This window comes from Homalodisca vitripennis, chromosome 5 (assembly GCF_021130785.1).
Source record: "Homalodisca vitripennis isolate AUS2020 chromosome 5, UT_GWSS_2.1, whole genome shotgun sequence".
Classification (NCBI taxonomy): Eukaryota; Metazoa; Arthropoda; class Insecta; order Hemiptera; family Cicadellidae; genus Homalodisca; species Homalodisca vitripennis.
The window spans coordinates 136,208,883-136,336,161 of record NC_060211.1 but is presented as its reverse complement, the minus strand read 5'-3'; the positions used below and the strand labels follow the sequence as shown (position 1 = coordinate 136,336,161).

At 32.2% G+C, this 127,279-nt stretch overlaps 3 protein-coding genes across 4 annotated transcripts; 2 read left to right on the top strand and 1 right to left on the bottom strand.

The window, feature by feature from the left end:
• The first annotated feature begins 35,115 nt into the window (after window positions 1–35,115).
• On the top strand, window positions 35,116–69,065 carry LOC124362921 (cullin-2). The gene is made up of 15 exons (XM_046817814.1): window positions 35,116–35,328; window positions 42,392–42,541; window positions 44,387–44,587; window positions 45,480–45,586; window positions 47,361–47,542; window positions 51,837–52,003; window positions 52,863–53,094; window positions 53,908–54,078; window positions 55,555–55,770; window positions 56,428–56,574; window positions 57,407–57,484; window positions 58,933–58,999; window positions 59,203–59,402; window positions 61,054–61,269; window positions 64,480–69,065. The coding sequence occupies exons 2-15, from the start codon at window positions 42,423–42,425 to the stop codon at window positions 64,606–64,608; spliced, it is 2,232 nt and encodes a 743-aa protein (XP_046673770.1). The 5' UTR covers window positions 35,116–35,328; window positions 42,392–42,422; the 3' UTR covers window positions 64,609–69,065.
• Window positions 69,066–75,292: 6,227 nt separating this feature from the next.
• Window positions 75,293–82,466, bottom strand: LOC124362919 (NADH dehydrogenase [ubiquinone] 1 alpha subcomplex subunit 1-like). Its single transcript, XM_046817812.1, has 3 exons — window positions 82,212–82,466; window positions 80,230–80,316; window positions 75,293–75,455 (listed from the first exon to the last, which is right to left on the bottom strand). Exons 1-3 carry the CDS (start codon window positions 82,311–82,313, stop codon window positions 75,429–75,431), a joined length of 216 nt encoding a protein of 71 aa, XP_046673768.1. The 5' UTR covers window positions 82,314–82,466; the 3' UTR covers window positions 75,293–75,428.
• Window positions 82,467–83,411: 945 nt separating this feature from the next.
• LOC124362918 (2-oxoisovalerate dehydrogenase subunit beta, mitochondrial) lies at window positions 83,412–127,065 on the top strand. Of its 2 annotated transcripts, XM_046817810.1 has the most exons (9): window positions 83,412–83,850; window positions 89,728–89,805; window positions 92,173–92,375; window positions 93,677–93,832; window positions 95,174–95,345; window positions 102,196–102,272; window positions 102,396–102,464; window positions 103,959–104,045; window positions 126,854–127,065. In XM_046817810.1, the coding sequence occupies exons 1-9, from the start codon at window positions 83,700–83,702 to the stop codon at window positions 126,992–126,994; spliced, it is 1,134 nt and encodes a 377-aa protein (XP_046673766.1). In that variant the 5' UTR covers window positions 83,412–83,699; the 3' UTR covers window positions 126,995–127,065. The 2 variants fall into 2 exon arrangements, with proteins under 2 accessions (XP_046673766.1, XP_046673767.1); XM_046817811.1 differs by lacking the exons at window positions 102,396–102,464; window positions 126,854–127,065 and having other exon boundaries at window positions 83,423–83,850; window positions 102,196–102,343; window positions 103,959–104,046.
• Window positions 127,066–127,279: the final 214 nt, after the last annotated feature.

The window sequence follows — 127,279 nt, the reverse complement described above, 5'->3', positions numbered from 1 at the left end:
CAATTGAATCGTAAATAGTAAGGATTGTGTGGTGTAGTGGTAGCGTACTCGCCGTACAATTAACCAGGTTCGAGTCCCGGCACAGCATCCACTACTTGTCAGTGAATACAATTTTTAAATGTATGCTCCCCCTGGACTGATATTTGATTATTGAAATTAATAAGGTTACTTAACTTTCCGTCATCTATCCAGCATTTTGTATTTCACGAATAACTATTTTCGGGAGCTCTGTCTTATGAAATCATATCGTCAAATCTTTAAAAATCGAACTTGTTAGAATAAATATAATACGCATAACATTTATTATTACAGTTCAATTCATAACTTTTCATTGATTTCATCGTTTCGTTGAGTGTCTTATGTGCGTATGTTTTAGTATGCCTATTTATTTGTCTTGTGTTCAGCTAAATTATATAAACAAAATAATAGATTTATTGAGATGATTTGATAATGGAACAGCGTCCAATGGTTTACCTGTTATTTAATAGATCATCACGTGATAATCCGCAGGTGGTAACTAGCAATTAGTAAAAGCTGTAGTAACAAATGCTGTTAGGAACCACAGAGTGCAGCTTACAAACATTAAGCAGCGGTAGGGTAGCAATTTGTAATTTATGAATAAATCATTTGAAGTTACTACAGTTAAAATTGAAGAAAAGAGTCTATGTAAACAATGTTAGCAGTCTTGCTCGGTTTATATATGTTTTTGATTATACATAACATAGTATTATGAATTTTGTTATACAAATACATACACATGTATTAAAACGTATCAAAGTTTTGTATTTTTATATAAGATAGTACAAAAAGAGCGAACCTAGCAGCCTTAGTGCAAACTAAATCTTCCTGTGCCCTGGTGGACAGGAACTGAACTAGCAATACTGTTCGCCAGATGGTAATCGTCATAAGTAGTTTTATTAGATATGATGTAATATTGGTACTAAGAAATAAATACATCATTCAACTGAAATTATAATATAATCATAATCAAATTAAACGCTAAAACCCAGTGATAATCTAGTAATTAGCATGGAATGTTATCGGTCATTTACAAGGAAGCAAATCCGAAATACATGATGCGATGAGGTATAAGGAAATAAATATGACGTTCTTGTGCAACGATCTGTAAGCCAGAACCCATCCACGACTATCGCGATCTTGTGGCAACGGTTTAGTACACTTTTATGTTGATATTGTATGCTTATACTCCTTACACGATTTCTACAGTGCACAAACAATGTACCAGGAACAAAAGATAATATACTTACATAATTAATCGTACTTTTTATAATATCAATAAAGATTACGTTTATTTTAATTGTTAACATTCACTATGAATAAATGACTTCAGCTCTTAAATAATGTATAAGAACTAAAAGTATTAATACTAACGTATTTATTAATGAGTTTTGGTTGTTCAAGATACCATGGACATTACACTGATATGATCAAATGTAATGACTAATAAACTATGACTATAATCATTAATAACTATGAAACGGCAACATAGCATATATTACTCCATAAAACTGTTTCACTCTCCGACTTCAGATCTAAACACTGCATTCAAAAATGGATCAAGAGATCGTAATACCTTCCATTGGCCATCTCTTAATTTCAGGAGCGGAGCGTTTATTATGTATTTAACTGCGATATGTATATGAGGAACCTATTGTTACATTAAAATAGCGGGCATAGCCTAGTGTAACCAACTATACGATATTAATATATAAGCTGCGGTTCAACATGCTATTAAATACCAATGAACGCAGCTTTCAAAAGTTAACACATAAACATATGTCAATTTTAATTCTTATAAAATTATATAGAAAATTACAGAGAAATGTGTGAATGAGCCTATATAGATAACATTAGAAGTATTGCTCAGTTTATATATATTTCAAGTGATACACAACAAATTCGTATAAATGCTCTAATATAAATTCAAATACATTTATTCAAACCTATAAAAGCTTCGTATTCTTTTTTTCTAATTGCAATAGAAAGTTTTACTTGAGACAAGATAGCTCAACAAGGGCGCAGCTACCAGGCATAGTACAAACTAACTCTACATACTTGTACTCTGGTGGACAGAATCTGAACTAGCAATACTGTCCGCCTCGCGCCTGGTGGCAATCGTCCTAACTAGTTTTACTAGATATGGTGTAATATTGGTGCTACGAAATAAATACATTATTCAACGGAAATTAAAATATAATCACATCAAATTTCATGCCACTATCAAGGTATAAACCAAAAGTGCATTTTGTTGTAAAGTATTTAGTGGTTATAATTATCTTGTATATCTATTTAGTTTTATTTTGCTATAGAATTACAAATACTTTTAGCACTTACAAAACAAGGTGATCAGTGAGGGGTAGGCACAACTCTTGGAAATTATAGTTGATACAACACGAACAAAAAAGTTTAATTGAACATGTGCTTTATCACGTTACTACGTACTGAATGTGTTTTTTTTTCTTTAAATTGCAACTCAAAAATAATTCATGTACTTAATATGATACTTGGCAGACAATCCATGGGATATTATAAAAGTTATATGAATAAAAATGCTTTTCGTTTCATAATTGAGAAATTAAAACTTTCTTAATAAATACTTTGAAAGCGTTAATCTTACATGATTATGGAATAATGACGTTTTATTGTAATTTTAGTAACACATTCAACAATATCCAATTTATTTGTATGGAACTGTTAAAAATAAAAGCTTAATGGCTAATATTTAATAGGTTCACTGTTATTTGAAAAATGTGTATTTAACTGAAAATTATTTTGTTACTCGCAACTCAAAATTTGACAAATGACAGTTTTTTATAACATTTTTAATAACTTGAGCAGGACAGATATTGACCTATTTTCTTTCAATACAGTTGGTGAAGCTATTTTAGGAAAGGGATATGCTATGCTGGCCTACGAGTTTTTTAGGAAATTCGCCTTTAGTGAGTGACAAACGTATTAAATGTACTAGAACTGTTATAGGAAATAGTATTTTAAATTTAACCATCTCTATTGAAATATTGTGAGCCCACTGCATTAAATTTTATTGTGTTTATTATTTTAATACCTTCCTCTTTAGCCATTGGTCTGGATCTAGAGGAACATTTATGATCATTGCTATGAGCTACTAAAGGTCATTTATTACAACATTTACTTGCTTTATAGTTAAACCTCATTTCTGGAGAATATATGTTATTTATTTTTATGCACCTATACATGCCCGTATGCAATTTGTATTTTTGCTTACAATATATGACTGCTTTATGTAAGACTAGAATTATTTAACACTATCAAGAGCTTTATTTGAACGTTTAATTAATTAATGTGAATGGTTTCTGACTATTCCATATTTTTTCCAATCATTGCCTCTCCTAGATTTCTAATATTTATTTCGTAATTTGGTTTCAGATTTTAACTCATTAATCATTTAATTTTTCCAATGAGAATTCTCGGTGGTACCTTTTTAACGAACAACAGAAGTATGCTTATCATGAAAAGGTTTTATGTTTGATGTTTACACTCATAAAAATCTCTATTCAGTAACATCCTGCATTTCTGCCACAGTAAATGCTTGAGATTTCATCAATGACTTTGTACACATTTAATGGAGGGTAATCTTAATATGAGATCATTCTGGGTGCACGATTATATTCTCGATATTAATCAGAACATAAACAAGCTTGTGATCTGATATATTTACTCCTCTCTGGTCTTTTCAGGTGTCAATAATACCAATTATTTTCCAACTGACTTGTCCACAGTGATGTGGTCCACAAAGTTGTAGAAACCTATCGCGAAACGCACTATATTTCTACCTCACCATGTATAATATCATATTAATATCATTAAACATTAGCAAGCTTTATTAATTTATATATTATGAAATCTAATGGCCTTTTTTCTAGCCCAGTGGCTCCCAACAAATTTATTCAAGGATCCCCTTATCAGTCACTTTACTGACACGGACCCCTCAAATTCTTACACTTAAATGGAAGATTACACGCCTAATAATTTTATTTGCATTAGTTAGTAAGTAAATTATGGTTTGACTACTCATTTATTGTAAAACGAAACTGTTCTTGTGAAAATTAAAATAATTCTAGCATAAATTTACTACAGTTTATTCGATAAGTGTTATATTTTTATTTTTATTTAGGAAACAAGAAGGTAACCAATATGTCACAATGTACAGATCCTTGCTAAATGTAATACATTTTTTTATATTATAAATTTCTTTGTAACAAGGTGTCAATCAATTACAAACAAATATCACAAGTATATATTTAATTACGATAGACAAAGAAAAAGTATTAATAACAAATATATAATAAGAAATTTAATAATATTATTAAATCAAAATTATTACTGTATATAAACAAAGAAATGCAATGATTCACAACTTTAAAAAATGCAGTGGGATACGTTGAACCTGTCCTTTGAGTTCATAATTTCTGATAGGTTCGACGCCGTACTTGGCAATTGTATTCTTAGATCATAGTACATATTAAGCCAAATCCAGTATTTATTTTTCATAAAGCACATAATCGAGAATGCTTTTTTACATCGGAAGTTGGAAAAGGAAGTAATACTTTCATTGCCTAATTGCTTAGTGCTCTTAGCCAAAATTCTAGAAAGTCTACAGTGCCATTGTCAGTCAGGTCTATAAGTTGATCTTGTTCCTCTTCTGAATGGCTGTATCTTTTCTATTTCCGGGAAACAGAATGGATTTCTAATCCAACCTTGATTAGAATCTGGCTCGGGAAAGCATTTCCTAAGAGATTATATATAAAAAAAACTATAATCTATTATGATAAATGCGTATGTAACTGTTATGGTATACGGGAAACAACTAGATAATGAAGTACAATACTGACATAAGAGGAATCTGTAGACTATACTTGTTTTAATTTGCTCTCTTTAAAAACTAGAAACAGACACGGATGTGATATTAGAAGGTGTAAGTATGTTTGTTTTCATTATCTGAGATTCCGCCCATTTGTGCATCCAATAGTTTTACTTTAGGTTTCTTTCACATTTTCAAAGTTCTTTGATTAGAGTTTAAATATGAGTTCTACCTTAGTACCTTTCTTATAGAGAAAGAGTAAAAATACAAAGAAACAAGCTGTATCTTAAAGAAATGTTTTACTGTGTGTTTTTTAGGCACATTTCTCGAAAATCCCTTTTTATTATTAATAATTAAGCAGTAAAAGCAAATTGTTCTTATAATTCCAGTTGTATTCACTAGTTTGCCGAACATGGATCTGTCATTATAATAGTAAGGATTATTTATTCTGCATGTGCGTTACGTAAAACACCCTAAAGAATTACAACTAATTACTCAATACTTATTATAAAACAATTTGTCTACATAATTTTTTTTTACATTAACTAGCTTTATAATAACAAAGTATGATAAAAATGAAGTAGCGAAGTGTTTACCTTAAGTCTTCGATATAAATATAACAAAGTGGAGACTTGAATGTGAGAAGGCTACGTGAATAAAAAATTATAATATAATTTAACATGTTTTGAATTTTCACATTTGCTATTACAATAGTTTCCCCATTGCGATTACTACAAAATATATGTGTGACCTAGATTATTTATAATTTTATTTTCAGTTTTGTAGTTAGATTACCTGATCATATTAATGGAAACGGTTAGCCTACGACGGCGGTTTATCTTTAATAACAAAACAATGCAAAAAATATTAACTCAGTGTAGCGTTTTTAAAGCTACATTGGTTTGAATTTTTAATTAGAACTTAAATTTAAATGAAAATTTTGGGAAAGAAATATTGGGATTTAATTTTAATTAGATTGTGAGAAGTTAGGATAAAAACGAATATGTAATCCTTTGGCAAGTTAGTGCTGGTAACTTTAAATTATTAGGAAGGCGGTTCACTGCCTTGAATTGATCAGAACTTGTCTTGTGTACTGCAGTTACGTTAGATCTGAGAGGGCTATTGTTTCTCGAGTTGGATACGGCTGGGCCAATGAGAGAACACCGCAGATGTCCATCAGAGGGGGGTGGAAAAGGGAACTATAAAAACTGCCAGCTCATAATTTTAGGCCTTCTTTTGGGTAATTATCGTGAATTTAGTTGATGACAGTGCGCGCCGTTTCTAAATTTTTTTTCCGCAAGGGATTTTGAGGTAAGCACTAAAATTATTGTACGTTATATTGAAATAGTCTTCCAGATCTGATATTAAATTAATTTTGTTGTCTTTTTTATAAGAAAAATTAAATTTATAGAAACTACAGAGCAATCTGCATAACTGATTCTTGATGAACAATATAGCACAATAGAATCAAACGAGTTACATTTGGTTCAAACTTGCAAGAAAAGTGACTTAAAAGTGAACTTTGTTAATAACTTTTATTGAATTTTGGAAATTAAGTAATTTATTAATATTTAATTTGAACTGTTTTAGTAGTGAACCTTTTATTGGAAATTAATTTAACTTTAATAATTGTTTGAGAAAGTTGTATCTGAATTGCAAAGACTTGAAAGTTAAGGTACAACTAGTGGAAAGAGAAATGTGATTTTTTACTTTTGAATTTTTTGATTGAACTTAGTTTAAAAAGTGAACATTTTTATTTTAGTTATTTCCAAGTGGTATTGAATTTTTATTTGAAAAACTATTATTTTATTTCAGAAGAGAGCTCTGATTTTTAGTTTGATATATTTGACTGATATTTGTATTTCTTGCCAAAGTACCTTTTAATATTACTAAACGGTTTGTCAATTCTTTGTGGAAAATGGAGAGATGAACATTCTGGAACATTGGACTTTTTAATTTGCCATTTTAAAATAAATCCATTATTTTTATTTAGAACTGTGATTTTTGTTTTTAGACAAAGTAGATAAATATTTAATAGTTAAAAATTTAGTAATAAAATGTACTGAATATTCACTCGGAGCTTACTAATCCCAAAATATTTTATATCGTCTTGGATGTCTCATTGATAATTTAAATCTTAATATTCTGGAATATTAATATCTACAATCCAAGTCGTTATACTGTCTTTATGAGTAAATGTGCTTAATTATACACGTTTCTTGATAATACGATGCGGAGGATAATTCTAATAAATGAATACATCTTTCAATGGCAATTAAAATATAATAAAATAAAGTTGCATGCCAAAAATCAAGGTATAAACGTAAACTGCATTTTTGTTGTAAAGTATCCGTTGTTATATTTATATTGTATATAAATGTTGTTTTTATTTTGCTATTAGAATTAAAAATACTTTGCACTTACATAACGAGGTGATTGGTTACAGGTCGCCACAACTCCTGGAAATTATAGTTCATACACAAAAGCAAAGACATTATTTGGATTTGTGCATTGTCACGTGCCTCCATGTACGTATCACCTTGTGTTTTTCATTAAAAATTGACTCAAAATGGTTAATGTACTTAACATGATACTTAGCAGTCATTATAAGATAATCCATATGATATTATAAAAAAATAATATTGCTTTCCACATCAAAATTGCAACGTTTAAATTTTCAAATTATAATATCTTCAAATCGTTAATTTTACAATGATTCTGGAAGAATTACGTTTTATTTTAAATTTTGTAAAACATTAAACAATATTTGATTTAGTTCTGTAAAACTGATAAACATAAAAACTTAATGGCTATTTAATAGGCTGACGTTATTTGCAAAATGTTTATTTAACTGAAAGTTATGTTGTTATACGTAACTCATAATTTGACCAATGACAATTATTCCTCAGATCTTTAATAACGCAAGTAGGACAAATCATATCGACTATCACAACATCTTTAGGATTTAACGGTTTAACCCATGCTTACCTAACAAGTAATGTTTATAAGCTGCAATTCAACATGCTGTTAGCTCCCATGAGATGCAGCCTCTAAAAAGTACTGTTGACAGGTCAAAATCTCACGTGACCAAGTACAGTAACCATATATTATTTAAAGATACTACAATTAAACTTTCAAACGAGAGTCTATATAAACAAGGTTCACAGTCTTGCCCTGTTTATCTTGTATATTGAATGGTATAGAAGATATTCTTATAAATATAATAATATAAATAAGAACAAATGTATTTTAACTTATTTCATTTTATTTCATTTTTATTTCATTTTATTTATTTCCACGGCAATCGCCACTTTTACAATACCATTACATACATGTACATGAAATAATCAATAAACTATAAAATACAACAACAATATCGAACAATTTCAATGCAAAGACTATAATATATAACAAAGTACTACTAAAAAAGGCGAGTAAAAACAGAAAAAAAGGTATAGTTGAAACAGAATTATAGAGTGTCATATACTAATTTGATGATTTCTTCTCGAAATCTAGCAGGGCTGGTGGAGAAGAAGTCAACAAGATGTCCCATCTCATTTCCGCTGCGTAGAAGTCGAGGTATCGTACTCTGTTGTTGGTAGGTCGTTGAGTAGTACAGTCTTGCAAAGGTGTCTCGCAGTCTCGTATGCCCAGGAACATGGAAGTAGATTTTGTTGAGTAGTTGCGGGCAATCAATGCTTCCGATGATGATCTTGTGGAGAAAGATAAGATCATGTATCTTTCTACGAGCCTCAAGAGGAGCAAGGCCATGCTGTAGTTGATAACCAGCAATTGGAACATTCATGTAGTGGTGGCCATCTCTGAACCCAGCTGTTCTGACAAGACGATGCTGAACTCTTTCAAGTTGTGTTTTGAGTCCTTCTTGGGAAGGTGACCAGATGGAAGAGTTGTATTCCAGGAGAGGACGAACAAGTGCTTTGTAGAGGATCAGCAGGGCGTCTACTGAAAGATTACGAGTAGAGCGGAAGATAAATCCAAGAGTTGAGTTTGCTCTATTACAGATGTATTGGATGTGCTCAGCAGGGTGAAGAGTTGGTGTTGTGATGACGCCAAGGTCCTTTATTTTATCTACTCGATGAAGAACGGTGTTGTAAAGAGAGTAGTTGAAGAGACAGGGTGTAAAAGATCTTGAAAAGGTCATCACAGCGCATTTAGATATATTAAGGTCCATAGCGTTCATAAGGCACCATTTTTCGATATGGAAAAGTGCTGATTGAAGCAGTTGGTGATCAGTAAAAGAGTTTATTTCTATGAAAATCTTTGCATCATCAGCAAATAGTAGCAGCTCAACTCCAAGGCAGTGGTCGATATCATTTATAAAGAGGTTAAACAGATGAGGCCCGAGGAGAGATCCCTGGGGAACCCCTGATAGAGCACTTAATGACCGAGAAATAGCGCCTCCACATCTAACCTTGAGTGTACGATCTCTGAGATAGGAATGAAGGAACGTCAAAAGAGAGTTTGAGAATCCCATGGCATCAAGTTTAGCCATAAGGTGCTTGTGGCTCACTCTGTCAAATGCCTTAGAGAAGTCTAAGAATATGCAGTCAACCTGATTTCCGTTTGAGAATGCAGATGTTATGTAGTGGTGGAATAAGGCAAGATTAGTGGTTGTAGATTTACCACTCATAAAACCGTGTTGTTCAGGAATAATTGTGTGTTTCAGCTCAAACTTCAGGCCATCCATTATGAGAGATTCAAATACTTTTGAGAGAGAAGAGAGGATAACTATGGGCCTATAGTTCTTGGCTTCTGTGCGGTCACCGGATTTAAATATAGGTGCAATAAAACCGGGCTTTAAGCAGGAGGGAAATATGCCAGAAGAGAAGAAGCAATTCCAAAAGATGGAGATATGAGGAGCGAGAATTGAGCTGCAGAACTTCAGTACAGAAGGAGGGATGTTGTCAGGACCAGCTCCTTTGTCAGGGTTGAGATTGTTTAGTTTCCTCTCGACGGTCACAGCAGATGTTTGCCAGATTGATATGTTCTTTGACTTGGTGTAGTTTGTAAGTTGTAAGTTTAATAATAATACAATACTTATTAAAGCTTTGTATTCCTGTTTGAAAATGCAATCACAAATTTTACTATTGAGAAAATAGTACAACAAGGGCGCACCTATCAGTTTTAGTGCGAACTAACTCTGCCTGTTCCCTGATGGACAGGAAGTTAACTAACTGTACTGTTCACCTGGTAGCCATCTTCACAGTTAATCAAGTATTATTTCAATCTTCATATAAATACATCATTCTTTCAATGGAGATCAAATAATCATTAAAACTAGTTGCATGTCAACATCCAGGTAATGACAACCGACATCATGATAATGTAAAGAATTATAAGGCAGCATAAGATGTACGGTCAAGGAACATTAGTTACGTGTATTTCTTTAGTGTTATTACAAATAAATCCGCAGATAAGTAATGAAACAGGATGGTTAATAAACTATATCTGTGTAAACTTATGTGATTCAACAAAAATCATATTCCATTAATTTATTTAATGCAAATGTAAAACGTGGACGTTTTAATTACTCATCGGAGTTTTGTTTGTTTATGTAGATGAAATTATTCATTGACATAAGAAAAAGCAAGTATGATTACAATGAAGTCGCGTAGTGTGTACCTTTAGTCTTCGATATAAATATAACTAAGTGGAGATTTAAAGGTGAGTACTTGAATAAAAATTATGATGTAAATAACATTTTTGTATTTAGGCCTTTGTTATTACAATAGTTTCCTCATTGTGATTAATACACAATATCTATGTGACCTACATTATTTATAATATTATTTTCAGTTTTTTATTTATATTACATAATCCCATTAATAGTATGTGGGATGAGTCTAATTCCTTACAAGAATTAATTTGCCGCGCATAACGCCGGGTACTATAGCTGGTACCGCTCCTGGATTTATAAACTACTACTATGTTCTGAACCAGGTCTCAGAGTAAGTTTTTAAGAGAAGACTCAGACTTAACTAATTCCAAACTACTGTCTGTGAGTTTAGTGGTTCATCATAACCTCACAGGAGGGGATAAGTTCGATCGAAGTTGATGGGAAGGAAGATTACTTTCACACACATCGTCATTTTCCCAAGGCCTACAATATAATCCGGAATGATTAGGTAATGCCGTTAACACATTTCTCGCACATTCCCTTTTATTATTAATATGGAAATTTACGGCAGAAAGGTTCGAATTTCTTACATAAATTAAGTTGCCGCTGATAACTCGGCCTACTATTGACGGGGACCATTCCTAGGTTAATAAAATATACTATGTTCTGACCGTGGTCCCGGTTTTGATTTTAAGAGAATACACTTTTGCCTAACTGCCCATAAATTTAATGGTTCATTATATCCAGAGGGAAAGGGATACGATCGAAGGATGTGGAGAAGACGTAAGACGAGATTCAGATTCTAACATAGCAGTTCGTGATACCAATTTCGTAAAGCCTACAATAAAATCCGAAAGCGTGAAATGATTCCATTAACACACGGACGAATAAACTGCTTATTTCATATTCATAATATCAAACACTTGTCGTTACTAGGGGTTACGGGCCTGATTGACCAGCTGCTAATGTGAAATGACAATTTTTTGTTTATTTGTGTACGTAATTCATATTACAAGCGTGAATACGTATTCGGCGGTACCTACTAACGCGAAAGATAAAATAAAAATAAACAGTAATAAAAGTATCGTTTAACACTCCAAAAGCTTGCAATTCGGAAAGAAATGACAATTATTATTATTTAAATAAAAATTAAGTGGTCATGTCGATTTAAACGTAACACTAAACTATATGACTTGGTTTATCACCAAACGCTTCAAGGCCAAGCCGCTGTCGGGGCTGAACGGAAACAGTCTTTCGGGATTTGGTTTATCAACAAAAGTTTAAGGGGCCCGGCTAAAAATAGTTGAACTGTATTAGTCTAAAGATTAAAGCATTACTTTATAAAAACTTACTTAACAAATGTAGGAGACGCGACAAGTAAACAGATACTATATAGCTAGAGGGGCCCACACTAGAAACATGTACTGAAAATACAGGTTACAACGAGACCTGAGAGGATATTATTCACACCTTTTATTTTTCTCCCTCCAAAAGTTTCTGCTATCAATGGAGATTTTGTATTTGTACTCATCAATTTTTTGTGGGTAATACGTTGTGTATATTTTTTACTTGTGTGGGTAACACATTATCCGGAATTTATTCTGTAGTTATAAAGGAGTTTTTCCCGTTTTTAATATTATTAATTTTCATTATTTTGATCTTACTCCTACATACGTTAATATTTTTCTATACCTTGCCATATTTGATATACTTTGTAGTACTGGATGCAAAAATCTAAACAAATAGTTTTATATGTATTTAAAATATGTCGAGTGTTTGCAATATTTATATAATTTAAACCAATTATTGTTAATTTGCACGTCTTACCATCGGTCACGTTACAACGAAGTAAATAGATGTAGATATAACAAAATAAACATTACCTTCCTTTGCAAGGAACTGTAATCCAGAACCCTTACAAGGTTATCGCGATCTTTTTGCAGTTCCACAGCTACAACGGTTTGGTACACCTCAACGTTGATATTATGTTCAATCCTTACACGATTGCTTGCATCTATATAAAATTTTTCAGCACGGAAATACAAATTTACAAAGTAAGATAAGCTTATATCAATTTTTAACATGAACAAGACGTTAATTTCTGCAGTTCTCAAATAATACAAAATGTATCAATGTTTAAGTTTTAGTTGTGCTACAAACGGATTGTTCCTATTTTTGGAATGTTTTATTTGTTAAAGATACCATGGATACTACACTGATACGGTCAACGTTGTTAGTGACTATAAATAAAAATTTATCAGTGATATAACTTATTATTATTGAAAACCACTTTTCTCTCTCTTATTTCAGAGTCTCTAAAAATTGCGTTCATAAACGGATCAAAGAGATTTATAATACCTTCCACTGGCCATCTCTTATTTTCAGGAGGTCTCAAACTTTGTATGATATTGTTAGTTGCAGTTGAAATATCGATTAACCTGACTGAGGACGTTGCGCTGCACGCTGCAGATCTGTTTAAACTGAAACAAGACTCAAGTCATTCGTTAATGATCGTTAACCAGAGTAAAAACAAATTGTTCCTATAAGTCCATATGTATTCACTAGTGTACCCAACTTGGACTTGTCGTTATACTAGTAAGGATTATTTATTCTGCTAGTGCGTTACATAAAACATCCCAAAGGATTACAATTAGTTAGTTACTCAATACTTATTATAAAACAATTAAACTTTTGTCCACATATATCATTTTTACATTATCAGATTCAAACATTAGCTTTATATATCACATGAAGTACTTTAAAAATAATATATTAACAGCAAATGATATTTATTAACCACCTCAACCTACCAGTTTCCAACAAGCTTACCTTCAAGGAATTCATATCAGCTGCAATTCATCATGCTGTTAAATTTAAATGAATGCAGCTTTTAAAAATTAGTGATTCATAGAAGTTTTGTACCTGACTTGTACCTTATATAACCTAACTATACACTATTTAAAGATTCTACAATTATATATGTAAATGAGAGTCTGTATACAAAGTTTACAGTTTTGCCCTTTTTATCTTGTATATTGTATATAGTATACAAGATATTCTTAAAAGTACTATAATTTAAATAACAACAACTGTACTTTAACTCATTAAAGCCTTGTATTTTTTCAGAAAATACAATAACAAATTTTACTACTGAGAAAATAGCACAACAAGGGCGCACCTACCAGCTTTTGTGCAAACTAACTCTGTGCCCTAGTGGACAGGAAGTGAACTGACAGTACTTTTCGCCTGGTTTTCATTTTCACAATTAATCAAGTAATATTTCTATATACAGATTAATACATCATTCTTTCAACGAAGATTAAAGAATAATTAAAACTAGTTGCATATAAACATCCAGGTAAAGACTAACCTACATTCTGATAATGTACGTAATTAAAAAGCAGCTTACAATACACGATCAAGGAACACTAATTAAGTGTATTTTTATGTTATTAAAAATAAATCCACATATATCGAAAGTATTGAAATGATAAGGTTAATAAACTCTATCTGTATATACTCATGTGATTCAACACAAATCACATTCTATTGATTTATGTATTATAAATGCATAACATGCTCGTATTAATTATTTATCGGTGTTTTGTTTATTATAGATGAAATTATTCATTGTCAAAAGTGAAAGCCAGTATGCTTACCATAAAGTAGCGTAGTGTGTACATTTAGTCTTCTATATAAATATAAGAAAGTGGAGATTTAAAGATGAGTACTCAAATAAAAATTATGATTTAATGAACATTTTTGTGCTTACACGCTTGTTATTACAACAGTTTCCTCAAGCGATTAAACCACAATATACTGTACATGTGATCTAGATTATTTATAATTTTTATCAGATTTGTGGTTATATTACTTAATCGCATTAATAGAAACGGTTAGCCTACGACGGTGGTATAGCTTCACTAACTAAACAACGCAAAAAAACTAATTCAGTCTATGAGTAAACATGCTTTATTATATAGGCCTACAATTCTCGAAAATCCGCGGGGGAGGAGTTAGATTTCTTACAAGAATTAAGTTGCCGCGCATAAATGAGCCAACTATGGCTGGGATCGTTAATGGGTTTATAAACTACTACTATGTTCTGAACCAGGACCCAGAGCTGGTTTTTTGGGAAGACTAAAACTTACCTATTTCTAAACTACTGTCTGTGAGTTTAGTGATTCATCATAACCTCACAGGAGGGGATAAGATCGATCGAAGTTGATAGGAAGGAAGATTACTTTCACACACATCGTCATTTTCCCAAGGCCTACAATATAATCCGACATGATTAGGTAATGCCGTTAACATATTTCTCGTACTTTCCCTTTTATTATTAATATGGAAATTTACGGCAGAAAGGTTCGAATTTCTTACATAAATTAAGTTGCCGCTGATAACTCGGCCTACTATTGACGGGGACCATTCCTAGGTTAATAAAATATACTATGTTCTGACCGTGGTCCCGGTTTTGATTTTAAGAGAATACACTTTTGCCTAACTGCCCATAAATGTAGTGGTTCATTATATCCAGAGGGAAGGGATACGATCGAAGGATGTGGAGAAGACGTAAGACGAGATTCAGATTCTAACATAGCAGTTAGTGATACCAATTTCGTAAAGCCTACAATAAAATCCGAAAAAGTGAAATGATTCCATAACAGACGGACGAATAAACTGCTTATTTCATATTCATAATATCAAACACTTGTCATTACTAGGGGTTACGGGCCTGATTGACCAGCTGCTAATGTGAAATGACAATTTTTTGTTTATTTGTGTACGTAATTCATATTACAAGCGTGAATACGTATTCGGCGGTACCTACTAACGCGAAAGATAAAATAAAAATAAACAGTAATAAAAGTATCGTTTAACACTCCAAAAGCTTGCAATTCAGAAAGAAATGACAATTATTATTATTTAAATAAAAATTAAGTGGTCATGTCGATTTAAACGTAACACTAAACTATATGACTTGGTTTATCACCAAACGCTTCAAGGCCAAGCCGCTGTCGGGGCTGAACGGAAACAGTCTTTCGGGATTTGGTTTATCATCAAAAGTTTAAGGGGCCCGGCTAAAAATAGTTGAACTGTATTAGTCTAAAGATTAAAGCATTACTTTATAAAAACTTACTTAGCAAATGTAGGAGACGCGACAAGTAAACAGATACTATATAGCTAGAGGGGCCCACACTAGAAACATGTACTGAAAATACAGGTTACAACGAGACCTGAGAGGATATTATTCACACCTTTTATTTTTCTCCCTCCAAAAGTTTCTGCTATCAATGGAGATTTTGTATTTGTACTCATCAATTTTTTGTGGGTAATACGTTGTGTATATTTTTTACTTGTGTGGGTAACACATTATCCGGAATTTATTCTGTAGTTATAAAGGAGTTTTTTCCCGTTTTTAATATTATTAATTTTCATTATTTTGATCTTACTCCTACATACGTTAATATTTTTCTATACCTTGCCATATTTGATATACTTTGTAGTACTGGATGCAAAAATCTAAACAAATAGTTTTATATGTATTTAAAATATGTCGAGTGTTTGCAATATTTATATAATTTAAACCAATTATTGTTAATTTTGCACGTCTTACCATCGGTCACGTTACAACGAAGTAAATAGATGTAGATATAACAAAATAAACATTACCTTCCTTTGCAAGGAACTGTAATCCAGAACCCTTACAAGGTTATCGCGATCTTTTTGCAGTTCCACAGCTACAACGGTTTGGTACACCTCAACGTTGATATTATGTTCAATCCTTACACGATTGCTTGCATCTATATAAAATTTTTCAGCACGGAAATACAAATTTACAAAGTAAGATAAGCTTATATCAATTTTTAACATGAACAAGACGTTAATTTCTGCAGTTCTCAAATAATACAAAATGTATCAATGTTTAAGTTTTAGTTGTGCTACAAACGGATTGTTCCTATTTTTGGAATGTTTTATTTGTTAAAGATACCATGGATACTACACTGATACGGTCAACGTTGTTAGTGACTATAAATAAAAATTTATCAGTGATATAACTTATTATTATTGAAAACCACTTTTCTCTCTCTTATTTCAGAGTCTCTAAAAATTGCGTTCATAAACGGATCAAAGAGATTTATAATACCTTCCACTGGCCATCTCTTATTTTCAGGAGGTCTCAAACTTTGTATGATATTGTTAGTTGCAGTTGAAATATCGATTAACCTGACTGAGGACGTTGCGCTGCACGCTGCAGATCTGTTTAAACTGAAACAAGACTCAAGTCATTCGTTAATGATCGTTAACCAGAGTAAAAACAAATTGTTCCTATAAGTCCATATGTATTCACTAGTGTACCCAACTTGGACTTGTCGTTATACTAGTAAGGATTATTTATTCTGCTAGTGCGTTACATAAAACATCCCAAAGGATTACAATTAGTTAGTTACTCAATACTTATTATAAAACAATTAAACTTTTGTCCACATATATCATTTTTACATTATCAGATTCAAACATTAGCTTTATATATCACATGAAGTACTTTAAAAATAATATATTAACAGCAAATGATATTTATTAACCACCTCAACCTACCAGTTTCCAACAAGCTTACCTTCAAGGAATTCATATCAGCTGCAATTCATCATGCTGTTAAATTTAAATGAATGCAGCTTTTAAAAATTAGTGATTCATAGAAGTTTTGTACCTGACTTGTACCTTATATAACCTAACTATACACTATTTAAAGATTCTACAATTATATATGTAAATGAGAGTCTGTATACAAAGTTTACAGTTTTGCCCTTTTTATCTTGTATATTGTATATAGTATACAAGATATTCTTAAAAGTACTATAATTTAAATAACAACAACTGTACTTTAACTCATTAAAGCCTTGTATTTTTTCAGAAAATACAATAACAAATTTTACTACTGAGAAAATAGCACAACAAGGGCGCACCTACCAGCTTTTGTGCAAACTAACTCTGTGCCCTAGTGGACAGGAAGTGAACTGACAGTACTTTTCGCCTGGTTTTCATTTTCACAATTAATCAAGTAATATTTCTATATACAGATTAATACATCATTCTTTCAACGAAGATTAAAGAATAATTAAAACTAGTTGCATATAAACATCCAGGTAAAGACTAACCTACATTCTGATAATGTACGTAATTAAAAAGCAGCTTACAATACACGATCAAGGAACACTAATTAAGTGTATTTTTATGTTATTAAAAATAAATCCACATATATCGAAAGTATTGAAATGATAAGGTTAATAAACTCTATCTGTATATACTCATGTGATTCAACACAAATCACATTCTATTGATTTATGTATTATAAATGCATAACATGCTCGTATTAATTATTTATCGGTGTTTTGTTTATTATAGATGAAATTATTCATTGTCAAAAGTGAAAGCCAGTATGCTTACCATAAAGTAGCGTAGTGTGTACATTTAGTCTTCTATATAAATATAAGAAAGTGGAGATTTAAAGATGAGTACTCAAATAAAAATTATGATTTAATGAACATTTTTGTGCTTACACGCTTGTTATTACAACAGTTTCCTCAAGCGATTAAACCACAATATACTGTACATGTGATCTAGATTATTTATAATTTTTATCAGATTTGTGGTTATATTACTTAATCGCATTAATAGAAACGGTTAGCCTACGACGGTGGTATAGCTTCACTAACTAAACAACGCAAAAAAACTAATTCAGTCTATGAGTAAACATGCTTTATTATATAGGCCTACAATTCTCGAAAATCCGCGGGGGAGGAGTTAGATTTCTTACAAGAATTAAGTTGCCGCGCATAAATGAACCAACTATGGCTGGGATCGTTAATGGGTTTATAAACTACTACTATGTTCTGAACCAGGACCCAGAGCTGGTTTTTTGGGAAGACTAAAACTTACCTATTTCTAAACTACTGTCTGTGAGTTTAGTGATTCATCATAACCTCACAGGAGGGGATAAGATCGATCGAAGTTGATAGGAAGGAAGATTACTTTCACACACATCGTCATTTTCCCAAGGCCTACAATATAATCCGACATGATTAGGTAATGCCGTTAACATATTTCTCGTACTTTCCCTTTTATTATTAATATGGAAATTTACGGCAGAAAGGTTCGAATTTCTTACATAAATTAAGTTGCCGCTGATAACTCGGCCTACTATTGACGGGGACCATTCCTAGGTTAATAAAATATACTATGTTCTGACCGTGGTCCCGGTTTTGATTTTAAGAGAATACACTTTTGCCTAACTGCCCATAAATGTAGTGGTTCATTATATCCAGAGGGAATGGATACGATCGAAGGATGTGGAGAAGACGTAAGACGAGATTCAGATTCTAACATAGCAGTTAGTGATACCAATTTCGTAAAGCCTACAATAAAATCCGAAAAAGTGAAATGATTCCATAACAGACGGACGAATAAACTGCTTATTTCATATTCATAATATCAAACACTTGTCATTACTAGGGGTTACGGGCCTGATTGACCAGCTGCTAATGTGAAATGACAATTTTTTGTTTATTTGTGTACGTAATTCATATTACAAGCGTGAATACGTATTCGGCGGTACCTACTAACGCGAAAGATAAAATAAAAATAAACAGTAATAAAAGTATCGTTTAACACTCCAAAAGCTTGCAATTCAGAAAGAAATGACAATTATTATTATTTAAATAAAAATTAAGTGGTCATGTCGATTTAAACGTAACACTAAACTATATGACTTGGTTTATCACCAAACGCTTCAAGGCCAAGCCGCTGTCGGGGCTGAACGGAAACAGTCTTTCGGGATTTGGTTTATCATCAAAAGTTTAAGGGGCCCGGCTAAAAATAGTTGAACTGTATTAGTCTAAAGATTAAAGCATTACTTTATAAAAACTTACTTAGCAAATGTAGGAGACGCGACAAGTAAACAGATACTATATAGCTAGAGGGGCCCACACTAGAAACATGTACTGAAAATACAGGTTACAACGAGACCTGAGAGGATATTATTCACACCTTTTATTTTTCTCCCTCCAAAAGTTTCTGCTATCAATGGAGATTTTGTATTTGTACTCATCAATTTTTTGTGGGTAATACGTTGTGTATATTTTTTACTTGTGTGGGTAACACATTATCCGGAATTTATTCTGTAGTTATAAAGGAGTTTTTTTTCCCGTTTTAATATTATTAATTTTCATTATTTTGATCTTACTCCTACATACGTTAATATTTTTCTATACCTTGCCATATTTGATATACTTTGTAGTACTGGATGCAAAAATCTAAACAAATAGTTTTATATGTATTTAAAATATATCGAGTGTTTGCAATATTTATATATATTTAAACCAATTATTGTTAATTTTGCACGTCTTACCATCGGTCACGTTACAACGAAGTAAATAGATGTAGATATAACAAAATAAACATTACCTTCCTTTGCAAGGAACTGTAATCCAGAACCCTTACAAGGTTATCGCGATCTTTTTGCAGTTCCACAGCTACAACGGTTTGGTACACCTCAACGTTGATATTATGTTCAATCCTTACACGATTGCTTGCATCTATATAAAATTTTTCAGCACGGAAATACAAATTTACAAAGTAAGATAAGCTTATATCAATTTTTAACATGAACAAGACGTTAATTTCTGCAGTTCTCAAATAATACAAAATGTATCAATGTTTAAGTTTTAGTTGTGCTACAAACGGATTGTTCCTATTTTTGGAATGTTTTATTTGTTAAAGATACCATGGATACTACACTGATACGGTCAACGTTGTTAGTGACTATAAATAAAAATTTATCAGTGATATAACTTATTATTATTGAAAACCACTTTTCTCTCTCTTATTTCAGAGTCTCTAAAAATTGCGTTCATAAACGGATCAAAGAGATTTATAATACCTTCCACTGGCCATCTCTTATTTTCAGGAGGTCTCAAACTTTGTATGATATTGTTAGTTGCAGTTGAAATATCGATTAACCTGACTGAGGACGTTGCGCTGCACGCTGCAGATCTGTTTAAACTGAAACAAGACTCAAGTCATTCGTTAATGATCGTTAACCAGAGTAAAAACAAATTGTTCCTATAAGTCCATATGTATTCACTAGTGTACCCAACTTGGACTTGTCGTTATACTAGTAAGGATTATTTATTCTGCTAGTGCGTTACATAAAACATCCCAAAGGATTACAATTAGTTAGTTACTCAATACTTATTATAAAACAATTAAACTTTTGTCCACATATATCATTTTTACATTATCAGATTCAAACATTAGCTTTATATATCACAATGAAGTACTTTAAAAATAATATATTAACAGCAAATGATATTTATTAACCACCTCAACCTACCAGTTTCCAACAAGCTTACCTTCAAGGAATTCATATCAGCTGCAATTCATCATGCTGTTAAATTTAAATGAATGCAGCTTTTAAAAATTAGTGATTCATAGAAGTTTTGTACCTGACTTGTACCTTATATAACCTAACTATACACTATTTAAAGATTCTACAATTATATATGTAAATGAGAGTCTGTATACAAAGTTTACAGTTTTGCCCTTTTTATCTTGTATATTGTATATAGTATACAAGATATTCTTAAAAGTACTATAATTTAAATAACAACAACTGTACTTTAACTCATTAAAGCCTTGTATTTTTTCAGAAAATACAATAACAAATTTTACTACTGAGAAAATAGCACAACAAGGGCGCACCTACCAGCTTTTGTGCAAACTAACTCTGTGCCCTAGTGGACAGGAAGTGAACTGACAGTACTTTTCGCCTGGTTTTCATTTTCACAATTAATCAAGTAATATTTCTATATACAGATTAATACATCATTCTTTCAACGAAGATTAAAGAATAATTAAAACTAGTTGCATATAAACATCCAGGTAAAGACTAACCTACATTCTGATAATGTACGTAATTAAAAAGCAGCTTACAATACACGATCAAGGAACACTAATTAAGTGTATTTTTATGTTATTAAAAATAAATCCACATATATCGAAAGTATTGAAATGATAAGGTTAATAAACTCTATCTGTATATACTCATGTGATTCAACACAAATCACATTCTATTGATTTATGTATTATAAATGCATAACATGCTCGTATTAATTATTTATCGGTGTTTTGTTTATTATAGATGAAATTATTCATTGTCAAAAGTGAAAGCCAGTATGCTTACCATAAAGTAGCGTAGTGTGTACATTTAGTCTTCTATATAAATATAAGAAAGTGGAGATTTAAAGATGAGTACTCAAATAAAAATTATGATTTAATGAACATTTTTGTGCTTACACGCTTGTTATTACAACAGTTTCCTCAAGCGATTAAACCACAATATACTGTACATGTGATCTAGATTATTTATAATTTTTATCAGATTTGTGGTTATATTACTTAATCGCATTAATAGAAACGGTTAGCCTACGACGGTGGTATAGCTTCACTAACAAAACAACGCAAAAAAACTAATTCAGTCTATGAGTAAACATGCTTTATTATATAGGCCTACAATTCTCGAAAATCCGCGGAGGGAGGAGTTAGATTTCTTACAAGAATTAAGTTACCGCGCATAAATGAACCAACTATGGCTGGGATCGTTAATGGGTTTATAAACTACTACTATGTTCTGAACCAGGACCCAGAGCTGTTTTTTTGGGAAGACTAAAACTTACCTATTTCTAAACTACTGTCTGTGAGTTTAGTGATTCATCATAACCTCACAGGAGGGGATAAGATCGATCGAAGTTGATAGGAAGGAAGATTACTTTCACACACATCGTCATTTTCCCAAGGCCTACAATATAATCCGACATGATTAGGTAATGCCGTTAACATATTTCTCGTACTTTCCCTTTTATTATTAATATGGAAATTTACGGCAGAAAGGTTCGAATTTCTTACATAAATTAAGTTGCCGCTGATAACTCGGCCTACTATTGACGGGGACCATTCCTAGGTTAATAAAATATACTATGTTCTGACCGTGGTCCCGGTTTTGATTTTAAGAGAATACACTTTTGCCTAACTGCCCATAAATGTAGTGGTTCATTATATCCAGAGGGAAGGGATACGATCGAAGGATGTGGAGAAGACGTAAGACGAGATTCAGATTCTAACATAGCAGTTAGTGATACCAATTTCGTAAAGCCTACAATAAAATCCGAAAAAGTGAAATGATTCCATAACAGACGGACGAATAAACTGCTTATTTCATATTCATAATATCAAACACTTGTCATTACTAGGGGTTACGGGCCTGATTGACCAGCTGCTAATGTGAAATGACAATTTTTTGTTTATTTGTGTACGTAATTCATATTACAAGCGTGAATACGTATTCGGCGGTACCTACTAACGCGAAAGATAAAATAAAAATAAACAGTAATAAAAGTATCGTTTAACACTCCAAAAGCTTGCAATTCAGAAAGAAATGACAATTATTATTATTTAAATAAAAATTAAGTGGTCATGTCGATTTAAACGTAACACTAAACTATATGACTTGGTTTATCACCAAACGCTTCAAGGCCAAGCCGCTGTCGGGGCTGAACGGAAACAGTCTTTCGGGATTTGGTTTATCATCAAAAGTTTAAGGGGCCCGGCTAAAAATAGTTGAACTGTATTAGTCTAAAGATTAAAGCATTACTTTATAAAAACTTACTTAGCAAATGTAGGAGACGCGACAAGTAAACAGATACTATATAGCTAGAGGGGCCCACACTAGAAACATGTACTGAAAATACAGGTTACAACGAGACCTGAGAGGATATTATTCACACCTTTTATTTTTCTCCCTCCAAAAGTTTCTGCTATCAATGGAGATTTTGTATTTGTACTCATCAATTTTTTGTGGGTAATACGTTGTGTATATTTTTTACTTGTGTGGGTAACACATTATCCGGAATTTATTCTGTAGTTATAAAGGAGTTTTTCCCGTTTTTAATATTATTAATTTTCATTATTTTGATCTTACTCCTACATACGTTAATATTTTTCTATACCTTGCCATATTTGATATACTTTGTAGTACTGGATGCAAAAATCTAAACAAATAGTTTTATATGTATTTAAAATATATCGAGTGTTTGCAATATTTATAGAATTTAAACCAATTATTGTTAATTTTGCACGTCTTACCATCGGTCACGTTACAACGAAGTAAATAGATGTAGATATAACAAAATAAACATTACCTTCCTTTGCAAGGAACTGTAATCCAGAACCCTTACAAGGTTATCGCGATCTTTTTGCAGTTCCACAGCTACAACGGTTTGGTACACCTCAACGTTGATATTATGTTTCAATCCTTACACGATTGCTTGCATCTATATAAAATTTTTCAGCACGGAAATACAAATTTACAAAGTAAGATAAGCTTATATCAATTTTTAACATGAACAAGACGTTAATTTCTGCAGTTCTCAAATAATACAAAATGTATCAATGTTTAAGTTTTAGTTGTGCTACAAACGGATTGTTCCTATTTTTGGAATGTTTTATTTGTTAAAGATACCATGGATACTACACTGATACGGTCAACGTTGTTAGTGACTATAAATAAAAATTTATCAGTGATATAACTTATTATTATTGAAAACCACTTTTCTCTCTCTTATTTCAGAGTCTCTAAAAATTGCGTTCATAAACGGATCAAAGAGATTTATAATACCTTCCACTGGCCATCTCTTATTTTCAGGAGGTCTCAAACTTTGTATGATATTGTTAGTTGCAGTTGAAATATCGATTAACCTGACTGAGGACGTTGCGCTGCACGCTGCAGATCTGTTTAAACTGAAACAAGACTCAAGTCATTCGTTAATGATCGTTAACCAGAGTAAAAACAAATTGTTCCTATAAGTCCATATGTATTCACTAGTGTACCCAACTTGGACTTGTCGTTATACTAGTAAGGATTATTTATTCTGCTAGTGCGTTACATAAAACATCCCAAAGGATTACAATTAGTTAGTTACTCAATACTTATTATAAAACAATTAAACTTTTGTCCACATATATATCATTTTTACATTATCAGATTCAAACATTAGCTTTATATATCACAATGAAGTACTTTAAAAATAATATATTAACAGCAAATGATATTTATTAACCACCTCAACCTACCAGTTTCCAACAAGCTTACCTTCAAGGAATTCATATCAGCTGCAATTCATCATGCTGTTAAATTTAAATGAATGCAGCTTTTAAAAATTAGTGATTCATAGAAGTTTTGTACCTGACTTGTACCTTATATAACCTAACTATACACTATTTAAAGATTCTACAATTATATATGTAAATGAGAGTCTGTATACAAAGTTTACAGTTTTGCCCTTTTTATCTTGTATATTGTATATAGTATACAAGATATTCTTAAAAGTACTATAATTTAAATAACAACAACTGTACTTTAACTCATTAAAGCCTTGTATTTTTTCAGAAAATACAATAACAAATTTTACTACTGAGAAAATAGCACAACAAGGGCGCACCTACCAGCTTTTGTGCAAACTAACTCTGTGCCCTAGTGGACAGGAAGTGAACTGACAGTACTTTTCGCCTGGTTTTCATTTTCACAATTAATCAAGTAATATTTCTATATACAGATTAATACATCATTCTTTCAACGAAGATTAAAGAATAATTAAAACTAGTTGCATATAAACATCCAGGTAAAGACTAACCTACATTCTGATAATGTACGTAATTAAAAAGCAGCTTACAATACACGATCAAGGAACACTAATTAAGTGTATTTTTATGTTATTAAAAATAAATCCACATATATCGAAAGTATTGAAATGATAAGGTTAATAAACTCTATCTGTATATACTCATGTGATTCAACACAAATCACATTCTATTGATTTATGTATTATAAATGCATAACATGCTCGTATTAATTATTTATCGGTGTTTTGTTTATTATAGATGAAATTATTCATTGTCAAAAGTGAAAGCCAGTATGCTTACCATAAAGTAGCGTAGTGTGTACATTTAGTCTTCTATATAAATATAAGAAAGTGGAGATTTAAAGATGAGTACTCAAATAAAAATTATGATTTAATGAACATTTTTGTGCTTACACGCTTGTTATTACAACAGTTTCCTCAAGCGATTAAACCACAATATACTGTACATGTGATCTAGATTATTTATAATTTTTATCAGATTTGTGGTTATATTACTTAATCGCATTAATAGAAACGGTTAGCCTACGACGGTGGTATAGCTTCACTAACTAAACAACGCAAAAAAACTAATTCAGTCTATGAGTAAACATGCTTTATTATATAGGCCTACAATTCTCGAAAATCCGCGGGGGAGGAGTTAGATTTCTTACAAGAATTAAGTTGCCGCGCATAAATGAACCAACTATGGCTGGGATCGTTAATGGGTTTATAAACTACTACTATGTTCTGAACCAGGACCCAGAGCTGGTTTTTTGGGAAGACTAAAACTTACCTATTTCTAAACTACTGTCTGTGAGTTTAGTGATTCATCATAACCTCACAGGAGGGGATAAGATCGATCGAAGTTGATAGGAAGGAAGATTACTTTCACACACATCGTCATTTTCCCAAGGCCTACAATATAATCCGACATGATTAGGTAATGCCGTTAACATATTTCTCGTACTTTCCCTTTTATTATTAATATGGAAATTTACGGCAGAAAGGTTCGAATTTCTTACATAAATTAAGTTGCCGCTGATAACTCGGCCTACTATTGACGGGGACCATTCCTAGGTTAATAAAATATACTATGTTCTGACCGTGGTCCCGGTTTTGATTTTAAGAGAATACACTTTTGCCTAACTGCCCATAAATGTAGTGGTTCATTATATCCAGAGGGAAGGGATACGATCGAAGGATGTGGAGAAGACGTAAGACGAGATTCAGATTCTAACATAGCAGTTAGTGATACCAATTTCGTAAAGCCTACAATAAAATCCGAAAAAGTGAAATGATTCCATAACAGACGGACGAATAAACTGCTTATTTCATATTCATAATATCAAACACTTGTCATTACTAGGGGTTACGGGCCTGATTGACCAGCTGCTAATGTGAAATGACAATTTTTTGTTTATTTGTGTACGTAATTCATATTACAAGCGTGAATACGTATTCGGCGGTACCTACTAACGCGAAAGATAAAATAAAAATAAACAGTAATAAAAGTATCGTTTAACACTCCAAAAGCTTGCAATTCAGAAAGAAATGACAATTATTATTATTTAAATAAAAATTAAGTGGTCATGTCGATTTAAACGTAACACTAAACTATATGACTTGGTTTATCACCAAACGCTTCAAGGCCAAGCCGCTGTCGGGGCTGAACGGAAACAGTCTTTCGGGATTTGGTTTATCATCAAAAGTTTAAGGGGCCCGGCTAAAAATAGTTGAACTGTATTAGTCTAAAGATTAAAGCATTACTTTATAAAAACTTACTTAGCAAATGTAGGAGACGCGACAAGTAAACAGATACTATATAGCTAGAGGGGCCCACACTAGAAACATGTACTGAAAATACAGGTTACAACGAGACCTGAGAGGATATTATTCACACCTTTTATTTTTCTCCCTCCAAAAGTTTCTGCTATCAATGGAGATTTTGTATTTGTACTCATCAATTTTTTGTGGGTAATACGTTGTGTATATTTTTTACTTGTGTGGGTAACACATTATCCGGAATTTATTCTGTAGTTATAAAGGAGTTTTTCCCGTTTTTAATATTATTAATTTTCATTATTTTGATCTTACTCCTACATACGTTAATATTTTTCTATACCTTGCCATATTTGATATACTTTGTAGTACTGGATGCAAAAATCTAAACAAATAGTTTTTTTTATATGTATTTAAAATATGTCGAGTGTTTGCAATATTTATATAATTTAAACCAATTATTGTTAATTTTGCACGTCTTACCATCGGTCACGTTACAACGAAGTAAATAGATGTAGATATAACAAAATAAACATTACCTTCCTTTGCAAGGAACTGTAATCCAGGTACCCTTACAAGGTTATCGCGATCTTTTTGCAGTTCCACAGCTACAACGGTTTGGTACACCTCAACGTTGATATTATGTTCAATCCTTACACGATTGCTTGCATCTATATAAAATTTTTCAGCACGGAAATACAAATTTACAAAGTAAGATAAGCTTATATCAATTTTTAACATGAACAAGACGTTAATTTCTGCAGTTCTCAAATAATACAAAATGTATCAATGTTTAAGTTTTAGTTGTGCTACAAACGGATTGTTCCTATTTTTGGAATGTTTTATTTGTTAAAGATACCATGGATACTACACTGATACGGTCAACGTTGTTAGTGACTATAAATAAAAATTTATCAGTGATATAACTTATTATTATTGAAAACCACTTTTCTCTCTCTTATTTCAGAGTCTCTAAAAATTGCGTTCATAAACGGATCAAAGAGATTTATAATACCTTCCACTGGCCATCTCTTATTTTCAGGAGGTCTCAAACTTTGTATGATATTGTTAGTTGCAGTTGAAATATCGATTAACCTGACTGAGGACGTTGCGCTGCACGCTGCAGATCAGTTTAAACTGAAACAAGACTCAAGTCATTCGTTAATGATCGTTAACCAGAGTAAAAACAAATTGTTCCTATAAGTCCATATGTATTCACTAGTGTACCCAACTTGGACTTGTCGTTATACTAGTAAGGATTATTTATTCTGCTAGTGCGTTACATAAAACATCCCAAAGGATTACAATTAGTTAGTTACTCAATACTTATTATAAAACAATTAAACTTTTGTCCACATATATATCATTTTTACATTATCAGATTCAAACATTAGCTTTATATATCACAATGAAGTACTTTAAAAATAATATATTAACAGCAAATGATATTTATTAACCACCTCAACCTACCAGTTTCCAACAAGCTTACCTTCAAGGAATTCATATCAGCTGCAATTCATCATGCTGTTAAATTTAAATGAATGCAGCTTTTAAAAATTAGTGATTCATAGAAGTTTTGTACCTGACTTGTACCTTATATAACCTAACTATACACTATTTAAAGATTCTACAATTATATATGTAAATGAGAGTCTGTATACAAAGTTTACAGTTTTGCCCTTTTTATCTTGTATATTGTATATAGTATACAAGATATTCTTAAAAGTACTATAATTTAAATAACAACAACTGTACTTTAACTCATTAAAGCCTTGTATTTTTTCAGAAAATACAATAACAAATTTTACTACTGAGAAAATAGCACAACAAGGGCGCACCTACCTGGTTTTGTGCAAACTAACTCTGTGCCCTAGTGGACAGGAAGTGAACTGACAGTACTTTTCGCCTGGTTTTCATTTTCACAATTAATCAAGTAATATTTCTATATACAGATTAATACATCATTCTTTCAACGAAGATTAAAGAATAATTAAAACTAGTTACATATAAACATCCAGGTAAAGACCAACCTACATTCTGATAATGTACGTAATTAAAAAGCAGCTTACAATACACGATCAAGGAACACTAATTAAGTGTATTTTTATGTTATTAAAAATAAATCCACATATATCGAAAGTATTGAAATAATAAGGTTAATAAACTCTATCTGTATATACTCATGTGATTCAACACAAATCACATTCTATTGATTTATGTATTATAAATGCATAACATGCTCGTATTAATTATTTATCGGTGTTTTGTTTATTATAGATGAAATTATTCATTGTCAAAAGTGAAAGCCAGTATGCTTACCATAAAGTAGCGTAGTGTGTACATTTAGTCTTCTATATAAATATAAGAAAGTGGAGATTTAAAGATGAGTCCTCAAATAAAAATTATGATTTAATGAACATTTTTGTGCTTACACGCTTGTTATTACAACAGTTTCCTCAAGCGATTAAACCACAATATACTGTACATGTGATCTAGATTATTTATAATTTTTATCAGATTTGTGGTTATATTACTTAATCGCATTAATAGAAACGGTTAGCCTACGACAGTGGTATAGCTTCACTAACTAAACAACGCAAAAAAACTAATTCAGTCTATGAGTAAACATGCTTTATTATATAGGCCTACAATTCTCGAAAATCCGCGGGGGAGGAGTTAGATTTCTTACAAGAATTAAGTTGCCGCGCATAAATGAACCAACTATGGCTGGGATCGTTAATGGGTTTATAAACTACTACTATGTTCTGAACCAGGACCCAGAGCTGGTTTTTTGGGAAGACTAAAACTTACCTATTTCTAAACTACTGTCTGTGAGTTTAGTGATTCATCATAACCTCACAGGAGGGGATAAGATCGATCGAAGTTGATAGGAAGGAAGATTACTTTCACACACATCGTCATTTTCCCAAGGCCTACAATATAATCCGACATGGTTAGGTAATGCCGTTAACATATTTCTCGTACTTTCCCTTTTATTATTAATATGGAAATTTACGGCAGAAAGGTTCGAATTTCTTACATAAATTAAGTTGCCGCTGATAACTCGGCCTACTATTGACGGGGACCATTCCTAGGTTAATAAAATATACTATGTTCTGACCGTGGTCCCGGTTTTGATTTTAAGAGAATACACTTTTGCCTAACTGCCCATAAATGTAGTGGTTCATTATATCCAGAGGGAAGGGATACGATCGAAGGATGTGGAGAAGACGTAAGACGAGATTCAGATTCTAACATAGCAGTTAGTGATACCAATTTCGTAAAGCCTACAATAAAATCCGAAAAAGTGAAATGATTCCATAACAGACGGACGAATAAACTGCTTATTTCATATTCATAATATCAAACACTTGTCATTACTAGGGGTTACGGGCCTGATTGACCAGCTGCTAATGTGAAATGACAATTTTTTGTTTATTTGTGTACGTAATTCATATTACAAGCGTGAATACGTATTCGGCGGTACCTACTAACGCGAAAGATAAAATAAAAATAAACAGTAATAAAAGTATCGTTTAACACTCCAAAAGCTTGCAATTCAGAAAGAAATGACAATTATTATTATTTAAATAAAAATTAAGTGGTCATGTCGATTTAAACGTAACACTAAACTATATGACTTGGTTTATCACCAAACGCTTCAAGGCCAAGCCGCTGTCGGGGCTGAACGGAAACAGTCTTTCGGGATTTGGTTTATCATCAAAAGTTTAAGGGGCCCGGCTAAAAATATATGAACTGTATTAGTCTAAAGATTAAAGCAATACTTTATAAAAACTTACTTAGCAAATGTAGGAGACGCGACAAGTAAACAGATACTATATAGCTAGAGGGGCCCACACTAGAAACATGTACTGAAAATACAGGTTACAACGAGACCTGAGAGGATATTATTCACACCTTTTATTTTTCTCCCTCCAAAAGTTTCTGCTATCAATGGAGATTTTGTATTTGTACTCATCAATTTTTTGTAGGGTAATACGTTGTGTATATTTTTTACTTGTGTGGGTAACACATTATCCGGAATTTATTCTGTAGTTATAAAGGAGTTTTTCCCGTTTTTAATATTATTAATTTTCATTATTTTGATCTTACTCCTACATACGTTAATATTTTTCTATACCTTGCCATATTTTATATACTTTGTAGTATTGAGTCCAAAAAACTAAACAAATTGTTTTATATGTATTTTGAAATGCCAAGTGTTTGCAATATTTATAGAATTTCAACCAATTATTGTTAATTTACACATCTTACCATCGGTCACGTTACAACGAAGTAAATAGATGTAGATATAACAAAATAAACATTACGTTCCTTTGCAAGGAACTGTAATCTGGTACCCTTCCACGTTTATCGCAATCTTGTTGCAGTTCCACAGCTACAACGGTTTGGTACACCTCAACGTTGATATTATGTTCAATCCTTACACGATTGTTGTTAGTGTTTTGTTATGCGTGTAGTTTGTATGTGATTTGATATTAGACATATTTTACGCTGAGCATTAATCATTTTGCTTTGATATTCATGTAACTATTCGGCTAAATATTTGGTAAAAATATATTTGAGATAAAAATAGATTTCAAAAGCAGCGACTTAGATAGATCACAGTTAAACAAACACATTTAAAAAATACATATTTTATTGAACACATTTAAAAATTATCTAAAAAATTATTATTGTAATAGCAATACCAAAACAAAAGACCAGTTCTAATAGCTTAGTAACTTTACAAGTTCAAATCAAATTTTTGAAGTGCCGCCCTTCTGCCTCAATGCACTTTCTGAGTCGTTGCACATGCACTCTTTGTACCCTGATTAAAATGTCTTCGCCAATTTAACTGTACTCGTTGCGTATCCTTTCACGCAAGGGCGTGCGGTACACCTTATCTTTTATGGCTCCCCACAGAAAGAAATCCAAAGGAGAAAGGTCAGGTAATCGAGGAGGCCACGCTACCGGCCCACCTCTACCTATCCATTGCTCTTGAAATCTCTCACTCACCGCATTTCGGGCAGCTTGAGCGTAATGCGGAGGGGTGCCATCTTGCTGATACCACAATGGTGTTCAGGGTTTGAATAGGAACATCGTCCAATAGGACAGGGAGAGTTTCTCTGATAAATTCAGCATACTGCGGACCGTTGAGGTTTCCGTCAAAAAAGTGGGGACCAATAATCTTACTTAATAAAGATATTTTATTTTGGACATGTTAGATTTTATGTTTTATTCTATTATGTATTTACATGTAAATATTAAATATAAGGTGAAAGGTTATGGAGACAAAGTTGTAGATCGTAATGAAACCAAAGCCGTTGTCATTGATAGCCTCCACTAAGACCAACCGTAAAATCACTATAGAGCATCTAACAAAATTATGTAAGGGGTTAACGAACAGTACGACCATACATGATTTTATCAACTTTGTTATACCAGTTATTTACTACATTCTACCAGCTTCTTCTTATTGGAATTAAATGCTTAATTTATGAACAAACATTCAAATAAATAAGAAATTTTATTTTTGTGAGACCTTTCGTGTTCTTATTTATCTGAGTGTTTTTTTTTTTCCTAAATTAAGCAAGTTTATTTACTGCCTAAAGTTTATTTGACAAGTGTTACCTTCCCAACGCAGCTTCTAGAAGCCATTTTAATTACTGTTTTGGCAGGACTCGGACCGAGACGGTTATACAGAAGAATTCTGATGTTTATTTTTAAATTCTTTATATGATACACACTTTGTCTTTTTTATTAAGTAAATTCATTTTTGTGTTGACATGTACATATCCTATATATTATTTGCCTTATTATTCTATAGTTTATGTTTCTATATTAAAACTTACGCCAGTTAGACTGTGGTACCTTCATTGTGTGCATCACATCACACGTACATTCCTTCCTTTTATTAAATTGGGTAAGCCATTTGTAGACTATTTTACTTAGTAGAATGTAGTGTTACGCCAATGACTATAGACCAAATAAGGCGATGTTTCTAAATAGCTATACATCATTTAAGTGTGAAGAACAATCGTTCCAATTCAGCAGCTTCTTGTTCTTATAACTTGTGACTTTTCTCAAGGTTTTGTTTTTAGCAGGGTGTGAAAACCTTCAAAAGGTTTCTTGGTGGCAAGCCAGCCTGCCCGGCTGAGCCAAGGCATGGATGTGTGTATTCTTACACACTAAATTTGTAAGATTTTAAATTTTCAGTGACTGGACTTTGCCACTGATTGACATATTTATCTTAACCATTGCTGTAGAAACATGTTTATATTACTTAATGAAGTGTCCCTATGGGTATTGCGACCTAGAAAACGGAGTTTTTATAGTTTTCAACTAAGGCATGGTTTAGTATCTGAGTATTATTAGATATTAAGGCGGATCGTCTAGTATGGCTGCTGGACGAGGCTAAAATATTTATACTGGTCTATTACAACAGGCGATATATTCAATGTGTGGCAATCCTGACATTGCTACCTCACGGAGTAGCTTTTCTGTAGTTGAGTTGGCGTACTCTCTTAGCATCATAGCCTCCAAGCATATGAGTCATAATTTTACGTACAAACCAGGTTTGACGGGTAATCTATCCCAAAGCCTTATTTTGGCACAATTCCAGCTATTTCTTGTTGGTTCGGCAGCAAAACGCCCACCAAGCAGCAGATGTACATGTACTGTGCATACATCAGTGTAGAGCGTATTATTAGTAGAAATAATGTTATTTTTACCCCAAGGGAAAGCGATGATCTTTGGCAAAGTAGTATTGGCATCGTGTAGCCCATGATACGTTTCGCCTCGATAATTTTGTTGTGTGTGAAGGCCAACTAAAATTGAAATCTAAAGTATCTAACTGTACTACTCCCCGCAGATAGCTTATTATTAAGAGTAAAACGGCGTGATTTCTAGAGGTAGATTCCGGACAATTTCTTTATCAATCCTTCCACTCCTAGATTTGATAAGTTGTGGATCAAGCCCATATCCTAAACAAGTAATAATCTTACTATAGAACAATATTCTATCAGGTACTGATTGGTATCAGATACGTATCGATCAACGTATAGACCAGCATAATACAGTTGACGTTTATAATTATTTTTAAAGATTCAATCTGCCTAAATTCACTGTCTCTCATCTGCATCATATAAATTATTAACGCATATAAATAAAGCTAGATCCCGCTATATTGAATAATGAGATTTATGGTCTCACATAATCATAGCTGTTCATGACTTATCATAGGGAAACTAATAACAAACAAATTAGTAATATAATGGTAGTAGAGTGATGTCTTGCTGCCGATTTCTGAATAGACTCAACGGTTCTTAGGTTGAATATTTATTTTAAATTTTAGTAATTTCACCGTCCAAAAATTGTTAATGCGTTACCGATATTTATTTACTATTATTCTAATAATACGTGAATCTTTCAAAACAAGTAAATATTATCTTGGCTAAGCATAGTGATTTCTGATTGAAAATTTGATGTACGAGTACATGTAATCTAACATCACCTTATTCAATAATTTTTATACTCATTATTCCCTAAAAATTTAATGACGAAAGTCAAATCTTAATTTCAGTAAGGCTTATTGTCAAGGTGTGCCATGCACTATTGATTCTAAAGCAAAGTCACATTTAATTCATGACCTTAGATTATTCTAGAGAGTTGTATAACATAGAAAATTATACCTTGGTGAAAGTTAACTCTGGAAAATCTGATATTCATCATTAATGTCTAGATATCAAGAATTCATCTGTAATGTATATCTGGCTCAATAATGTATGATATTCATCAATAGTCATTGTTTGAGTTACAACTCCTATATAATTTGTTTTTAAATTAAATTTCGGAGAATATTAAAGTCAATATTTTGATAAAAACTACAAAGTTTGTATCTTTAAGAATTATAAGTAGCCTTCATCATTTTATTGAGATATGTCAATATAGATATGTGTCATAGGACCACATGGTAGAAGACTTCGTTCGTGAGTATTTCTACATTGAATCATATACCTCTAAACTAAAATATATATTTGGAACAAGGCCAACATGATTGGTATAATTTCGACGTACTAACCTATGACCTATTTTGTTGTATGCCTGTGACAAAATCATTGCCAAAATCAAAAGTCAAAAAGTGCAGCACAGAACTAGAAAGTTGTATTTCTATTGCAAGCAAAACTGTGTAGAAGTGGTTATGTGTTTTTTTCAACTTCTAGTTTGATTTACTTAGGATTAATACAATATTAATTGTAATCAAGAAGTCGTCAGTCACGTAGAGGAGTATACTGTAAAGATATAGCCTTTTAGTAAGTATTGTCCTGTTTAATACGTCGCATAGCCTAAGCCTATGTCAAAAGTGTTTTGTAGCATTTTGCGAAATATATTATAGGAACTTTTTCAATTCAGCTAGATATTCTTAATTTAATGTTATTAGGTCTATAATTTTTATATATAACTACTGAAAATCTGTTTGTCTTTATTCACAATTATTTCCAATGTTATTAGCAATGTTTAAAGGCTAGTCAATTTAAAAGATCTAAGTTAATATCCTGTAGTTTTTAAATTTCTCTAGCCTATTGTGTTTATTACCCTAACTTAATTTGTAATTTATATTTTTTTACTGTAATGTTTTTTGAGTTCAATTGCAAATTTACAAAAAAGCATAGGCTTAGGCCTACTGTATTGGCCACAGTCATCTGCAATTCAATCTTTAATTATTCTAGATAAGGTTTTGAGCCAGATATTGTATATAAGCCTACTATAGACTATAGCTGTAGTATATTCTCCTATAGGCCAGATGCAGTTTTGTATTGGGCCATGAAAACAGTGATGGGGCCTATAAAGTGATCAAACAGCAACTATAAATTCTATTTAAATAATGAAATAAACACTCAATGTTTTATTTTAATAATCAATATTAGATGTATCAGTATGAATATCAGGTTCTACCTACAAAATTAAAATAAGGTATATATGGAACATTTGGTACTTGCGGAGAAGTATTTTTAACAAGGTAACTTAGACTTTAATGAGCAGCCTACTCTTGTATTCGGGTTATTTTTATTAAATGTTTGGATTGTAGCTACTTATCAAATGAGGAATTTTATAACACTACAATTTATTTAAATTAACATATGAACTTTTTAACTATAGGGGGTAGAGTACGATAAGCGGACCCGGTTTTTTATATCGAAGAATGTGACCATTCATACCTAATATTCACATCTCAAATCCTAGAATATCAATCGATTTAAAGTATCTATAGTCCTCAATAACAATCATATGTTTTAAATTAAAATTTGAACTTAATATTTACAGTGATCAAACAAATTATTATAACCAAAATTAGGAAAACTGAAGACGACTATATTTGCTCCTCTCACAGGTACAGTTGTTTCTTTCCCACAAATTTCACATAATGGGTGTTTCAGTACGAGTCCAACATGTTGAAGTCACAAAAATCATGTCTTATCATCTTTTAAAGCAATGTTGTGTAGTTTTCTAAAATTGACTGCCATTTTTAATAATCAAATGTTACTTAAATATAAAATTGAAATATTACATTACGAGTATTATTTGAAAGTGTTTACAGCTGTTGATATAGATTATTTAAGTTAATTGTTCAAAATAATTAATCAGTATCAATTGATTATATCAATGGTTATGATTAAATAATATTGTTTGCCAATTTCGATATAAAAAACTGGGGATATTATAAGATTAAAGGCCGAGGCGGCAAATCACAAATTTGACGTTATCAAAGTATTCTGCTCACCCTCCTGAAAAAAAAAAATATAGTACTAGGGGGTGCAGATGACAAATAACATGATTTTAGGGGGTAGCCTATATCATAAGTAGTTAAGTTTGTAATGTTTTAATGTTCAGTTTGTGTGCTGTGTCTGGATAATCTGTTTACTTGAATATTATCTGCGGTCAGACTGATAGCAGCCTGATAGCTTATCTGTTATCTGAGTTCTCCAGGGCATGAGTCAGTGCTTCACAAGATATCGTGTTCAGTAGGTTGGATTGAGTTAGTGCGTTACAATTATTAATCAACCATCCACTAATTCAACCAACCCTAGTGAATTGTGTGTGTCGGAGTGTTTAGTAGGGCACGTAAAGAGTTTACGTTTTAACCAAAACAAAATTATTTCCTTTTTAATTGAACATGGAATTTTTTTTAATAATGAGTGTATTTGTTCGTTGTGCGGCCCGCATGTTGTTTTTAAACCAGGAGACTTTGTTGTTTCGTTGCGATGGGAAAATTAGAAAAAGTAAGTCTTCTCAGTTAATATCCATCTATATATTTATATTAGAGTTTTTCATGATTTATTAAGTTTTTTCACTTTACATAATTGGCTTTGCATTACATTTCAATTTATATTTCTGATCAGCCCCTCTAGTATTTGATATTTTACTGATAGATGTACTATCTCGAGGGATGTTTTTTTTTCATTGATATCAGCGCAGGCTTTGGCAGCACCACGCTGATGGCCAGAGGCACTCGTCTCATTTTGATAACAAGTAATTAATTTGTAGCTCAAAATTAAGATAAACATTGTTCATTTGGATCAAAATTCTGCTCATTTCAGTATTATTTTTCATTTACGTTTGCAAAGATGGTCATCTGCAAAGATACGCATCCGATGACGTCATCACAAGGTTGAATTATGGTCACAAAAGGTAACGTGACGCATGACGTGGATGTACAACATGGAAATATTACTCCGCGCGTGAACAGTTGTTCCATTTTTTTATATTGTAGAACTTCGTTATTTCTCATTTCCACCCGATCAAACCTTATATTTTTTTTGTTCTATAGGACGATTCCATTAAGTTAATAACGCAAAACTCGTATTTGTCCGCTCCGGCCGTTTATATGATAATTACCAAAACTGGGTCTGCATTTTGTACCCTACCCATTATAAACCTAGTAATGTTCTAAACAAAAACTATTAGGAGTAACTAATTTTTGGAGCATTTGTAAATGGCGATGAATATGAGGAAATTGTGTGAGATAAATAATTGAGAGTTCTTGATGAACAGTCAAGAGAAGTGGAATAACAAAAGACTGTCTAGCAGACCATATTTGTAATTTTTTGTAGTCAGGGAAATGTGCCTGTCAGGAGAGAATCCTTTCCGTAATTTCACAAAACCATTACTCACTGCTATCCGGGCAAAATATAATTACCGTAACATTTCTCTGAAATATTGATCTAGAAAAAGGTTTTTATTTTTTAATGTTATTTTAAAAATTAAAAAATGGTATGTAATTTTTTTTTATAATGTATAGTTCTTGTTCCATACGATTATTATATAATATCGATATTGGATATTATATAATAACAAAAATAACAATCGACTAACGTGTTTAGGCTGCTTAGTAAAGTCTCCCCTTTAACATGAATATTAATTTAGTTTGTGTTATTAACACAATAGTTAGGGGAAAACTTGCGGCCTACACTCGCTATTCGATTGTTACTGGTAAAACAGTTTGATAGAATAATAATATACTACAAAAGTTAATACATTAATAACAGGAATAATACATTATAATTTGTAATAACATAAATTTAACAATAATATATTAAAATAACAAAACCAACTATGGGGGAGATTTTAATAAGCGGCCTACACTCGTTATTCGATTGTTTTTATTGAATAATTCGATATGTTCCTATCGAACTTCGATACGTAAAAATCTTACACGATAAGAGTTATAATAAATTATCATATTATTGATATTAATGAGTAACCACTTTTGTGAAATGGAAGAAAGAATTCTCCCTATGGGTTACCAGGAGCCAAACCCACGTGTTAAAGCCACTTAAACAAAACTCGTCACTTGTGAGAAATATCTCACATATTTTCTACATGTTCATTTTCCAGCCATTATAAAAGTCTTTAAAAATATTAGTTACTTCTTGCTGTTTATTGTTTAAATTGAAATTACTATAACTAATAAGTTAAAATCAAATGCAAATTTTAATAAATTGTAATATATAAGTCTACCCCAATTATAACCTAGACCTAAATATAAAAAAAACATGTAACTACAGTATTTATAGCTTGCCAGGATAGCAATGAGCAACCTCTTTTGTGAAATGGAGGAAAGGATTCTCCCCATAGGTAGGTAACCAGGAGGCAAATCCACATGTATTTATAAAAATATCTCACATAAATCCTCATGTTTGCCATGTTAAAATTCTTAAAAAATTATATACTTCTTGCTGCTTGTGGCATACATCAAAATTCCTGTAGCTAATAAGTTTTAAGGCTGCAGTATAATAAGCGGCCACCAACTCAATCGAATCATCGATATTCACGACCATCTAAAAGTACTGAAAACAAAATGTCTCACCAAATTACGTAATTAGGTATTTCAAATAACAATACTTTCTACTGGATTTAAACTTTAAAAATCAATATATTAACAATAAATGAAAACTATTTATAATTATAAGATGTTACAACAAAACATTAATATTTACTTACCTTTTACTATTTTCAAACGTGTCTTGCCGCTATTATTCAATAATCAAACGCATGAGTACTTTAAATTAATTTCCAAACACGATTTTACTTTAAATTTTGTGCGATAATGTGGAACGAATTATATTTTATACTCATAATAACATATTATAGTGAAGCTATACTTTTATATGTAAAAGAAATGTATTTTCGTCAGATTACGTAAGTAACAAAACTTTATTTAAACTATGTTTGAGCAGCGTAGTACTCACAATTACTTTAGACAGTCTGAACTTTTCTGCAGGTACTGATGCCGGCAAAACAAAAGTCATTAACACATGAGAGGTCACACCTGTGGCAGTTTGGTGCAACTTTCAAAATTCTGTAGTAGGTCTATTATTATGATTAACAACATTAGCAACTTGGAAACTCGTATTATCTCTTCTCATATACTATTTCACTATTCGATTTCCATCTTTAATTCTAGGTTTGATTTCCTCAGGGAGACTTTAATAAGCGGCCTACACTCGTTATTCGATTGCTATGATCTAACAGTTCGATATGTAAAAATCATATACAAGAAAAGTTATAAATAACCATAACAAGAAGAATCTCTTACATTACAATTTTAAAAACATAAATTTAACAATAACATTACAAAATCAACTATTTATAGCCTAGACTTAGATATCAAAGAAACCTTACAATATTACAATTTGCCAGCTTGATATTAACGAGTAACCCCTTTTGTGAAATGGTGGTACGAATTCTCCCCATGGGTTGGTTACTAGGAACCAAATTGACATGTTGAAGGCACTTAAACAGTCACTTGTGATAAATATCTCACATATTTTCCTCATAATAATCACTATTTTCAAAGTTTATAAATATTAGTTACTTCTTGTTGTTTATTGTTTACATTAAAATTACTATAACTAATAAGTTGCAGTTATATGCTAAGTTAAATAAATTGTAATATCGAATTATTCCTTAGGATAAAATCAGTCGAACTATTCAATAATAGCAATCGAATAACGAGTGTAGGCTGCTTATTACAGTCTATCCATTTCCTCACTACAAACTGGATACTTTGGATTTAAAGGAGCAAGGTCATTATCTTGCTTACCATTTAAAATATTGTTTAATGTTTAAAAATACATTTTGAGACAATAATTGCATGTTCATTGGCATTGTTCTTGCTGATGTCACTGGCCTACTCAGTACCTAAACAAAATAAAAACAGCTGGCAATGATTGATTTTTAGTATTTATAGGTAAAATGTAGTATTTGAAAGTATCGATAATCATGATTCAAATGTGTTGGTGGCCACTTATTATACTGCAGCCAATATAAATCATATTTTAAGTTAAATAAATTATAATACTGAATTATCCATTCAGATAAAAACAGTTAATCCGCTCAATAAAAACAAATAAATAACTAGTGTAGACCACTTATTAAAGTCTACCTAGTTTTGATTAATGTTATTATAGATTATGAGCATCTTTCTTCTGGTGCAGTATAATAAGTGGCCACCACAATCCAATCAGAGTATAAAATTAATTAGAAATATCGGTAGTTTGGTATTATTCAAAGGTCTTTAATTTTGAAAGAGTTTCTCTTTCCGGAGATCTAAAAAGAGTACATTATTAGAAAGATCATAATGTGTTTGATATACTATTCTGTTTTAATTATGTAGTTTTTTTTAGGTAACTCAACTGGTATGAAAAACTCATCCAAAAATAGTGACCTCTAGATAATACCAAAGTATCGAAATATTTACCTAAACTAGGGAATACAAAAACATTCTAATTATTATTTACAATGATTATTACCAGCTCTTTTTATTGCATTGAATAACAATATTTTTCCAAATTAATTCAAGTAGTCAAATCATTTGTATGGTATAAAAATACAACATACGTGTTATTTTTGTCAAAAGCTGTCACATATGTTTATTCTTTAAAATACTCAAAAGTATTGAAATGTTACATTGTTTTGTTTATAACATTTTATAAAATACACATAGACAGTTTTGTATTCAACATTAAATTATCACTCCTTTAGATATAAAAACAGCTGAACTATATGGTAATTTGAGTGATATACCTATAATGTAATTCGGTTTGACATTTTAACTTTGGTAGTTTAGAGAGTGATGAATATCGATGATTTGATTGTGGTGATGGCTGCTCATACTGCAGCTCTTTCTGTATTTATAAACCAAACAGTCAGTCTAAAATTTAGTTATGTAAACAATACATAAATAAAATTTGATTAGCAGACTTAAATTACTTAAGGTAATTTTGATTCATTATAGCAATTTAGGCATAACTTAAAGACATACCATAGAAACAATTACCTACTCTATTTTTTAAGAAATCAAGTCCAATGCAAGTGACAGTTTGATTCAGAATCTCAATGCATCTTGTTGTCTCCTGTAGATGGCATTGAGAAACATCATCAGAGGTTTTTAAAATCCTGAAATTTACACCATCAGTCGTAGGTGATACAAAATGAAGTATTTTAATTACATTTGAGATGATTATAGGTGTCGGAAAGGATGAATATACGAAAGATTATAAATTTAAATATCTAATGACAACAGCTTAAAATAAATAAATATGTAGTTTAATAATGAGATTAATATGACTAAAAGTATGTTTCTAAATTTAAACCAGTATTTCTAAATCTAGTACCTATTTTAAATCTAACTTTATCGAATATTAGGTAATTTAGATTAATGGAAGAGCTGAACTGCCATGATGAGTCAAGCAATCATTAAGGCAACTCTTACTATGTATTACTAACTTAACTCTTGACTTGATATTACTAACTTGTCTCTGACCCAATCATTAACCTAAATACACAGATCTTATGGATATATTTAATTTTCAGGTCGGTACAGGATTAATGCTTTGCTATCAAAATGTCATTGAAACCTAAGAAAGTTGATTTTAACCAGACATGGGATGTTTTACAAGAGACTGTGAAAGGAGTCATCACTCTGGGAAATGTACCCAGGTCGATTTGGAACGACCGATTCAGGTTTGTCATTAGTATGTACTTTAAATATAGTTTTAATATGTATGGATTTGTTTCCATAGTATATGTTTTGAGTAATTAAAAATGTTTCTAACAAGCGGGGAAACTTTGAAATAATATGATTATGTACAATGGCAATTTTTATTAACATTTGTATTTTACTTTTTATCAACATTTTACTGGTATGCAGGAATACTACCAATTTATTTTTCGGGCAAATATATTTTTTCAGAGTTTTGCTTTATCATTAATAGAAAATAAATGTTTAAAAGTACCTGAGAATAAATTTTGTATGAATTGAGCTAATAGAGGTACTGGCACGAAACATTTATAACAATCGAGTCCCTAAATCAACTTTCACACACCCTGTTTAAAGTAAGACCTTATGTACAGGAGTTCCACGTTTGGCCTCAGAAGTGTTTTGAAAAGTTTACACTGCAAGAGTTCTATTGCTGAACAACCTTTTCAAGAATATTTTGATGTTAAAAAATTGAAAGATCCACATTAGAGTTCCTCCAAGCTTTCAAAACAAGGCTGCTTACTAAATCAGCTTAGAATCTCTGAACACCAAGATCCTGCTCTTGAACATAATATCCGTAGTCTACTAAACTGAAATAAGGATTGAATTTTTGGCGTTGAGCATCATAATCTTTTGTACAATCAAGGTGATGATGGCTTTATACATATATAAATATTTGTTGGCCTGTGGCACAAAAGCAGTTGTTTGATAAAAAAACAACTGCGTTGAGTGGTCTGCACACCACGAAGCTGATCAAATGTCAGAATAACCACATCTTACTTGAGGCTGGATCATCTTATAAGTACAATAGTGAAGCTATTATCACTATTACGTTGTGGACTATTACCTGGTGCGGGATTTGGTTTCCTCTGAGTGCTGAGTTTTTATGAGTCCCACGTCTCAGCTACTTCAAGGTATCACTACAGGTCTCTGAGACAGCTATATAAACTTTTTTATTTAAACAACCTCATAAACATCTCATATTACCAACAGAGCTACAGAGTTTTTTTTTTTGTGTTTGGTAATATGTTGATCCAGTCCTATAGATATATAAACTAAAACGGAACACTACTAAACCACCAACTAAACCATACAGACAATCTAATCTATCCTCATTCTTTGACACTAAGCCTCGTTACTGCCAAAGAAGTTTTAGTTGTGGCACTGTAAAGCCCCGATAATTGAACTGGGGTCAACCAAAATGATTCCATGAACGATAACATGTATATAAATAATGCAAAATAGTTTATATTCAACAAGAGAACATTCCCCAACCCTTCTCCTCTGGGCAGAAAAGTGGGTGGGTGCGTGACATATCGCTGTAGTGACTGGATGGACAAATAACGTGTCCTTGAGATTACTCATCTGTCACTGTGTTGGCCTACACTAGCATCCACTGCCGCACCAGCCGACTCACATGACTGCTAGTCATCTCCCCCCCCCCCTTCTGCCTTCCCAAAATATAACAGAAACATTGTTTCTGCGTAATTCATTTTCCCTATGCACCCATTCTAATAGGTAATTTTTAGATATAACCGAAAAATAGATTATCTGAACTTATTACAGCTTTATTTCTATTAACCAGGATTTTACTGTACCTCCGTCTCTGAGAGAAATAAACACTTAGTTCTGTGAAAAATTTTCTCCTTCATCTCAGAAATTTGTAAAACACTGTTTTGAGACCTCAGATATTCAAAATTTTCCAGTTGAGCATCCCCGGAACTCACTTTCTTCTGATAGGTAATCCATACCCCTCCCCCCGACTCTTGGAAGGTTACAGTCCCACCAAAATGTAATAAGTCTAATATGAATTGTCCTTGATGTTTCAGTGATGTTTACTCTCTGTGTGTGGCGTATCCTGAACCGCTAGCGGACAGGTTATACCAGGAGACCAAACAGTACCTGGACAATCATGTCAAGTCACTGCTAGAGAAAGTCAAAGAGAATGGGGACACAGGATTGCTGAGATGTTATAATCAGGCTTGGAATGAGTACAGTCAGGGGATCAACTATCTCCACCGGCTCTATCTGTAAGTAAACGTTTATCTTTGAAAGGCTAGACATTAGACTTTGGTAGACCAGTGATTATTTTTGTGCTAAAATTCAGCATATCCTTGAATAATTATTTACATATCCCAATGATTACTTTAGTACGAAATCATTAGTCATATATTTGAACAAGTTTTTTCCCAATGATTATTTTAGTGTGAAATCATTAGGCATATATTTGAAGGCTTATTTACATAGCAAATGTTATTGTTTTAGTGCAAAATCAATAGTTATATTCCTGATGTTTTAATTATTTACTAAAAGTAGGGAGGTGCCCTATCTCACTACTGGTAATGTAAGCAGACATGTGGGAGATTATTGCTCACAGCTCAAATAATATACTTAACATGTGTCATAAATATTGGTGTATTCCTCACAATTTACTTACTTCTTGGTTTTTAAAATATGAAACTAAGGTATAAATTAAGAAATATCGCTTTAAATAGCTGTGTTTTACTGTAGTTGAGATATTTATTTACAATAAGTTGATGTTTCCAAATTTAAAATATTTTCATACTTGGTATTATTCGGAAGTCATTGTTTTTGAAGAGTTTTTCTTACCGGCATTGAAAAAATTACATTATTAGAAAAGACAGGATTTGTTTGACTTACTGAAAAAATTACGTCATTATGACGAATGTTTCTTGTTTCTGCCTACCAAAAGAAGTTATATAATTAAGTGGTGAAAGTTCAGTCACTGAAATAGAACAGAAAGTAAAATTCAGATTTATTTTATGTTTGCTATGTAAACATTCAATTACATTAATAAAAATATTGCTTGAAATAGAAAACCTCTTTAAAATTTCAATATTTTATAAACATCAACAAATCATTATCCTTTTAATTAAAACGGTAATATAATATTACTTTCAGATATTTGAATCAGCAGCACATAAAAAAGCAGAAGCTGACTGAAGCAGAGATCATTTATGGCAATGCGACTGCTGATTCCCAGGAACAAATGGAAATTGGTGAACTGGGTGAGTGTAAACTTAGATATATTTTACTCAGATAAATCCTGTTAGATGGAGAGACCTACATTTTATTTTTAACCATGTATTTTTATTTAATTTCATTGTTGAATATATATCATGTTGTTAAGGTAGTTCAATCAGTTTGGTGTGGTTAATTTTTTATTTCAAAGTTACTTCCCTTTAAGATAATTTCCCTGAAAACAGGAAGAAATGTTTAAAAAATTGTAATTACTACAAGAATTATTATAGACCTTTAAGCCATTGGCTACCAATGAATCATATTGCCTGTCACATTAAGTTTGTAATTTTGGATAGAAAAATATTCCTGATCTATAGATTAATTTGGCATTTGTATATACTATTATAACAATGGTCTGTTAAAATATAACATGTTCAATTTTGAAGCTGGTCAACTGTCTCGAAATTGATTGTTGTTTACTGTTTCATATGTTGATTGTTTTGATTAGATGCCATCTGAAATGACATTGTTCCTTTCCGAGAGTTTTGGTAACTTTATGGAGAACATACTCAATGAATGTAAAAATGAAGTGACTGAGGGTAAATTTGATGATAAAATTTTTAGTGAAAGTGGTGATAACAACTAAGAAAATTATGTGACAAAGCCTAACTTTTAAACTTAGAAGTGGCCAAGGCAAGCTAATGATCCACATAATTGTAATTTTAGTAGTAGATCTGGTTTAAATCTAATTGTTGCTAGGTTGACAATAAATATGCTGTTGACTTAAATGCAAGTTCGTCCAAGGTAGTGACGTCCATCAATACGAGACTAGTGGTAGGGACAACTTTTGGATTGTACAATATAGAATAGCAGCATTTGAACACTAACCATCCCCAAATTGGAGTGAAACTGATAAACAAGCTGCCTGGGGGAATTAAACATCTCAATGATTCTAAACAATTCAAATCTTGAGTAAAACACCTCCTTGTGTCAAAGGCATTTTACTCCGTTGAAGAATTCATATTGAGTCGCTGGGATGAAAATTATTAAAATTTTTTTTAATAAATAAAAACCACAGTGTTCTGTTATGCAGTTGTATAGTTCAATCCAAAATGTATATAGTAATGAATGTACCTGACACATGCATGCAATCTTGTAATTGTTGCCGCAATAAAGATTATTACTATACAGTGGGCCTAATTACAAGATAAACCTAAATAATTAAAATTCCTGGTTGAATGATCAAAAACAATTTTCTCTTCATAAAAGTTATCATAAGGAGCTGCTACTAAAAGATATAAAAAACACACATAAACAAATAATCTAACCAACCATAAATTGTAAACATGTGAAGGGCCTCAGAAATAAATATATCAGTGTTGCTGAAATATTTTTACACTCATATTTTACTCAAAATAAGTATAAACTACACTTTAAAAACAAGTTTTTCTTTGTTATATAAGAATATTTATCTTCTGGGCCTTAAATTCTAGGCAATTTTAAACATGTGTAGGAGTAGGATTTATTTATGAAGATAGCTAATTAATTTGTTGATTTTAGTTAATACATTGTATTTTATCACAATATGGATTATTTGTTTTTCTTAAAGACATAACATGTGACCAAAAAATGTATTAATGTTGGTATGTTTGTAATTTATTTGAATAGTTTAAGTTCTGTATTAAAGTGTAGATTCTTATTCTGCCAGGTCCTTTTTACATGTCTGAAAGAAGAAATGGTCAGTTAAGTTTAATGGAACTGTTAAGAAAATGTTTGCTTGAGTATGAAAAAGATGTTGAAATAATGTGTTTATTTGTGCAGGCCTGGAGATCTGGAAACGGAACATGATAGAACCTCTGCAGGGAAGTCTTGTGAAACTACTGCTTGACGGGATACACCAGGATAGGTTGGGACAGGGTCAGCATGTCAACAACGATGTCATCCGGGGAGTCATTCAGTCCTTTGTCAGCGTACAAGAGTACAAGAAGAAGGGAAATCTTGAGGTACTCATTAATCTAAATTTTTCTAATTATCCTAAATTCTAAGAGCATTATAAATATTAAAAGGTATATTTTGTTTGTCTGTTCTATAAACAATCCCATTTTTCTGTTCTGATTTCTTTTATTGATAATGACCATTAGGTCCAATTTATGCAATTTGGGCAGGAAACTGTTGTATAATCTATTTTGGATTAAAGGTACACTACTGAAGATAAAAACATCCTAATTTTATTTCATGATCGATGAACAATTACAACTAGACAATGGTATACAGTGTGTTTGGAAAGTCTGGAAACGCCTTATTAGTTTTTAAACCATTGTAGATAACATCAATAAACTTTGCACAGTGTTCTAGGCTATCTATCTATTTTAACTACTTTTCTATCCAATAACAACCACATGCCTACATTGGCGGGACAGCCGGAGGAGGTTGTGATGGAAATCTTAAATTTTAATATGGGTCGAGTCATATGTTATTTTAAAGGTCTCATTAAGTAGAGTTTAATGCCGAAAACCAAATCTGAAAAGGTTAATCTAAACAGAAATGATAGCATGAAGAAAAAATCACTATCAATAAACAAGTATGGAAAACATCCGTTATTTATGCTAGGTTTTAGTCTAATGCCAAATTTGTTTGCCATTTATTGGATACTAGTGTGCATCTAATACAAAGTATAATAAACCACATGGTTGTTACATTATGTTTTATGCAGTTTGTTACTTGGTGGTAGTGGATTGCCCAATGTTGTCAAACTCTGTAAATCGGAAGTGGTATGCAAAAGATGTAAGAATCAGTGGGTTATAAACTCTCAGTAAATCGAGTTTCCATGCTAGAGATAAGCAATCAAGGCTGACTCCATCTCTGAACTACAGCATTAAAAGCAATAATATTTATTTTTCCCTTATGCACTATCACTATCATTGTAAAATCTAGGCCTTAATCTCGGCTACTCAGGGAATCATCACTAGACCTCTGATCCAGTCATGTGAACTTCACTTGGTAGAACAAGATGTCCATCAGACAGATCTTTACAGAGTCAGGTCGTATAAGTCAACCTATTTCTTGTGTGATAGTTGGGTGAATTAAAGGGATTAGTATCTTGGTGTACGAGCATTTTCACCATTCCATTCCTCTCCTATTTCTATCCTTTTCAATATTTGTGTGCTTGCACACATGTACTTGCATTTGTGTACTGTAAAGATTTTTTAAGCTGATTCAAACTATCTAGTGGTAGTCTTGTGATGATAACAGGTATCAAGTTTACTTCATAATTTTATGACGCAGATTTGGGAGCGTTTCACTTCTCTTGGTTTCACTGTTGCAGATTTGCCACTGCCAAATTAGCTGCCCAGCAAAGTTGAGATGCTGGAGGGTTGTAAGTTTCAGAAGGATAGTATAATTTGTTGAACTTATTCCCCGGGTGTTGTTCGTCTCTTGTTTACCCAGTTTCTGTCGGATCCATCACCTATAAAATTATTTGAAGGATAATTAGAAATAAAAGTGTCTATGGAATGTAAAACTTCCTGATCCCTGTTGATTAAATTAAAGTGCTTTATGATTAAGAATGGACTACTGGTGTTCTTGTCTATGAAAATCCTTCATCGCCGCCTTTCTTTCTTCATGTAAAATAATTTATTGTAAATATTTCAGTAATTTTTGCTTTCCTATGTATTTCCTATTTTGTTGTTTTAAAAATATAATTTTGTACTTTTATTTTTATAGGATCTGTAACTTTTTTATAGGTTATTGTGATTTTTGTTTAGGTTTTAGTTCCTTTTTCTGCACTTCTTGCCATGTCATTATGTCTACCTCAGCATGTGTGATTTAAAATTTTTCCTAGAGGTTCTATAGAAGTAAAGTTGTTTTGTTTTATTGTTTTTAAAACTAATAATTATAACAGATGTTTAAAAAGGTTTTTAAATTATCGTTTTGAAATTCCACCAGGACAGCGCTGTGGTTGGTGTCCCACCTTTGTACACTGTCTGCATTTCATCTGTTGGCAAACCACAGACACCAACCACTACATGGCAAAAATCATTTGTGTTTGCATACATTTATGTTTATTTAAAATGCCTTGGTCAATTGAGAATAATGTCGACTATGAAATACGTGCCATTATTTGTTTTCCTAGTGCTCACAAATCATTATGAGGAATACAATGGCATACAAATGGACAAGACCTTTAAAAGATGATGAGAGTATTAGAGCAAACAAATTTACGTGATGAAAAACAGATTGGACGATCCTCATTGATCAGTGACAACTTGGTGCAGAAAGTGATTGATAAAAATGAAATGGAACAGATGATTTAACCTTTCCAGCGTTATTGACGCGGATCCGCGGAGGGCCACTACAAGCTCAAAACGTCATTGCCGTGGATCCGCGTTTTTGCATTCTTTATTTTCTTACTGTTATGTTAGTTGAATATTTTGCTGCTAGATGGTTCTAGTAGTCATGCGACATACAGACGGGTTGCTCCGCCTTGAATTCTGTTACAATGGGAGTGGCAGTTGCTTCTAATTGGCCAAACACTGTCTAGCGGGCGTGGCCCTGCGCCTTTCACAAAGTCATTGACGGGATCTCCCGTCAAGACATCTAGCCAGTTAGTTATTAGGAAGCGTCCGGTACTCGCATATGTATTTGGGTTATCGCTAATTTTCTGTAGTGTCCTATTCTTTTTAAAGTAAATTATTCATATTATATACAGCAGTTTCCAGTATTTATTTAGTGTTTTTTACCATCATTCGTGTGAATGGCGAATCCAGACGATTCGGAATTTGAAGATTCAGTAATTTTGAGCAATTACTTGGTCAACCCCAAACTTTTTCATATTTTACTACGGTCATAAGGATGTTATCAGAAAGCAAGAAACATAATTCAAGCCCCGCAAGGCTGTCCTACAGGTTGCCGAGCGATAAGAAGGTTCAAAGTCCACGCGATAACAGTGGCTTGCGGGAGACGCGCGGAATGTCATTTGTGACAGACCGCCAACAAATAAACACTCTTTGTCTACTTTTGTATTTTTCTAATTTTATTGGTTTGTAATATAGTATATGTTTCTCTATAAAACTGTGTTTCATTCCCATACTTACTGAATAAATAAAAAAATATTGGTGACAACTACACTGCTATTCTACGATATTCTCAAAAGTTAAAAATTATCCTAGGAAATCCAAAAAGGGCTAAACAAATTTTATTCACCGTTAAATAACTCTATTTTGACATACAGAAACGAAAAAAAATTTAACTTTACACATTGGAAATTTAAAAAATTTGTAACTTTATTAAAGATCAGGTATAATTTTTCATGACGCTTAAAGGGTTAAAAGTTCTTTATTATCATAGGAGTTTTCTCTATTAAATTTTTATGGAACATTTAAACTATTGAAAAAGATTTCTTCTCAAAATTTGGCTGAAAACAATTTGGTAATATGATCATTTACTGCCCCGTTCTAGTACCCGGTGACTACAATGTGGTTTTGCAACTGAAGGAGCATCTTGAAGGTCAGTGCCGTGATAACGAAAACAGCTTCAGAATTATTGTGTTGCAGTCCCTGTTAAATCAGGTGGCAAATTTCTATGACCCGATATGATAAATGTCTTAATATTGATGGAAGTCATCTAGAAAAGTAGATAAAAGAGTTGGCTTTCATTCAAAAATGAAATTGTTACAAAAAGTTTACTTCTTTTAATATAAATTACTTTAAAAAAACACGCCTCACAATAGTTTACATTATAAGTAGTCTACAATGTAGTCAAATATATAAATTTGTTTTATCTAAGTACAATAGAATTATATTTATCTAATCAAATAATGTTGAGTCTCGTTATACCTGTAATCAGTAAAAGAGTGTGTATTTTTAAAACTGTGCTAATCAGATGTGAATCTACTGTACTTAAAGTTACTGATTTAGAATATTGCACCATTTTCTTGATACCCCTATCATGTCTATATATTTTGTAATCATTATTTATGAATTTTTATACATAAGCATTCCATTGTTTTACTTACATATATTGGGATATACTGTTAGCTGTTTGTAATATAAACTTTGTTGTATATCACTAGAAAATGCACAAACTCTCAGACTTCAATTAAATTGAGCGGTAGAGGATTAAATTACTGGCATCTTCAAACAAAAATTTGAATGTGGAATGGAAGTCATATTTTTCAAAAAAATCTCTGTTGCACAAAGCCTGCTTTAATAGCATGTATCAAACTTTCAAGAGTTGCATAATTTCTTCGCCTTCCATTGTTTGTTAAGCAACAGTGGTTATATGTTCTCTTTGATGCAGCTGTACGAGAAGATATTCGAGGAACCGTTCCTGACAGCTAGTGGAGACCACTACAAGCGAGAAGCGGCCAAGTATCTACAAGAGAGCAATGTCTCCCAGTACATGGAGAAAGTGATGCAGTGTTTAGAGGATGAGACAAGGAGATCCCATCGCTTCTTGCACTACAGGTGATTGTTAGTTATAAGCCATCATTAGTGTATTTATAATTATACTAAATCATACATAAATAATAACCAACAGAGTTTTGGTAACACAGAAAAGAGCAATAAGGATAATTGCTCACCCATTATAATGAATTAAATTTATCGTAAATGGCAAACCTTTACTACAATTAGTTGGTATTGAAAAACATAGGGGTCTTAAATGGATTCTTGCCCAGTTGGTTTGTATCAGAAGACTCAACTACATATTTCTTTTATAATGAACTATTTATGGAGAGTGTGACCGTCTGACATGATGTTACAGCTCGTCCAAACAAAGGTATGCAGCTGGTATGAGTAACAGTTAGTGGCTGAACACCTGAGCTTCCTGCACAGAGAGTGTGGTACATCAGGAGAGACACAGTGACCTGTAGAACATGTACCTCCCTGCCTGCTCTGTTCTTGGTGGTGTACAAGAAGTGTTCATTTTTCTAACATGATGTTACAGCTCCTACAGCAAGGTTCACAGCCGTTGTGAGTTACACATGGTGGCTGACCACTTGAGCTTCCTGCACGGAGAGTGTGAGAGTATGGTACAGCAGGAGAGACACAGTGACCTGTAGAACATGTACCTCCCTGCCTGCTCTGTTCTTGGTGGTGTACAAGAAGTGTTCATTTTTCTAACATGATGTTACAGCTCCTACAGCAAGGTTCGCAGCCGTTGTGAGTTACACATGGTGGCTGACCACTTGAGCTTCCTGCACGGAGAGTGTGAGAGTATGGTACAGCAGGAGAGACACAGTGACCTGTAGAACATGTACCTCCCTGCCTGCTCTGTTCTTGGTGGTGTACAAGAAGTGTTCATTTTTCTAACATGATGTTACAGCTCCTACAGCAAGGTTCGCAGCCGTTGTGAGTTACACATGGTGGCTGACCACTTGAGCTTCCTGCACGGAGAGTGTGAGAGTATGGTACAGCAGGAGAGACACAGTGACCTGCGGAACATGTACCCCTTACTGCGCTCTGTTAGTGGTGGTGTACAAGTGCTCATCACTCACGTCATGAACCACATCAAACAGCAAGGGTTGGAGGCTGTTACTGGGCTACGTGGAGACAATGTAATCAAGTTTATTTTCTCTATAGTAGAATATTCAATCTTTAATAATAATAGTAATTACAAATTTAGGTTTATGTTATAATGTATCTTTCAAGAATTACATTAGTTGTGTTGCAATTTGGTGGTTTAAATACTAAGGAAGTGAAAGAATACACCTCAGTAGAATTTAGACAATTCAATATTCCTTTATTTGTGAAGACTGTGTGTAGTGTATCATCACAGTAATATCATTTTAAGAGTAAAATTCAATTTTGAGTATAAAGTTTTTTAGGCTTATAATACTCAATGAAAAAATTAATACATGAAATCAAGCAGTAACTCTTGGTAGATGTCAGAAACTCAAAACAGGGCTTTACAGTTACAGTCTGTCAGAGAGCTTAATAGTCAGCTGTATTATTATCATTCAGTCTTGCTATTCATTTTAATATACTAGGCACTCAATTATCCTGAATGTGGTCATCCGTAGTTCTGAGTTATCGAATACATTTTGAGCATTACATTTTGTTCATAACCAATTCGTTATTGGTATAAATGTATTTTAAAATAGAAAGTTACTCAAATAAATCTTTATGAATTGTTTTATATACTATTAAAGCTTGAAAACGTTCTGTGTGACTAAAAAATGTTTTTCGTAAAGTCGTTTATAGCAATGTTTCCGTGGCCTTGACTACTTCATGTTAACTTTATTATTTTAGCTTGTATTTTTTATTACTCTCTTAAATTGTATTTTAATTTAAATATTAATGAAATTTTTGAAAATTTACATATTTTTATTTGTGATCCATGGCTTTGACATGTATTTGTTATTTTTCAGGTACATTCTCAGTTTGTGGAAAGCATGCTCAGTGTTCATAAAAAATACAAAGCACTCATTCAGGATGTTTTCTTGAACGATCAAAGTTTTCTGGGTGCACTGGATAAAGCCTGTTCGTCAGTGATAAACTTCAGGCCGAATCCTAAGCAACCCTGCAGATCTCCCGAACTGGTCAGTATTGTTAATCCTTAACTTCAACTGCTAATTCAATGGAATTTAATATATAAAAAAGTGTATATTTCCTACAAAATTGCCTGAAGGTTGATTTTACCATAAATCTCATTATAAATCTATAAGGATTAATGTTTAGTTTTCTTGCAAATCTAATTTAGGTAGTAAAAAGATTTAGGGGAAGTGGATAAAAGTGGGAAGTACTACCTCAGAACAGTGCTAACTCATTTTCCCCCTAGTTGCTGTAGTATACCATATTCATACCATATTGTTATGAATAAAATATAACGACTACTACTTATTCATAATGAGTACGATATACAATTGAGTTCATATGTACCCTGTCTGCAAGTTCACTGTTATGTTTATCAATTCATTAACAGATAATATTTTCCTTTTAGAAGGAAAGTGTTGATTTATGATTGATGTAATTTACATGACATGTAGTGAAAATAAAAATAAGTCTTATATGGCCATTAAGGTAGAGAATTATAATGTATACTTGTACTGTCATTGATACAGGATTAAAATTATCAATTTTTTTAAAATCTCATTTAAACCTCAGCGTCAGCTATGCCGTCTTTGAAGTGCACGGGTTTTTTTTATTAAAGTACAAAGTACATGATTGGACCTCCCCGGGATTTGAACCCGTGATCTCTGGGTTAGAGAGCCGAGTCTATAACCATTAGTCTATGGAGGAGGACATCAAAATTGTTAAATTTAGCATGTTTTTCATTATCAATTTGTGAAGAAACGTATGTTTATCTCAATTCAATTCCAAGAAATCATTTGATTTGTAATTTTCTGGAAACATATTCCAACTTACTATAAACCTTTACTGCTACAGTTTTGAATCTAATTTAAATATTTTACTTATGCAGTGAGTAGCCTAATTGTGAGCAAATTTCTTGTTTAGAATTACAGTGTGCATTATAAAAGTAGTGCACCTGATTTTATTGTGACATGATTATTTATCACAGCATCCATATTTTTGAAATGATAATGAGGTTGCTTTTAAAAGCACTCTCTTGGAAGTCAGTGTGGACTTGTTACTAGCCTATTTCATGTGGACTATGAATGTGTGTTTCCTGTTACTGGAAAACTATTATTCTTATATAATACTGTCGATAACTTTGATTATATTTTATGTGCATAAACAGTATAGTATTCAGGAACTTCTTTATAAACTTCATTACATTTCTTAATTTAATCCCAAATCCTTGCAATATTTAAAAAAAATTATTAAAAAGTATATCTACTCTCATGATTGATATATAACATGTTATAACTTACTCAGTCTGTAGTTAATGTACTCAAGCAATTTTAGTGTGTAATCAGTATTAATGTCATTTAGTAACTGATCTCAGAGTAATGCCTACTCTAAGATAATAACTATTATGCCTATGATTTTATCACTTAATTACAATAAAACAACTATACAGCAATATGCTAATATTACTTTCTTTTCGTTTACAGTTAGCTAAATATTGTGATATGCTTCTGAAAAAGTCTTCAAAGGGGATGTCAGAGAACGAAATTGACGAACGATTGGCACAATCAATTACAATATTTAAGTACATTGATGATAAGGATGTCTTTCAAAAGTTCTACTCCCGAATGTTAGCGAAAAGACTCATCCACCAACAAAGTCAGTCGATGGATGCAGAGGAAGCTATGATAAACCGTCTAAAGGTAACTCAAAAATGTGTAATAAATAAATGACAGTTGTCATAACATAAATGAACTACATGAGTAAATTACTCACTTGATGATTAACGTTTTATCATTATGATACTTTTCAGTTGTTTATAGTTTCTTATTTTATATGTGAAATAATACAATATTGTCATGAATATAGTTTAAAAAGAACAAATGTCATAAACGATTAGCTTTGATAAACTTTGATACTTTGGCTACGTAGCAAAACAATATTTAATGTTGCAGGTTGTTACATTATTACCAAATGTGTTAATATATTTCCAGATTGTACACACTAATTCCATTCACTTCTTACTGTGCACCTTAATTTCATTGATTTTTGTGCAAATTTGTAACTTCTAATCTAATAATCTAGCGATTAGTAAGGAAAATGAATATTTTGCTTCCCACAGAAAAATCTTTTACCACACTACAATATTATTTTATATATAATAAAACTATAACAGAGTATAAAAGGACATAAGAACTAAATATTCTGTTATATCTACTTCAGTATTTATTTGTGTTAGTTACATTTGTATTCACATAAATACTTTTTCCATGATAAAAGCTATGTTTGGATTTATTTGTTGAGTTTAATTTTCATGAGTGATAAAATATTTTTGTGAATAATTTAATTGTTTTTTACAGCAAGCCTGTGGATATGAGTTCACCAATAAACTTCACAGGATGTTCACAGACATCTCTGTATCTACGGATCTGAACAATAAGTTTAGTGCTTTTCTCAAGAAGGACAGCTACGATCTTGGGATCAACTTTTCAATCTATGTACTTCAGGTCAGCAAATAAAGTTTTATCAAGTAACTAGCATAGTAGCACTATTTTTTGTTAGGAGACAGTAAGAGCAGAAGATTCTTATCTTTAGAAATTCACATTGATTAATCCAAAGTTAGATTTGGATTATTTGTAAGGTATGTATAAAGTAAATTAATGGAGCAGGAACATACTTAGAGGTGAAAGGAACATACAATGGATTTTGAAACAATCTCAAGTTTCTCCAATGATCTTCATATAATCTGGGAGGTACCATTGTTGAGCCAGGAATAGGTCTTTAAACTGGCTTGATGGCTACACTTCATTTCAAAGACGTCTATATTATACTTCGATTTGAGGATGTCTTGTGCCTCATCCCAAAGAGAAAAGAAGAACAGTCTCTTTATGTTCTTTGTGTTTGTATGCCCTAGAAAGGAGGCATACCAAGAGTTTATAGTGGGCTTGAGTTAGATGAACTCCTTTTCATTGTAAATGGTCTTGAGGTATGTGAGGGGCATGACTATAAGCAATAGCTGCAGAACATCTTGGAAGTTAAATTTCCAAGTCGAAGATAAGATAAGAGAATTGCTCGAATAAGTAATAATGTAAGCACCAAGCAGACAATTAACATTATCTTTTGTCTTGCAATACGTGATATGGGCAAGAACTAAGTTTACCATAGCTGTTTTTATATTTATCAACAATTAGCAATTTTCTGCACAGGTATTCTTATTTGTTGTTCCAATGTAACTTAAATCTCCTCAATTACCTTTAGAGTATTGTACCGTATTTTATGAGTTTGATAATTTTGATATGGAAGCAGATGAAGATTTTTTACATTTTGTTTTTCTTTCAGGCTGGTGCTTGGCCTCTAGGCCAGACTACTCTTACCTCGTTTGCAGTTCCTCAAGAGTTAGAAAAATCTGTACATAAAGTGAGCTATTACATTTTTAATATTATATCTAATGTTTAGTTTAAATATCAGCATCTTAAATATACATATATCTTTTACCACTAAATAATGATAAAATTAATGGAATCTTAGAGTAAAGGTCTAGAGTTGAATAAAGAAACTGAGATGCACATAAGGGAAAGTTAATAGGTCATGGGAATTCTTCATCTCATTGGGATCTTTCTAGAGAGCTATTTTAACCCCTTCACGGTTATTGCGTTCATAAAAATTGCATAAAAGTGTACTACTGACGTTATATTACGCATATTGTTATTAACCTTATATTGTTCCTGTTTTTTCTGTTGTATGCCTTCTGCAACAAGTAGTTCTTGTGTTTTCTACTAGATATCAGCACTTGCTTAGTATTCTGTCATGAGTGTTTGGACCTTGATGAGTTCGCTGTAGTCACACAGCTCAGACAGCTACCTCATGTCATTGCATATCACCCGTCCTGTAGTATTTTATTTCCAGCATTTTTTTTTTTTTTTTTTTTTTTTTTTTTGTAAAATGGAAATATACCACGCACAAGTAGAGATTGGCTTCGTTTACAGGCCACGCATCTGCTGCGTCTTTGTGCAGGTGTCAACTCCTCGATGGCAAGCAAATGGGCAATTGCAAATTTTTACCTCCTTTACAGTTTTTGTAGTTATATAAATATATTTTGTCTATAAAATGTATAATATTTATATTTTAATATTTTATATCAGTACTAGGGGTGTTTTAAAAGTTTTTCAAACGTTATAAGTTTAAAATACGTTTTATAAGTGATACAAGTATATGCCCATATTATTTGCAGATCAAAACTATATAGTAGAGAGTTCATATTATAATCTATCAAAAGTAAAATGTAGAGGATATGACATAGTTGTTAAAATATAGCTATTTCTCTGAAGCTCAGCAAATTCCTATAAAATAGAATGTTTGGATTACGTTTTATATCATCAGACAGTTTAGAAATGTTTGACAGAAACTAGACTGGTGATAATTTTGTTTGAATCATACTTAAACAAAATAAGGATTCGAGAATCAGGAATACATTTTTTAAGGTTGGAATCAATCGATTAAGATTTGAAAATTGTGGTTTTGCTCATCATTACTAGGTCTGCACCACATTACTTTGATTGTTACCATTCAAATATTTACTAACATACATCGGGGCCTGTCCACAGAGAGCAGTTCAAGTACTCACTTTTTCTGTGCCTCAATTGAAAGCATTAGATGAATTATGTCATGTGTAACTAATACAATCAAAGGTATAAAGATGTCTTAATGAACACTTTTAATTTGGTCACATAATATTCTCAATAAGTTTAGCTCCAGTAATTTGATCAGGATAAATACCTAACCAAAATTACTGTAGAGGAAGTGAGGTAGATAAGTTATAATTGTATATTTATTACGTTTTTTAAGACTTGTGTTTTTTGTTTCAGTTTGAAATATTCTACCACAGTCATTTTAGTGGTCGAAAACTCACCTGGTTACACCATTTATGTCAAGGTATGTTCAAAGTTTTCGTATAATTTTTACCATTGAATTAAACATTATGTTCATCACTTAATGACCAATGGGATCAAATTTTTTAAATCAGTAAGCATTTAATTTGCAATATTAGTATTGTTTGGGTAACACGCCAATAAAATAGGAATATAAAATGTAAATTGATTGTCTTAATTCACTCTAATTATATTGTTAACATTCAGGTGAATTGAAGCTTGGCTTCCTGAAGAAAACCTACATCGTAACGATGCAGACATTTCAGATGGCAGTGTTGTTGTTGTTTGAGAACTATGACTCTCTTTCATGCGCCGAGGTACAACAAAATCTGCAGCTCAACGCAGAACAGTTCAACAAGCACATCTCCAGCCTGGTCGAGTGTAAGCTGCTCTGTGCCACTTCTGAGGTAGGTGACTTGATCTTGTGGTTCTCAGCTATTTTTTTAATCTTTCTCCAATGCTTGTAATATAAATTGAAGTATAGGTATGGAATAAATATGGAAAAGTATAGAAATGTGAGAAGGCCATATCCATACATAAGGTAAAGGATAGACTATTCAGTGGTGTACAGTTTCTTCAGCATTAGTGATTATTTTAGTTCACCTTTTAATTTTCTTAATATAGTTGCCCTTGAACCTCTAGACATGATTCTTCTATACACAGATTCTCCACCTGACTGTTAAAACTGTGATTAAGCCGTGAATTTTATTTAAAAACAATGAAAATCTGTACATCTTGTGAATAAATAGACATGAATGACCGCAACCACTAAGTTGTCAGATAGTGTTAGTGAATAGTCGCTATTACATGGTAAATACGCAATCTAGGGGTAAAACTGTAAAGTTTGACTGGCACAGTGAAGTGCTCTGCCCAATTTTAAGATTTTACAGAACATATTTTTTAAACGACTGAGGGAAAGGAATGGAAAAGACATTTTTTAGTCCAAAACATGTGACGTCTGTCTCTCTGCCAGATTCGAGGTTGTAGCTACATAGCTGTAAGCAAGACAAACACACTGAGACCCAGTGATTGCATGAGATTAAGAGGGCTTGTCAGTTAGCTGCTGGCCGTGCATCTAAGGCTCCATTTTTAACTTGGGGATAAGTCTATAAATGCGTTATAAATAGGAACTTGTCTCTAATACATACATTTTTAAATTCCAAAACCTAGACTTTAGAGTCTTAATGCTAAATAATTATCTATTAACACTAATTGTTTAAAATTTATATTCAGTATAGGTTTTCCCAAAAAGCTTTACAGAGTGGGACAGAGGAACTTGCTTATTTAGAAGTTATATTCAAAATAAATTAATGAAGACGTACGTATATTTAACCCATTGGCTACCAATGACGTATACTGTCCATCGCTAAAGAAATCAAGTGTGCCTTGAGACATGTTAAGAAACCCATCACATGCGTTTTATGTAACAACAAAATCAAAGTTTCTTGCACAATAGCTTGTTTGTGAGGATAAAACTTTATAGATGAACGAGTAGATAAACGTACAGCAACTTTGTGTTTATGGGCAGAGCGCTAAGGAAATCTCAAAACAGCCTTATTATAACAATGTTTAGAGATGATCTTGCTGTCCATGGAAGTCCAGGTTTTCTTTTCTTCACATCACACAGTTTCCCTGAAGTTGTTTACCCATGAAACAATAGAATGACAGTCAGGAACAGGATCTCTGGGTGTGATATTAAAGCAGGTACAGAATGTAAGTTGTGTGGTGATGATTGAGCATCCATTTGAAAAATACACTTCAACAGCGAACGCACGCTCCAAATTCATCCATTCCATCATACGGACTAAACTTTAAGGATATAAAACTTTATGACTCTCCCTCTCGAAGGTTATCATTAAGATTACGCCCATAGCATAGAATCTTAGCAAAGTCAGTTATATGAGACATGATCTTGTGTAATCCTATTTTGTAAAATTATGGAAAATTAACTTTAATTGTCATTTTTCATAGTTGAATTATTTAATTTTAGTGAACAAAACTTTCTGATTTACATCACAAGTAAAAAAAGTTAACTAATAAATCAGTTTTTGTTTCCAGAACTTGTCAGGGGAGACGATGTTGAGCCTCAATTTCGAATACAGCAATAAGCGAACGAGACTACGTATCACCACGGCCCTTCAGAAGGAGTCGCCACAGGAACTGGAGCAGACAGTGACTGCTGTGGACGAGGATCGGAAACTTTACCTGCAGGCTGCCATAGTCAGAATAATGAAGTCCCGCAAGGTGTTGAGGCACAATGCTCTCATTCAGGAGGTATTATAATTAATTGTTTTATAGTGGTAAATGTAATGTGGGATCTTAATAAATTTATTTAATTAATTTTTTAAGTTTAATAGTAACACCAGTTTGTTTTGGGCCTAATTAGTTTACTTTTATGCATGGATACACACACACACACACACACATAAACAAATTTTTTTAATTAAAATGAATAAGAAGTTTTTATGCGGCTTCTGATCACAAATATTTACTACACTGTGTTCTTTCTCATACAATAAATTACAATACAACAAAAAAGTATGACAATCTTTAATAAACAAAAATGATATATAAGGTCCCATTCCAAAAGTATCCGGTTTGGTATTATTTCATTTATTGTTTATTATGAGTTCTCTCTTATGGGTCAAACAATCACTAATGATTACTATCATGAAGTATTACATCAGTTACAGGATGTCTTCGTCGATAAGGCCGTAACTGTATCAAAATGGGAATTGGCAACTCAGTCATGATAACATTCTATCTCACAAATCGTAACTTGTCCAGCAGTTTTTGACAAGTATGAAATTACATAGATCCAACATCCTCCCTGATATCCTTTCGGTGTTTGATATTGTTCCTTTACATACTTTTATTTGCCAAAATCAAACTTCAGCTGAAATAAAGCCAATTTCAATATGAAGCAGAGTAAAAACAAAATACAACACAAAATTCTCATGGGTCCATAAAGGGACTTCAAAACCTGCTTCAAGCAGTGGATATGACGCTACAGGTATGTGCCATCAGAGGCAACTACCTTGATTATAAGCCTCAAAGCTGTTGAGTCAATCCCTTATTTTTAGTAACAAGTCAGATCATTTTGTAGTTTATCTCGTAATACTTTTAACCAAACTCAGATTATGATATTACTGGGAATTTATGCAATATTCATCACATTAGTTTAGCACCAGCAATCATACATTAAATTTGTGGTCAAGGATAACCTTCCGAGCGCTTTTCGTCGCGGCCGCGACTAATTAATGCCTATTATGACGGCCAAAAGTCGCGCCCGTGACTATATAACAGCGCTTTGTATTATATTCATATTAAAATGGCATCAAAATAGTCAAATTCGGTATCATTTTAAAGATGAAGATTTGTTATAGTACATATAATCGCGACAATGCATAATTGTGGAGGCAGTGCATTACGTCATACTTTGTTTTGACGATATGTTACAACTGCGTAATGCTGACAGCTGACTGCAGTGTTGCATGATTTTCAAACATGAATCGTGATGCTTTGGAACATTCTAGTGAAATTCGGGATGTTTTAGATGAATATATATCTAGTGAAAACGATGCAAGTGACATTGAAGCTCCTGATATACGTTCAGACATTTCACTTCGTGATTTTTCAAGTGGCAGTGGTGAAGAGTAGGAACCGGACCCTAATGAACTTAAAGCTAGGGTCAAATTACGTCGGTGTACAGTTTGCTAAATCAAAAAAAAAAGAGGCCGAAGCAGATTTTGGTGCCATGGCTGTAATACAGGTGTGCACAGGGAATGTTTCCACTTAATAGAACATTTCTGGAGACCCCTTAGGCCTGAGAGAAAAAGAAAGGCATCACAAAGCAGACACTCAGAGTAAACACGGGGAAAAAATTGTGTATATACTTGTGATTTTTCAATTTTATAGTTTAAATTTTAGTTTAAATATAGACAAAGTTTATATATTTGTAAAACTTATTAAATTTGAAATAAAATGGCTATTTTGAAACTGTGTTTTTGTGTACATAGTGAAATCTTGAGTAGTGGATGTTAGGACATGACAAAATTGCGAAAATTTTATTTTACTTCGGAGGGCTACATACCTGAACAGACAGAGGTTAAGTACAATACTGTTATACTTCTTTTATTCCTTATTGTTTTTTGAATACATTGATATATAACATGAACAATTTAATTACAAAATTGTATTTTATACGGTTTTTTAAAAAGAGAACTGTAAAAGCGCCAAAAATGCTGTGGCACTAAGGGAATGGGTATGTGGCACTGGGAGGGTGTTAACCCTAGAACTGGGAATGGTGTCACTCTATACTGGCGGCTCTATTTAGGATGTATCCTAAATTATTTTTGAAAATATTTCAACATACAACTGCTTAGCACAATAATTTTACATTTTAACTTTAAATGCATAACTTATTCTAAATTTTGCCCCAATTCCAAAATATACAGTTATTCTTAACTTTTACCTCAAAATGTATTTGTTACCTAGCTTTGTATGAAAAAGCCACATTACTGTTTTTTTTTAAAAAAGGTTGAATTGTAAAGAAATATCTTTCATGGGTAAACATAATCTTATGACTGCAATTATACTTATGTAGGTATGATAGTTAAAACATAAATAAAATAAAAAATAAATTTGAATCCTAATTTATTTACATATGTACAATATATACAAAGTTTCATCTTTCACTCAGCATCAATGGATTCCACCCTGCATTTGTGGCCTCCCTGACGAACTGGTCTGGCATAGTGTTCGAGCAGATGGTAGGATTTCACCAGGTAGAAGAATAACTTCTCTCTCTGATTTACACATTGTGAGAGAACACTTACTAGGATATCACGTCTGCCTCATGGTCTGTCAGGTTTACCTCAATGCCAGAATAAACTTCATCATCACTAGAAATGTTATGATCCAAAACAAGCTCTCTAAGATCACATGATAGGTCTCTAAAATTTTCACCCATAATGAAGAGCTAATTTATAACATAAAAAAGGTAAACCACAGTAATAACAACACTAAAACATTATAAAATACATTTTCCCACAAATACTATTGGATTCGTAACTCCAAACACAAAACCCAGCACTTGTTTACAGTTTCAAAATAACAACATGGCTGACGTAACAACACAGCTGACACGTATTAACGGTTACATCATTAGCTGACCGTTGAGAACGATGTTTGATGTTGTACGATAATCAAAGTAAGAACAATCATTTATATGACCTTAAATACCTAAAATTTAAATAATTGTACATGTCTACTCGGTCTATAAAACGTCTTCATGCCAGCTGTAGGGATAACAAATTTTGTTATTATAGAAATTTATTTTTGCTATCTGTTGATTGTTCTCAACTTAAATTTTAAAATTATAGCTAAATTTCATCTGTGCCTAAAAGTGTCAGAATAAAGTTAATTTGAGAAGAAAATTAAAATTGCACAAAATCTCTTCTGATTTTTTATTGTTTGTTTCAGGTACTCAGTCAGTCTAAGGCGTTTGCACCTGCCATCAGTATGATAAAGAAATGTATAGAGGCACTAATAGACAAACAGTATATTGAAAGAACACCAAACTCATCGGATGAATATAGCTACGTCGCGTAACCTTGCGGTTCTTCATATTTATTTTCTGTTGTACATTTATTTCAAATTTTTATGCTCAAAGTCAATATTTATGAATATACCTAAATATAATACAAATCTTGTTTATTTTACCTCTTATATCTTGTACTGCTTAACAATCTTTATATTATTGTTTAAAAATTTGAGTACTAAAATCTTTTGTGGGATTGTTTTGTTTTTAATTTTTTCAGATTTTTTGAGACAAACAAGCCTTTTTCCTCTCAAACACTATTTGTCCAAAGTTTATATAGTTAAAAAGCATTAAACTTTGAACCGTAGTTGGTTACCAATATTATGATTACAAGTTTTTCTTTCTCATTCATCATGTGCATCCTTTTACAGTGCTGAGCAAAAATATTAGCCTCAATTACTATACAGAGAGATCTTTTCAAACCAGTTAAGCAACTTGCCAAACTCTGTAAGTATATTGATCCCATGTAGGTTAAAAATTCTTTGATAAAGGATATCAAGGATGATCTTGATAAATTTTAAATAATCAACAATTTAACAGAACTCTAATTTGATGAAACCGCGTATTATTAGTACTTAAAAATCATGTGTAGTAAAAATACGCTTGTATGCCACTCTTTAAGAGGTATGAAACTCAGGATACCATTGTTTAGTTGTAATTATTAATAATGGATTATTGTATAGGAAAACAGGAATGTTAAAAACATTTTCTTGTTGTAAAACAGTTGAAATAACAATATGATTATTACTTTATTTTTTAAAGTTCATTTTTGGCAGTAGATTATTCGAAAGAATGGCAGGATTGTGGGCTTTTGCCATCATGAAGTGTTGCAAAGATCCTAAAAATTAATTAAGTGTGCCTAAAGCAACGTGCCAAAATCAAACTCTAAGAACAGGAAAGTCACTCCTTACCTGCAGAGGTACGTTTTTCATGCTGTGTTGAGCATTGGTGTTGTGGCTGTATTGTTTTTACTTGACATTAAGTTTCAGATATAAAACAAAGCTTTTCTGCAATTGAGTTTGACTTTGGGGTGTTCAGTACCATGTTGATTTGTTATTGCATACTGTTTTTTTTATGCAACTCGTTTTTTTTTTTATGATTTTGCACCTGAAAAAAGAGCAGATACCAGTTCTGAAAGCTGTTTGTAAGTTTTTTGTTTTTTTATAAATAACAAGCCTTTATCTTGATCATGTTTAATTGTGCAATAAGAATCTAAAAAATTTGATTAAACATGCAAAAAGCGTTACATGTGCAGAAAGATGACCCTGAATACAACAAAATAGAAAAGTTTAATGTCAACAAACCCATCACAAAATAAGAAAATGGCTAATATTTGAATATGATTTACAAAGCATCACAATGTGTATACACTAGGAACAAGTAATTAGTTACGAAGGTCATCTTGTAGCCAAGGCATTACAGTGTGCATGCGAAATGAAAGAAATGAATGATTTTAGTTTCATGTCTCTTTACATGATGAATTTCAGACAGCAGTACTGTGCTACATAAGTATTTTTACCAGTTCTTTCCTCATGATGTCTCAATCATCCTACACTAAGAAATTTAGTGGTATTTTATCTCTCCTATGTGTTCCCCCAATAAAAGCGCTATTTGTAGTATAAACACATTTGTTCTGCTGTTTTAGGCGTGTTTAACTCGAAGAAGAGATTAGGTACCAGTTCTTGAAATTATGCCATTTCAGTTACTTTGTTTTACTTATAAATGGCAAATGTCTGAAAAGTTCTTTTCACCTTATTTAACTACTTGACATATGGTTTTCCTGAAGTATGACACAAGTATTTAAAATCTTTATTACCGATGACAATGATTAAGATATATAATTTTGAGAAATCAATATTAGTAACAGTTTATTTTCTATGTAAACCATGCCTCAAAATATTGTTCTATGCCAAAACGGAGTACAAAACAAGATTTATGTTTTCAGAATATATTTTTGTTTACTAGTCATTGGATCTTCTGAATACTTCTGGGTTTTCCATATAAATGGTTTCTAATAAAACCTGTTTTCAATAATGTAAACCTCTTAGGGTTTTTAAACAATAATATGTACTGTTTTACACATACATATTTATGTAACCTTAAAGTTAGATCATGTGTTTTCATACCTATTAGATAAACCTATTTAGTGATTCCTTTCATTTGCTTGGCTGTGAAGTTTATCAATCATTAAGTAGATTTCAGATTAGCGGAAATCAACAGGTATGTGATTAATACATTGTTTATAATTTACACCACCATAAGGAAAGGAGGAATATAATTAAATATAAATTAATAAAATACTTTTCTTTCATTCAAACAATTTTTTGTACACATAGCTATAGCGTTTGGAGAGTAAATTTTATTTTATTATAAACATTTTGCTTTGCCGTTATTAACAAACTATTTAGTACCTTTGGATTTTAATTTGAATGAAACAAAAGTACTATCATTTACAGAGTAAATTTTTCTGGATCAATATTTATAAATGTGTAATGGATTGTACTGCTGGAATAAAATAAATCAACTCCAAATTGCCAACTCAGGAAAGAGCCAGTGTCCTCATATTGAAGACATTAGTCAGTTATTGAGTCTGAGGTACTCTCTCCTTATTCTGTTTCACGACATTCTCACACAATTCAGAAGACTACGAGGATGGGTAAAATAAGACTAAAAAGGAGATTGATCGTAACTTTAAAAAACAAATCTTGCTAACTAAGAATCAGAAAACATTTTAAGGGAGCTGTCTAGAAATTATGATATTTTTAAATCTGAAAATATCAAAATAAAATGAAAATGAAAGTATTACATGTATGGATTTGAAAGGAACATTATTTTAGTATATTTTTACACTGCCGTTATTCAAATTTAGAAATTTACTGTAATTGTTCACAATTTTTTCAATAATATCACGTTAAAAAGTTGATACCTTAAAGTGCAGCCACTAATTTATACTGTTGTGCAATTCTTCCTTGCCTTGAAGAAGTCTTCCTCTATTCCTTAGTCAGTGTCTCACAGTTGACACATTTTGACTTATTCGTAATTACTAAACTCTGTTGTTAATATATTATCCTACAAAATGCAATAAAATAAATACTTTCTAGACAGTTCTCTAGTGTTTTTTTTTTTAAGACGACAAAAATTCAGGTTTAAAATAAGAGTTTTGATAGTGTAAGCTTCCCTTTACCAAATTGGAAGTTGCTTCCTTTTATTCTCAGACTTTAAATTATATACAAATGAGATACCCACTGAGAGAGAATGCAAATATTTTTTACTGAAAAATCCCACCGGGGGATTTTAAACCGTAAATAAGGAAGTTATTATAGCAAAATTATCATATTTTATAATAGAACAAGGTAGAGGTACGCCAACTCGAGTGATGTAACAGACTTGCTGAGGTTGCAAGCAAAATTTAAAATTGAGAAAATTTCAAAAGTTGTCACGAAAATGACACATCATAGAATTTATCCTAGTAAAGTTTTTATGCAACATTTTAAATCTAAATATGAAATCTTTTTTCTACATTTCTTGTAACATGATGCATTCAAATTTTTGTTTATTAAACTGGGTTTCATATCATATCTAGTTCAACAAATTTCAAGCCTATAGATAAGTTTTTTTTAAGATATCATCCGGACAGAGACAAAATTGAAATGTTTCCAGCTCCACGAGTTATAGGCTTGGTTACAAACTCAGCCAATAGTTAAAGGTTTTTGTATAGACTCAACTGGAAATCCCCCAAATTAAAACAGTACATTGTATCTAATTAAGTGTTTGTAATCATTTGAACTAGGATTTTAATACTTACATTTTTACTTATTCAATTTACAGAGGATTTTTTTGCATTTTAAATACAAATCCTCTGAACGTTTTGTATAATATTAAATAATAATGCTTAGAATGAATGTGGTGTTCTGTGTTGTCTTACTTAAGCAATGATTAAAAATTTATTATTGAGTAAAATATACCAAATATGTTACTAGTAGTATGTGTGCACTTCCGTTCTGTGAGTTTTTCTTCTTTTATTACTCCTGTCCGTATGTCTCACAAAGAAAATTTTCACATACAGATGAAAATTATTCAAGCATAGATACTTACTTTTTAGAGTTTTTTTTTTACTTTTATTGTTAGCGAACTCTTAATTTGTGCCCGTTCTTTTACCACTTTCGGTGGAATACGAAGAAATGCTGCTAAGCTTTATATTTCATTTATATTGTAGTATATATTCATTGTAAATAATGTTACTAATGCAAGTGTTTGTAGAAGTATTTTGGATTGTTTCAGGCGTTATTGCTGTTGTTTTACTGTGTATGTGTCTTTGTTTATATACAATAATTAACAAAACCAATGTATAATTTTTATAACTTTCAATAATTTATAAATTTTTAAAGTGCTCTTTTTTAGAAGAATTAGGGTACCTACATGACATGTTTGAAAATATTTAATGTAAATAAAACGAAGATATCTTTAATCATTTGTTCTTTTATTTACATTTGCGCCTTTATAGTTCAAATGCTAAATGTATGTATATATTCAAGGTGAGTTGTAAATGCCCATTTCCCACCTACTTATTCTATACTTCTTTAGATTCAATGCTGAATCAATACCAATCAATAATTTTTTGCTGAACATGTTTCCACAAACCATTTTTTTCTTCCATTGATCTCAGATATTGAGGGTTTAAAATATTTAAACTCCTTTGCCATGTTATAATAATATTGTACACAAATATGGTATGCAAAAGATCACAGGATTTAAAGATAATATTGATGTAAAATCTATATTATTGATTCCAGCAAGTAGTAGTGAGCATCTTTTTATGACATTTAAACCAATTAATTGCCCTTCCATCCATAAATTTGAATGATGGTAACGAATAGCAAGAGAAAAATTTTCATTATAAAATAAAAAGATAAAACTTGTTAAAAATAATTATTTCAAAAGCAATAACATAAATAACTAATTTGTGTTTTAATTGATTATTTAAATTTTTAAAAATAAGTTTCAAAATCTTGGCAGTACATGTCAGCTACATCAAAATATAATTAATCTTTACTCCCAACAAATGATAAAGCAGTGGTTCACTATTGACATATACCACGTCCATCCACCAATATGGATGTTTTCCACATCTAGAAGCATCAAAGCTCTACATATCTCTGGGAGGTTCTAAAGATCAACTAACAACTGGTCTGTCACTTACTAAAATTCTTAATATAAACACATTCAAAAATATTGGTTTTTCAATTATATCTGCCAACTGGGCAATCCTTCAGGGTATAATCAAGACAAAGTGTGATTCTTGAGTAAATAACTAGAATGAAATGTCGATGTTCTTGCACTTCAGGAAATTTAAGCAATTGATATTGACATCTCAACAAGGTGATCTATTCCAGGCTTTAAATCTGTAGGAAGCATTGGCCACAGAAGCTAGGGACTGGTTACATATGTTATACAATGTTATTAATCCTTGAAAGCTATAAATAAGCCATCTCTTTATGGTCAGCTCATTGGCCTCAAAGTTATTCGCAACAACTTGTTTTCCTGCTTACTAGTTCAATCATCCAAGTCAGTGCCAATGATCAGGAAGGTTCCTAGTGTTCCTTCCCATTCACAACTAAACCCTGTACTTTGTTTAAAACTTGTTATTGGCAATGGATGGTTTCAAAGGATTGTTGGGGTTTAGACATTTGCCATCGTTATGGTACATATGTATGTGTAACATATGTCACATTTTGTAACATACAAAGATGGCAAATGATTATCCTGTTATTCTACCGAAATACAAATTCTCATCTTAAAATCTTTCCCTTCATCTCGGTAGAATATCAATAGAACAGATTGGGAAACTTTTTAATTCAGGTTGAAGAAGAGTATTGGTATCATTCCTATTTCAGTTAAGAATTATGATCCATTTATGGGGCTTGTCTACGCCAAATGATACATGACAAGAGGTATAGAATGCATACAAAGATGCAGTACAGAGTTGAATATGCTGAGTTTAACACCACTGGAGACTTTTGACACAGGGGACCTACTGATGAGATAGTTTGATGAGGCCAGAAAATAAAAATGTTTCTAAACATTTGGAATCATGAATTTTACTCAAAATAGCTGTAAGGCTGTCCTTGCTATGTAAACTAACTCACAACCGGCAAACACATCAAGACTCCTCCTGTCCACCAAACCTAAATGAAGTGGATTGTAAGACTTTCAAAGCGACTGGTCAGACAGGCCTGTTTTCTACAAGTTTAAGAAAATTTAAATGATCGCATCAATCTCTTCTTGAAATTTCTAGACCAGTCACTACTCACAAAGAGCTTGATGATGTCGGTATCAGTGTTTTATAAACATGTAAAACTGCAGACATATGAAATATTCCTTAAGGTTTTAAAACATGTGGACTCAAAACACTCTTTTCACACGTGCCAGTTTTGGACAGATGGAAAAACCCAGACAATAAATTACTGTACATTCATTTTAAAGCAAGTCTTTCACACGTAATAAATTTTTCCATAAGCTTTTCATCATTAACCAATTTTTTTTCATGAGAACATTATCAATCAGTGAACAGTTTAATACTTCAATGATTAGGGAAATTGCTATTGAGTTATTGTGGTGATTTTACTGTCGTCGACAAAGTCGGACCCAAAATCCCTCCCTATATGTGGGTGCATCCTATACATCAGAAAAGATAGAAAGTGGGTTTTTATTTATTTGAAGAGCTGGAGAATAGCAAAAATAGGTTATCTAAAAAATATTTACATGTAAATTTTGACTTTTAATGAAATGTCTGAAAACAAATTACTATCTCTTTTAATGGGAGTACACAAAAAATGAGAATTTTAGACAAACTTGTTCAATTAAATGTAATAAAAGAAATAGTATAATATCTTGTATTAAAATAATACTCACGAGAACATTTGTTCGTTTGTTTTCTAAAAACATATAAGCCGTATTCCCAAAATTAAAAGTGACAGAATGTACTATAGTTAACAAATCCAAGAATAATTTTAATAATTGAAATTTATTTTAAAATAAATAAATTTCATATACTTAAACATGTCTCAACTTTTTATAAATTGAGTTTATTTATGTCAGTCATGTTCTTATTTTAATAGGTGAAAAATGCTTCTTAATTAAATATCAAGGATAGTCTTAGAATAATTACACATGTTTGTACTGTTATTTTGGGTTTTTGCCCCAAATGCAATCCATAGAACCTTATATTAGAACAATATACAATATTAGTCTACAGGGTGTAAAGGTGTAGTATGTATTTATAAAGGACTCAATGAACCCTTATACCACAATAACACAACATGCCTTGTATTTTGTAATTAAAATTGATTAAAATAAATAATTCAACAAAATTATATTCACGTCATTCATAAAATACTCTAATTATTTCTTTAAATTTGACCAAATGTAAGCAATGTCCCAGAGCTGTAGACTACTTGTTCCACTGTGCTCTGCCCAACTAAAATCCAGTGTGTGTGTGTGTAAACATGTATTTATTTCTGTAGCACTGTAATGGATGAAGTATGGCATGGCGCCGGCCATTGCATTGGCAGTGGCCGACTGCTGCCCGGCACTGAACAGTGACTACTCTTTTTTAATCGATTTTGAGGAGATAAATTTTAACTGACTAAAACATGGACTGTAGAAAATAAACAGTACAAATTTAATTATATTTAAGTTGCAATGAACACAATTCTTGTATATTATATATATATATATATATATATAATATAAAAATATATATATATATTGAATTTTATTGAATAAAGATGTTTAAATTGAATTTAACTATACAACCAATTTTATCGGGATGTGTATATTAGAATCATATGTTTTCTAGTTGTTTTGTTTTCATAGTTAACATTTTATTCGTCCTCCTCCGTAGACTAATGGTTATGTCTCGGCTCTCTAACTGAGAGATCACGGGTTCAAATCCCGGGGAGGGCCAATCATGGTATAGACACGAAACAGTGTACTTTGAAAAATAATAAACCAGTGAACATTGCAGCCTACATAGCAGAAGCTGAGGCTTAAAAGAGATAACATTTTATTCCTTCTAAATGTAAATAAATTAAATAAGGTTTTCATTTTGGAGCGGTTTTAAGCAAGCATTACTGGTTTACAAACAACTCGTCTTATTATTAATCTTAAAAATAAATAGCTTATTTTTATAGCAGTTAAATGTTAAAACATAAAATTAGGCATTCAGTACATGTAATCATTAACCTAGTTGTGTATCTTGCTTAATAAAGCCTATTCTAGCTAAAGGTTATTACAAATTTCCATTTCACAGACTAAAGGAGGTTGTAATGTAGTGAGGTATATTAAAACTAATCTGTACATATTATATAAATTCGATCTTCCATACATCATAGTCATGGACTAAATGCACCTCACAAAATTTATCAGGGATGAACTATGTGTTTACATATTGCTTACATGCACTTCAGAAAGGATTGAAATTAAGTGGAGTTTAGGTTTACCCTTGGACTGTTTTTAATGATACACAGTCAGTTTCTGATTGTGGGAAATAAAACAGATCTGATATTGATACAGGATCAAGTGAAAAGGCATAGAAAACACTGTAATTAATATTTAGGCTGTCGTAAATCTTAATATTTAGTTATAGAACAGTAACACAGTGCTTTGTTTAGTATATACAATGCTCATTTTGTTTTAAAATTAGCAGTAAGATGATTTTTTATTACTAAGCACAAAAATTTTGTTATAGATAGAGCTTTACTAATTTCAATGTAATAAGTACCAAGGTCTTACAAAGAATAATAACAATCTATATGAATAGACTTTTACTGAAAAGTTTATTTGGGTGTGCACTAAGGCACTAAACCGATTCCAAAGTTGATTCTGAATTTTTTTATTAGTAATAAAAATTAGGAATATTAGAATAAAGAATACGCCTAATCAAAATTTTTTTCTGATTTCAAAGTTTTAAATAAATTTCGAACTATTGCCTTTATTTCAATTCTTTGATGTTTGTAGAGAAATCATACAAGACTATTTCATTCACTATAGTTTCAAATAAGCCTTAATCTTATATGAACATTAAAATGTAATGATGTTTGTCCTGCAGTTTGGTTTTGATTCCACGGAGTGCAAAAAATTTTGTACACAATGAGAATACTTCTTCACCTAGATTATACTGTATTTTGTAGTCTAAGTGTCTCTGATGTCAATTTTGAGCTTCTTCGTCACCAACTTTTCAGCTCCAAAAGTCAAGTCTCTGACGGCATCAGATTCCAGACACTGCACTAAGAGGGATGTGAAATAGATCTAAACTTAACAATCCACCTTTCCCACCATAGCTACATTATGTGTAGACAACTCGGTTGTTCCACCGATTTATGCTGTGTCGCTGCATTTACCCATGGCCGTGCAAAGTAAATATATTTTATTGAAACAAGAATAATTTATTATGTAATCCCTTGGCCGCAACTATAATCTTGATAATTTTGATTTCACTGTAAAAAGCCATCTCAGTTTGCAACTTATTGCTAGCAATGATTTAACACAGTATGAACCAGTAAACAAGAACAGAGATAGCACTAGTTCAAAATACATATATAATACAAGTCCCTAGGAAAATTACTTTAAAGGCTCAATCTATACATCCTTAGTATAGTTATTTGCAGAGCCATGGTCAGCACGTGACATGGACCCGAGAGACAAGCTATTTGCACTCCCTTTTACTGGAATCATCCAAACAAAACATTACCCAATAGAAAAAAGAACTATTTAGATGATCATCTCAGTATCCAGGACCCAGATTTCCTATCCATTTGCCACTTGAACTAAAACAATGCAGTAAATTAAGATGATGGTTGCTTGTATATCCGAATTTAGACTTTTTGTACCACATGTTACATAAACTTTATCAAAAGGTTATATTTTCTGAAGATAATTTTAAATCCTAAGCTATTCATCCTTTTTTATATATTATGTGTAAGTAAGTGTAATATGTGTGATTTTGATTCACATATGCTTTTGTTCATTACATGAAACCTTGTGTTCATATATGATTACAGTACATGTGGTAGATAGTACATACAATTTTTGTCATTAATTTTTCATGTGTATGTTTTGATATTTTTGTATTGTAGTTAGTATTTTGTGCATAATCATATAGTCTGTCATTTGTGTATTTTATTTAGGTACAAATTCATATTATAGTTGTGTCTCCATATTGATAACGCAATGAGTGACATTGTTGGCTGTCTATAAGTATTTTACTGAACTCTATAATTTTTATAGGTTAGATCGTCTCACATATTTTTGTGTGCAGTGTTTTTTTACAACTTATTTTGGATTTACGTAGTAACATCTTTATACATTTTGAGTCAGGAAGAGAGTGGCAGCTCAGCGAAGACAATCACACTGGCGACCAGTGTTCTTCCTCCAACACTTTTGACAAAAATAGGTTTCTTGCGCATTTCTAAACTACTGGCAAACAGCAATAAAACATGCTCTCCTATGTTATAGCAGCGGTAACTTCAATATATTCTTAAATGTACATTTTTTACATTGTGTTAAATAGAAAACTCTCAAAACCCAATATTACTCGTTTCACTCATTATACTAAGCCCCTTTCTAACTATTTATTTATTCATTAACAATAATTATTTAATGTAATATTCCAGGAAAATAGGATAAAATGAAAAATAATCTTACTTTTTCTTTACTTTAGTACAGGTGAACCACACAAACTCAAAATGGAATAACAGCAACTTTTACTTAAATCAAATTGTATTTACAAAACTACTAACAGGATCATTATGTTATTAGGTAGTCTCTGAAGTTATTCATCTGGTATGGCTTCTAATCCCTGAAAATGAAAACACATTATTAGTTTTATAATTAATAAACTAAGAGATATAGGGAAATGTTAAAGTACGATTTATTTAATAGTACAGTTACAGTAAATTACACAACACAATCCACTATTATACATGTGTGCTTGATGATTTATGTCATATTTAAGTTACTACTCGTCCCTACACTTCTCCGATTCTTCTACGGGCCAAGACACTCAAACTATAACTCTGAAATGAATCAATGTCTAAAAGAGACTAAAATGTAAAATAGATACAAGAATGCAACATTTGATGATATGGGGCCTTAGTGAAAAAATTTAACGTAAGAATAAGCACATTCAAAAGGTTTACTCTGTTTTGCTGTTTGCACCAAGCTATGAGTTGTTTTAGTTTTTTTTACATGGATTTTATAAAAAATGTTAAGTTTAGTCATTCACCTATCAGTAAAAATATGAGACAGAGAGTGTTGGACAATGAGTGAGTGATTATTTAGTGATTGGTTTAAGTGGTTTCACCCATTGTTTATCATTTCATAAATTTTAGTTTTTTTTGTTTACTTTTATGCAAGCTAATGTTTTTCAAAATCTTGAAGTAAGCTGTAAGCTTTTTTTACTGTTTACTTATAAACTTAAAAACAGTTACAGATACAATTTAATTTACAGTCTATGCCTAACATATTTCTTTTATAAAGTACAACATACTTTTTAGTGATACGAGCAAAAATCATGATTCACAATATTTCCAAAACTAATGATAAGAACTTTATTTTTGAAGATAAATGTTGAATATTTTGGAGATATACAGGGTGTCCCATGAAGAAACGGAGAAACTTTTAGGACTTGTTCGTACGGTGAAAATAATGAAAAAAGTTCATATACACATAGGTCCAGAAACGCTTAGTTAGCGAGCTATAAAGGGTGAAAGATTTCGCCCAGATTTCAGTGCCACCGTTAAAAGGGAGCCCTATTAAATTATTTTGGGCGTTACCCAGGACGTAAAATTTAATTTATATTATGCAAATTGAACTGAAAAATTGAATAAAATTGGTGCCAGACCTCTAGCTGCAGTAATTTTTAAGATATCTGAAGAAATACGCAAAATTCGGTGTCCAAAAACAAGTTTCATTTAGGTTTCAAGTAGATTAACTTTGTTAAATGAGTAACAAACACGTAAAATTCTTTAACAAAACTTGTAAAGAATTAATTTCTTAAGATAATGATGTAAAATAAGCCAATAATACGTAAACTTTAAGAAAATCTATTTTTAATTAAATAAATAACGTACGAAGAATAGACAAAATCGGTTACACTTTTTTTCTTACCAAACGTAGCCTACATGTTTTTATAAACTTTTATTTTCACTTACTATTGCAAAAAAATAAATGCAAACAAAATAACTAATCTTAGTTTAGTAACTGTTCGAAATTCCCTCCTTCACAATGCACACAGCACTCTGCTCTACGTAAAATATTTGTGGTGGCTCTGCGAATTATGTCTGGATTGTTTCTTATACTGTCAAATGCGTTGCGAATTCTAACGAGTAATTCTTCCTTGGTATCAACTTTACGTTTATACACCATAGCTTTGATATGTCCCCATAAGAAGTAGTCAAGAGGTGATAAGTCAGGCGATTGTGGTGGCCAGTTGATTGGTCCACCACGCCCAATCCAGTTCAAGAAATTAGCATTCAAATGATTTTCTTAAAGTTTACGTATCATTTTTATTGGCTTATTTTACATCATTATCTTAAGAAATTAATTCTTTACAAGTTTTGTTAAAGAATTTTACGTGTTTGTTACACATTTAACAAAGTTAATCTACTTGAAACCTAAATGAAACTTGTTTTTGGACACCGAATTTTGCGTATTTCTTCAGATATCTTAAAAATTACTGCAGCTAGAGGTCTGGTACCAATTTTATTCAATTTTTCAGTTCAATTTGCATAATATAAATTAAATTTTACGTCCTGGGTAACGCCCAAAATAATTTAATAGGGCTCCCTTTTAACGGTGGCACTGAAATCTGGGCGAAATCTTTCACCCTTTATAGCTCGCTAACTAAGCGTTTCTGGACCTATGTGTATATGAACTTTTTTCATTATTTTCACCGTACGAACAAGTCCTGACAGTTTCTCCGTTTCTTCATGGGACACTCTGTATAAAAAAACTATGAGGAATTTTAAGAGGACTGTATTCTACAAATATAATTGTTTTCAGTTTTTTGTTATATTTTTGTTCTAATTCCTTATTTTATTCTGAACATGAACACACACATACACACAAATATATATATATATATATATATATATATATATATATATATATATATATATATATACATTATTGGTATTTGGAGGTACCCTTAACGAGTTATGATTTTTTTTTATAACATTGTGCAAGTTTACTTCATCGTAATTCAATATAATATTAACAGATGCAGATAGCTGAAAAATAAGTTTATTGTTTTTATAACCTGAAGTTGTATCTGGTTCAGAAGTGGTTATTGCAAGTTGTTTTGGTTAAATATTACTATTTTCTTTCTTTCTTAATGTACAGTATTTTTTTATTTATTGTGACAAGATGCCTAGATGTAATAATAGAATATTTAAGAAGAGAAAGTATGCTGGAATAAAGAAGTGTGACGATAAAGATGGTCCTTTAGAGCCTATAACACCTAGGCCTAGTCAGAAAATCAACCAGTGAAGAAAGAAGAGAGAGCATCAAAGAAAAAGGTTTCTAATAGTGATTATAGTATTTTTGTAGACAATTCTGAAGGAAATAGATGTTATGGTAATGAAATCATTGATTTGAATCTTTTGTCAAATGTTTTAGTAACTAATTCTGTGTGTAAACAGTGCAGTACTGATTCAATGCGTATAACTAAATTAGGTTGTCAGAATGGCCTAACCTCCAAATTAGCTCTAATATGTACGTACTGAATGTGATTATGAAGTATGCTGTTTTAATTCTGAAAGATTTAGTACTGGTGTGTGGTAAAAGGCTATCTGTATTTCACATAAATGTTCGGTTGTTTTCACATAAAAGAACTCATCACTAAATGCTGTTTTAAAAACTATTGGCATAAAACCAGCACAATATGGTTAAGACGAGCGTTTGATGAAGAAAGAGTTTTCGGAGAAAGCCACTACAGATTTTGAAAGAAAAACAAGACAGGCCAAAAGACTTAAAAAGACGAAGCAGCTTGACAAGGAAGAAGAAGTCAATATGGAGCTGAAATATTCCGAGATAATGCATGTGCAGTTTGTTTTAGACCTGGCTTGCAGTTATTTGAGTTTTTCTGAAAACACCGTTTTTCAGATATAAGGTACTATATTTTCTTTAAAAGTGTATGAGATGTATAATTCAAATTTTCAGGATTTGTTTATTGAACATATATACAGCTGTGGAACCTTTTATTTTGAATGTAAAAGCAAATATGCTCTTGCAATCGCTAAAAATATGTAAATATTGTTAACAAAATAAACGTAATCTATTGAAACAAGTATATATATATATATATATATATATATATTTTACAGATATGTAATAGATTTAGGTCTAAAATGTATGTAAAAGTGTAAGAAAATAGTGGTAAAAATTTCAGCCAGTTATGAGTAACCTAGCCTGAATAAATGTTCCTTATGTTACTATGGGGAGTATATGGGAAATGAAGAAGTATGCAGTAAAAAAATACTCAATTTAAAGTGTGAGAAATTTTTAGTGGTAATATTTTTACATCAAACTGAAAAATTCATCATAAAATATTATATAAGTAATTTTTTGCCTATGCATATTTAATAAGTTTATTTTATGTGTTTCACTTACAGCATTTATTTACGTACATAACAAAAAAGGGTACTTTGGGATTATACCAACCACACCAGTATGAAGAACACAAAAATATAAATTTATAGAAACAAACATGATAGAACGAAAAAACAATTGTTTAATTATAAAATTACAAACATTTCCAGGTATTGTGTTTGGTATTGTTGTCGCTGTTATCTTATCTTTCTCGAGAATCCCAATTAGGGCAGGGCGCGGCATCACATGATTTGCATGGTACATAATTGCCTTTCCATTACAATTCAATTTATATTTCTGATCAGCCCCTCTAGAATTTGATATTTTACTGATAGGTACTATCTCGAGGGATGTTTTTCTTTCGCCGACATCAGCGCGGGGCAGCACCGGAGGTGCTGCCGAAGCCCGCGCTGATGGCCGGAGGCACTCGCATTTTGGGTGGCGGAGTGTGATCAAGAATAAAAACAAGTTTTGAGTGTTTTTTCAATAAAGAGTTTAGTTTTAGTTTGGTAATGTTTGTTTTTGTTGAATATCGTGTTTGGAGAAATGTAGAGGTAAAACACGGAAGTATAACAAAGCAACGCACCAGCTGAACGGGCGGCGAGACTGCAATCACGTTATCTACTAGACCGCTCGACTTTGACCTCTGTCTGAGGGTGGGGAGGGGTTTGCGATAAGACAATTCCTGTTTTATATTGACGAAATATTGTTCTACGCTAATTTAGTAATCAGTAGAAGCAAAATGTCAAATAAAGATTCATGTCTGGGTGTGGTCGGTATAATCCCAAAGTACCCAAAAAAGTAATTATTTTCATCAGTAAATAATGAAACCGTGATAGTTTTTGTGAACAGTCAAAAATTTTGAATTGTAGCGTGACCTCTTGCATGCATATGTGGAATTCCTAGCATACGGTCTAGGGATAGTGTATGGCACTGAAAAGATGCAACCAAATAAAACATAATAAAGATGAGTAATGACTCACCGCAAGTACATAGGTGTTGCCAGTGAGTCTGTTGTCTCTCAAAAATTGTCTTCTATTTATCTCGGTTGTCAGGTCTCTACGGCAAGGCTGCAATACAATCATTTTATGTAGGTTTGAATAATGGAATAACATTGAAAAACTACATGTTAACTAAACGAATTTATAAACAATAACTAATCATAAGTACACAATCTCACAGATATTGCAGTTATTTCCGGCTTAAATCGAATGCTAAGTTATTACATATTAATCAAATATCTTTTATAATTTAAATAAATGTGTAATTCTTCTTCGGAGAATACATTTTCTCCTTTTTTCTGAAACTCAATGATTTTATGCCTTCATCCATACTTTATAATTATAACGTGTTTGACAAAGATGTTCTGCAAAATTAGATTTCATACTATCTGTATTGTGGGATTTTAAGGCTTATATATGTTTCTTAATTCGTAACTTGGAATCTTGACTTTCTGGCCAATTTAATAATTTTGACAATCACTAAAATTAATTTTACAAACTCCAGAATTTTGAAAATAGCCGAAAATGAGACTACAGTATAATAAGCGGCCACCAACACAATCGGATTATGATTATTAATTTTAAATATCGATACTATCGAATACGACATTTGACCTATAAATATTCATTGCCTGCTTTCTTTATCTAGACTAGTGACGTTATTACCAGCTGTTGCTAGTGACGTCATTACCACCTGTTGTTATCTCGCTTATGTAGGAGAAGGTTAGTAACAACGATAGTCACAATAGCGATTGGTTCAAAATAATTTTATAAACACTGAGCAATGTTTTAAATGGTTACAAGAGAATGACCTTGCTCCTTTAAATCCGAAGGGTAGGGTACGATAAGCGGAACCAGTTTCTTATATAGAAATTGGCAAACGATATTACTTAATCATAATCAATCGATACTGATTAATTATTTTGAACTATTAACTTAAATAATCTATATCAACAACTGTAAACACTTTAAAAAAATAATACACATAGGGTAATATTTCAATTTTACATTTGTATTTTTGATTATTAAAAATAGCAGTCAATTTTAGAAAACTACATGACATTGTTTTGAAAGATGATAAGACATGTTTTTCGTGGCTTGAACATGTTGGACTCGTTCCGAAAAACCCATTATGTGAAATTTGTGGGAAAGAAACAACTGTAACTGTGAGAGGAGCAAATATAAATGGTAGTCTTCAGTTTTCCTAATTATGATTATAATAATTTGTTTGATCACTGTAAATATTGAACTCATATTTTTAATTTAAAACATATGATTGTTATTGAGGACTATAGGTATTTTTATATTTATTGATAGTCTAGGATTTGAGATGCGAATATTAGGTATCGATGATTTCATTCTTCGATATAATAAACCGGGTCCACTTATCGTACCCTTCCCAATCCGAATTGTCCAGTTTGTATTGAGATGAAAACTAGAAAAGAAAAGTAAGAACAAACATGATGTATCTAAAAACAATCTTGAAAAGACTTTTTTGAACATTCTAAATTTGGATGTGAGTATAATGAAAAATCGTGTACTATTTTAGTTGAAGTCAAACAAACTATGACTTTTAATTATTAATGAATGTACTTTTGACGACATTAGTACCTGCAGAAATGCTATTTAAGATTGGCTAAAGTAATCGAAAGTACTATGCTGCTCTTTAAAGTAGCTTTAGATCTTTATAGCTAATGTAAACATTATCCCCTACTTTTTCTCTAGATAGTGAAATTTTGCATATTTTAAATGTTAGTTTCCTAAGATTCTTATGACAAAATTCTTGTTGTTCCAATCAAGGGCAAGAAAATGCTTTCCAATAAAAGGACACCTAAGGGCAATAACTGTCATTAGTTAATCATTCCAAGCCTAACCCAAGTAAATTTGACTTATACCAAATTATCAGTCTCTAATATTTTATTGATACCCAAATTTTACTTAAAAGAAAACAGAAAAGTACTTACATTCCCGTTTTGAAAAAATTTATGGACAAAATGTGCAGCCACTGGTGGGATAGACAAACAAGCTGTCATAATAGCCATCGTGGGGAGAATTTCGTACCACATGTTATTAATTAATTAATTTGCTGGTGTTGGCTTAACAAAATTATTCACTTTTTTAACAGAGGCTTAAATTAAGATGTTGACATATACTGAACATATATATCTCCAACGTCCTTTACCGTTCACCAATTGACATTCTCTCTAAACTCAAAAAATACAACAGCTGATTCGTTTCGATTTCATTATCAACGACGCCGAGCGTCTTGATAACATAGAGAAAAAGTAATATATATTCTACAAAGCACATTATACAGAGTGGCTTCACCAGTAATGAAATTTGATTGGGCATTGGATTCTAAGCCCCACTATATTATAGTTTCTCCTATTTGAAAAAATAATTCAATATACAATCTAAAATATAAAATTATAGAGTTGATTTATATGTGATATTTCAATATGTATTAACTACAAAGTAGAGCATAGGCAGGACGGTTCCAGATGTAGGACTCTGAGTCTGATAGATATTGCGCGGGTTCATGCCCTGTCTGTGAACAGAACTTTTAACCTTGGGCTCTACTGATTACTCTCTTTGATCTGTTTCATCAGGCCTTGCACATGCCTTTTGCTCACGAAAGAAGGCAGAATAAGGTTAAATATACTTAAAAATAAGGTATTAACAGTGAGCCAATTGAAAGTAATAATAAAAAGGCTACATTTTTAGTTTACATACTACTATTTTCGTTTCGTTCATTCATTTTATTTATAAGTTCTATGGACACACTTAATACAAATGTTTTTTTTTTTTTAGTAGAAACGCATTTTTTACGGTTACATCGTCTTTTAAACATGGGAAGATTGATCGTCCAAATGTAGATGAATGGCCGTCTAAGTAGGGAAGAATAGCTCTTTTGAGGTTGTTATATAACTTTTAAATTATAATTCTCAGTGCTTTAATAATCTGCGTTTTTTACATTAAGTAATTATCAGTACCTCAATGAGTACCGATTACCGGAAACATGCATTATAACATAGAATTTGAATATGTTACCACACCATAAGTGCAAGTATATTCGACAAAAACAAACACATTTGGAGGAATAATGTATTGGGAATTTTAATTATTTGAAAGTCTCCACGTACTCATTAGTCCGGTTGTCACAAGTGCCACCTGTCGGTTCTCGAAGTTGAGTTGAAGCCAGCTGGCTTATGTTGTTTGTTTACAGACCAAGTTGACTTTGTTTACGTCGACTTCATGCTGTATCACTCACCATTGGTGGGAATCGTCGAATTTTTTTATTCCTTGGTGTTATCACGATTCACTTTATCAGTTTGTTATCAATGTCAAATTTTTCTTTAGTCTACTGTAACGTCTGTGATAGTTTGTTGCTCTTAAAAAATAAATACGAAGTGGATTAATTTGTACGGGACTAATATAAAACGGAGTCTACTATGGCATTTACAAGCAATGTGATTCAACGAAAATTCATAATTAAAAGTATATTTAATAAAATAAAGGACAGTCAATGTACAAATAATTTATTTCGCTTATGTTCAGCAAGACTGTCTTCATTTTCTGAAGCATATTCATCAGCAATTAGTGGTTAGTTGTAGCCTACATTACTTTCTACTACATAACCTAAGACTATTTAGTTTGTACTGTTATTGTAAATAATGTTTCAATTTACTCCAATTATATTGAAGTATAATTCCATTTACTACTTTGGGTTGCAAGGGCTGTTCTAAATGGCTCTGACATATATGTAATCTAAAACAATCCTTAGAGCCAGTAAGATGGGATTTTATGTTTGTTGCAAAAATGTTTACTGGCCTATTAGAATCTTAGTATATCCTTAAAAACAGTAAAAATTAACTAAATGTTAAACTGTTTTATTTGTTACATTTTATAAATACACACAACAGATAGTTTTTATATAATGTAATTCTTGTGAACATTTTTGTTTATATAGTTTAGATAATCATAAATACTACTATTACTGTGGTGGTGGCCTCTTATTGTACTGCAGCCTATCGTTCAGTGCGAAAAAGTATGTGTGACAATCTATTTGGCTCTTGGATATTCAATACTAAACATTTATTTATTAACCCTGCAATTGGTTTTAAGAGATTATCAACGTATTAACTATAGGCTATTTTTAAATGGCATTAAGCTATTTTCGACATATTATACTGTCTTCTATTATGATCCCTCACAGCAAATCTATTTTTACTTTGTTTGAATTAAAAGACATGTAAATTTAATGATAAAGATCCAAGGTTTCGTATTATACAGTAAAACATTCTATAATTAGTAAGTGCCCGCCAACACAACTTGGTTATGATTATCGAATGATTCGAATCATCGATATTCATGATGGCCCAAAAGACTGAAAGCAAAATGTCGGAACAAATAACATAATAGATATTTCAAAGAACAATATGGTTTTGCTAGTATTCAATCTTAGAAATTAATGTATAAATATTAATATTATTTACAAATTATAATATAATATATGATTTTTATATTTATAAAAAAACATAATATTTACTTACTATATGTATTTTCAAGGATAAAAGTGACTGCTTGTGAAAAAAAGAAGACACCTACGTCACTGTTCTTGCCGCAGTTAGTGAATAATGAAACACGATTTTAGTTTTGAAGGGTAGGGTACGATAAGCGGACCCGATTTCTATAACGAAATTGGCAAACGATATTACTTAATCATAACCATTGATATAATCAATCAATACTGATTAATTATTTTCAACAATTCACTTAAATAATCTATATCAACAGCTGTAAACACGTTCAAATAGTACTCGTAATGTAATATTTCAATTTTATATATAAGTAACATTTGATTATTAAAAATGGCAGTCAATTTTAGAAAACTACACAACATTCCTTTGAAAGATGATAAGACATGTTTTTCGTGACTTCAACATGTTGGACTCGTACCGAAAAACCCATTATGTGAAATTTGTGGGAAAGAAACAACTGTAACTGTGAGAGGAGCAAATATGGTCGTCTTCAGTTTTCCTAATTTTGGTTATAATAATTTGTTTGATCACTGTAAATATTACATTCATATTTTAATTAAAAACATAATTATGATTGTTATTGAGGACTACAGATACTTTTATATCGATTGATAGTCTAGGATTTGAGATGCGAATATTAGGTACCGATGATTACATTCTTCGATATAAAAAACCGGGTCCGCTTATCGTACCCTACCCGATTTGAATTTATTTCCAAACATGATTTTACTTTAAACTAATTTAGAGTGATAATGTCGAACTAAATTAAGTTTTAGGCTTTTAAAATCATATTATAGTGAAGCTATACTTTTATATGTAAAATAAATGTATTTGTTTCAGATTACATACAATAAATAATTAAACTGTATTCAAACAGCATTTGAGCGGTGTAGTACTTATGATTACTTTATCCAATCTGAAATGGTATTTCTACAGGTACTGATGTCATAAAATGTACATGTTCTTACTTTTCTTGCAGCGAAACACTATTTGATTTCCACCTTTAATTCTAGTTTTCATCTCAGTTTTTTCATCAGTAAAGAGCTGGACTATTCGGATTTAAAGGAGCAAGGTCTTTATCTTGTAAACATTTAGAAAATTGCTCAGTGTTTATAAAAACATTTTCAGCCAATGGCTGCATATTCATCGCCATTGTTCTTGTTGTCACTAGCCTTCTCTAGTTTTGTAGAGAGGAATGAAACTTTATTTGACTTGGATGAACATTGCAAACTTATATTCAAGTGTACTTAAGGTAAAATTAAAATGATTCAATATTTCATTTTGTTGTTGTAAACTAAATGTATTCCAAAAGGTACTGATATTTGTAAAATGTCTGCATCTTTCAAAATAGATGAGCAGTGATTTAAATAAAAAAATCTTAATAAATTGCAAAAAAGTGCTTGCCATTTAAGGATATGTTATGGTTCCAAGGTTAAGGGCTGTGCAGTGTAATAAGTGGCCATCACAACAATTAAATCAGCGATATTTCTGACTATCTAAACTACAAAATTACGTTATAGGTATTTCTAGTTTACTATAAATAGTTCAGGTATATTTTTATATCTAAAAATAATTAAATGAACAATTAAAAACTATTGGTAACTGTGAACTTAATGGCCAGATTGGCGAAAGACGAGTTTCGCGTCATTAACCTGTTACTATCGTCTTCCTGAACAAAACAATATATGGTTTCAAGGGGTAACAATAACAAATAACAAAGTTATACAACATTAAAAGTGGAACTACTATTCTCATGCAGAGTAATATTTCATTTTTCATGTGGTTATGATCGTAAGTTAACGTCATATTAGTTGCTGCTGGCTGCCATATAGGCTGTTACGCCGTCTTTGGATATGTTAAATAACAATAATTGCCAAAATCAGAAGAATTTGCATCTGTTTATATTCCATTTACTTCAATAAATAGTTGTAGATTTGTTGAGTAAAGGAGATGAAGCTCTACAAGTAGGTGATTTATGAGATGAGGGCATAGGTTTTTAGAACCCATATTTTTTCCCTGATCTGCAGACTTTACTAAATGCCTTTTTTGCAACATGTCCCACAGTTAGCTTCTAAAGCAGGACATTTCCCCTGAAAAAGATTTTTTTTAGTCACAAGAGTCATATTGGGTAAGACACAGCTAAAACAACATGCTTGTTAAAGCCACTATTACTTAAAGATTCAGATTGAGTTTGTGCCAGTTCTAGACCTCTAGCTTTCTCAAACATCATATCCAAAGATAGTGTTTTGAATTCCAATAGTCTGTCTGATATTAGAAGAAATTAATCCCCTAATGAATGCATCACGAATATAATCATTCTTATTCTGTTCAGAGGTAACTTGTGTGAAATTGCATGATTTATTTAATTCCTTATGTGCCTGTAAGTATTTATCAACTATCACACCTGATTTTTGACAAATAGCCTAACTAACAAGGCTTCTCCTTAAAATTTAGAAAGAAAAACATTAAAATTGTGTTTAGTAGTGTGTTTTAAGGTAGAACATATCCATGAGGTCATACATTTTAACTATTTCCTGGGAAAAGATTCCAGACACCTTGTTTTTATAGGGTATTTTAATACATTTTAAACCACCCTGTGTGTCAACTCTCACTGAAATAACTAAGGGGTTTCACTTATTGTCACTTTCAATATACACTCCTTCTTTATCCCTACAACGCTCCATGCGAATTGTTCATTGTTAGAAACAGTTGTATATGTCAGCTCCTTCAGGACACATTTCTCTTTCTCTTTTACAGCTTCCACAGACTCAAATCTTGTCCCTTTTAATGCAGATTTCACTTTAGGGAACAGGTAGAAGTCACATGATGCAAGATCTGGTGAATAAGGTAGATGTTCTAACACTCAGTTGCTGTACTCGACTAGGAACCTCTTGACAGTTAATGCGGAATGAGTTAGCGCATTGTCTTAGTGAAGAACCTATAATTTGTCCTTCCATATTTCGGGGCATTTTTCCTTACTTTTTGACATAACTTAGATAATACCTCAAGGTAGTAATATTGATTAATTGTTTGACCTTCAAGAACCCAGTGAAGGTACACGATCCATGGATATAACAAACATTGCTTTAAATATTTACTTTTTCATCGAGCTTTATTGACTGTTGAGGAAGTTAAGCTCTTCTAGTGCATGAATTGGTGCTTTGTTTCTGTATCATAAGTAAAAACCATATCACATGTTACTGTCACTTATAAAAAATATGGGTCATTTTAATTGTGTATGAAGTGTCAGTACAAACATTTTTACGAGCTTCTTGTTGTTGAAACGTTATAATTTTAGGCACCATTTTAGCACACACTTTTTGCATGCTCACACATTCTTTATTAATACCTACAGTATCACCAATTACATGAATACTTAATCGATGGTCAGACCGAATCAAATTACCAACTTTATCGGCATTTTCATCCATGTGTGATATTAAAGGGCGACTTGGTCAAGAATAATCTTCAATGTCTTCTCTGCCATCTTTAAAACGCCTAAAACATGTGCCGGCGATAAAAATTCACTGTCATACACTCATTTCAGTAAATTATAAGTTTCAGTAGCGATTTTTCCAAGCTTAAACTAAAATTCCACAATAGTTCTTTGCTCTACAATTACATTAACCATTATATCCAGCAAAACAAAAATTCAACAATAATGCGAACTTAGGTTCTGACTAAACGGTGTTGTTTACAAAAGCGATACTCGCTGCATACTAAAGAGAGAGGTTCACATTAAATGGCTGTTGACTAATGGCGGTTGACATATGCCTCCTTGAACTGCAGCCTATTTATTCCCTGATTAAGTATATATATATATATATATATATATATATATATATATATATATATATATATATATTCTTAATCAGGGAAGCAAGATAAGCTGAAATATATTTTTTTGATCAGGGCAAGAAGGCAAACTTAACTGTGGCAACGGAAATATAATTAACTCGAACCAGAAGTGCTCCTACAAATGCAAAACCTGAAATAAGAGCCAGTTGCAATTTTGTTTTACCTCTGATCTTTTTAATCGTACCCACTGGAATAATATCTACTTGATATATGCCTACTTCTGTTTTAAAATCATCATAAGCCCCCATATTACATTATAAGAGCTTTTACTAAAATACTTTGACTATTATTTCTCCATACTGGCTTAAAATATTTCAGCTATTGCTAAAATTATTGGAGCTATTCAATCAAATATTATGGTATGTTGCAGAGAAATTCAGTTTGTTTCATCAGTACTTGTGAAAACTGTTTCACTCTCTAACTTCAGGGCCTCAAAATACTGCTTTTTAAACTTTAAGTCCAACTATTTGAAAGTGGATCAGGAGATTGGAATATCTCCTAGTAACCATTACTAGTCACAGGAGTGTTTGCTATGTCATTTAAAAAGGATATGCCTATGATGAACCCAACAAACATGTTTGATAGATTTAAGTTTATTAAACATCTTTGTCCATGTCTAGAGATTGCTCATATAGTCCACATTCCTGTCCCACTCAGTGACTTGATTTACTTTGTTCATTAAATTTTTAAAGTGTAGACTGTGTGTTTTTCTATTATTATTATTAGCATGTACCGACTTTAACTACATTAGGTACATACGAGAAATTGCAAGTAAATTTAAATTTACTAAGTAACCTAATTCATAATCAACTAGTCCTTTCAACACCAAAATTAGTTTAATATGGTGTGTTTTGAAAAAGCATTTACAATAATTGATTTACCTGCATACAATAAGTAAGTTGATGTTTAATCTATTAAAACAAACACATTACTCCATAATTTGCAACAGCTTTTAATAACTTTTGTTGTCAGAACACAAGTTCAAGTTATCTACTATATTGGTGAGCAGAATATCAATTTAACTCCTGTGTTCTGTTAGGAGATGAGGAGCAAAATTTAACGGTTTTTCATGTTTTTTTAGGTAACAAGACAAAACTGAACATGTATCAAGCCATCACAAGTGCAATAGACAACAGCATGTCGACTGACCCCACAGCAGGTATGAAAGTGTGTAAGGATAACAGAATTTCAGACATAAGGGCAAAGGTCTTTCCACATTTTCCCCCTCACCCAACCTTCGCCATCCTCTCTTTTGTTTGTCTAAATGCCTTTGCTAGCAATCATGAAATATGATATGTCAAGACGGTCAAGGTAGAATCTGTGGATTACCCTCCACTTGTGATAATGGGTGTATCATGTGGATCACCAGTTTACCTTTATTCTAAAGACATGTTTGTATTTTCCTTATTGTTGTTGGCTCTCAGGTAAATATTTTATTTTTGACAAACAATTTGTATGTTGTCAAGTATTTTTCACGTGTTTATTACTTTTTTTTTAATAATTGTTATGCACGCTGAACCTTATGTCATTGTAAACATTGGTAAAAGAAACTGTATAGTTTTTTTTTAGTTGTTACATCACATTATGGTGGCAAATGTAGAAAATCCTGCTATACTTCCAAATCCACCACCATCTTCACTGTAATAAGATATTTTTATATATACAGTATATGTACAGGTTGTGCCAAGAACTCTTTACCAATATTTTCAGATATTATTCCTGGACATAATACAAACCAAAATATCATGTTAAAACTTCCAAAAGCTCAATAATTACCCAATAATTGTTTTTTCTGACGTACGATTAAAGTCACGATTATAATATTTTAGTTTGAAAATTTGATTAAAAATCCAATGATACCAAATTTAAAAAAATCGGTTGATAAATCAAGGAGATAATGCTCTTTTAAAAAACTGAGTAATAAACCATGTTCACTGTCATTATGTGACAGCACTGTTAGTGAGCCGCAACAATCAGCTGTTGGAGTTTTATCTGCTCTAATCAGTTGATTATAACATTATATTGTTGAACTGTGGTCATGATATCCTTACATGTTGCAGCATTTATTTTCCTTTGATTAAAACATAATAAAATAAAAACTTTTATAATTTACAAAAATAATAACTCTATTTGAATATGTATGCTATTAAATTCTAAAGTTTTTTGTTTAAAAAAGTACAAACTCAAATTTTGGGCTAACTCTACTGTCAGGGTTCAAGAAGTGCAATCAAACTGGCTGTAGGATTATTGAGCACAGATTTTTGAACGTAGGACTGAAACTGTTCATCCCACAGCAGAAATTGGTCTTTTAATTCAAAATTATTTTGTACTCTGTTATATAAAAACTTTTATTAGTTAATTTGAAGGCTTTTGTAAAAGGCGTGTTATACTGTTATGAATAAAAATTCATTTAATCAAACATCTATTCACTTTTTGTGTACTTTATTTATACAGTTTTATTTAAAATAAAATGTTCTACAAGTTTTAAAATTTTATCTGTTTTTTTTGTGAATTTACAAAGTTATTGTTGCCCAAAGATGAAAAAATGTGTTTTTCACTGAAATTGTTTCATTTGACACTGGTTTGACACAAAAACTATTTCACTTACAGTTCTGGGACATGTTTTATTCGATTTATCAGGTCAAAAACCATAAGGAACAATTGAATTTGCCCCTTGATCTATCTTACCAGACTCAAGAGGACCTCGTTTTACATGGTGAGCTGAAATCCAGGTGAAATCTTTCACTAACCGTAACTCGCTAACAAAGCATTTCCGGACTGATTTTTATATATAGTTTTTATATTATATTTACATGGTTTCTGCATATCTTCTTGAATCACCCTGTATAATATGAAAAACTTTCTAAATGTCTAAAGGAAAGGAAGGTATAAGATAAATTCCTGTGATATTTATCTGTCCCAAGTATGATGACTTACTTTCAAATGTAACAGAGTGAATCAAAATGTACTAGAGAGTGTGAAATAGATTAAATTCTATATCTCTGAATGTGCCGAAGTTGAGGAAAATTGTTGGTGAAGACTTGAAAAATACTCTTTAAAAGCTATGGAAAATGTTAAAGGAAAAGGAGGGACCCATGTTCATGATGCACATCCAAGCCCCGTTAATAGCAAAATACCCTGCATCTAAGGGGTCACATCTTTCAAGTACTTAAATAACAGTGTTATCCCTTTGAAATTGATGAGTTTTCTAGTAAAGACATAATGAAATTTAAAAAAATCTGGAGAAATTTGTAACTTAAACAACAAAAATTAAAGCAGTTTATATTTATTAGGTTCTATACTCTGTGCAAGAACATAGTAGCTTAATTTTTATTTAAGAAAATTAAAAACATGGGAAATTGTTTTCAATGAATACTAAACAAATTAAGTGTGTATATTGAATGGTATGTAGAAGTCTCACCACATTATTTAAAGTAAAGATAGTCTAAAAGGAGAAATAGAAAGTAAACTGTTGATTTTTACTATCATCTTATATTTTTAATCCCTGTTTTGTTTATTTTAACAGTGGTATTTGGAGAAGATGTTGCATTCGGTGGTGTATTTCGTTGTTCTGTCGGCTTGCAAGAGAAATATGGAAAAGATCGGGTTTTTAACACACCACTGTGTGAACAAGGCATTGCTGGTTTTGCTATCGGAATGGCTGCAGCAGGGGCCACAGCCATTGCTGAGATTCAGTTTGCTGATTACATATTCCCTGCTTTTGATCAGGTCAGTACAATAACCAGTCCATTCGTTGTTCTGTTGATTTGTTAGAGATAAGTATGATTGAAGTATAGATGGTATGGATGATATGTAACATTATTACTAGCAAGAAATAACATTGTATTAGATTTCCATAAATCTGTTAACCCACCAAAAAAGTATTGTCAAAGTTGTAATAGATCATTGATTTGTGAGTAACATTGTGGCTTTTCTGTCATCAGTTATAAGCAGATTGTAAAAGTGACCCTGAGTCTTGCAGAGCTTTTCATTAGGTACGGTTGCCATGTTGATCATAGAGTTGTAGTAGTTAAACTGTGTTGTAACAAGAGATTACAGTAAAAGGTGTTTTATGTGCAGTAATAAAAATCTCTGTAATTTATTCAGTGAATTGAACTGAAAAACTTTCCTACAAATTTCAATTATTTACTCAGTCCATTAAGAAGTTAATCTGAGGATTTTAACTAACATATTAATATTGTTCAGTGCTTTTAACCCTTTTTAGAACCGGATCAACATTTGATGTGTACCAAGAAAGTAATTTCTTGTTTTTATGCCAATGCTCTAAGAATATCAGCTGAAGCTTGATTCTTCAAGCTTTTAAGAGAAAAATCATATGTACAAAACTATTTGTTCTACAGTTTCGATTTTAACCTATAACAATGTTTATAGTCAAATTGTATATTGAATTGTTATCAAGTAGTTATGGATCATTATGAAACACTAAAATTATGTTTTTTTTATTTATTAAGGAAAAAATTTTAAAATATTTCAAATTTTTAGTTTGACTTAATACATAAACAATAAAAGATTACATGTTGGGAATGTTATATTTTCATTTTACATACAATTTTGTGTTATAGTAAAATATTTTGAAGCTCTGGCAACACAATCAATATTTTTACAATGCAATAATATAAATACAATCAATTTATGTTTATTTATCAATTTATTTATGTAAAGCATTATGTACTCAAGTTTATAGCAGTTGTAGGTATCCATATAGAAATCTCTATTAGCTTGAAGGCACACACAATGAATTGGTACATATAGCAATCAAGAACTTTTATTATTAACAAAGATTGGTGCAATCTACATTGTTATGGTTCTTATAAAGCAAGTTTTCAAGAATGAGAAAACTGTTTCTGATACTGTTATAAAAAGAGGAAGTACAAATTACTTTATAATTTTAGAAGTTTAACCTATTGTAACAAATATTGTACATTGTTTTATACCATTCTTACAAGGTATAAGACAAGGCAATTTATATTGTAAAGAATCAAATTTTATTATGTTTTGTTTTGTGACAGATAGTGAATGAGGCAGCCAAGTACCGTTACCGCAGTGGTAACATGTTCGACTGTGGCCGGCTGACAATCCGAGCCCCCTGTGGAGCTGTAGGTCACGGAGCATTGTATCACTCTCAGAGTCCTGAGGCTTACTTCTCCCACACTCCAGGACTGAAGGTGAACTATATAGTTAAACCACTCATGTAGTATATTAACTACTGGATAATCTCAATGCAATAAAAACTGTTAGTTTCCACTTACATCAATTCAGTTTACCATTGGTGGTGCTCTCTGGCTGGTTAAATGCGACACAATACATTTTAACTTGATATGCATTTTAACATTCTTAGTTACTTATTTATATTATGTATAAACAGCTCATCTCGTTCAAAATAATTTACAATTTATAAAGAAATATCCAAAAATACAGACTTATAAGCGCTTAAAAGTAAATTTACTACACCAAAATTTACAGATTCTGGCGGATTTTCTCTAGATTTAAGTCCCTAAACATAAACATTGTGGCTGTTGTGTATCAAACATAACCAGTCACAACCCATTACTAACCTCAAAATTATATCTTATTGTCTGTTATTTCCAAAGAAATACAGTACAAAGTCTGTATCTCACCTATTTACCTATTTATTTAACGTTATTAAATTGAATTTTTATTCTTAACAAAACTTGTTTCTTTAAAAAAACAGGGTTGAATGACATAAAGTATTTTATGGTTTTGGCGTTATTTTAAATTACATATTGCTATTATTCATCATACTCACTGATCTAAAGTGGCAATGTATGTGAAAAAAACTTGCACATTTTTAACAGTTTATTTATTTATAAAAATGTTTCCTCCGATCGTCAAAATCTTTGGTATACTGAACTGTAAAATTAATGCACTGAGCTATTGAACTGCAAACTGGATTAGTGGATCAAACTTGAAATGATGTTCCGTTATTAAGAGCCGGATAAACTGGCAGCCTTATTTATTTTAATCTCATTAGAACAAGAGTAAACATCAAACACATTTACACCCTTATTTTTAATCTTAAGATTATTATGGAATATGTCTCATTTACAAATATTAATATGCATCCAAACACTTCTTCTTTTTTGTGTATTTTTTATTATTTCAGAAACATTCTGAACTTTTTTGAACTTTATTGTTTTAAAAAGAACTAAATATTCAAAAAGTAAAAAAAATTAAAATTATTTGAATACATATTTATTGTATCTTTAAAATGAGACATATCCCATGGTTCTCCAAACAAACATAAGGAAGTAAAAGTTTAACATTGTTCTTATGGGATAAAACTCAAGGTCATTTCACTACATCCGGCACTTAATATTATGTCACTGAGTCAGTATTTATTGCACAGTATTTTCTTTGTTTAATAGACAGGTTGTTTTGTAAGAAGGTATGAGTTTTTTAAAGTAAGAATATTTATATTTTAAAATTTAGAAGAATTTGGGAGAGATGAGTTAATTTTCGTATGATTAATTGAGCATTCTTTTCAGATAGTTGTCGCAAGTGGGGCAATTAATGCTAAAGGACTGCTGTCAGCTTGTATAGAAGATAAAGATCCTTGTTTATTTCTTGAACCCAAAGCGTTGTACCGATCTTCTATAGAGGAGGTACCGACTGACCATTTTGTTCTTCCTCTTGGCAAAGCACAAATTGTTATTCCAGGTGATTCACATTCATTTTTAAATGTACTAAAAAAAGGTTTAACCCTTTCACGATCATCCTTTAATTCATATGATTGTCCTCTCATATTGCCAGGCCACATTGGTGACCATGAGATGTTCTCTACCTCAGATCGGTCAGGCATGACTACGTCCTGTCCCTCAGCTCGGTGGGCTACGCTTAGTGGTCTTCGCTGTTTTGCCATTCAGCTTGCCACTATATTGCGCAGTTATTAAATTTAATCCTTATCCAGTTGTGGCTTGTAAGTGCTGCAACCTCTCGGCCAAATAAGAAACTAAATTAATATTTCTCTATTTGCAGCACACACTGTAGTACACATAGTTCAGAATTATTTTTATCCATCAGTGTCACTGTAGCTGCTCTAGTCTATCCTATCTACTTATTTAAATACTAGTGCATTTAGTGGAGATGAAGCTCAAAATATGGAAACTGAATAAAATTCTGTTGATACTAGAAACCTAATTGAGACGGATTGTAATTTTATTCTGCAAATAAAAATACTTTCATAACAGATCAACCTATAACTTAAATTACATATTACTTGGTTCATTTGAAAGCAAATATTAAATAACCTGTCAATAAAATTTAAACCTTGAAGCTAATACACTTTGTAAACTATTTGAGAATTTAATTTAAATCTCATTAATTTAAAAAGCCAAATGTCAAATACTGATTGAATGAGAGTAAAAGTGACCTACATGGTTCCATTAGCATCAAGTGGAGACAGCCGTCCACTATGTGTGGCCCGGCGAGCTCAGAGGATAATTACCAGAGACTGAATCCGAGCTGAGCGAGAAATAAGTTGAGGCCACAATTATAGGATCCTGATCGCAAAGGGTTAAACAGTTGTTAAAGACTTATGAGAAGAATATAAGAGCTTTACAAAACTTATTCCTACATATCCAGACCTTGGAATTTCTTAAACTTGAAATAAAAAACTGAGACGATCCAAAAGATTTTAAATTTTAAACTTTGTGTTTTCTTACCTGAGGGGTCAATCCATTTCAAATCACCCAGGTCATGTTGCTCAACATTTTTAATTTGCCTAATTTTTTTATTATGAGTTCCCTATGGGTAGACAATCACAAAACACTATTTGAAAAAATTTTACAAGCCATAGTTTTTTCCTGGTGGCCATTTTTAAAATGGTGGTTTTGCAGATTTTAGTAAAATACGTGGTTTGCGAAAAGTTTAATTGTCAAGCTATTTTTAAAGATATCAGAATAATAAAAAAACCAGTGTGTTCAGCATAAAATGAACTTCAATTTGACATTATAATAATGTTTCTTTTGTGCAAGAAAGTCAGTCAAACTTGTTCTGCAAAATCTCAGAAGAAAATCATCAATTGTTACTTTTTAAGACCATAAAAGTTTAAGAAGGAAAAGAGACTCACTACTAATATTTTATTTCTTTGTTGAAAACTAATATAACTACCTACTGAAAAAGTTTTAGCCCTGAGAATGCTCTCCTTTTTGGCCAAAAGCCTAATAATGTCAATTTTCTAGGGTTAATAACTAAAAAGGGACTGAATGAAAATAAATGAAAATTTTACAGAATGTTCTTTATACAAATAGGAATGTCTCATAAAAAAATTATGACTGAGACTTAACTACATTTAGAGATATACAGCATTGAATTTCAGTTAAAAGCGCTACCCTTTTTCTCGCTTGTGCGGTAGCAAGTTAGCAAACAAGGGCTTGTTTAAATCATTATGTTAACAATAAACTTATATTTAATGCTCAAAACATTATATTCCTTATTTAAACCTACTTAGGATTTACAATAAAAATTATTTAAAACCAGAAAAGTAATGGTATAAATAAACAAGAAGACATTAGTAATGGCAAAATATCAACTTTATTTTGTTAGTAACTGTCTGCACTGCTTCATTCAGGTGAGCTTAGCTGGTTTATATTGATTGTCTCAACCAATTATGATTCAAAAATGCAAGCCACAATCTAAATTTTGAATTTGTTTTGTTCACTAATTAAACATAAACTCTGAATCAAACACTGAGTTTAATATCAAATATGTGATGCTTTTTTGTTTATTTAAATTTACATTTCCAAAATATGTGTTTTCTTTTTTAGAGTTTGATGTATTATTCATTGCTTTATTGAATTTGTACATTTGTAATCATAAACTAACTCTATATGTTAGCAAAATGAAGCAAATTTGAAGTTATTATTATCTTTTATATAGTGGAGTAAAATTGGTTTATGTGACAGTTAATACTATGTATAAATTGTCATAAATTGAAGAAAACTTTCATAGTTTTAATACCTACATTTTGGTAACTTTTTTGAATGCATAGCTATTATGATAACCAAATGAAAAATAACTATATAAAGAGGCAATTTGCATAAAAAAACATCAATTATATTGACATGTTTACTCATCACAATAAACAGCTTTGCTTTGCAAAACACAAAGTATGGATCCTCTTTTGCATTTATGTCAACAATATCTAGTTATAGGATCACTAGATTTAATTTAACTCACCATCAGAGTACTAACTATACGAGGGGGTACCCAAAAGTAACCGGAATTGTATTGGTGGTAGCCGGCAGCGTGTAGTACACATTCCTGCCGCTAGGCGTGTGTCGCGCAACCCATTGCGAGCTCAGTGACCCCAGTTCCGTTGTCCTAGTGCATTCTGTTCGTTCGTAGTGACTGTTTTCGCTAACCCTGTTTTGTTCTTGTTTCGTTTTTTGTCGTATGCAAGTTTAAGTGAACAACGTGCAGCTGTGAAATTTTGTTTTTTACTTGGTAAAAATGCTGCAGAAACTATTTTAATGTTGAATACAGCTTACAAAGATGATACTATGGGGAAAACTCAGGTCTACGAGTGGTTCGCTCGATTTAAAAATGGCGACATGTCGATTGAAGACAAACCTCGTTCTGGACGTCCATCAACCTCTCGAACGGACGAAAATGTTGAGAAAATTCGTGAACTTGTGCTCACCGACCGTCGACAGACAATTGAGGAACTATCAGAGAGTAGTGGGTTAACTTGGAGCTCGGTTCAGCGAATTTTAACAGGAGATTTAGGACTGAAAAGGGTTGCTGCCAAATTTGTTCCTCGACTTCTGACTGACCATCAAAAGGCACATCGAGTTGAAACTTGCCGCCTTCTGAAAGAACATCTCGAAAATGATCCCGATTTTCTGGAAAAGGTAATTACTGGTGATGAGTCATGGTGCTATGGTTATGACCCAGAAACGAAGCAACAGTCAAGCCAGTGGAAGTCGCCATCTTCACCTCGTCCAAAAAAATGTCGGCAAGTCAAATCAAACATCAAAACCATGTTGATTTGCTTTTTTGATGCTAAAGGCATTGTTCATTCTGAGTTTGTTCCTCCAGGTTAGACTGTCAACCAAACATTTTATTTGGAGATTTTAAGAAGATTGCGCAACAGTGTTCACCAGAAAAGACCCGATTTGTGGCAGACTGGAGACTGGTTTTTCCACCACGACAACGTACCGGCACACACAGCCATCTCAGTTAGGCAGTTTTTAGCCAAAAACGGCATGGTTCCGCTGCCCCACACACCTTACTCGCCTGACCTCGCTCCATGCGACTTTTTTTTTATTTCCACACATGAAAAGAGGCTTGAAAGGTCAACAATTTGACAGCGTTGAAGAGGTTAAGAAAAATACGAAGCTCGAGCTTGCAGCCATTTCTAAAGATGACTACAAAAAAATGTTTTGATCAATGGAAATACCGTTGGGACAAGTATATTAGTTGTAATGGAGATTATTTTGAAGGAGATAAGGTGGTATTGTAAAAAATTTGATAATATATAATTTTTATAAAATAATTCCGGTTTTTTTTTGGGTACCCCCTCGTATAACAATCTGAATAGTTTTTTCTAGCCGTCCTGGAAAATGTTGGCAAATTTCAAATTGTTGACCAGCAACAGCTGTCAACTGTTCAATTACATTAATGTTGCTATCAGCTGACAACTGAGTGACTAACAACCAACGAATTATAATAATGGAACGCGCTCTGGGCCGGAGAAACCGAGCCAAAATCCTAAGCTGCGTTCCGAGTCTGCAGGCGCTGGAAATGGGCAAGAACGCACTCCGCCCATATGGCAGGCATTATAGTAATGATCTAACATAACTTTAAAACGCCTACTAGACTTAATACAATTGTTATATACTACAATTTATTTATTATTACAAATTTTAGTAGCTGCTTTTTACCGTGGATTTTTATTTTTAGTTAAAAAACTGATTTATGTACAATATAAAAATAACTAAAATGTTGACTTTTATTTTTCTTACAAAGTCGGAAACAAAGATTACAGGCATTAAAGTATTTCCCAGATGAAAAAACAACTTTTTTATTTACAGTCTTTTATTCAAAGTAAACTACATAATATTTACAAACATGACGCACTTAATCTACGTGTTAGAAAATAAAATTATTTTGAACAATTTTTGCCATATTCCTAAGTTGGATTTTTTTATAATGTCAAAAGTTTTATGTTTTTTTATCGATGTGATGAGATATTAATTTAAAAAATAATTTGTTCACAGTTTTAATTAAAAATAGCTCGTGGCTTCCAGTGAATTCGTCATTAGTTAAATGCCCCTTGAAACACTACCAGTAAATTAGTTACAAACTTTCAATGTCAATTTAGAAGTGGTCGCATTTTTTTGAGATAATTAGAGCAAATAACAATATTTTAAATACATCATCACTTGATCTACATTGGCATGGAGTACAGAACTCGGTGAGTTCTTGCCCACTTTAAGCGCCTGCAAATCCATGGATACACCAGTAACGCACAGCTGTGTGCGACCGGAAAACACAACATGTGGCTTATGGGCAGTGCGTGTTCCAGTAGTATAGTTCGTTGCTAACAACTACATAAGGGTTGGAAAAAAGCATCAGAGCTGAAAAATGTCAATATTTGTTGTGTTTTATGAATCTTATGTTTCACTACAGGTAGCTCAAGTTTTATAGCATTAGGATTAGTAATAATAAACCAGTAAATTATAGAATAGTCAATGGGTGCCACCGGGCTTGAGTGTAAGTTTTACCATGGATGTTTATTACAGCTGCCAGTATTAAAGGGTCAACGATATGGCCGAATAGAAACTAGCAATATGTAATCTTCTGTACATATAGAAGAACTAAATAAATAATTTTCGAGATATTATTTTGTTTTTTCATATTTTTTGAACGGCATGTAATAAAAAGTCAAACAAAAAAGAATTAGTTTAATAACTTAAAAAATAGCATACTTATGAGCTGTTTACAAAACTCATATATTTGTTCTAAAATGGCTTGGGATTTTTGGAACATAACTTGATATAATGGCTGGGGTTTAAAGGGTTAATAATGTAAGGATGAGGAAGAACTCAATACTCTTATTGCAGGCTCGGACTAATCGGCTGCTGCTTTAAAGAGTTGGCCATCAAGAGGTGACAGGTCTCCTTTTGAGTGGACTTCTTCGTCATTAAACACAAAAACATAGTAGAGTATCACAGTACGAAGGGCGCAGAAGCCTATCTAAGAGTATAACTGCACCATAACCATTGATTATCTCACACTGGTTCCTAACATTTCTATGCCCTCAGAAAAAAACTTGATACGATTCATATAAAAGATTGGATATAATAGCCAATAGATAGGATAAAGTTTTTTTATGTCATTTTGAATATCTAACATGGATTCTGGTGCTATAATGGTCTGTTAAGGGAGATTATATTGTACATATTATATTATTTGATTAGTTAAATTTTACTACAATGAGTCTTTAAGGCTTTAGGAGATATCTGAAAAGGAGATTTGATTTAAGGATATTTGGTGTCTACTATTTTTAAAATTAAAATATGTAGGTTTACTGACATTCAAAAACAATTCATGGGTTACTTTTGTGCTAAGAATAACTGTGCACACTTTTACATGGCTAGCTCAAATATGGTTTTATCATCTTTTATTGAAGTGAAATATTTTAATGAAATGTTCACTGAAAGATGTCTGTAATTGAGATGTACAGGTATTGTACCTGTATTTTCAAAATCTAATAATATTAAACAAAAAGTTTTCATCAACTTGTCTTAAATTATTTTTACTGTGAACAAACTATCAAATGAACAAAACTAAAATTGGATTGAATTAGAAATTGTGAACTGTCGATTTGTGAACTGGTGACAATCCTCTTGATGAGTTGAGAGATCAGTTCATGCGTGCAGTGGTTGTACTTGTGGTAATGGTACACAATAGATGACAAAGGTAGTCTGCACACGTGAGAAGTGAACATGTGTGCAGCTACCGCACAAACTCGCAGCTAACACTGAGCACTGTCTGTGGTTCAAAATTCACATCCCATTTGCTTGAGCTGTTCCATATAATGTGTTATATTTAATTGGTTTCATTGTTACAATTATTTTAGTGAAAATAAATCGAAAAATGTGTTTTAATGTTATTAAATGTTGTGTGTTTTTTAGAAACACCATCCATATTTACACTGTCCATATTTAGAAAACATTTAATTAATATTTTTCTTAAACTATTAAATACAAATTTGAGCTAGTTTGACAAATTTTATTCTTTTGTGTTTCTAGAACTCTTATACATTTTCTGAAATTGTTAAGGTTTATTTTGTGGGTTTCGAGAGATAAAAATTAAAAGATTTTGAATAATCTAAACAGAGCTGTTTATTGTTTCAATTACATTAAATGGAAATTTTATTCAACTAAATTATTGTATTATGGATATTGGTGGCTCATCTGTTAATTGTAATAATTTTATTGATGTAGGAATTAAAGTATTAGACTATTTTGTTAGATGTAACATGAGATGATTCTGTTATCAGGTAACGACTTAACCTTGATCGGTTGGGGGACCCAAATACATGTGTTGAAAGAGGTGGCAGCAATGGCCAAGAAACAGTTTCAAGTCAACTGTGAAGTGATCGACTTGCTGACCATACTGCCGTGGGATCAGGAGACGGTGTGTGCAATGTAAGTATGCTGTGATCATCAGTAGAACAACACAGCTGGATTGTCTCACAAGTTCCAAGTGAACTGTGAAGTTATAGACTTGCTGACCATACTGCCGTGGGATCAGGAGACGGTGTGCAATGTAAGTATGCTGTGATCATCAGTAGAACAACACAACTGGATTGTCTCACAAGTTCCAAGTGAACTGTGAAGTTATAGACTTGCTGACCATACTGCCGTGGGATCAGGAGACGGTGTACAATGTAAGTATGCTGTGATCATCAGTAGAACAACACAACTGGATTGTCTCACAAGTTCCAAGTGAACTGTGAAGTTATAGACTTGCTGACCATACTGCCGTGGGATCAGGAGACGGTGTGCAATGTAAGTATGCTGTGATCATCAGTAGAACAACACAACTGGATTGTCTCACAAGTTCCAAGTGAACTGTGAAGTTATAGACTTGCTGACCATACTGCCGTGGGATCAGGAGACGGTGTGCAATGTAAGTATGCTGTGATCATCAGTGGAACAACACAGCTGGATTGTCTCACAAGTTTTGCTAATTTGCACAAAGTTCTGTAAAACCTGAGTAGATTGTGAGATTTCTGGAGCTTAAATCTGAGAGGTTCTTGTCTATACTGCCAGGGAGCACAATAGTCAGCACTAAATAATTTTTGTTTCAAAACTTTTATTTTGCCCTCCTAGCATTTCGAATAAATTTTAGAACATTTCCTTGATCTATATGTATGAAGAGAGTTGATTTTGTTCACAATGCCCGTTGTATTTGTGAAAATTTGCAACAAAACAAATTAGGCAATGTTGTTTAGAAGTGAATATTTTGTGTGAGTTGGAGGTAATCTTGATAAAATAAAAATTAAACCTTGAATGTTCTAAACTGTTCATACTCATGGCTTGCAGCATAGTCTATCATTGCTTCAAAATTGACATCTCAAAATTACTATAAAGTTGCTTAAAATGAAAATTATTCCAAAAACTAACTAAATTTTATATAAACCCTTCAACAGTGTGAACTTTTTGACCAATTTCGCTGATATTATAGAAAAACATTTTGTACTGAATACCAAAAGATGTTTACTTAGTAGACAGTTTAGATACATCTAGAACCCACATAGATTAACACTTTTTGTAAACAATTACTGTCTATTGTATGTACAAGCACAATTATTGGTAAGTCAATGCAAAAGAAGTAACATGCAATTGTGCATGTTAAGGTATTTTCACACTAGCACCTCTAGAAGAATCTGACACTAGTTTCCAGATTTATTTGTTCATTGAAGTGGTAAATATGCACAAAAATTGTGGAGCCTTTTAAAACTGATTTGTCACATACAAAAATATATCCTTTAGTACTCGTAATATTATTTTGGCTAAGACCTTGATTGTTACAAATATATATGATTGGCCTTGACTACTGTGCAACATAGTGCCTGAAAATTAAGGAAGGAAGCTTATTGGGCGCCACAATTGTCCACGTCTGCAGAGACCTTAATGTTTGGTGACAGATCACACACTACTGTAACCTGCAGTAGCGAACATGTAATGTTACGAATTTGAAATTAGTACAAGTTAAAAAGAGAGATGTACATAATGAAATATGCTTATGTATTTACAGTCTGTGAAGAAAACTGGAAGAGTAATAATTTCACATGAAGCACCGTTAACTTCAGGATTTGGAGCTGAATTGGCTGCTACTATTCAGGTAATATATATATTTAATCAAATTATTAAGAATGCATAATGTCTAATTGAAATTTACAATTTTGTGTCAATTAAGAGTCGTGGAATTGATTCTGAATTGTTGTCCTTGTAATTTATTGGCATAAAGATTTCAAAGTTTCACCATATACAGAACACAATTATTGTTTAGGAATCTTTTCTACAAATCCTTCTTTACAGTAAAATACAAAATAATTCGAAACAACAATAATTTTTGTTGTCTGTTGTTGCAGATAGTAGTATTTAAACATTTTAAAACAAATATATTATGTATTACATTATAGTTTAATTTACTAGAACAAGGAAGAAGGAAAAATCCGTCATTGCACTTTGTTCGAAAAGAACCTTTGTGATTGCTTCAAGAGTGACAGGCTATTCAGGTTGGGTAAGGTTGTGGGTAGGGGCTATCTCCTGTCAAGATCCCATGAGGAGAATGGCAGGCACTATATCTCTCTCAGTCATGTCAATTTGGTAAAAGGCGTGACTAGTTCTGTTTCAGCTCCCTCCAGTCAAAGCTGGCAGAGGGGGGCAAGGGACATCACTCCATGTACAGGCTAGCAGTTGCATTAGGGGTGTTCTACCAACTTCAACAGTAATCCTTCACAGTAGACTAGACCTATCAATTGTGCACCTGATGAAACAATGAGTCTACCATGTGTGTGTCTGATTTCAAAATGATGTAAAGGTTCATTTTGAACTGCTTCATTGCCGACATTCTTTGGATCTCTTCAGACAAACATGACGCCAGATTCCAGGAGTTACGTCTGAGACAGCATCAGATGCTGCAATGAAAGGAAGGTGAATTGGAGCTAAATTCAACATTCAAATTGAATCAACCGTTCGTACCATAGCTATGTTATGTGTAGAAAACTCGGTTAATCCACCGTGCTTAGAGATCATTTCAAAAACATCGCAGTGTACTTAATTGTGCACCTGATGAGACTGCCACTTCACCTATTTATAGGTGTCTCTGATATCAAAACGATGTTAAGTTTTGTTTTCAGCTTCTGCACCACCGACTTTCTTTGTATCTCTTCAGACGAACATGATGCCAGATTCCGGCTAAATTCAACATTCAAATTGAAGAAACCTTTCCTACCATAGCTACAGCCTTCTGGTTTCACTTTTGATAAAGGAAAGAAGCATACTAGTCTTTCTTTCATTAATGAAAATAAAAATACTATATTGGTCCCAAAACAGACCCTTGAGGGACACTTGCTTATAAATAGCATAGAAGAGATTGATACTTCCGGATAGAACCAGCACTGCTATGACTAATTTCTACCAGCTGCCTGCGGCCCATCAGAAAGCTCCTGAACCATTTATGGTGCTCTTTTAACACCATAGTGTTCAAACTAATTTAATAATATTTCCTGGTCAACACAATCAAAAGTCTTCCAGAGATGACAAGAACAGGTCACAGGCTGCATCTCACTGGTCCAAGGCAGTTAGTACAGTTAATTTGATAATGGCATTTGATGTTGATAAATGTGACTGGAAACCAAATGAATTTTTATTTAATGTTGAGAGTCATTCCAGAAAGTATTGAAGGCATGACTTAACAATGGTTTCTAATTGTTTTGAAAAGACTGAAAGAACAGGAATAAGTCTGTAATTTACTGTAATTTTATTGGAATCTGTTTTTAAATATTGGAGTTACTCTGGCCACCTTGAAATATTCCAGGAAGACACCTTCATTCAGGGAATCATTTACTAGAGCCGAGAGAGGTTTAGATAGGTAAATGTATTGTTTAAAAATTTTGGGAGATATGGTTGCGCAGCCAGATGTAAGGAAATTAAGAGACAATGCCTAATGACGAGCTTCAAGACTGGCTGCATAATGTAAGGAGGGCCTTACCAATAAAGCTGAATTTGACCAAATTTGGAGTGTGGTTTTCATTAGTAAATAAAAATCCTAATAAAATTAATAAAAAAAAAAAACTTTTACAGCTTGATTTAATTTGTGTTATGTTGTAGCTCAGGTAATTAACAAAGTGACTTAAACCTCATATCTGTAAAATATTTTCTTCTAAAGTTATGACAAATTAATATTTGTCCAGCCTTAAAACACTACAATTATCAAGGCCCAAAGGGGAAAAATCAGTGACGCATGTCTTGGGTCCCACCACTTGGAAGGTCCATATAAAGTTATGTAATACCTTTTGTTTTGTGGTACGTCTACTATTTTAAGGAAGTCATTGGACCATAAAAGAAATATATTTGACTTCTTTTAGTTAAAAAAATTAGGAAATAAATGTTTTAATTTAAAAGTTGAATACATTTTAAAATACATAAAGGATTGGTGTAGTCAGAGATTTGACAATTGCTTATATCTAGTGAGTTCATAGCTTTCCTAGCAGGAATTTAAAAAAATAATTGATATATATTTTTGTAGGGAAAAACAGAGAGGAATATAATAGAAGATGGTCGATTATTGACAAAGCAGTTTACTAAGTCTCCACAATCAATCAATCAATAATCTTTATTCATTAGTTGTACAATGAAGTACATCGAGTAGTATCATATATTACTTATATATATATATATATATATATATATATATATATATATCTGATATCACAATTTTATATATATATATATAATTTCAATAAACATTGAATCGCAAAAAGTACTTGCTCCTCCGGGACTCGAACCCGGATCTCTCACTTGCCGGGTGAATGTGCTACCATTACACTACAGAGCCCTCACTTTTTACGATTCAATTATTTTGTATTTGGCCGTATCTGTTACATATGCGTTTATTCTACATATATATATTATTTATTGTTTTTTTATATTATTTATTTTTATTTATATTATTATTATAGTATTATATACGAGGGCCATCCGGAATTTAGTACCTGTTTGTGAAATAAAGACACAGAAGTAAATATTAACAAATATAAACATTTTTATTGAAAAGAGCATACCTTAAACTACTTTTCCACATAATCTCCAAGCAAATTTAAGCATTTGTCATAACGTGTGACGAGTTTTTGTATTCCAGCGTCATATTCCTCCGCCACCAGCCGATTGAAATACGTAGTCACGCCTTCTTTAAGTTCTTCATCGCTGTCAAATTTTTTTTCCCGCCAAAAACTCTTTAAGTTTTGTAAAGAGATGAAAATCTGAAGGGGCCAAGTCCGGGCTATATGGTGGATGGTCGAAAATTTCCCAATTGAATTGCTGCAGAAGTTGTTGTGTTATCCCTGCTGCATGAGGCCTGGCACTGTCATGGAGGAGAATGACGCCATCAGACAATAGACCTCTCCGTCGATTTTGTATTGCCCGCCGTAATTTCTTTAATGTTTCACAATACGCATTAGCGTTAATAGTGTCTCCACGGGCCATAAAATCAATAAGCAGTACACCACATCGATCCCAGAAAATGGTTGCCATAAGTTTCCTGGTGGACAGTCTTGAATTTTTTTGGTTTCTTTGATGAATGAGTATGATGCCACTCCATTGACTGTCGTTTACTCTCAGGTGAAGCATAACAAACCCACGTTTCATCACCAATAACTATGCGATTCAAGAACGTGTCTGCTTCATCAGAATAACGTTCCAAAAATGTGAATGCAGCAGCCATACGCTTGGTTTTATGCTCATCTGTAAGCATGCGAGGGACCCACCTTGCACAAATTTTTGATTAATGCAGATGGTCTTTGACAATTTCATGAACAATTGTTCGAGAAACATTAGGGAAATGTTCACAGATGTCATCAATTGTGTCGCGCCGATCGTTCCTCACGAATTCGTCTATTGGCCTCAGCAGTTGATCTGTAATGACAGATGGTCTCTCTGAACGCTCATCGTCGTGTGTGTTCCCCCTCCCCAAGTTGAAATTACGACACCAGCGCCGAACAGATGACTCTTCCATCACATTGTCTCCATACACTTCCTTTAATTGGCGATGAATATCACAAGGTCGAACGTTTCTTGCGTTGAGAAATTTTACTACAGCCCTCACTTCACAACTGGCAGCGTTTTCAATTTTTTTAAACATTATGAACTGCCACAGAAACAACACAGGCAATGTTAGCGTCACGGAACTTGTAACAGAGAAGGCAGAGAAGGCAGACAAGCCACTGAAGCGATCTGACTTTGACCGGCGGCTACTCGCGTCGTCAGCGCCTCACACGGCGGAAACGGGTACTACTTTCCGGATGGCCCTCATATATATATATATATATATATATATATATATATATATATATATATATATATAAACGATAGAAGAAAAAGACTTCATAAAAATCCTTTAATATTTCGACTATATTGTCGTTTTCAAAAAGGTACAAAAAGTGTATATAATGTAAGAATTAAAAGTAAACATATGAATTTTTATAATCAGCTGAAATGTTCTATTCTGATTTATAGTGTAATTTTATAAACTCCTTGGTATATTATACTAAAAAGGGCTTTATATTAAAATTAAAATTTAGATTAATAATATAAAAAGGCGTTCTAACAGCTTAAAATTAAATAAAATAAAATATATTAACAATTTTGTAGTTTTGTAGTTGTACATTCATAAAAAATAAATAAAATTAATTAATTTAAATATAGACAATACATTGTTTTAGATTTGCTAGATTAATTTAGACTATTTTAACAGATCATTTCTTATTTAATCCAAAAGGTAATTTTGACTTAGTGACTAATTATTGATATGCTTGTTCTAAATTTTCTAATTGAATTTTGGAAGAATCTTCTGGTACTTTACAAATCCCTCTTAATGTGTAACAATTATTAAATATTTCGTTATGAGCCAATGCATGTTGTTTCTGTTGGATGAAGACCGATGGTTATTCATCCTAATATGTAAGGGATTTGTCGTTAAACCAATATAGTCCTTGGGACAAAATTTGCAAAACAACTGATAGATTACATTCTTCGATTTTATATATAGATTATATATATATATATATATATATATATATATATATATATATATATATATATCAAATTACTAAACATATTGGTTCCTCTATTGAGTACAAAACTAAATCAATCAAATATTTTTTTATTTTTATTTTAAATTTGGTAATATTATTTTCCATCTTTATGCTTTGAGGAATATTTTTCAGAAATCTTTTCCCGACATACATAGTTTTTTGTGTGTATATTTCAAGTCTATGATGATCACTGATGATTTCATTCATATGGCGTGTGTTATATTTGTGCACATTATTTTCTAAATTAATTTGTCGGCCATGATTGTTTTTAAAATATAGGATGGTTTCATATATATAAAGGCCAAAAACTGTTATTATTTTTAATTCTTTAAAGCAATTTCTATCAGATTCTGAGAATTTATGCTTAATTATACTTCTAATGGCTTGTTTTTGCACCTTTATTTAATTCTTTAAAGTAATTTCTATCAGATTCTGAGAATTTATGCTTAAGTATACTTCTAATGGCTTGTTTTTGCACCTTTAAAACGTCAGTTAGGTTTTTCTTTGTTGTGGCACAAAATATGGCTATGCCATAAGCAATATTTGAATGTATATGAGCATAATAAATCTGATTTAGCACTTTAGTAGTACATAAACAAGACATTTGCCTAATTGCATATAAGCCAGAACTAATTTTACCAAGCACAAATTTAATGTGCTCATCCCAGCTCAAGTGACAATCAATGATCGTTCCGAGAAATTTAATTTTTTATGCATTTTCAATCTCTGAATCGTCTATAAGAATATCAAAGTCATAATCATTATTTTGTTCTGTTTTAAAATTAATGAATTTAGTTTTCTCATAATTGAAATAAGTTTTTTGCTGTATGTAGTAGAGACGTCTACTTTTAAGTGTCTTAGATAAAGATATTTATTGGACTTTATCAACAACACACATAAAGTGCCATGGACCTAACTACCTATGTTAATCACACTAGAATCCACTGTATTTGAATATATAATACTTACAAGTCAGTCCACTCTATGAACTTAGATTTGACATTCTTCTCTCATATTGAACTTTTATTAATAATACTAGATTGAAACTAAATATATCAATGTGAATAAAAATAACTATTGTTGTCAGTAAAGCTTAACCCATCACAGCAATAAGAATATATAGATGTCACATAAATTGCCAACACAAAAGTGGCAATACACACATCACTGGTATCTCAATAACAGTTGGCTTAATACTTATAATGCAACTCATTATCTGGTGCTTCACCATATGCAACTCAATGCTGCTGATTTAGATACTATGTCAGCAGTGCTGACCCACCACAACACTTCTAGACTGAATGCAGTATGGCTACCATTGCGTTTTTAGTAAGGCTATCATTGCACTTTTACACCCTGGTTCAATATAAAATTCTTCATTTCAATAAATGGACTGTTAATCCCCCAATACACACTTCAAGACCACAGTTGTTATTAACAGAAATTACTGATGATTAAAAGCAACTTTAACCTATTCTAGTCATTACATATATTATTTTTACCACTTGACCAATTGAAAATAACCAGATCATCATTAAGCTGCATGATTTTGTCTTTGCATTTCCTTACAGTTTTGGCTGTTGTTCTAAATCAATCTTTTTCTCACAACATCAAAGACTATGATTACCCAATATTGATGTGGAGACTGTGGCATTAGGGTGAAATATGCCAGTATACTTTGCACTGGTTACTGCAATAAATGGTGAATGTGACAATATTTCTGTTCAACGTCTTAAAATGTTAGCAATTCTCTAAGATCAATTCAACTAGATCCATTAAAGCAGTTGAGATTGATCTGTTTCAAAGGAACCCATGTTGACTTGTTAAATCAATGTTGTTTGCTCTCAGATGTTCAAAGATTCTTACAAGGACAACCTTATCTATTATTTTCGCAAAGGTTGATATCAGTCTGTAGTTTCCCATATCACTCATTTTTCCTTGTCTATGCAAGGGTATGACCTTAGAAGTTTTTTACTTGGGAAACAACCATCACTTATGATTAAAGTAAGGGTGGAATTAATTCCTCCATGCAGTGTTTAACAATCATTGTACTCTAGATCGACAGAGGGTTTGGATTTCATTTTTCTTATTGTTCTGAATTTTCTTTGAGGAAGTGTCACTGATTTTTTGTACCACTGAACGATGGCAAATATCCGGAAAAATCCTGTTTCCTTCACAATCCTTCCATCGTCATAAAAACAAACTTCAAACAAAGAATTCAGAGGAAGATTTGTAGAACAGTTAGTGCTATACCTGATATTGAGAGGAAATATTTTTCTTACTTTCTATTAGCAATTTCTGTTGCGTCCTCAAATTTTTAATTGAAAATTGTGATATGGTCTATATCTGAGATATTGGAGGGTTTCTTTCTCCTTTGTTTGTTTACCAGGGTCCAGATAGCTTGGTTTTCATTGACAGATCTGTTAAGATAGTCAGTACTTGCTTTTCTCATCTTAAAACCATTAGCTTCAAGTCATAAGAAGGTTTTTAAGGGGATTTTCCCTCATCTTATCTTCTTATAGGCTTTAAAACAGTTGCTTGTCTTGGGGCCTGCAGAAATTGCTCTTTCAGATTTCTTGCTTTAGCATCATACTTGAATGTGTTTTACTGAAGAGACGGGTCTGTCACAAGATTTTCTCAAAAGGTATGCTTCTTTAAGGGATGCTCTCAATATATAAAGAAAGTCATCATAAGCTTCTGCTGCCAGGGCTGCCTCATAAACCTCTGTCCAGTCTTGAGTAGCAAGAAGCATGTACAGAATCCTCAAACTCTCATCTTTGTAGTGCCATTGTGTGGATGAAGTTGGTACAGTTATGGTTGCTTCAAATTCAAAACTGCAAAATTGTCCCGTGTGATCTGAAATAGCTGTAGGAATGATCTGAACATTAATATCATCCTTAAAGGCTGAGGTTATGCAAACTATATTGATAGAAAAACTTGTGTCACAAGTAATTCTTGTAGGCGGCAGCAAAATCCTTTCAATATAAAACCTTATCAGAAGCTCATTTAGTGTCTTTGGATCGTTAGAAGTTTTTACGCAATCAACATTGAAATCTCCAACTAGTTTATGACATTGAGTAGGCCATTATTTAATGATGGATGTGAGTGTCTGGAGAGAAACATAAAAAGACTTTATTTTGCCTGGAAGGTCTATAAAAACCCAGCACGTACAGTTGTGTCTTCTTATTAACTTTGATTGCAACTGCAGACACGTCACATACCAAGAGAATGCTAAAATTCTCAATATCTCAGTTATTTACTTCATTGGGAAGACCGCTATGCCTGTATACAGCAACTCCTCTCTTTGATGTGTTTATCCTGCTAAACACAGAAACAATTGTGTAGTTCAGAAATCTCGTGTTTAAAATATTCTCTTTGTTTTGCCCATGCTCTGTGATTACTAGAATGTCAGGTTGGAGAGGAAAAAGAAATTGATTTGACTTTTCCATTTTATTCCCCACTCTGTCCACATTTTGATGTAATATCGTCAAATTCTTGCCATTTTTCTGTTTAATTTGTGAAAGTCCTGCAAATTAACTCTTTTTTGACAAAATTGATAATCCCTTTTTTCTTCTGACCCTCCTCTATAAAACATTGTCCTCTATACTTCCATGTTAGAGACAATTTTAGAGGCAGAAATGGTGTTGTTTGTTCCCTGCATACAATTTCTTGTTACAGTGTGGGCGATGAAAGGGAAACTTGCGGTTTGAAACATATTTTTTGAAGTACAGTGACTAATGAAGTCATAAATTTTCTCATTAAAAAGTTCTGTTTTTTCAGAAAATCAGCTTTCAGTAGTATTTGCAGAAATTGGAAATTTATTTTAATTTAATTTAAAGTTGTGAGTGAAATGTGAGAATCCTCAACAGTGTTGAGATTCATAGTGCATGTAGGATACTGATATTTATATATTGAAAGTTGTCAAACTTATTTTCACTTCCAGGTAAGGATACTCTTATTTCTTGATAGGAAGGGAAACATTCCAAGGTTGTTACTCTAAGATCTAAAGCCTTGAAACTATTCATTAAAATGGTCATCTTCTCTGAATTTGTCTTCTGATATAGCCCTTGTGTTCGATAAGTTCAAAGCCAGATATGGGATTACAGCATGAGGTGGCTCATCAGCCGGTAATCTCAACAGACTCTTAATAAAAAAAAATAAAAAACAGCTATAAGGGCGCTAGCTGACCTTCATCAAGGAGAAAGCTGTAAACAGGCATTCAAAACACTTGGCATTCTGACAGTTACTAGCCTCTACATCCTTCAGATAGTTCTTAATGTTGACAAACTCAACCTTGAAACAAACCATAATGTTCACAACTACAATACCAGGCATGCAGGAAGATACATCCTCCAGTTTTGAAAATAGGGCATAAACTGAAGAACTTGTAACCATGTAATCTTCAGGGTTTGATAAGAAACATTCCCAAGAAGGAACTACCATATTACCTTTTGGAAAATTAGATGTATACCTTGGATGAGTTCCTGTGACTGCTACAATGAAAAAACTTAAGCTTTGACATGAATCCATTTCTTCATTTTATTAGATTTGTAATATATAAATACGTTATATTTGCCATGTGCTGGAATGTCCGCTTGGTGTCCGAACTTGGTCAGTGTTCATACAGTTAGCAAATAAGTTGTAACTTTTTTCGACTGTGCTAACCAACCTTACATTTTTTTTTAGCAGGAGCCCAGAGAAATGGAGTTTACCTTTAAATAAAATTAAAGAATTACTACACAGAGCTTGTGACACCAGATGGAGTTTGAAAGTAAAAAATGTGTTTTATGATTTAGCACTAATTTCGCAGTAGCTCCCAATGCACAAAACTTGCCCCAAATTATTTCAGCTTTACAAACAGTTAAAAGAAACTGTATTTGAACAAAGGAAGTAAAAGCAGATACAGAAGGCCTCATAACAAATCATTCTATAAATTTGATAACATTATTTTTGTTATAATTAGGATAGCATTTATTTGGCCAGATCTGTAGATGAAATGAATTTGAGAAATTTCATTCTGCAATGTCAGAAGATTTTTTTAAGTTGAAAAATACAAAATGCTGTGTTTAAATGAGGGAATATTATATACGAGTATATCCGGGAAGTATAAAGTACATTTATTTAGAAATTGCTAGACTTAGACACTGCTTTAGAAGTACCTGTAGATTTTGAGACAAAGGAAGAGGAAAATTTCGTGATAAATGTTGAAGCAATACACTTTGAAAATTCTGCTGAAGAAAAATGTTATGATTATTTTAAATGCTAATGTCACAGAATTAATAGACTGTCATTTTCAGCAAGTAAAAGAAATTTGAGACAGATTCAAACCTTTTTTAATTTTAACCCCGCTTTTTTAGGCTGTCTCTTACTGTGTGTATTACAGTTCCTTGGATGTGTAGTGATACAATAGTGAGGATCTTAAGGCTTCTGTACAGCTATCAAGTGGTTGAAGTTCTGCAAGTGTTCTAAATGCAAGTTTTTATTTTAAACCCTGGCTTGCTTGAGCTTCCTCCCCATGGATGGGGAATGAAAGCTGATTAGGATAGGATAGTTTTATTAGTTGCCTGTAAAGAGATTTATGTTAGAGTTTAATCTAAATGGTTAATTTTAATTATAATTTATATATATATACATTATTATGTTACATCCAATATGTAATTAATTATTAAAGTGATTTAGTTTAAGTGTCAATTACAATGTTGTAATAGGTATGATAATATTTTACTTTGTTTGTTTTTTTTTGGAGGTTAAGTGGTAGAGAGGACTTTTAAGTCCTAACTTCGCCTCTGTAAATAAAGGCATTTTTCATTTCATTTCATTTCATTTCATTTCATGCTACTAAACTGTATCACATGTGAGCCTCAAATCAAACGAAATAAGCAGCTCTTGTAGTTGTTTTGTCAGTGGAAGCTTTGATTTTGTTTATTGCAAAGAGGCTGGGACTCAACTTTGTACAGAGTATGTCTACATGAAAAGTCCAGGATAGGTTTTTATCAAGAGTTATGCCCAAAAAACTTAACCTAATCATTCATTACGACCTCTGGTATACATGACACATATTCGGATCTCCTCTCAAAAGCTATTTGGGCAATTTTGGTGGGGATTACTGCTAAGTTGTTGTTATGACAGTACCGGTAGGCCTTGTTGAGGATTTGTAGAATGTGATTGCCAGATTTTCAGTTGAGGTTTCACTAAATACAAGGGTTGTTTTGTCAGCGTACATCAAGATTAAGCATGCATCTCCAGTGTATTAAGGCAAGTCATTAGTAAAGAGGACGAAGAGTACTGGTCCAAGAACGGTTTCTTGCGGAACACCTCGGCTTACAGGTAGGAAAGTGGATTTTACATAATTACATATTCCATTTTCCGTTTGTCTTAGCTCAACCAGTTGTTTACGTCCTTCTAGGTAACTTTGAAACCAATGTTTTACTGATCCTGCTATTTCCAAGTTGTTCAGTTTCCGGATTATGAGATCATGGCTGAGACAGTCAAAAGCTTTACTAAGTCTATGAATATTCCAGTTTTTAAATTCCCTTCTTCAATACTATCTGTAATAGACTCTACCATTTTTATTATTGCAATGGTGGTAGACCTTCCTTTAGTAAAGGCATGTTGACAGTTTGTCAGCAATTATGTTCTTCGCAATGGTCCAGGTATCTTCTGAGAACGATCCTTTTGTACAATTTTGAGAGAGTAGATACAAGAGACATAGGTCTATAATTACTGGGATCTAAGTGGCTTCCATTTTTATATTTCGAATGTACTTTTTACAAGTTTTAGGGCTGAAGGAAATTCACTATCTCTAAAAGACTTATTGAATATGTCGACGACGGGCAGTGCAAGTTCTTCAGAGCAAAATTTGAGAATTTTTGGAGAAATCTCATCTAAATCAGATGTGATTTTTTATTTTAGGTTGTTAATGATTGTTTAGACTTCATTCTCATTTGTTTTTCAAAAGTGTTTGAGCTGTTGAAGTGCTGGCTGTACAGGTGGTGAAATAGTCCTTAGTATCCTATTGTTTTTTCTGCTACGTTTACAAAGTGATAATTTAGATGATCTCCTACTACTACAGAGTTGTAAATTATTTTTTCATTAACTTCTAGCTTTATTTTGTTCACTGATTTTTCTTTCTTGGACTATGTTGTGTTTGACTTCCCACATAGCCTTGGATTTATTGTCAGCATGAGCGATATGGTCTGAAGTTACTTGTTTTCTGAGGAGTTTCAGTCGTAGGTAATATTTTTTACATCTCATTGATTCTTCCTTGTCATCAATAAATCCTGTCACTTCATATTTACAAAGGGCTGTCAGGTATCTGTCTTTCAATTTATTGGCTTCATGTTAGCAAAGTATTTGGGTTTTAGTTTTTTGCGTGTTTTAAATTTCCTCTATGGGCATGCTGCATCCAAATCTTATAGTATTGCTTAGTCTTTTAAAAGCTTCGTCAGCATTTTCAGTTTGTAGAATGTTTGACCAGTTCTCTTCACCAAGTATGCATTTCAGCTTTTGAAGATTTTTTTCTTCTGAGGCAACGACTCATTCTAAGAGGATTACTCTGTATTACAACAAAGTTGATCCTACAGCTTTGGGCAGTATGGTCTGAGATGCCAGCATGGATAACCTCTGTGTCAAGCTTCTCAATATCTATATTAGAGCAAATCCAGTCAATAGAGGATTTTGTAGTTGGGGTAATTCTAGTCTCTGAGTTCTAGTCAATTCAAGTTGTACCCTCTCGCTGTTATGAAAGGCCGGAATCTCATCTAATAAAATACTTCCGTCAGGATTTAAAATGTCAACATTTGTGTCCCTTATTATGACCAGAGGATAGTTGTCTGCTTTTGTCCTAGTGATTATATTGGACAGTATGTCTAGCGCTGAGTCAAAATCTCCACTGGGGATCTGTATGTACCTAGTATGTGGATAATTGTTTATTTAAGCCTGACTTTTATCAGAAGAGCCTCAAAAATAAACTCTCTGCAGAACTGAACTGCATTAAGTTCTTCTGTGTCTCTCAAGGTTTTTGTCTACATAAAAAGCAACTCCACCCTTCCTATGTTCTGTTCTGCAGAAGTGGGCCTTAAGACAGTATCCTGTGATTATGATGGTGTTTTCTATTTGATCTCGTTGAAGACCATGCTCTGTCAGAATTAGTATGTTTGGCTTAAAATTTTCAACTAGATGTTGAAGTCTATTAATTTTATTTGAAATTTCTTGTGTATTTTGCTGCAGGAGTTTTTTAGTCTGAGTTTGACTGATTCTCCCAGTTATTGCCTGAGTGTGCAGTTTTTATAGTCTGAGTTTGTCTGATTCATCCTGTTGTTGCTTTGGTCGAGAGTTTTATTGTCAGAACATGACTGGTTTTCCCAGACTGATTTTGGTTAGGTGTGGTTATGTTATTGTCTAAATTTTTATTTTAAAATTCTTCAATTATTTCATTTTTATTTCAGAGTTCAGCAGAAATAGGGGGTAGTTTGTCTGTACTAGGAATCACGGGCATTGATTGCTTATTGGTTTCAGAAGTCTGTTGAGGATATATACTGGTGTCATACATGGTTGTATTGATTATGGGATTGGGATTTGAGGTTTTCATCTTTTGATCTTGTATGAAACACTAAATTTGTTGTGTGTTTTCTTGGCGCTATTTGTTCCTCCAAGAGGCTTTTGAGAGGAGTACAGCAGGGTGTAGTATTCCTTTTTCTTACTGTTTTTACAGATATTTTGTCCTCCTTGTCTGTCAGATTTTTCACCTCTGCTCCAATATTTTGAGTTTTTCTTCAAATAATTCTAAATTTTCCTTAGAAGACTTGTTTTTGTGGAAAGAAAAGGAAGAGTTGAATTTATTTAATTATTTATATGTTCTGTTTAGGTTTCAGCGTTATTTATCAACTTTTTCTCTTTGTGACTCACATTTTGTCCAGTTTTATTTTCAACTGTACATTTTCTCTATCAAGCTCAGTTATTTTTAATTCATATTTATTGAGAAGTTCTGCTTGCTTATGGTCTTCAAAAATACTTAGCACCTTGAGGAGGTTTTCTTTTACCCTGACTCTTAGTGATTCCAGTTCAGCATTTTTTTCTTGAAGTTTTTCCATGATGGTCATATATTTTTCTCCCCAGCTTTGTTCTCATTCAACAATGTAGAACCAGTTTTAGCAGCAACAAGTAAGTTGTCAGTATTTTCTGGGTTGAGTTCTTTAATGCTTTGTTCGAGTTCTTGAATTGAAGAGTTAGGGCTGCGTTGTCGGGCTACATATCTGTGAGGTGTTGCATTTTTTACAAAATCCAGTTTGCAGAGTCTTTTTAAAGAAATCTTTCAATTCCTTACTTGATAAGTTGACACAGTTTGCATGGTACCTACCTTTTTTTACAATTGCCATTGCAAAAAGTGCCTTTTTTATCTGACCCCTATTGTACAAACCAAGGGTAAATTGGCATTTTAAATTCCACAGTCTCCACAAGTTGTACTTAATTCATTAAAGTAAGACTGTTATTATAAAACACATATATTGACAAATAGCAGTAACTAACTATAAATGTGGAATGGTTGTCAACAGAGTTACTTGGAACATTGTGGAGCAGCTGTAGTTAAATGAGAAGTGTTGTGGTGTGTCAGCACTGCTGACACGGAATCCAGGTCGGATTGATACTGTGTGCTACTGCTGACACTGATTCCTATTGTCGAGTTTTATAAAAAGTGTAAACAGGTTTTTGAGCCTGGTTTGACTGATTCCTATTGGTGAATTTTATAAAAAGTGTTGACAGTTTTTTAAGCCTGGTTTGACTTGTTCCCATTGTCTTATATAATGAAATTTGTTAAAAAATTATATATATGATATATAATATAATTGGGAGATTGTGAAGATATAGAATTATGCTCTGGTATAGAGATTACCAGAAGTCGTAGGTTGCAGTTCCCTTAGTGGTAGGCAATGTGTTGCATACTCAGCTGGTGACACACGTAGGTCAAGACTGTTGAGACAGCAGGTATCAGGTCACTCACACTCAGCTGTGGCACACTTAGCTCAGCAGTCTGTATACCCCCACTACAGGTATTATTGGTGAGTTTGAGGAAATTAATTATGTGTTGGAACTAATGAGTTGTGAGTTGGCTATGAATCACTACTTGTCATATTTGTGAAAACTTGAAAAGAAATCATCTATATAAAACTTAAGTTCTTAACGATTGACTTAAGTCCTTAACGTGAAATAATTACTTTAATATTTATTTATTAATTTTGGTATAATCTTTAGTTTTGTTGATTTGTATGTGAACTTATGATTTCTATGTTTTTATAAAGTTCCTGGTAAGCAATTGTGTTTTTTATACACGGAACACACTTACAGTTCTGTTTGTGAGTAGAGTTGTGACAAAATAAAATGAAAACCCACTTTTAAAAATTAAATGTAACATATACAAAATTTTAATGTTTCTCAAATCATTTAATTTTAATGTTGATATGTGAATATAGTAAGAGGTAATATAGTCATATTTTCACAAATCAAACAAAAATCTAATGCAATAATTTTGGATTCTCTGGAGTTTGTTGCTCAAAACCAAAGTCATGTCATTAGTTAATTACGAAGTGGTAGTAGTTAAAAGTATGGAAATAGAAGTAACAATTTCATATTGAACGATAAAAAGCGTTGCATTTCCTTCAATGAGTGCATAACAAAAAAGACTTTTTTACAAATACCTGCTACATGCTCGGACCAGTCCATCGTGGAGTTAATAGTAAGTCCTAAACTTCTAACACTACTACAGTGGTATCGATATTCCATTCAATGTTATTTTCTGTACATTGTTAATGTCAATTATGTTCTGTAGTCGAGAGTGAGCAATTTTTAGGTTTTGTTTTATCCAAGTTAAGTTTAAGTCCATGAGTTTCTGTCCATTTTATTACTTGTTTAAATACTTCATTGATACTATCAATGTTTTCGTTCAATTCACTTTCCTTACTCTGAGCATAGATTTGAAAGTCATCAGCGTATGAGTGAAACCTAGTAAATGTTAGTACAGTACTTATGTCGTTCATATATAAAGCAAATAGTAACGGTCTAAGTATAAATCCTTGTGGTACACCACAATAACAGTTTTCCAATCAAATATGGTACTCAGTACCAACATACTGCCATCTACCAAGATAAGATCTCATCCAAGAAGTAACCGACTCCGAGAAAAACCTAAATGTTTTAATTTGGCTAATAATACGGTGTGGTCAACTGGATCAAAAGCTTTTGAATAATCGAACAAAACAAAAATAGTGCACTGTCTTTGATCCATGGCAAGCCAAGTATCATCAATTATCCGTATCAGCGCAGTCTCTGTATTATGATAACGACGGAAGCCAGATTGATACATATTGAGAATATTGTGGTACAGTAAGAATTCACTTATTTGACAGTGTATTATCCTTTCTAGTCCTTTAAGAGAGGGCAAGGAGAATACTTATCACTCTGTAGTCCTGTGGGAGTGAAGGGGATGAGATCTTGTTTAAAGGTTGGACAAGGGCTAACTTCCATTTTATTGGGGAAAATATCAGAGCTCAACAACAGATTAAAAATATGTGGAAGTACAGGAAGAATAGCAAAGAGAATAATTGAAAATATTATCATTTCCTGTAACATTTGATATTTGTATTGATATTGTATTCGGTGAATAGCTTTAAAAGTATCTATCTGTAATAGTAGTTTACTGAAATTGTGGAATATGCTCTGCACGAGACTGTTTCTGTAAGGTGGGATGGATAATTTTGCATTGCTTCACTTTTGTTTTGGTGATGATGGTAATATGATATAATATGGTAATGATGAAAGTAATCATTCAATTCATTTAAAGAGATGCTGATTGGGGAGGATAAACGCTCCTTATCAAAACCCAATTTACTTATATTGTGCAACATATCGTTTGAAGACTGGCGTTTCCTGTTGTCAAATAATGTGTTTATGTATCTAAGTTTGGAGTTGTAAAGACTTTGCTTTACTTTATTCCGAAGACGACGATATTGTTCCATGACTACCACATTACCAGTCTTTTTTGTTTTCTGGTATACAATCTTGTTGAGCCATAAGGTTAAGGCCATTTTGAGTGATCAAAGGAACAGGCCTCTTTTTATTTATTACTTTTTTTACCACAGGATCATGCTTATTATGCTATATTCTATATACAGAATAGTACTTTGTTTCAGATAGTGAAGGTAGATAATAATTTGATTAAGCCCTCTCGGGGAATTCAGAATCCTCCTTCCACCAATTGCTTTTCCCCAAATGTACCCATACCTGATCAGCATCATATCAGTTTTTGACATGATATTACTTTCATAGTGATTGTGTAAAAGTGTGCTAAAGACATAATGTTACACATTGTTATATTGTTCCTGTTTTATTCTGTTGTTTGCCTTAATATTGCATATGAAGCCTTTCTATAACAACTTTACGTTGCACTAGTAACTGGTGTTTTATACTATATGTCAGTACTTCCTTGGTTCTCTGTCATAGATCGCTTTGTTTGCACTTTGTGCCAAAGATGTGTCTGGGATTATTGAACGTTGCAGTGCATGATGGTGGGCAAGTAGCAAAACTCGTCCTTGTTTAGATTGAAAAGTACAAAATGTGAAGATCTATGCCAATTAGGAAACCCTTTTGGAGGTTCATGGTGGTTCTGAAATGAACAAAGAGAGGCTGTGACATAATGTATTGTGGACAAAGCCAGAAACCATCAATTGCAGAAGTCATTAGTAGTGGCATAAATCGGTTTTGAAAAGTGAGCAAAAAATTGTCTGTGTTTTGAACCAAGACTGCAGATAAAAGAAGGGCAACTGCATAAAATATGTAAAAAAAACTCTGACAACCAGTTCTCTTCTGTCGTAAGCTGGAACGATCATTGTTAACACTGTCCACTCATTGGTCTCTGAGCTGACTTGGAAATGAGCCAGGATCTACAAAAACTGGTTATTCTGGTCAAGAATCTCTTTTGAAAAATAAAATGAACACTTCAGTAGCTTCATTATCCTATGAAAAACCAAGCTAGAACTGACCTTTAACCTTAGGAACTTTGTAATCTTTATAACATATTTATTAAGCTTAGAGTAAAACAACTAATATGAGCATCAAGTATCACAGAAATAGGATTCAGCTGAGTATATAGATTTATATAAAAATATTTCACTAAGAGTTTAAAATGTCCTTTGTAAGAACTCTTCTATTGAGTAATAAGGTTGGTCCAGGATCCATGGGTGTAAAGCCATCTTTAGGTCCTTGCCTCTTTTGAACTGGATGTTTGCCGGCAGTTGGTTGTAGAGTTTCATTCCCATGTAGGAATGGTTTTTTATAAATGTATTTATTTTAAAGTATCACATCACATCATGTACATGACTGATGGCTTGTTAATCATGGTCTTATAATAAAATTTACAAAGTTGTATATGTTTTAATATGATATCTAAATTATTTTGTTATGCACAAATACACTAAAAAGAGAGAAAATGTACAGACATGTACATACTAAAATATTCTAAATTTTGTATCAGATTTGTTAATTTTTCTTCTGTGTTTTATTGTGTATTTTTGGTCCAATACACTGTGGAGATGATTAAAAAAGTTTGAGCAGATGTAGCACAGGTTTAATTATGTTAGTTTTTCTTATGTTATGGCTGTGGTTATATTGTCCCACAATAAATATATCATTATACAATTTTAGAATTTTGAGATCAATAAATATTTCCTTGCATAAGGCCAAGGTGAGACCTTCGGGAGAAATCTGACTGCGTTTTTGGTTGTTTTTTATTCCATAATTTAAGATAGAAACAAAATAACTGTGATAAACAGTGAGTTATGTATTTATAGTGGCTAACTGACTAAAAACTCTTAGAGAAAATATTATTGAAAATAATATTTTTGACAGATTTTCTATATTGGATTAGCGATTTAACTTACTGTCTATTTCAACCTTAAGAAATAGTATAGAGTTCTGTATATCATTATTTTTCTTGTCTAGTTTAGTTTTTGGCAAGTTTCAGTTTGATAATTTAAATTCAATTACTTGTGTTTTTTATATATTCGTTGCAAGACCAGTTACTGATAAACATATATGCTCAAAAAAGTATATATATATATATATAAACTTTAAAAAAATGTATGTATATATATATATATATATTCTACAGCTTATTATTCTGAAACTATTCCTTGGCCCTTGAAAAATGCATCTGCAGTGGCACTCACTTTCTTCCCTCACAATACATTGAAGTATCATTGGCAAACAAGATAGTGTCACTCAACAGGCTAATATCATTTATTGCAAACAAGAATAGTACAGGGCCTAGGATGGATCTTTGCGGCACACCATGCATAACAGGCAGAGGTGAAGAGGTTATTGACAATACCAGTATGCAGTCTTGAAGGCACGATTGTAGAAGTTGAATCACCCGATGGGTAAGATCATAACTCCTGAGCTTGCCTAGCATAATGGAGTGTGAGGTACAATTGAACGCCTTGCTTAAGTCTGCAAGAACCACCACTGTGGAGTTGTTCCTCTCAAAAGCTTCAAGGACACTTGTGACCAGCCTAAGGCAGCAGAAAATGTGGATTTGCCCCTTCTGAACCCATGTTGATCATCTGAAAAAAGGTTGTTATTTTCAAAACAATCAATCAGCTGATCCTTAACAACGGTCTCAAAAACTTAAGCTATGGTGGGAATCAGTGAGATTGGCCTGTAGCTAGAAAGCAGCTCAGGATCACCCCTTTTTGAAGACTGGTACAGTGAGAGATATCTTTAGCAACTTCGGAAAGATACCTTGCACCAGAAAGGAGTTAATTACTGTGGCAAGTGGAGCTGCAAGAATGTCTGCTACATGTTTCATAGCTGTAACAGTTGTGCCATAAATTTCAGGGCTGTGAGAGTTCTTAAAATTAAAAATTATTCTATGTATCTGCTTAGAACTGACAGGTATCCTAAAAGAAAATTCTGTTTATGCATTGCCTTATGTTATTTGGTAGGAGACTTGAGTCTTCAATAGCATTATTAGTAGACACACAATCTACGAATCAAGAATCAAGAAATTTATTGCAACATAACATCCACAGTTATAGAACTATACATGTTGTGTGAATAGGTTGCTCGTCAATAATACATACTATATGGTAAAAACAGTGTACAACATTTCATACATTAACAATGTATTTGTCAAATTCACTAAAACTACACAAGCTGCAGATTGTCCTGCAAGAATTCAGAAATATTATAATAGGCCTTATTAATTAGTAAGCTTTTCACTGATTTTTTAAAACTGAACACTGTTAGCTGCTTTACATGTAGAGGTAATTTGTTGTAAAATTTAATTCCCATATAATTTGGAGAGCTTTCAAATAATGTTAATTTGTGAAGAGTAAATTGCAGATTGTCTTTAAAACGGGTGCCATACTGATGTTTATGATGAATTATATTTTCTGAATTTGGGCGATTATGAATAAATATTAAACAGCTATAGATATACAATGATGGAATGGTCAATATTTTCATATCTCTAAAAATATCTTTACATGAAGCTCTCTGATTCAAAAATAGCATGGTTCTAATATATCTCTTTTGAGCTTTAAAAACAGAGAAAATACCTGAACTACATCCCCACACTTGGATCCCATATTGTGCCAATGAATAAAAGCAAGCATAATAAATAAACTATGAGTCTAGTCTTAATATCAACCAGCTCTCTCAATGTGTACATTTGGTAGCGAGCTGAGCTCAGTTTTTTATTTCACAGTTCTATGTGTGGTCTCCAAGAAAGATTTTTATCAATAACTAGCCCCAAAAACTTAGTGGTATTTACTGTAACAATCACTGAGTTCTTAAAATCTATATTAAAATTGGACATAGCCCTATTTTGTACAGTCTGAAATTTTACAATTTGTGTCTTATCACTGTTTAATGCGAGCCCATTACAAGTAAACCATTTTTCTAAGTCTATTAGGAATTAATTATTTCTAATTTTAAATCTTGCTCCCTGTTACATTTTACCAGAGATGTTGTGTCATCAGCATACAAAATCAGGTCATTTCTAATATTATGTGGCATGTCATTTATAAAGATAATGAACAACAAAGGGCCCAGAATGGACCCCTGTGGTACACAAGTACATATATTCACCTATGATGATATACTTTTTATGCCATTATTGTTGATTAGCGTTCTTTGCTTTCTACCATGAAGAAAAGATTGAAACCATGCCAAAGAGTTGCCCAAAATCCCATAAAATTTTAGTTTACTAACAAGTAAGGAATGATTTATACAGTCAAAGGCCTTGGAGAGGTCACAGAATACACCAGCATACTCTGTGACCCATCCAAAGCCCCCAGGATCTGCTCAACCATATTAGAGGCAGCCTCAACTGTACTATGGCCATAGCGAAAACCATACTGACTTTTACACAGAAAACTATTACTCTCTAGGTAGTTACATAACTACCTACGAACTGGTCAATCTCATCCAGAAGGTACTTATTGAATTTTTCTGGGCTGGCAGAACAGTTAAGCAATGGTTTGGAACTCCAATCAGACTTGCATGGATTAGTAGCACTTACGATTTTCCTTATATTAGCTTGCCTTTTGTCTAAATAAACCTGTTTGCGATATATTGTTTTGGCATTCACTTGTGCAGAGAAAAACCTATCTCTCTCAGCTCCCATGGAGAGCTGGTACTTATCTTTAAGAGCAATCACAACTTTCTTTGTATTAGCAAGGCTATGAGTATACCTTTACTGTTAGGTCTTAATTTGCCCTGCATTATGTTAAAATTCTTTAATATTTTTTATGGAAAGGCTATCAATAACTAAATCAGTGTACTTATCTAACAAAAAGGATAACTTAGGAAGACACTGGATTTTGAACCATGGTCTACTCCACAGCAAACAGATTACAAGTCCACTGCTATATCTACTTGTAGTAGTAGGCTAGTAGGATGATAACAGGATGAGATAAGTTTAATGATCGGTGTAAACAAATTAAAACCTATAGACTTAATACAGGTAAAATGCATTTTATCAATTAGAACAGAAAACTGTCTGAAGAAATACAGCTATACAAAAATAATAAATTCTTTATAAAGGTGTTATAATTTGTTACCAAAATATAGGGAAATAATTTATCTTGCTCAAATTATTGAACATCTACCTACTTTAATTGTCACTTTTATGAGACCATTGATGATTTAAGGTTAAATTATTGACTCATCAGAATATTTTAGATTTCCTTCAAATAATATAGTATAGTAGGATCAGACGATCCTATTGCTGGATTTGTAGTATATGTATACAATTTTCACATTAACACAAACTTTATATTCTAAAACTATTAATAATATCATAATAAATTTTAATGTTAAGCAATTACACATTAATGCAGGAAATAGCTTGCATGCAGACAACTCTTTTTTACATGTAATGAATTAACATTCTCTTTAACTAAAACTATTAATATTGTCACAATAAGCTTCAATCCTGAGCAATTACACACTGATGTGGGAAGACAGCTTCCATGCAGAAAACTCTTTTTACATGCATTCAATGTGTGGGGTTAGGACTTTTACGACACTTGGTGTAAATTTGAATAATTACTAACTATAAATTGATCATAGATATTTAACATTTTCAATAACGAGTATGGCTGGCAGTTACTATTATGGTATTAGTTTTATTATGGAAATGTTAAAATAGTCTACTACTGCAATGTATGAACTTGTTAATAATCCTTGAATATTTTTATCAACAAATTATTACATTTAGAGTAACATAAACAAAAGTTTTGAAATATTATAGAGTTAAAAGTTAATTTGATGTGTGCAGGAGGCCTGTTTCTTACACTTGGAGGCTCCCGTGCAGAGAGTTACAGGCTTCGATACTCCGTTCCCTCATGTCTACGAGCCTTTCTACTTGCCTACCAAATGGCGCTGTTTACAAGCGGTGCAAGAAATTATTAAATACTAATTGGTGGACTTTGTAATTTAAAGTGTGGTATATCTATTTTATATTTTTATAATAAATTTTAATCTGTTGTTGTTTTATTTGTTTGTTATGTCTAAATCAACATCCATAAAATATCCATTAACATTTGTAAATAATTACAGTAGAGCATCAAAATAGTCCAACAGTAGATAGTGGTTTGAATCCTCTCTCTACACCCTGCACCTAACATTGTTGCCAGTTTTATATGTAAGTAAAATTACTGATCAGTCTCATCGTCTGCTGCAATAAGGAAAACATCATCAGTTG

Coding starts and splice junctions, on each gene's coding strand:
- LOC124362921 (XM_046817814.1), top strand. CDS start 42,423: ATGTCATTGAAACCTAAGAAAGTTGATTTTAACCAGACATGGGATGTT. Junction 53,095..53,907: donor CTGGGCTACGTGGAGACAAT/GTAATCAAGTTT, acceptor GTTATTTTTCAG/GTACATTCTCAGTTTGTGGA. Junction 54,079..55,554: donor CCTGCAGATCTCCCGAACTG/GTCAGTATTGTT, acceptor TTTCGTTTACAG/TTAGCTAAATATTGTGATAT.
- LOC124362919 (XM_046817812.1), bottom strand. CDS start 82,313: ATGTGGTACGAAATTCTCCCCACGATGGCTATTATGACAGCTTGTTTG. Junction 80,317..82,211: donor AATTTTTTCAAAACGGGAAT/GTAAGTACTTTT, acceptor ATTGTATTGCAG/CCTTGCCGTAGAGACCTGAC. Junction 75,456..80,229: donor GCAACACCTATGTACTTGCG/GTGAGTCATTAC, acceptor TTTCATTTTCAG/GGATTAGAAGCCATACCAGA.
- LOC124362918 (XM_046817810.1), top strand. CDS start 83,700: ATGGCATTTACAAGCAATGTGATTCAACGAAAATTCATAATTAAAAGT. Junction 102,273..102,395: donor CAGCAATGGCCAAGAAACAG/TTTCAAGTCAAC, acceptor TTGTCTCACAAG/TTCCAAGTGAACTGTGAAGT. Junction 102,465..103,958: donor ATCAGGAGACGGTGTGCAAT/GTAAGTATGCTG, acceptor ATGTATTTACAG/TCTGTGAAGAAAACTGGAAG.